Below are 141,664 nucleotides of genomic sequence, written 5' to 3'. Positions count from 1 at the left end.
GAATGTAAACCACTAAAAACATGGCTAGTACGTGGCAAGTATGCACACGACAATCTCTATCATTTTTATTCCTAAGCTTTAGCTTTCTTACAGGTAAAAATGTAACTCACAATCTCTGCCTCACAGTGTTGGGAGAATAAAAGAAACTGGTTTGTAATTCTCAAGCCCTGTGTGAATATTAGTGTTCCTGGCTCTGCCATTTACTAGCTGGGTGACTTCGGACAAGTTGCTGAACCTCTCTGTGCCTATTTTCTCATAGAAAAATGGGATAATGCTGACTGTACCTACTTCATAGGGTTGTTGTAAGGACTGTTGGCAACAATGTATGTAAACCTCTTAGCACAATGTCTGGCACAGAAACACCTACTAATGGTGGTTGTTTTTATTATAAAATCGATTTTGGGGTTCTTAACTCGGGGTGCAAAATGTGGCATGCTAGGCAGCTTCTACATTAGCTCCCAGTGATCCTCGGAAAGGTATTCACCCCCTTTTCTAATTCCGTCCTCTTGCGTATGACTTGATTCAAATGAATAGACTGTGGCAGAAGTGCCGGAACATCACTCCTGGGATTAGGTTACAAAGAGGCAGTGACTTCGGACTAGGGGGAATTTGCCTTGTCTGTAACTCCCGTTCCCAGACTCCCTCTGCTGGGAGGGACAGTGAAGCGCGCGGAGAGGGTCAGGAACCAGGCTCCACCCTGAACTCCATCCTGTACCGGTGGAGCCAGCTTGGACATTTGGCAGGAAATGGTGAAAAATAACATTTTCCCGTGTGTCCAGGGTGTCCTAGGCACTCTGGGTTGTTGGGGAGGTGTCCAAAAACAGCTAAGAAAATTCCAGTTTTATCAGGTGCTTTGTCTCCTTTCCCTGACTGTGGCTAGCCACACCAGGAGTCACATACATACCCGTGCTCCCTGAGTTAGCTCTGTCCTTTAAAAAAAAAACATATTATTTAAGGTATAAACACACACAAAGGGCAAGAGGGAGGCAGCTTGAGGAAGTGGCTAAATCACTCTCTGGGTCGTCAGGGGATCTGGGATTAAGGCCCAGCTGAGGCACTGACTCAGCCCCCCTCATTTATAGAAGTTTTCCACTTTTCTACAAAGTGGCAAGTACTTTCTAATTATGTGGCCTTAGGCACGCGACTGTTTACTCCGAGTCTTGTCCCAACTCTGCAAAAGGTCACGAATAGTATTTATTTGTGTAGGACACTGCAGGTTCCTATGCAATCCGCACCCTTGCCGGCAGAGCCTGTCTCTCGTGACAGAGGTGGATGAAGCCAGACACCCAGCCTCCTTCGCGTGAAGGCGTGTGACCTACTTCTGACCAATGAGATGCACCGGAAACCTGACCAGGAGGCTTCTATAGGAGGTGTCCCTGGCATCTTTTCACTCGATTATCAATAATTCCGTGATTTCACGCAGCTATTAGATGGGGGAGGTGGCCCAGGGAATCCAAGGCCTGCGTGCTGCTGTCTGGGTTGGAGCGGAGCTTCTCACCCCTTCCTGTGCGGAGCTCCTTAGAATGCAGCTCTTGCTTCAGTCGGTCGGCGGTGGGGCCCGAGATTCTGCAAGAGTCACAAGAAGGAGGCCACCCTGGTCACACATCTAAACCTACATCAGCCTCCACTTACAGGGAACACCTACCTGTCGAGGAGACCTAACGGAACACCAATCAGGACGCTCCAACTCGGGCATTAGCTAGCTTACCTTACCCCCTGGAAAATAGGACCTGCGAGGCAGTCACGCCCTGTTGCGTGTGGCCTCTCCTAAGTGTCCGCAAAACTCGCTCTTAGCCCAAGTCCCTCGGGAGCCGAGCCCTCTGCTGGGTGCGGCACTGCGCTGCCCCGACCCACGGATTGTTCCCCTGGCCTGTGCTGCTGGCTCCCGGCCCACACTTTGAATAACAGGGCATCACCTGCTTTCGAACACAAATAAGAGAAAAGCCAGTTGTATGTTGGGGGGTGGGTGGTCATTCAGCAGTTCCACAGTTTCTGCAAGGACTCAGGTTCTCTCCAGCTTTGCTCTCCTCTGTCCTGGGTGGTGGCTGTTTAGTCCGCAGGCTTGTGGCCTCAAGGTCAGGAAGCAGCTCCAGGGGCCACACCCAGACACTACTGAACTTTTACAAGAAAAGGAGAGCATCCCCTCCCATGCACCTCTCTATCAGTGAGAAGATCCTCCCAGGAGCCCCCTTCCCCAAGTTCCCCTTTCAGGGGCACTGATAAGCACAATCCAGAAATGCCATTTTAACAGAATTTACCAAAATGCTGCGTCAGGGGCTCCATGTGGTCTTTTCCTCACATCTCATTGGCCAAAGTGCATCACGTGATCAAGTCTAAAGCAGTCCTTGGAAAGGGGAGAATTACCTGATTGGCTTAGACCTGCAGTTCTCAGAGTCAGGTCCTGGGAACCTTGTTAGAAATGCAAATTGGGGGGCTCCACCCCAGACCTACTGAATTAGAAAGCCTAGGGGTTTCAGCTTTGTTTTCACAAGGCCACCTGGGGATACTGATACCGCTGGAGTTGGCCTTGGATGCACATCAGAGTCATCTGGGCAACTCTTAAAATTAGCACTGGATAGAAATCAGAATACGGGTTACCTGGAGGTGGGAGGGAAGTGTAGACCTTGAAGCACTGTGACTAACTTGTCCGGGCTTGCCCAGAGCTTCCTCGGTTTCCGTGCCGAAAGTTCCATGAACTCACTCCTGGACAAATCCGGATGGTTCACCACCCTACCTTGAAGGGGCAGTAGGGAACTTTCTGGAGTGCTAGAAATGGTCTCTGCCCTATCTGGGTGCTGGTTACATGGATGTACACCTGTGTAAAAAATACTAAGCTATCCATCTAAAGGTACTGCCCTTTGCTAAATGTGTATTATACTGTAAAATATTAAAAAAAATGCTGCTGTCTGCATCATATTCCAGATTAACTGAATCAAAATCTCAGCAGAAGATCCCAGGTGTTGGCATGAGGAAAAACTCTTTCCAGGGGATTCCAATGTCCAGCCAAGTTTGAAAACTGATGTGTTCAAATAACCAGAGATCTCGTTAAAACGAAGGTTTTGTTCGGTGAGCTGAGCGAGGCCTGAGATTCTGGATTTCCAATAAGCTCCCGGGGGATGCTGGTGCTGGACCGTGCCCTGAGTAGTGAGGGTTAAGCCCAATCCAGATTCGCCATGCTGCATGACTGGTGATAGCCACGTTATGGAAGCAACCTAGGTATTCATCAATAGATGAATGTGTCACAGGTGTGCACAGGTGTGCACAGGTAACCAGGTTCTTAGTGATCGAGAACAAAGAATTGAACCGAACACACAAAGTTTATAGCATAAAGAAAGAGGGGAGGTTTATTAAGTGATAGTACATACCACAGGACACGGGGAGTGAGCCAGCTCTGAGCAGAGGAAAAAAAAAGGGCACGTGGGCTGGGGGATTCTATTCTTATAGGGGCAGAAGCCCCCCTGCTAGTCTTTGGCGGGCTTTTCCTGCGCAGGTACAAGGAGTTGGATTTCAAAGCTACTGCGCATGCGTGGTTTCCCATGACTTTCTTGATTGGCTACTGGAGAAGGGAGTCCCACAATGTTATTTCATTATAATGATATTATAATGAATCAGGGAGTAGCGCGCAGGCGCATTCTATGATTCAGAGTTATCCCAGAAAACAGGAACAACCCGTCTTAGGGGGTCTTTGTCATGTATAGGTGTTTTCTACCTCAGCCCTGCGGGGGCCTCTGGGAGCTTCCTTCCTGACTACCTCCTGCCTCAACTTCCCCCCTGAGAGACATGGTTCTCAAAAAATCTTTTTGGGGTTGTTGAAGGATGAAGATCCGTCTTCCATAGCTGCTTCAGGCTTAGATTGGACAGTAGACCCTGCCTATTGAGAACCACGGAACTCTCGCCCTATTCTATCTAGGGGTTGAAGAGGAATTCCTGAGGCCACCGCAGATGCTGTATGTTGGTCAGCTTCAACATCGTTCTCAGGGATTGGTTGGAAACCTTGGAGCGTCATCAGTTTGACGTGGAACTGCTTAAGTCTAGAAGAAACAAATTTAACAAGTAAATTAAATAAGCAAGGTCCTAAAAGTAGTAAAACCAGCAGTGTTATTAAGGGCCCTAAGAAGGGTAATAACCATGTTAAGCCAGGGAACCAGGAGGTCAGGGCTTCCTTAATCCCTTGGCCCTGTTGATTATACTTATGTAGCCATTCTGCCTGTTCATAAATTTTCTTTATGTTAGTTTCGATCATTCAGAGTTATTTACATAGGTGCAGCAGGTTTTATTGATAACAGCACATACCCCTCCTTGTTCTGCTAGAAGATAGTCAAGGGCAAGGCGGTTATCCATGACTACATTTGCCAATGAGTCTACTGATCTTGAGAGTCCAGCTAGAGTACCAGCAGTATCTTTGGAGATTTCTTCTATAATCTTAGTGAGTTCCCTTAGAGTGGCCTCATGATAGGCGAAGCCTCCCCAGGGGGCTGCAGCGGCTATAGTGGCAGCAGCTCCAGCCACTACTAGACCAAAAGCTCGTTTTTTTCTGCTGAGAGATGGACTCCCAGGACCCATAGTTATATTTATAATGGTAAGGTCTTGGGGTGCCAAGGTCCCTAAGGTACAGTCACCCCCATGTTTAGAGTTGCTGAGATGAGTATAAGCAATAGCTTCTTGAAGTTCTGAATGATCCGTTAGCCAGTTATTGGGAGTCCCACATAGCCAGACGAGCCCCGGGGGTGCTGCAATAACTGTGGCATTAGTGGAGTTATATTTGTTAAGGAGGGCATATGGCAAGGGGGAAAGGCAGTCCTTAAAAGGGCCTAAGTTATTTCCTTGATCTTTCCCCCCTGCAGGAGGTGGTAGAAATTTTGCTAATACTCCTTGAAGAGATTGGTTTAATTTCCAAGTAACACATTTAGAAGTATCGTTTGTATCTGCATTGTGAGTTTTGTCAAAGCAACAATGGGTACTATTAGGAATACAGTTAGAATCATAATTCGGGTAGCATACTATATGTGACCAATTTAAAGGTTTGAAAATTTCTTCCTCAGAAAGATTCTCTAGAAAGCTGGAACTTGAAAGAGAAGCCAGGGCTTTAAATGGGTCAATGGCCCTTGTATGAGTATTATTATAACATGGGGTACATCCCATCGTACTGTTGCACTTAAGAGAGGTGCTGGAGTAATTAAATGGCTTTAATTCTAGTGGGGTCATACGGAAACACAAAGGAGGATTTCTCTCCCATGTGACTCTTAAAGAAAAAAGGGGAACGCGTGTAATTGGCAGAGGAATTCAAAGCACTGATTAAGGATTCATTAGCTATTGGGTAGGCTTTTATATGAGTATTATATCTGGAAGGAGTTTCTGGGTTAGGATGACATATCCAACATTGGGCCAGGTTTTCTCCTGCTGCTAAGGTTCGAGAAGCATTCACTAGAAAATTTTCATCCCATTCCGTTATACAGGGTGCAGGCGAGTAGAGAATGGTTAATAGAAACAACAAAGACATTTTCATTTTAACTGGATTTTAACCGGTAATGCAGTCTTTGCTCTTCCAGGAATCCCTGACTCCCAAACTAGTGGGTTTACTGCATCCAGAACTGAACTTGGGATTTCTTCCTGATTTCGAACACTACTGATTATCATCACCTTACTTAACTCAAATGGCACTTCAGGGAACAACAAGATGGTTCCCATCTGAGCTAAAAGGTCCCGGCCTAACAGAGGAATAGGGCACTGAGGAACAATTAAAAAGGAGTGTTTGAATATTCGACTCTCAAATTGGCAAGTGATAGGGAATGTATAAAAAATATGCCTTAGGATTTCCTTCGACTCCCCATTACCTTAACTGATTTGGAGGAAAGAGGTCCAGAGTAAGAGTTAAGGACAGAGTAAGTGGCCCCTGTATCAACAAGAAAGTCGATTTTCTTACCTGCCACATCTAGAGTTACCCGGGGCTCCTCGGTAGAGATGGGAATATGAGTATTCCCTGGGGCCGACCTGTTCCCCGGGCACCTTCAGTCCTCAAGAGTAGCCATGGCCTTGGGAGATGACCCCTTTCCACTATGGGAACGGGGGCAGTCTACCTTCCAGTGCCAGGGATCAGAACTGAAGTTCTTGCATAGAGGACAGGGCCTCGGAGGTGGCTGAGTGCAGTTCTTTGACCAGTGTCCAGGGCGTTTGCACTTATAACAGGTCTGATCCTTTTGCCCCTGATTCCTTTGAGGCCTCTCCCGAGCTCCCCTGATGGGGCTGGTTTCCGCCAATGGCACTACTAAAGGCTAGTGCAAGGAGCTCTGCTTGCCTCTCCCTTTCCTTCTTTCCCTGTTTTCTTTCCTCCAAATCCCTATTGTTAAAGACTGAAAAGGCTGTATCCATGAGCTGATCTAAGGGGGTCTGCGGGCCCATTTGTAATTTCTGAAGCTTCCTGCGAATATCAGGGGCAGATTGAATTATAAAATGCTGCCCTATCAAGATTCGACCCTCCGGGGGATGAAGGGTCCAAGTTTGTATATTTTTGGAAGGCTTCTACTAGTCTGTTTCTGAAGAGAGCTGGGTTTTCTTCCTTGCCCTGAAAGATTTCCCTAACCTTTTCATAATTCACAGGTTTCTTGATGCAGTTTCTCATTCCTGCCAGTAAGCAATCTATCATTGCATCCCTACTCCGGGTTCCCTGCCTGAGTATTGTATTCCCAGTTAGGTTCCTGGTCCAGGGACAGCTTGGGCAGCTGGCTGGTTAGTGCCAGGGTTCTGGGTATGCAGCTGATCTGCATACTTACGAGCCTCCTCCCAGATCCGCTGTTTCTCGTCTGGGGAACAGCAGGTGGTCAGAATTATGTACAAATCCCTCCACGACATACTAAATGCTAGAGTAAGAGTCTGGAAATTACTAGTGAAACGTGAAGGGTCCTCTGAAAAACTCCCTAGCCTGTCTTTACATTGTTGTAAATCAGTTATAGAGAATGGCACTTGTACCCTTATAGCACCTTCAGGGCCTGCTACCTCCCTCAAGGGTAGGAGTGCAGAGGTGGTAGGGAGATAAGAAGCGCCACTTCTAGTATGTCCTGCAGGGCTGGGTTTTTCCTCAGCTGGTGGCTTTAGGTTATCCATAGCATAAGGTGGTGGAGAGGTCGCTCCCTCTAAGGTAGGGGCAGAGACTTCAGAACTCTGGGGGTTCCCTTAATCTCCCTTGAGAGACAGGTGGGGGAGCTAAGGAGGGTATCTTCTAATTGATCAACACTTGGGCCTGTAGGTTTTGTCAGGGTGGGGCTGGAGCAAAAGCGAGGGATCTCGGTACAGAGCCATAAACGCCTGCACGTAAGGGAACTTCAGACCATTTGCCTTCCCTCCGGCAGAATAGATCTAGCTGTAGGATAGTATTATAATTTGTGCTCCCATTCTCAGGCCATATCTCTCCACCCCCTAATTTATACTGGGGGCCAAACAGTGTTACAAAAGAAAACTAATCTCTTCTTTTTTTTAAATTTTTTGGGGTCAAATTTATCCCAGTTGCTAAGAATGCAACCCAATGGTGATTTGGAAGGGATGGAAGATGTAGTTCCCATCTCGACTGCGGTGATCCTAAGAGAGAAGAAAAAGAAACAAAGATACTCCTTTGCAGACTAGAGCGTCCCTCTCTTTGCTGCCCTTAGGAGATTCCTAGTGGGCCATGGGCGTCCCCTGGGATCCCACCGAACTGCCAGACGTCTCTGGCGAAAGAGATTCTAGTGAGAAAGATACTCCCTTGCAATCAAGAGGCGTCCCCCCTTTTCTTGCCTCAGGAGCTTCCTAGTGGGCCACAGGGCGTCCCCTGGGATCCCACCGAACTACCAGACGTCTCTGGCGAAAGAAATCCTAGTGAGTGTCGGCCGACAGAAATCGAAAAAGACTTGAGAGAATCACCACAGTCTACTTTTGTCTCTAACTATTGGGAAGGAACCAGTCCTGCATTCTTGAGCAATTGCCTATAATCCTGAAAATCCCAGACTCTACCCTTGTGGCCCTAGTACATTTCCATTTCTGTATTCTTCATCTACGGGGACCCTCATTTTCCTGTAAGCTTTAATATCTGGGGAAAAGGAAGTGTCTTACTAGAAAAAATAATTTCTGGCCCTGTAAACCATTAAGAGGAGCACCAAGATGACCTTATTATAAAATGACTCCTTTCCAGATCACAAAGAAGACCCTTAAATATTCTATGTAATTTTTCCAGAGCTTTAAGAAATTGTACCTGCGTCTGAAATCTCCCAGAAGGGACCTCAAGCCATGTCTAAAACACCACCCTTCATACTGGAGGCGTATCTCATGGAGGGACAATGAACTGAGAGGGGGAAATTAAAATACCCTTATAGAAACAAGTAAACCACCTTAGAATTCCAAATTCAATTAATTAGGTAAAAGTGGCTCTATGCAGCCATTCTAGTAACCAGCGACCAGCGGGCACCTGTTGTGCAGTTCTGAGCGATGTTGCTGCTTACAATGATAGTATACACGTGGCAAAGATGGGAGTGGCTCATTCCTGCAACTGTACTTAGTGCTAGCCTAACAATGACCCCAAGGTAGATATCTTAGTACAAAGACAGCAGGAACCCTTCATACATAAAAAGGCAAGTGGGGTGTGAGTGAAGGTATAAAGATCAGAAGTCAGTTGGGGAGGAAAAGCATAAAAAGACTGTCCGTGGGCCTGATGAAAAGAATGCAAAAGGAAGTCACAGTGCAGGTGAGGTGGTGACTGATATCCCGCTTGGAAGGTCCGACTATGCCTACTGGGGGGAGTGGCCGCGGGGTGGGGGCAGTGTTTTGTGCTTTCCACAGTGTGCCTGACCGTTGTGCGGACATTTTCTTGTACCTGGCGGGGACTAAGGCTAACCCCGTTCCGCATCCAAGTTATCCTATCACAGGAGTCTTCAAGCGGCGGGCGCCCTTGTGGCTTTTAACTGCCCGACCTGTGCCCGCAAATTAGCGGCCCGACCTTCCATCACGGAACATCAGAGTCACCGAAACAGAATAGGTGATAACGGAAAAAGGGCATCCCGGGTGTCAGAGCAGCAAAGGGGGGCTTACCACTCCGGTGTCTTCTCCTGAGCTGGCTCGCCAAAAACTGTCACAGGTGTGCACAGGTGTGCACAGGTAACCAGGTTCTTAGTGATCGAGAACAAAGAATTGAACCGAACACACAAAGTTTATAGCATAAAGAAAGAGGGGAGGTTTATTAAGTGATAGTACATACCACAGGACACGGGAGTGAGCCAGCTCTGAGCAGAGGAAAAAAAAAGGGGCACGTGGGCTGGGGGGATTCTATTCTTATAGGGGCAGAAGCCCCCCTGCTAGTCTTTGGCGGGCTTTTCCTGCGCAGGTACAAGGAGTTGGATTTCAAAGCTACTGCGCATGCGTGGTTTCCCATGACTTTCTTGATTGGCTACTGGAGAAGGGAGTCCCACAATGTTATTTCATTATAATGATATTATAATGAATCAGGGAGTAGCGCTGCAGGCGCATTCTATGATTCAGAGTTATCCCAGAAAACAGGAACAACCCGTCTTAGGGGGTCTTTGTCATGTATAGGTGTTTTCTACCTCAGCCCTGCGGGGCCTCTGGAGCTTCCTTCCTGACTACCTCCTGCCTCAAATGGATAAAGAAGATGTCATATACAAATGCAGTGGGATATTATTCAGCAATAAAAAAAGAGCGAAATCTTGCCGTGTGTGACAACCTGGATGAACCTAAAGGGTATCGTGCTGAGTGAAGTAAGTCAGAGAAAGATAAATACCATACGATCTCACTTGCACGTGGAATAGAAAAACAAAAGGAATAAACATAACAAAAATAGATCCATAGGTATAAAGGACCAGCCAATGGCTGCCAAAGGAGAGGGGTAGGGAATAGGAAGAGTAAATAAATAAATAGATATTAAAAATTAATAAACATTTTTAGGCCCTGGCTGGTGTAGCTCAGTGGATTGAGCTCGGGCTGAGAACCAAAGTGTCGCAGGTTCAATTCCCAGTCAGGGCACATACCTGGGTTGCAGGCCATGACCCCCAGCAACTGCACATTGATGTCTCTCTCTCTCTCTTTCTCCCTTCCCTCTCTAAAAAATAAATATATAAAATCTTTTAAAAAATTAATAAACATTTTAAAAAAGAAGCTGCATGTTGTAAGTTAACTCTTCACACCAAAAGTTTAAGTGAAATCTTCAAACCCCACTAGGAATGGGTTTCAGCTACTTACATTTCCTCACAGAGACTCTCATGTAACAGGTGAGAGGGCACCACCTTCCAGGGAATTAGGCATCGGAAAACATTTACATTCTGGGTCTGGGAGAGGGTGGGGTGGTGCTCCCCTGAAATATCTTGGCGCTGTTATCGGGGAAGGAAGGAAGCTGCGGGGGGGGGGGGGGCAGTGGTGGACGAGCATCGAGGTAGCCAACTGCTGCGTCACTCAAGGAGTCAATGTTTGGGGCGAGGCTGGGAAAACCAGGGGCACGGCTCTTCCCAGCGTGCCAACATGCCCAGGGGTCCATGTTTGCCCGAGTCCGGGCCAAGTCAACCCGAGGACCCCGGTCTGGGCTCAGCTTGCTTGTCCCAAAGTCGCCCAGGAAACTGCCCCTCTGGAGAAGCCAGGGGCGGCTTCCAGAGCACCCGTGTCCCTCAGCCCTGCAGACGCCCTGGAGACCGCTGCGGGGCTGCCAGTGGGTTTAATTACCCAGAAGGGAAGTTGGCAAGGGGAGCTCAGTCTTGGGCAGAGATTAATGACTCCATTATCTTCCCTGGCAATCGTCCCACGTGGGCCCCGGTCCGGAATGCAGATATAAGGTGTAAATCAAGTCCCTTTCTGAAGGAGCACAGTTTGCATTGTCTCCAGATGGGAATTTGCCCCCAGAAACCCTTGGCTCAAATCCAGGAGGTATCTTTGTTTGGCAGAGCGACCTGGTCTGTTTGGGGGCATGCGACAGACCTCCTGAGGGCTGGGCAGAGGCTGGGGGCCAAAAAAAATGTACTGATCTTTCTCTTAAACTTGGAAGTCATGCATGCTTGGGAACAATTTAAGCTAGAAAGCTGCGTGGAAGGGAACAGGTGATAGTTCTTGCCCCACTTTCTACTCCCTGAAGGTAACTGCTGTCGACAGTTTGGGGTATATTCTTCCAATGTATCTTTTTGTTGTTGTTGTTCTTTGTTGTTTTTCTTTTGATTCACTTTTTTCTTTTTAAAAAATTTTTTAAAAGATTTTATTTATTTATTTTTAGAGAGGGAAGAGAGGGAGAAAGAGAGAGAGAGAGAAACATCAATGTGCGGTTGCTGGGGGCCATGGCCTGCAACCCAGGCATGTGCCCTGACTGGGAATCGAACCTGCGACACTTTGGTTCGCAGCCCGCGCTCAATCCACTGAGCTACGTCATCCAGGGCTTGATTCACTTTTTCCCAACTTTATTGGGGTATAATTGAAGTACACCATATGGAGCATATTTAGTGTATCATTAGATTAATTTTGACATATGTACACACCCATGAAACTTCACCACAATTAAGATAGTGAGTACACTGACACCCCAAAATCTCTCATCCATCCCTGAGCCCTTTGGGAATCTCCCCTCCCTCCTCTTGTGCACCACTGACTTCCTTCTGTCACTATAAATTAGTTCCCATTTTCTATAATGTGTATAAATGGAATTATACGGTATGTAGTCCTTTTTTGGGTGGGGGAGTGCTGGCTACTTTGACTCAGCATGACGTTGAGATCCACCCATGTCTCAGGTATCAATAACTTGTCTCTTTTTATTGCCAAATAGTATCCTTTTGTATGAATGTACCACAATTTGTTTATCCATTCATCTCTTGATGGGCATTTTACGTTGTCTCTAGTTTCTGGTGATTGCGAATGAAGCTGTTCTGAACATTTGCGCGTCTAAGTCTCTGGGGAACAGATGTTTTGGTTTCTCTTGGGGAAATGCCCAAGCGCGGAGTGGCTGGGTCATGTCATACGGTGGGTACATGTTTGACCTTTCCAGAGACTACCAAACCCTATTCTAAAGTGGTTTTACCACATTTTGCATCCACTCCCCCCTGCAACAGAATGAGAATTCCTGTTGCTCCACATTCTTGCCAACACTTGTGGTCAGTCTTTCTAATTTTAGACATTCTAAAGGATGTATAGTGGTATCATTGTGATTCTAAATTCTTTCTTTCTTTCTTTCTTTCTTTCTTTCTTTCTTTCTTTCTTTCTTTCTTTCTTTCTTTCTTTTTAGAGAGGGTAAGGGAGTGAGAAAGAGGGAGAGAGAAACATCAATGTGTGGTTGCCTCTCATGTGGCCCCCACTGGGAACCTGGCCTGCAACCCAGGCATGTGCCCTGAGCGGAAATTGAACCCGAGACCCTTTAGTTCACAGCCCGCACTCAATCCACTGGGCTACACCAGCCAGGGTTAACTTGTATTTTTCTAGCAACTAATCATATTGCGTATCTTTTTATGTGTAATTATTAGCTATTCACGATTGTTCTTTTGTGAAGTGCTTGGGAGCAGGGGGTGGAAGGTGGTTCTAGAGCTGCTAATGCTGAGGTCTCTGTGAGACCTCCAGGCAGAGCTGTTGAGTAGACAGTTGGAGACTGGAGCCTAGACTTCAGAGGAGAGGTCCAGGCTGGAGATGGAAATTGGGGAGTTGTCAGCGTATAGGTATTTGGAATGTCCGAGATCACTCAAGGGGAGAAGATGCCCAGGGCTCAGTTCTGAGGCACTTGACTAAGTTGAAGCTGGAAGATAAGGAAGACTCGGAGAGACTAGGGAGTAGCTAGTAAGGCAGAAGAGAAGAAAGTGTTGAAAGGCTTGCAGCATGGTCAGGGCTGGCCTCCAAAGATGGCCCATCAAGAACCACACCCTTGAGTAGCCCCTCCCACCTTCCTTCTGGGCTGGCCCTGCGTGAGACTAACGGACTGTAGCAACGGAGGTGGCATTCCTGGCTTCTGAGCTAGGGTCCTAAGAAGCCCTGCAAGCTTTCACCTTGACCGACCTTTGGAACACTGCCGTGGGATAAGCCAGCTGCCACTGAAGAAGTTTCTTTACTCTGAGACGGGCATGATGTGAGGAAGTCCAAGCTAGCTATGTGGAAAGACTATATGGAGGGAAACAGATGGCCAGCTAGTCCCCGGTTGTTCCAGCCGTCTCAGTTGGGGCAGTGGACAGGTGAGTGAAAAAGCCACTCTGAAGCCCTGGCTGGTATAGCTCAGTGGATTGAGTGCGGGCTGGGAACCAAAGTGTCCGAGGTTCGATTCCCAGCCAGGGTACATGCCTGGGTTGCAGGACATAATCCCCAGCAACCGCACATTGATGTTTCTCTCTCTCTCTGTCTATCTCCCTCCCTTCCCTCTCTAAAAATAAATAAATAAAATCTTTTAAAAAATCATGTTTAAAAAAAAAAAAGCCACTCTGGACTTCCAGCCCAATGAAGCCTTGAGATGACTTCAGCCTCAGCTGCTTTTTGCCTGCAACTGCATGACAGCCCCCCTGAGCAACAGGTTCCTGATGAGCCCAGTCAACCCAAGGGACTATGAGGGATAATAATAAATGGCTGTTTAAACCTCTAAGTTCTGGGCTGGTGTATTATGCAGCAATAGGTAACAGACAAACCTGAATGGTGAACGGAGGCTGACTAGCGCCCCCTTCCTACACCCAGAGCACAGCACCCTGCAGCCCAGACCCATGCAGAGAGGGGTGCCTAAACTCAGCTGGACAGCTCTGCATTCTGATGCCCTCCCTCCCTGCAGAGAGGAGAATAAGCTTCTCTTTGTGCCCACAGCTGTGGCATCTGCCAAGAGCCCCACAGCCCCCAGGGCCCTCACAAAAGGACAGCAAGGGAGATTTTTTCTGGGAACTGGGTCACCAGCTACTTGGAGGCTTCAGACCTGGAATAACAGAGAGAAACCAGATAAAGGAGGCTGGAAACTGCGGGAGGCTGCCGGGCCTTGTCACGGGGACTTTTCAGGGACATGTCATGGTCAGGAGCGGCTGTCTGTACCCACGCGATCCTTACGTCAATACAGCCCTTCTCTCTCTCTGTCTTTCTTCTTTTCTCTTTCTTGGTAATTAAAACATCGGTACATCAAATATATACAGGGACAGGGTCTGGCACGAATAATACCCCCCTTTTATTACAAAATCATAAGCATGTAATTCTGTAACATGACAATTATCACCCTCGAGCACACCATATGACGTTTTAGGTGAGATGTTCAAATTAAAACTATAAATGATCACAGCCATATTATTGTTACCCTACCCACCACATTCAAGCGGGTGTTACTTCTGCTGGACCCTGGCTAGCCCTCCTGTCTTTCTACCCTTCCTTCTCCTTTTACTTATGAAAAAATGTTCCTGGCTTTGCGTTTATAGTAGTGATGTCTTTTATTTTTCTTCTTTTAAAAAATAGACTTCATTTTCTTAGAGCAGTTTTAGATTCGCTGTAAAATTGAGGAGAAAGTACAGCGTTCCCATAGACCCCATCCCCCATCCCCCCACAGGGGCGGAACATTTGTTGTAATCAATGAGCCAGCATGGACACACGCTCACTCGAAGTCCACAGTTTTCGCTAAGGTTCACTCTAGCGCTGTGCGTTCTGTGGGTTCGGACAATGTTTAATGACGTACGTGCATCATCGTCATACCACGTGGACTGGCTTCACTGCCCTAAAAATCTTCTGTGCTCCAGCGACTCATCCCTTCTTCCCCCTTAGTCTCTGGAAACCACTGATTTTTTTACTGTCTCCACGATCCTGCTTTTTCCGGAACGTCTTATAGTTGGGATCGTGCAGTGCGTAGCCTTTTCAGGGTGGACTCTTTCACTTCGTAATATTCCCTTAAGATTCTTCCACGTGTTTTCGTGGCTCGAGAGCTCATTGCTCTTTGGTGCTGAGTGGCAGTCCGTTGTCTGGAGGCACTGAGGTTTACGCGTGCACTTAGGTGCCTCTCCGTTGCCTTCAAGCTTTGGCAACCACGGATGAAGAAGCCGCGACAAACACCGTGTGCGGGTTTTTGTGTGGACGTACGTGTTCCGCTCAGGTGGGTGGACACCAAGAGGCACGGTTGCTGGATGGAACTGCAGGAGGTACTGAGTTTTGTAGGAAAACCGCCAACCTGTCCCCCAAAGCCGCTGCACCGTTTTGCGCTCCCACCAGCAACGAGGGAGAAGGGGCGTGTCGTTACCTGCGTTTCCCCGATGACGTCTGGCGTGGAGCGTCTCTTCTTTTGCTTATGCACCACGTGCGGATCTTCTTCGGTGAGGTGTCTGGTTGGGCCTTTGGCCCATTTTTATGCGGGAGTGTTTGTTTTCTTGTCTCAGAGTTCTTTGTACGGTTTGCATAGCAGCCCATTATCCCATGCGTCTTTTGCAAATACTTTCTCCCAGACAATGGCTTGTCTCCTCATTCTCTTGCGTGGGACAGGTTTGTAAGAAAGAAATCGTTTTCAGATTTTAGAAGTGAGTCCGTTTGGCGGGAAATATTTAGGAAATGACAGTCGGGGTGGTGGGAACGCAGAGAAAAGGAGAAGAAGGCACGAGGGACTCGGGCTTGGCTCACACTTGAGCCTGGTCCACAGTTTGGCTTCCGGCTCCTTATCCAGCACTTAGTATGACTATTACCACGATTTTCATAACACGGGCACCTATCGTTGGTATTATTCTTGCTATTATAATGACGGGTGTAGTGGCCTGGGAGCGGCTCAGCTGTTCGGAGCACAGTCTCTGCATCTGCGGGCTGCCTGTTCGATTCTGGTCAATTCTCGATTGTGGGTTTGATCCGCGGTTGGGCGCCTGCAGGAGGCGGCCGAGCTCTCTACACCCACGTTTCTCTCCCTCTCTCTCTCCCTCTCTCTCCCCGTCCCCGCACCTTCCCCTCTCTCTGAAATTAATAAAAACATATCCCCCGGTGAGGGTTTTAAATATATATATATATATTTATGGTCTAGTGACTATTGCTAGTATTGTTATAACAATACATTATTGTTTTATCTTATTATATATTGCTTTGATGCACTTCTGTGTCGCCTCCATGTCCCTGGAATCTAGGGAAACCCTGCAAAGTTGGTGCGATTATCACCACCATTATCTTGATGTTTTACCCCTACTAGCTGTGCAAAGTTTAGACGCGAGGCATGGAAGTGGATACCAGCTCCGTGACAGGTAGGGGAGGGGTCGGGCGGGAGCCTCCGCCCCAATACGGGGCGGGCCGCTCGGGTCGGTTCCTTGCGGGCTGCGGGTTCCCAGCCTAAGCCCCGCGATGGCCCCGCACGGAGCGCCGTGGGTCCTGCCGCTGGTGCTCTGCCTGGCCGCAGTGGCCGCGGTATCCTGGGCGCGGGGGCCGCCGGGCACACTCTGGCCTGGGCGGGGCTGCTCCGCGCTGGGCCGCTGCTGCCCCGGCCGTGACCCGACCTGCGTTGCCCCGGGGCCTCCACGCTGTTTCTGCGACCAGGCGTGCAGCTCCGTGCGAGACTGCTGCGCCGACTACGCGCGGGCCTGCCCAGGTGCGCTCCCGGGAGCACGACGTGCGGGTGGAGCGCTTGGAGATTTGGGGAGCGGGGGTGTGGGAATGCCGAGGAGGACCGAAGGATGCGGTTCATGGAGGGGGTTCTAGGCCCGGAGGGGCGCCTCCAGAAAGATGCGCGCGGCATGGATCAGGGCGCGGGAGTCTCCTGGGGCGAAACGGAGAGGGATGCCTGAAGAGTTGAAGGGTGCTCGGGAGGGGGCGCAAGCACTGCCCACGGGACTTGGAGGGTGGTGCAACCGTGCCGTGAGGGCGGGGCTCATGGAAGAGGCGCGCCAGCCAGGCACCCGGGTGAGACGGACACCTGGCGCCTGGGTGGGGGTGGGGGTTGGGGAGCGGGGAGCTTAGGGGACATGCAGGGTTGCGAGGGAGGAGGGGGCGCTTGGGTTGGGGCAGAGTGCCAGATTTAGCAAGTCAAAATACAGGATTCCCAGTTAAACTTGAATTTCAGATAACCAATACTTTTTTAGTACGAGTATGTCCTATGTATTGCGCGAGCCACACTCCTGTTAAAAGTTATTGATTATTTTTCTGAAATTCAAACCCAGCTGGACGTCCTGTGTTTTATCTGGCAACCCCAGCTGGGGGAAGGGCGTGAGGCGTGGAGGAGTGCTAGGGAGGACTGCGCGCACGCACCGCACTGAGGGCGGCGAGTTCGCAAGGCGAAGAGAGAGAAGGCGTGGAGGAGGCCGAGGGAACCGGTGAAGCCTGGAGAGGACTTAGAGTGGAGGGACTCAGGGAGGGGACGAAAACCCGGACTGGTTGTTACCAGGGGCAGAGAAACAGGGGGTGGGGTAGGGCGAGGAGCAGGTAAAACTTGGGCAGGCCTGTGGAGGCGGAGGGGCGGGATCCGTACGACGCAGGTCACGCCTCCCTGTGGTCCCCGTGCTGGCGGTGGCCGCAGGACCAGGGTCTAAGCATTTCCTCCAGAGACCGCGCCAGAGTGGTACCCACCGGACTCTGAAATCAGGGGCTGATTTGTTTCCTCGGCAGTGGCGAGGATTGCCTTCTTTAAACCCCAGTAGTAAGTTTTGCACGCCCACTGACGGCAAAAATCTACATTCTGTCCCATTGTAAAGTGGGTTGAGACCCAACTTTTCTTTGTCGGGGGGTGGGGGGCGGAGGACAGCAGTTGGGCCCTTATATCCTGAGACATCATCAGTGGTCCTTCAGGAATTTACATTTAAACTCAAAATCGAAGAGACCCAACATTTATCGATCACTTACCAACTGCGTGCCCGAGGGCGGGGCTGGGTGTGCCATCAAACCTGATGGCTTTCTCACAGCGCTCTGGGGACCCTGCATGTAATAAGGTCCCGTTCACAGGCGAGAAAAGTGGGGCTTGGAGAGGAGGGGGCTTTGGCCAGCCGAGGTGATCCCGCCGGCTTTGAACCTCGCTGGATCCTGTCTTCCAGCGCCCTGCTGCTTCCCACACGGGAGTGGCTAATGGTGGAAATTCAGGCAGCAGAGAGAGGGAAAAGTAATTTTGGGTGTGGTATCTCCCCAGCCGTAGCACAGGAGACTCCCCCCGAGCAAACTTGCAGAAGGACTGTCTCGGGGACACTTTTGTACTTGTCTGCTTTCTGTACCGAGGGTTCACTCGGCCACGGTGTCTCTCAGAGTGTGGGGCTGCACCCACAGGGCTCCCCTGCCTTAGCCCAGGGGTTGTGGGTGGGGGTGGTGGTTCAGGAAGGGGACCGGGCAGAGGGATCAGTGACACTTTCACACGATGTTATCAGCTCCCCAGCATTGTCTGTTGTAGAAAGACCTGGTCCCTTTTTGTTCTGCTCCTTTGGGAAGGTGTCAGAAAGGCAGCAGATCTAGGATCTGCCCCCTTGACTGGGCTGGGTGGAGCCAAGGCCTTACAAACTAGACCAGGGACAAGTTCACTTTTCTACCCCCCAGAGGAGCAGGGCAGGAGGGGACATGGTGACCAGTTGGGAGGCAAGAGATGGAGGGAAGTACGTTTTTTTCATGAGTGACTTAGGGGAGAATGTTGGCTGACTTCAGTAATTGTGGTGGGAAGAGATACCGAGGATGACTTCGAAACAAAAACAAAAACAAAACCCTAACATTTACTGAGTACTTACCAAGAGCCAGGGAGGTGCTGTTTTAAGTGCTTGATATAAAACTTGAAGCCTCATAACAGTTCCATGGAATAATGTTTTCATGTCACTTTCCAGATGAGGAACTGAGGCACAGAGAGGTAGTGACCTGCTCAGAGTTGCACAGCTATTACACAGCACGTCTGGGATTTGAACCCCAGCAGCCTAGCACCAGACCACAGTAGTATATGGGTGCTCATGAGGGGGAGGGACTTAAGCATTTGGGAGAGGAGCACGTGGGCCTACAGGTGGAAGAGGAGCGCTCGGCTCGGCCCACATTCGGTTCTATCACACTGCTGGCCGTCTGCTGTCTGCCAAGCTCAGCTAAGAAGCCCTGGGGACTAGAAAGATGGGGCTCTGATCTCCCTCAGGCTTATAGCTTATTTGGGGGAGACAGGGTGTCTGTGAAAGAATTTCAGGCAGTCCGAGCAAGATAGCAAGATAAGGCTTGGATATTTATCAGTGAGGAAGGGGTGGAGGCCAGCCAGGAGAGGGTGGAGCTGGAGTGACTGGGAAGGCTTAGAGGATGGACATCATTGCTTCAAATTATTTACTGTTTTCATGTATTTTATATTCTTTAATTCTTGCTTCAACCCTGTAAGGATCAATCTCCGCACTTATGCACTTATATATTCATTGCACTAGTCAGTACTCTGAGGGTTGTGACACAATTCATATTGACCTAAACTAGCAAGGGAATTGATTGGTTTGGGAAACTAAAAACCATCCGTGGATTGGCTTCAGGCATGGCTGGATCCAGGGGCTCTAAGGATATCATCAGGGCTCCATCTCCTTCCACCTTTCAGCTCTGCTGGTGTTAGCTTCATTCTCAGGCATGCTGCCACCAAATGGTGCCAAAGGTACTCCCCAGTAGCTCTGAACTGGTGTCCCTAGTGGAAGGAGAACATCCTTTCCCCATTTGTTCGGGCCGATATCCTAGGGTTGGTTCTTATAGGCCCAGTGTGGGTCACATGCTCATTTATGACCCAATCAATCACTTAGCCCAGGAGAAGGAATATGTCAATTGATCATGTTTGGGTCACAAGCACCATCCCAGGAATAGGGTGGAGCCACTCTCTCCAAATTAAGTGGACATGTGACTGGTTCCTCAAAAGAAGATTGAGACAGTGTTACCAGGAAACTCGGGTTAGGAGGCTGGGCAGGTAGAAATGACAGCGGCCCGCCTCTGAGCTGTGGGAGACCGTGCCTTTCGGGAAACTTGAAGTAAAAGGGTGCTGAGACATTGAACAGGAGGAGGAGGTTGTGAGGGACTGAGGGTGTGTTTCAGGAACAGCTTAGATTTTTAGCCACTAGGCTTGGGGGTCTTTATAATAATCCACTATCAAAAAAAGATCTTTTGTGAACCACTTCAATAGGATACGAGAAGCACTCTAGGATTTCAGGTGACAGGTCAGAACTGCACTCTGGAAGGATTCTTTTGGTAGGCAGCGAGGAGGATGGAGGGTCAGGGGACTGGGCCATGAGGTTCAGAGAAGAAGGTGGGGTTTGGACTGTCCAGAAAGGCATTTCCTGATGCGCTTGGGCCTGTCAGAATGCGGCAGGGGGGATCCAGGGGAACTGTGGGAAATTCCGTCTGGCTCCAGCAAGCTCAGCTGGCACGATGTTATCTGGGTCCCTAGGGCTGAACCAACAACCTTTAAACCTCCCATCTCCTCTCGCTGCTCTTTTTTTTCAGCTGCACTGATAAGCTAGAATTTCTCCTTTACACCGGAAAAAGGTGGGGTGGCCTTTGTTTTGAGAAACACTGCCATCTGGTGGTATCTTTTAGCAATGCCACCTTGTCATATTTTCTTTGTTGTTGGTAAGGCAAGATTTGTTCAGTATTCTCTTACTCGTGTACCAGGTACTGTGCTTGGTGCTGGGATCCGGCAGGGGACAAGGACCTGCCTCCGTGGTGCTGACACGAGTGGAGGAGGCCAACAAGATAGGAGTAATCACACGGATGTACTGAGGTTACAGCCCCAGACAGTTGCCTGGGAATGCCACATACGCATGCTGCTTGGTGACCTCACAGGTGCCAGCAACATGGAAAGAATACCTGCAGGGTGGCATCTGCCTAATTTTCTGCAAAAGCTTTCACCTGACTGACGGGCTGGGCAGGGCAGGGAATCATTGTTGGACTTTGGTGCGGCCCTTTGGCCCTTTAATGATTTAATAATCATTAAAGCCCTGTACCCTGTCACTGCCTTCTGACATCACCTCCTGCCACTTTCTCTCTTTCTTGTCCCACTGCAGTCACACTGGCCTCCTCACTGTCCCTCCAGCACCCAGCCTTGACCCTGCTGCAGGGCCTTTACACTGCCGTTTCCTCTGCCTGGAACCTGCCCCTCCCGCCCCCCCACGCAGGCACCTACACAGCACCCTCCCTCCCTCCTCTCCAGATGTTCTTTGTCTTGGAGGCCTCCCTTGACCCTTTCATCTGAAATGGGGTCCCACCACCCCACCCTGCTGTTCTCATCCTGCCTTGTCTGTTCTCAGAGCATGGAGTGGAGCGCTGGTTGGAATGACATCATAGGTTGTGTGGTCTATTGTCTGTTTCCCTTGCAGAATGTCAGTTCCTCCAGGGCAGAGACTTTTTTTTTTTTTGCTCCTCTCTGTTCCTGGCACTTAGTCCAGTGCTTGGCACACAGTAGGCCCTAAGTAGTTGTTAAATAAATGCAGAAAGACTGCTGCTGTACAGAGCTTTTACAGTCTTCTCGGTGCTTTGCGTTTGTCATGGCATCACTCCTGGGAGCCTGCAGTCTGCATCCAGGTTTGTCTGACTCCACCACCTTGGCTGACTCAGACAGTCCATCCCCTTACACTCTCCGCTTGCCTCCTCTGGGGGATGATCTGACAATAGAACATGTAATGTAGGAGTCGGGGTCCAGGCAAGTGACAGATGGTGCCCCCAGAGAGTTAAATGGAAGGGAATTTGATACGGCTCTGTTTACAAGGGGGCAGAGGACGAAGGGGTGTCATTGGAGCTTGGTGAGAGCGGGATGTGTGGCCGAGGGTCACCCCTCACCAGGAGGGGGGCTGAGTCAAGGGGTGGGGGCCACAAATACCTGGGTCACACTCTCCTCCCTGCCGGTGCCCCCCATGTGCTGAGGTCAACTGGCCTCAGGGGGTCAGGGAGCCTCTGTGAATCACAGACTTCCCGGCGAGCGCAGGGCAAAGAGGATCTGGGAGCACACAGTCTCCTGAGCTCCTGGTGACGATTACATGAAGCCCGGGATGTGACTTGCCTGGCTCGGCACGAGGGACATCACTGATGTCACTATTAGGTGAATGACGGAAGCAATCGTGATGGATAGGCTGTCATGTTTTCATGTTTGATTTCTTCCCGTCCTCCTTCCTTCCTCCCTCTGAGCATTTCAACTCCGCTAAGGGTGGAGGTCTGTGCCTGGGTCGTGACTTCCCAAGGTGCCGCAAGCAACACTGTGTTTGCAACACTGTGTTTGCAACACAATGACCTCACTCCCTCAATTCGAGGATGTATTTTTCTCACATTTTCATGCTGCCCTTGAGCTAGCAGGCGTCTCACAGCTGGGGAATGCTTTTCACAAGGACCGACCTGTCTTTCTCGTTCACCGCTGTGTCTCCTGGCTCACAGTAGTCACTCAGTAAATATTTGTGGAATGAGTGAGTCAGTTTTGACACTAGGAGCCACCTTGTGTACATGTGTACATGTGTGTACCTATGTGTGTGTGTGTGTGTGTGAACTGGGATACAAACCCCAACCAGCTGGCCCCAGTGCAGCTTCTTGCTCTGCATGGCACTACCCATCCACCGCCTCCAAACAGTCTTGTTGGACATCAGCCGTGAGCATGTACTTTGGGCGATTGGAAATGTTTGCTGGGTGTGAATGACAGCAAAGTGTCTCAAGTTTTGATTGGGGGGCGACAAATGCATGTTAGCAAATAGGCAAATTCATAAATACAGGATCGGTACATAACGAGGATCAGCTATGTATGCTGTGTATAATACCTGTGGGAATTTTTAAACGCTGCGAAGCACAGCTTTGCAGGTTTTAAAACTGTACAGACACAGGTCACACCGGAAACAGCTTCTGCGGGAGGCCTGTTTCCACTCCATGCAGGTGGCGCTGCGGCTGCGGGTCACGTCGCCGCCGCGGAGGAATAGCTGTAAGTGCTGAGCACTCGCCACGTGGCACAAGCATGTTCTTTGCAGGCCGGATCTGATCACAGCCTCGAGGGCACCCTATCGGGTGAATCCTTTCTTCTTCCTATTTGACAAGGGAAGCAAGTGAGGCACAGAGAGGTGAAGTCAGTTGTCCTCGGTGCTGCGAAATGTTTACCAAAGGCATGAGTGACGGAACGGCCTGAACGGTCACCGGAAGGAGGTCGCACGTGGAGTGCAAAGTTGGGTGCATGTACCCGCGGTGGTCATGCGGAAACTTCCGGGGAGGGCGTGGACTCCGGGTTCCGGGGTCCTGGCGCCCTGCGTGGTGTTTTTGAGGGCCTGGCTTGGGGGGCAGGTGGAGAAGATCCGCCCACTGACTATCCGAGTTGCCCCGGAGACACTGCCTTCTCTTGCAGCGGTCTCCTGCGTTGTGGCGGAGTGGAGTGGCTGGAGTCGCTGTGCCAAACCCTGTCAGCTCTCCTACCGTGTCCGCAGGAGGCACGTCCTGCGGGAGCCAAGGAATGGGGGTGCTCCCTGCCCCCACCTGGAAGAGCGGGCTGGCTGCGTGGAGTACCGGAGCCCCCAGGGACTGGAGTGCCAGCAGTCCTTGTGTGAGTTGGGGCGGCCACCAGGAGTGACTGTCAGGTCCTGTGGGGGTTCCAAGTTTGGGGTGAGACTTGGCCTCCCTTTAGCCCTGATTCCCTGCCCTCACGTTGTGAATGAGGTAAGAATCTCTGGCTTCCTCTGGGCATCTTGTCTTCTCCTCCATCTCCCAGTGTGAATCAGTCAGGACTTTGCATGCACGTGATGGAAACCCAGTTTAAACTGACCTGAGCAAAAATGTGTGTTTCATGTAACTAAAATTCCAGTGTCTGCATTCAGGCATGGCTGGATCCAGGGGCTCAAGTCATGTGGCCAGGACTCTCTCTCCATCTCTCATCTCTGTTTTCCTCTGAGTTGGCCTCATTCTCGGGCCAACTGGGAATGCTTTTGGATAGCTCCAGGGTTCCCTCCAACCGACCTAGCTGCTAGAAGAAAAAGTCTCTTTCTCATAATTTCAGCAAATGTCCTGGGATGATATTTTCTTAGCTTGACCTGGGTCATATATCCCCTATTGAACCCATCAATAACTCCAGATGGAACATGCTGATTGGCCAAGCCTGGGCACGTGCTCCCTTTGAAGCCGGGAGGGAGGTCAGTCCCATCTGCGTGAGAGTAGGAGACAGGTGGTCTCCAAAGGAAAATTGGGTTGAATGATGCAAGGCAGGCAAAACAACAGGTGTGGGCTGCTTTGCACACCTGGACAAAAGGTTTTCAGGCCCGTGCAGAAAAATAGGTGGTGCCAGTCTTGCAGCTGAAGAGACTGACCAAGAGGGTGCAGTGGTTTCCCTGAAGGGGCAGAAGAGCAGGCAGCAGGGCTGGGGGGTGCCCTTCCGGTCTCTCCCGGTGCTGCAGGCCGGCGGGGAGAGGCGGTCCTTCTCCAACTACCCCGTACACCTTCCCGTGGTGTCGCCCTCCTGCTTTCCATTCTGCAGTAGCTGCCCAGTGTCCTCAGGGTGAAACCCAACTGCCTCCTCCTGGTCTATAAGCTCCGTGCGTTCTGGCTTTTGCCTCTTGTGACCTCGTCTCCCTCTGCCCATGTTTCCTTTATTTTTTAAAAGAAGATTTTATTTATTGATTTTTAGGGAGAAGGGAAGGGAGGGAGAAAGAAAGGGAGAGAAACATCAATGTGTGAGAGATATATTGATTGGTTGCCTCTCACACACCCCCTACTGGGGCCCTGGCCCACAACCCAGGCATGTGCCCTGATGGGGAATCAAACTGGCGACCTTTTGGTTGTCAGACTGGCACTCAGTCCACTGAGCCACACCAGCCAGGGCTGCCCATGTTTTAAAGGATCATTCTGATCTTCATAGGGACAGGGGGTCAGAAGGTAGCAGGGAGATCGGGGAAGAGGTGACTGCAGTGGTGAGAGAGGTTGGTGGCTGGACCAGGGAGGTGGCAATGGGGTGCCGAGAGTGGCAGTGCCATTCCTTTGGCCTGAAATCCTTCCCCCTGTCCCCTGCCACCTGCATCAGACCTTGCCTGGCCCATCACTTCCAGCCCCGATGCCAGTTTCCCCGGAAGGCTCTCCTGACTGCCCCTACTGTGTGCTAAGTACCTGGCTGCATTCCTTGACTCTCTGAGGCCAGCGATACTATTCTCATTTTTTAGAAGGGGAAACCAATGCTCAGGGAGATGCAAAGCCTGCCCAAACCACGCGGCTCACTACAAACCATCTCATTTAATTCCAACTCTGTGAGACGGGGACTGGTATTATCCCCATTTTGCTTATGAGGAGACTAGGGCCCAGAGACACGCAGTGACTTGACCGAGGTCACTCAGCTATGAGAGGCAGCACTGGGACTAGAATCTGGGCTTCTCTGGGGCTGTCCTCACTGCTTTAGGCTGCACCAAAAGAAGCGCCATGGATGTTAAAAGAGAGGAGGGGAGGGAAACTGCAAAGACTGAGCCCAGTCCCTAGGGCAGCAGCAGGGGAAGGGTCCTTGATGCCCCAGTGTGGTCCTCTTCTAGGCCACGAGCTTTAGGGCAACAGGGAATCTTTGACTTAGCTCCATTGCCGAGTTTTGGACTTTTTTTCCCTAAGGAATCACCATCCTCTCTTTCCGTGTGTGTGTGTGTGTGTGTGTGTGTGTGTGTGTGTTAATCTGCTCTAGGAAGGGACTTGGAAGTTGGTCCTACACAATCACAATAAGTTTATTAATCCATTTATCTGCCCATCCCCCTGTACCTCCTTTCTTCCATCCTTACATCTTCCCACCCACGAGTTTATCCATCCATTTCTCTTACTAATTCACCTATCCACCCACCTGTTCTCTCTCCATCTAGCCTTCCCATTCGTCATCTCTCCGTCTCTCCTTTTTCCTGTCCTCCCCCATCTTCCCATTTATTTACCCATCATCCATCCATTCTTCCTTTCTTCCAATTTTTTAGCCATCCATCCATTCATCCATCCATCCAGTTATTAACTCTTTTATCTACTGTTTTGCTCACTCATCTATTTATAAAAGTCATTCATTTGAAAAGCTTTTGAAACCCACCGTGCTAGGCCCTGAGATCAATACGATCCTGCCTCCAGCATCACACAAAGGGTGCTAGTGGGGACCACTGATCTGTTCTGGGACCCCATGGTCTCCGTACGGCCGCCATGTAAATGACTGGGAGGCCAGGAGGACCTCACCCAGCTTCCTGTGGTGTCATAGCCCTTGGGCGGTGGGGGGCGGGGCAGGGGGTGGTGCTGAGCTACCTAACTCTCTGTTGTCCTTGGCCCACAGTCCCTGCTCTGATAACCACGGGCAGCTATGGGAAGGAGCGGAGAAAGCGAGGTGTCCCCAAGGAGCAGGAGGTAGGCGGGTAAGTTGAAGCAAATGAACCCAAGGTGAAACTAAAACTGGTGAACATTGTCCTTGAATTAAACTTCCATCATGTCTTTCTCTTACCTTGACATTTTTTGTCCTGATACATTTGTAAGCTCATTAACATAATTTTGAAGTCCTTAATAACTGGTCTCCATTCAAACTCATCCAACCATCCATTCATTCACTCACTCAACGTTTATGGAGTGCCCACTGTGTGAAAGGCACTGCGATAAGCCTTGGGGCGACAGCAAGGAGCAAAAAAGGACAGAAACAGTGGTCCTCACGGAGTGGACAGTCAGTCTAGTGGGATGAGAAGGACAGTCAGCAAACAGTAGGCCGATGGTGCTCAGGGCTATGGGGAGAAATAAAGCAGGGGAGGGGGAGGGGGTGCCAGCGATGTCCTCCCTGAGGTGATACTTGAACTAAGATCTGGAGGAGGCTTTCTGGGGTAGGAGCATGTCTGACAAAAGGGCCAGGAAGTGCAAAGGCCCTGGGGCAGGGCAGGCCCGGTGTGTTCAAGGATCAGCAAGACCAGTGTGGCTGGCGTGCAGGGAGAGTGAGCGCGTAGGGAAGAAGGTCAGAAACATGTGGGAGGGGGGTGGTCAGATTGCACAGGGCCTGTAGGCTGTGGTGAGAAGCCGGACGCTTTCTCACAAGAAATGGGAGTCGTGGGAGGGTTTGGAGCAGAGGAGTAATGTGACCTCACTGGAGTTTTCACAGTATGCCTTTGAGTGGCATTCGGAGACAGACAAGGGGAGAATCAGGAGATCGAAGGGGAGGCTGCTGCAGTGGTCCAGGCGAGAGATGAGGGTGGTCTGGACCGGGGTGGTCACCCTGCACCCGGCGAAGGGTGGATTGAGAGGACTGGAGGCAGACCGGTGTGTGGGGGAGGGCGGTGTGAGGTCAGGCCCCCAGGTGTTCGGTAAATGCCCGCGGAAAGAACAAGGTCTGAGCAACAGCAGTGGCCATGGGCATGGGGACGGAGCTCTATTAGGGTTCCTGTCATTGCGGGTGACAGAAACTTAGCTCCAACTGGCTCAGGTGAAACGGACTATTACTGGTTTATACGAGGATAACTAGAAAGGAAGTTTTGAAATAGTGTCACTTCAAGCATGGCTGGAATCGAGTCAAATTTGTCAGGACTCACTCATATTTATATTCATTCTTTCTCTTTCTACCCCCCCCACCCCAACATATATTGGCTTCATTCTCAAGCAGCCATTCTCCCTGCAGCAGCCAACATGGGAACCAGCAGCATCACATCCTCCCAGCTTGGCAATGCCTGGGGAAGGAGCCCTTCCTCCCAGTGTCAGTGTGTTATTTCTGAGGAATTTGATTGGTCCTGCTTGGATCCCAGCCCCATCCTTGAACCAATCACTGTGTCCAAGAGGACAGGAACTCTGATTGGTCTGCTTTAATCATGTGCCCAGCCTAGTGGCAGGGTGGGCATCCTGGACCAGCCACCCTGATTTATGGCCCCTCCAAGACCAAATAGGGTGAGGGCAAGAGTTCCCGATAAATAAACTACAAAAAGGGAAGAGAAAGTATGTTGAGAAGCTGAAAGTTCCATTTATCTCAGGTTTCTGGTAAGAGGCAGATTCCTGAGGAGTTCTGGGGGCAGCTCAGATAAAGGGGCTGGGGACAGGTTTGGGGCTGACTTAGGAGAAAACTGTCTAGATCCTTGGGCCTCCCAGAGGCTGCAGCCACCAGGGGGCGCACGCCCCATGCAGACACCCCCCCAGTCCTTGTTAAGCTGCATCTCCTCCAGCAGGTGGAACCATTTACCGCCATTTGCAGAAAAGTTGGTTAGAGGTAAAATTTTGGCAAATCGGCCCTTACTTCAAGTACCCCATAATGGGAACTTTCCCATTTAAGTCATTCTCATGGGGAATCTCTTCTATCAAAATAAGATCTCGTGTAAAATGCAGTGGAGTGCTTAGGAATGTCAGTTTAGGCTTTGGGGGTTTATAGCACTTATTAGCTGTGTGACCACAGGCAAATTAACTCTCTGATGCTCCGTTTGCTAATCTGTGAACCGGGCAGACACCTACCTCGCAGGATTTCCCTGTTCCATTGGACTGAATGCTTGGGTTGCCCCAGAGTTTCCTGTATCAGGCAGAAGAAGTTGCATCAGCCTGGGCCCCCATAGGGCTAGGTGTACTGTAGGTGCGCCGTACATGCTCACAGGTGCTTGGGGGGTGTCTCCCTGTGTGGCTGCAGGTACTGCGTCCAGTTCCGGCTGGGGCCCATTCCAGGGAGCTGCCGGCAGGCCAGGGCACCCCATGCCCAGTGGATGAAGTATCTGACCCAGGGCCACACGGCGTGTGTGAGGTGTGAGTGGCCTGCCCAGGATGCCAGGAGCCCACGTTGCCACGGGGACGGCGGCGGGGCCGGAGGGTGAGCAGTGGGATGGGGGCGTGGGGAGTGTGACTTGCAGAGACGGGGTCGTCTCTGCTGCTCGGGAGATGACGGTGCCGCAGGAGTGAGATGCTGCTCCCTTGGTCAGGGCAGGGCCCGGGAAGGTCCTGGTCTCGGTGTCCAAGGAGAAGCAGCCCTTGCCACTTCTTCCAGCCGTGTGACCCAGGGCAAATCTCATCGCCCCAATTTCCTCATCTGAAAATGCAGCTAAGAAGAGGAACTCCCCATGGGGCAACGGTGAAGGGCAAGCCAGACTGTGCAGGCCGAGCACTTAGCATAGCTCGAGAGAAGGGAGTTGGTCTTGTTGTTGAATCCTCCAAATTCCCCGAAAAACCACGTTGGGTTATCTCATCTCAGAGTTGCGGAAAGCAAGGCTCAGAGGGGCAGGGTGCTTCACTCAAGGTCACGCAGCAGGATTTGACCTAGATATGGCTTATAACAGCCCCCTAGACCGCCTCCCCCAAGGGCAGGTGTGTCAGAAAGCACTTAGCATGTAATTAAAGCACTTAGCACACAGCAGCTAACGTGTATTGAGTGCTCACTATGTGCTGAGCCTTATTCTAAGCTCTTTATATGCATCCATCCATGCACTCATTCACTCGATAAATATTGGTTGAACACTTACCGTGGAGCATGGGCCAGGCAGTGTTTCGGGCACGGGGAGATGCAGCGCACAAAGCAGATGTGGTCCCTTCTCTGAGGGAGACAACATTCTGCCGTCAGGAGAGGGACATGAGGCGAGTGCCTTTGTAATTTGTCAGATGAGACATAAATTATGTTGGAGAAAGAAAGCAGAACGAGGGGGACGTTCTGGCGGTTGTCCTTTTTTAAGGAAGGTGACTCTGAGGAGGTAGTATTGACGAGATCTGAAGGCAATGAGGGAGGAGCCATGTGTGGATATCTGGGGGAAGGTGTTCCAGGCAGAGCAAACAGCAAGTGCAAAGGTCCTGGGGTGGGAGAAGGACGCCATTGTGGCCAGAGTGGCGTGAACGGTGGGGAGCGTGGGAGGAGGTAAGGACTCATGAACACCGAGTATGCCACTGAAACATTCCAAGAACCTGATATGGATACTCTTAGGATCTTCCCTTTGAGATGAGGAGACTAAGAGGCAAAGAAGTGTCCAAGATCATACACCTGGCAAGTGGCAGAGGTGGGGTTTGAACCTGTGCTCTTCAGATTCCTGAGCTAAACTCTAAACACCAGTCTAGACTGTTTCCACTGACGGCGCTTCCCCAGAGCAGAGATCGTTGCCCTGTGGGAGTGAGAGCGCTCTCTGGGCTCTCTCTGTCGGGCAGTTCTCCTCCCAGTTTAGGGAATGCTCATTTCTTCCCCTTTAATTCTGAGCACGCTGCTCACTGCACACCTCGAGCAGGGAGTGCCAGTGACAGAAGGCTGCCGCCGACAGCTGTACGTGGGCAGGGGGCATTGGGACTGCACAGAGCCAGGTTCGAACCCCACCTCTGACCCTTACTAGCTATGTGACTCTGGGCCAGCCCTCCACCTGACCTTGACCATCCCCACCACTTGAGTTGTGGGAAGGATCCCATGCCCTTTGTACAGCTCCTGGCCCCTCATAGATGCTTAGTAGTGGAAGCTGATATTGTCATGTCTAACAAAAAATGGATATAATAATACGTACTTTGTGAAAATGAGACATAATGGATCTGAAGAATTTGGCACATAGTAGGTGCCCAATCAATAAATGGCAAACAATATTATCACACTCTAAAGAGGCTCTCTCTGCCTGCCCCTGTTCAATCTCTCTCCCACTTAGACCTGAGATTCTACCATTAGAGATTCATTCTTAGGGCTAGATGCTCTCTTAGAGCCTTGGTTTAGCCACCTCTCTTTGCATAAGCTTTTCTGGCCCTAAAACTCCTGATTAACCCCAAATTTCTCCTTTTGGATGCAAATATTTCAACATAAGGGACATGGCACTGTGGCGAGGCCGAGATGAGGGCGGCAGGAACCCCTGACTCCACCAGGGAGGGGCAAGAACAGAAAGCAAAGCCATGGCTGTGCCGGGGGGGCCGGCCCTCCCTGCTCCCACCATGCCCAGGAGCACGACAGGTGATGGGAGGTCTGACTGGGGCATGAGCTCACCAGGCAGGGCTGGCAGAGGCGGAGGATCAGAGTGCGGACAGAGACGAGCCGTCAGCTGGATTCTTTCCGAGGGCAGCTGAGGGCGGGTGTGCACAGGGCACAGGCCCAGGAGGGATTAGCATGTCATTTGGGGACTTTAAAGGGTTTATTTAGCCTTAGAAGGGTCTCTGAGTCTGGGATAAGCAGGAGGCGCACCTGCCATAGTCACGCACCTACGGTGTGCTGGGTGCCAGGTAGGGGCTGTACTTCCGTCAGGCTTCCCAAGCCCCTTGGAGGCAAGGGACCTCAGCTTCATTCTACATGATGAGGATGGCAACAGTGACTGTGACTTTAAATGCTGTCATTTGTGAAGCCCCTGTTGTGTGCCAGGCCCTACAGGCTCGGAAGCTTAGAATGGTGCCCAGCACTGAACAAGTGCTCATTAGTATGCGTTGTTATTGTCACGATGTTGCCTTTTTCAGAGGTTTAAATTATACCTACAGAGAATTGGCTAAGACTTATATGAACAGGTTAACACATGTTTGGAAAGCAGGCACACCTGGGTCGTGACCTCCCAGTCCCCCGGCCCCTCCTAACCACGCAGCCTCTCCTCTCCCCACAAAGCCGACCACGGCCATTCCTACCCATCCCTTGTACAGTTCTCTTAGTAGCTTCACTTGGTGCAGCTCCCTAAACACCATAGTTTAATTTTGCTCTTTTCCCCCAAACTTTACATACACGGAATGAAGCAGGGTGTGTGCCTATTGGAATTGGTGGCTTTTGCTCGCTCTGAGGTTGGTGAGGTTTGTACCCACCCCCCACCCCTCACCCCCCGCAGCTGACTGTGGTTAGTTGTTACGTTGTGATTGTTTTTATTTTCTCTGCACACAGCCTCCTACAGAACCTCCCGGCGCTCCAGAGGGGCGGAGACATCTCCGTTTTCCACTGAAGGGACCGCAGAGGCTCCTAGGAGCTGGGTCCTGACCTGCCTTGACTCCAGAACCTTCGTTCTCAGGGACTCCCCTGCGTTGCCTCCCCACAGGAGGAAAAGGGGCGCAGGGAGGTTAAGCAACTTTGCTGGCTGGCTACCTCACCAGACCCTAGGAGCTGAGCCTGGATTGGCCCGTGGGGCCCCAGGGGTTGGCGCTGTGACCGACTCAGGGCCGTGCTCCACCAGGCGCTGTAGACACAGGGCCCAGTGCCCACCCACTCTCAGGGCCCGTGAAAATGTAAAACGTTGAAATTTTAAAATCAGAGCCCTGGCTGGCGTAGCTCAGTGGATTGGGCGTGGGCTGCGAACAAAAGTGTCTCAGGTTCGATTACCAGTCAGGGCACAGGCCTGGGTTGCAGGCCAGAACCCCCAGCAACCGCACATTGATGTTTCTCTCTCTTTCTTTCTCCCTCCCTTCCCTCTCTAAAAATAAATAAATCTTTAAAAAAATTTTTTTTAAATCAGAAGGAAAAAGCTATAATAGTCATGATAATCATAAACCCAGCTTGGGTTATATCCGTCTTTATACAATGCTGTCCTCAACTGTGACTTAAATATTTTTTGCCTGAAGGAAGCCACATAGACACACGTCCCTGGATTCTGGAGATTCCTAATGCCACCGAGCCAACCCCTCTCTTGCAGGAACCAGCTGTTGCTGTGGCAAGCGGCCGGCCACCCCCGGTGCCGAGGGACCTGGGAGAGGCTCGGGCGGCTCCCGCACTGCTCCTGCCCGGAGGTCCACAGCTTCGTGTTCATCTAGTGCCGCAGCCCCTAGCTGTCCGGACCCCTTCATTCTTTCTTTCTTTTTCTAAGTATATTTCATTGATTATGCCATTACAGTTGTCCCGTTTTTTTCTCTCTTTTACCCCCCTCTGCCCTGAACCCCACCTCCCATGAGCATTCCCCCACCTTAGTTCATGTCCATGGGTCGTACATATAAGTTCTTTGGCTTCTCCATTTCCTATACTATTCTTAACCTCCCCCTGTCTATTTTGTGCCTACTATTTATGCTTCTTCTTCCCTGTACCTTTTCCGCTGTTCTTCCCCCTCCACCTTCTCTGCTGATAACCCTCATGTGATCTCCATTTCTGTGATTCTGTTCCTGTCCTAGCTGCTTGCTTAGTTGGTTTTTGTTTTTGTTTTAGGTCCAGTTGTTGACAGTTGTGGGTTTGTTGTCATTTTACTGTCCATATTTTTGATCATCTTTTTCTTAGATGAATACCTTTAACATTTCATATAATAAGAGCTTGGTGATGATGAACTTCTTCAACTTGACCTTATCTGGGAAGCACTTTATCTGCCCTTCCACTCTAAATGAAAGCTTTGCTGGATAGAGCAATCTTGGATGGAGGTCCTTGCCTTTCATGACTTGGAATACTTCTTTCCAGCCCCCTTCTTGCCTGCAAGGTTTCTTTTGAGGAATCTGCTGATAGTCTTATGGAAATTCCTTTGTAGGTAACTGTCTCCTTTTCTCTTGCTGCTTTTGATTCTCTCCTTATCTTTCATCTTGGGTAATGTACTTATGATGTGCCTTGGTTTGTGCTTCCTTGGACCCAACTTCTTTGAGACTCTCTGAGCTTCCTGGACTTCCTGGAAGTCTATTTCCTCTGCCAGATTGGGGAAGTTCTCCTTCATTAATTTTTCAAAGAAGTTTTCAATTTCTTGCTCTTCCTCTTCTCCTTCTGGCACCCCTATGATTCAGATGTTGGAACATTTAAATTCGTCCTGGAGGTGCCTAAGCCTCTCCTTATTTTTTGTGAATTCTTGTTTCTTCATTCTGTTCTGGTTGAATGTTTATTTCTTCCTTCTGCTCCAAACCATTGATTTGAATCCCAGTTTCCTTCCTGTCACTGTTGGTTCCCTGCACATTTTCCTTTATTTCACTTTGCATAGACTTCACTTCTTCCTCTATTTTGCGACCATACTCAACCAATTCTGTGAGCATCCTTATTACTAGTGTTTTGAACTCTGCACCTGATAGGTTGGCTATCTCTTCATTGCTTAGTCATATTTTTTTCTGGAGCTTTGATATGTTCTTTTATTTGGGCCATACTTTTTTGTCTTGGTGTACCTATTATGTTGTAAGGGGCGGAGCCTTAGGTATTCCCCAGGATAGGGCAACCCATGTCACTGTGTTGTGGCGCCATATGTGGGGGAGGGGTCTGAGAGGAAGCAATGCCGCTTGCTCTGCTCTTGGCTAACTGTCAGTCACTTCCCCTGCTTCCCACAAGCAAACTGGGCCCTTCTAGTTCTGATTCCAGGATGGGTGGGCTTGTATATATTCTAGGACCCTGTGGGTCTCTCCCATGAACTCTCCTGTGAGGCTGGGAGTTTCTCCCACCACCACAACCCCTGCAGGATTTTTCAGTCAGGGGTTTGGAGGCGTTATTTCATGGCACTGGAACCCTGGGTTGCACGGTCTGTGTCACTCCCCAGTTGTTTCTTCTGGTTTATCCACATGCAAATGTGGGGTCGCCTGGTCTGCCAGCCGCCTCCTCGCCCACCCTTAGACCGCTTCTTTCCAAAGCCTCCCTAGCTGGTGGGGAAACCCCTACCTGACTAGGGCTTGGGATCCTGGAGGACCAAGGAGTGAGCAGAAGTCTGCAGTTCCGATACCGAAGGAACAAGCCTCGTCCGTAAGTTGGCACCGAAAACAGCTGTATGTGTGTCCACACGGTGCGGCTGAGCCATAGCCTCACTGACGTGTCCCCGTGGCTCAGAGCTTCCTGAACGTCCTCTGCTACACGAACTCTCGTGGCTTCGCCCCATCCTCCCTACCCGAGCACTTCCTTATTATGGACTCTCCCCTCCTCCCCCGCCTTTTGTACTGAAATAAACTTACTTCAAAAGACAGCTTAAACGTAAATGCACGTGTTTAAAGAGGAAACGTTTTCTCAAACTAGAAACGAAAACAAATAATAGTAGCCAACATTTATTATGTACCTACAGTGTGCCAAGCACGGCTCCAGCTCTTTACTCATATTGACTCATTGGATGCAATTATATAGTTACATGCAATTATAGCCCCATTTTACATGTGAGGCAATGGAGGCACAGAGAGGTTGAGCCACTTGCCTGAGACCACACAGCTAGCAAATGGTGCAGCAGGGATTTGAAACCCATGAGCTACGTCTGCTAAGATTCCCTGTCCTGGCAGTACGTCAGCACCGTGAGGGCAGGGTTTTGGCCTGTCTGATTCCCTGCTCTGTGCCCTGTGCCTAGAGTAGTTCCTGGTACGCAATAATGCTCAGTAGATGTTTGTTTAATGGGAGAATGAGTGATCAGTTGCCGTAATTAGAAGACAATCAGGAAAGTGAATACAATGGGAACCAAACAAGTGTGGCTGGGTATGGTTGCCTGTCCGAGGAGCTGAGTGTGAAGACTACTCTCTTCGTATTGGAACAAGAAATGTGCACGTGTGTGAGAAGTAGTAAGGACACGCTGATAGCTAATGGAAGCCTGGGTCCCTGAGAAATCAGAAGAGTCACAAGATTTGAAAGATGGCTCGTTTTCCCCCCTTGGGAGCCAGCCGTTATTAATGTATTTTTAACAGTTTTATTGAGATCCCATTTACATATCACACCATTCACTCACGTAAAGGGGACCATTCAGTCCTTTTGGGTATAGTCAGAAGACTTTATAAACATCACGAAGGTCAAGTTTTAGAACTTTTATCCCCCCACTAAAATAAACCTCACACCCATTAACAGTTACTCCCCACTGGTCACACCTCTCCAGCCCTAGGCAACCACTAATCCACTTTCTGTTACTATGGATTTGTCTATTCTGGACATTTCATATAAATGGAATCCTGCAAATGGTCTTCTATGTCTCGTTTTTTTCACTGAGCATAATGCGTCCAAGGTCCATCCATCTGGTAGTCGGTTATTTGATGTCCCATCTGGGTTGCTGTGAAGCCACCTCAGATCGAGTCCCCCACTGGGGGAAGCACCCCTGTGATGGATACAGAGCTTTCGGGGAGCCGTGACTCACGCCCGTGCCTTGCTAGGCATGTGCCGGCTCCGTTTCCCCTGCCTTTGGACCCAGGAGCCCGGAGAGTGGAGTTGGGGGAAAGGCTGTGTCTTTCACCTGTCCCTGGGGCTGAGCAGGAACTGCCCCAAATGTTGCCGCTGCTCAATCCTCCTTCCTAACTCAGGACTGGGGGCACTGCTGGGAATCGCTGTCCCTTGCCCCTCTCAGAGGATGAGTCACTGGGTCAGCTTTTCAGCAGCACCTGTGCATACTGGTCTGGGCGAGGTGCTGGGGCGGGAAGCGGGGACAGGTGTGCGTCGGCCAGGAGGCCAGTGAGAGGGCTGCCCCGCTCACGTCCAGGCCAGGCTCCCTGGAAGCCAGCTCCCCCTGCGTCTGCACCTACACTTGCTCTGGCCATAGGAGGCTGTTTTATGTGTCTGTGTGGGGTCTTCCCAAGCAGACTGTAAGTGTTTGAATTGCCCAGGCTCTGCAGTGTATACTTTCTGGAGTCCCTCATAGCTACCATTTTTCACCCCTAGGTAGTAATGCCTGGTTTAATACCCTCAATGATCCTGTAAGGTAGGGGATCTTTCCCCCATTAACAGGCAAGGAAACTGAGGCTCAGGAAAGTCCAGTGATTTGCATGAGCTGTCATGATTAGGAAATGCCGGAGCTGGGATTCGAACTGGATTCCAAAGATTGGGCTCTTGACTGAACAGGCAGACAAAGGCTGTGGCGGGAACAGTTACGGGTGTGCAGAAGGCACAGCCGTTTCTAGGGAACCATGAAACGTGACATCTGCCTGGGGTGCTCCCACCGGAGTGTGCTGCTGGAGCTTGTGCAGAGTCCGTGAATCTACGGCAGTGCGGGGAGCCACCTCCATCCAGCAAAAGCTTTAAGATCAGCAACATTGTGAGGATGGAGGTGGGGAGCATGCCGTGGGGTGCCCCTAGAACCTGACCCCACATCCTCGGACCCCAAGCCAGGACTCTCTAAGGGATGAGGGACAGAAACTTAACCAACTTTAGCAAAAACGGAAAAAATTTGACTCATGTAGGTAAAATATCCAGGATAGCACTACCTTCAGGCACAGCTGAACACAAGGGTTTAAAGGGGTTTAAAGGTTGAAGTTCGCCCTGGCTGGCGTAGCTCAGTGGATTCAGCGCGGGCTGCGAACCAAAGCATCGCAGGTTCGATTCCCAGTCAGGGCACATGCCTGGGTTGCAGGCCATGGCCCCTAGCAACCACACACTGATGTTTCTCTCTCTCTCTCTTTCTCCCTCCCTTCCCTCTCTAAAAAGAAATAAATAAAATCTTAAAAAAATATAAAGGTTGAAGCTGCCGGGTCACTTTCTTGGGGCCCTGCCCTCCTCTGCATTGGCTCCACTTTTAGGCAGGCATCTCGTGGTGGCAGAGATGGCCACCGGGAGCTCTAGGCTTCCTTCCTGCCAGTTCAGCATGGCCAGGAGGAAGACAGCTTCTCATTTGGTGGAGGACCTGAGCCTCCACTAAAGTCCTGGGGTTGCTGCTAATCGATGTGGTGCATCTCGCATGCTCATCCCTGAACCAATCCGGCACCGGGCAATGGACTGTTCTGATTGCCTGGGGAGGGGCTAGGTGCTTATCCCTGGAGGCAGGGGAGGGGTCAGTTCTACTTGAACCCCATGAACTGAGAGTGGGGAGAAGCTAGTTCCCCAAGGAAAACTCTGGGTGCTGGTATCAGAAACAGCAGCCAAGGGGGCTGGGAAGGTCCCAGACAGCAAATATCCTCCTCACGGGAGGTGGGGGAGCTACCTTCAAGCTATTTGGTTTTGCCACCAACTTGCTGCTTGATTGTGAGCAAGTCCCTTCCCCTCTCTGCGCCCCAGTTACCCCATCTGTACAGCGATGATCTCCATGAACTCGTCTAGCTCTGAACGTCTGAGGCCAGCCAACTCCATTTAGCCGATGGCCTGGCATTCTAGCTGTGAACAGATCCGAGCTATGACTTAGGAATGCACGGCCTTCACAAACCCCGAGCCTGAACTTGGGACCGGACATTCAGCCTCCTGTTCCTGCCTATCCTGCCACGGTACAGCCTGTTATGATGGGAAGAGGGGCCTCTGAGGAGGTTTCTTTGCACATCCCCAGTGCCTTCCATCTATAATTGGCTCCAAATGGAATGATCTCATCCTCGAATGCTGAGAAAGGCGGGAGGGGGGGAGAGCTCCCTGGCAACATCTGACAGTATGTGACTAACCCATTTTCCTGCAGGAGGGAGAGATGGTCAGTTCTCTCGGAGACTGTGTAAAAGTTTGAAAAACAGTCTCGGTAATCGATGGGAGAGGCTCCAGCATTTTGGGCTTTTTGAGAGGCTCCCGACATCTCTCCACTCCATCCAAACCAGGTAGCTTCTGGCTGCTGCTCACAAGTCAACTTGACCACCCGCCCCTCGTGTCAAACCCTGGCTGGGAGGAGGTGGGCACGGCCAGTGAATTCACCGAGCGACTTATCTTGATGGAGTCTCGTGGCCGGCTGAGGCTCGTTTCCATGCCCATACCTTAATTTTGAAAGATGAGCTCCTAATCAACTTTTGGAAAGCTTGTCACAGCACCATCTGTTTGGCGTTTGTCACTAGTGCATTACATAAGAGGAGAGACATTTTTAAAGAATGCGGCTGCATTTAGTAATTGGATCTCCGGAGAGGAGCCAAACCGGGGCGGATGGCACCATGATTCAGAAATGCCACAGGCCCTTGTCGGGGGGGGGTGCGGCGGCCTCCCCAGATTCCACACGGTCGTGGCAGAGACCGGAGAGCAGCCCAGCTCGGGAGACAGGCCTGGGTCGCTTCTTTTCCTCTTGCTTTTCTCTCCCTCTCTTATCTCACCCCTTCCTGTTTGTGCTCCCTCACTCTGCCACCTCAGGCAATCCCGTCAAGTGTTAGCAGGACCCAGATGACTTCGCTTCCCTAAGCCCCAGTTCCCTCATCTGGAAAATGGGAATAACAGCAGAGGGCCGCCGTGAGATTTAAATGCATTCGCACATACAGTGCCGGCGCATCGGGAGCGCTTGATAATTGTTACCCATTTTAGTACAAAGCTATGTTTGACACGTTGTACGTACCGAATACATGTCTGTTTTCCTTCCTCTGTCCTTCCCTTTCATTTGATTCAACGAGTATGTAGGAATCCTTAGAGGCAGGGCTGGCTCCACGGGAGTGCACCCTGGGCAACTGCTTGCTTTAATGCTCTGCAGCCGCTGTCTTTCAATTCTTAATAATTTTTGAACCAGGGGCCCTGAGTTTTTATCTTGCACTGGTCCTGCCTAGACACCTAGCATCGCCTGACGTTTAAATTAAACAGCTGAGTCCACGCTTGGAAATCAGGAGAGTTCACAGGAAACTCTGGTGTGTTTTGGAAAGTTAGAACATCTCACCATAGTGGGTTTACACTCCCGGGTGCCACCAAGGATGGGCCAGAGCTGGGCTGTGGCGCTCTCCGCGTAAGGCGCGAGCCTCCTTCCAGCACTCCGAGAGGCTTTGGACTGAGACTTTTTGCTCATTTACCAGTGTCCGGCATGGCAGTTGGGGTCATGGTTTTGCCAGGTATGTTTTCAGCTTTGCCACCCAACAGCCATTTGACCTTGGGCAAGTAGCCCTTTGCCTTAGTTTTCCACCTGTGCAATGGCATTGATGATGATAATAGTAACCTCTCTTTTGCATGTGAAGATTAGATTGTGAAGCATCTAGGACATATTATTATTATTTTTTTTAGTCTTATCTGGTGCACAGGTTCAGACCCCAAGTCTAAGAACTGCCTCTCCAGGAGTGGGAAGCTGGACCTGCAGTAGGTGCCTATGAGGTCACTTCCTCCCACCTTAAGCTACATCTCTTGTCGATGTTCACTCTCTCCACCTGCAGAGTTAGAATTCATGAGTGGTTCAACCTGGGCTTTCTGCAGCCTTTCCCTAGCTCCAGCAGTGGGCATGTGACCCAGGTGGCCCAATCAGCATAGTCCATCCCTTGGGCTGCAGAGATTGGTTATGGGGTAAGCATATGATCCCAAGTGATCCAGTCAGAGTGAATCCTGGGAATTTTGCTGCTCTGCTGGAAAAAATAAGCTCTCTTTGAACCAAGATTTCTAGCTATAATAATGCACTATTATATTAAATAATAATATAACCCTGAAAACTCCTAGCAAGGGCCTGCTACATGGAGAGAGAGAAAAAAAACTGAGCCCTATTGACGTCTTCTGGATCCAGCCGTACCTGAAGCCATTACCCTAACACTATTAAGTTCTCCGCATTCCCTACTAGTCTTGTTGTGGTGATGTGGTTTCTTCCATTAGTCCCTGGTGATAAGGCTTCTCTCCAGCTGGTGTTCAGTTGGTTATTTAGGATGATTTTTCAATAATTTAGTTGTGATTTCCATTTTGGTCCTGGAAGGAGGTTAGTGTTACTTCCACGTACTCCTCTGCCATCTTGGATCCTTTCAAGACTATTAAGTTCTAAGAGTTTACATTTTTTCCCTTTTGTATAAGCTGGTTTGAGGGGGCATCTGAAATCCTGTGCTTGAGATCTTTATACATCATCTCCTGTAATTCAGAGATAAACCCTGTGGAGGAAGGGCTGTGATGACAGAGGAGTCGAGCCTCGGGAGGCAAATGGCTTATCCAAGGTCACACAGCAGGACGGTGGTTGGTGTTGGATTCGAACCCAGGTTTCTTTGACTCCAGAGTCTTTCTTCCATTCCACATTGCCTGAGCTCTGGACCAGAGGGTCTGTGAGGGTCACAGACCTCAGTCCCATTTTGGCCACTGTTTTGCTATGTGCCCTTGATCAAATAATTCCTGCAATATGAGCCTCAGTTTCCCCATCTGTAAAACTGGGGAAAAGAGTAGCGCCTACCCTCTCAGGTGGTTGTGTTGGTTACCTGTAAGTAAAGTGCTTCGAATAAGGCTGGGCAGTAGGGGTGGGCACGGGCTGTCATTATCACGGGCTTTACGCCCAGCCTGCAGCCGAGGTGCCTCCCTGCGGGTCACAGGCCCCAGCAGCCTGGGGTAGCGCCTTCATCCATCTCCTGCCAGCTGTGCAGACCTGGCTCACTTACCGGGGAAGAAAGCACTTAAGGAGCTGCTTCCCCAGTTTCTCTTTTAATTTTCATTACATAAATTTCCCATTTCCCAGAATAGAGATCTTGAGTGGCTGGACTCATTTGGAAATCGAGTCAGCAAAGGGCCTCATTTATATTAATGGGGGCTTGAGTCTGGCTTGCAAGGAGGCCGAGACAAGGATGGATGGCAGTGACTGCAGGCTGAGCTGCTGCAGGCTGAGTCTGGACCCTGCTTCAGTGAGCAGGGGCCTCTGGATTCAGGCTGGGACCGTTCTCATTACGTGAGATGCCCCGGGATGCAAGGATGATGTTGCTCCCCAGCTTAAACCCGCCAATGGAGAGAAAACTCCACGTCGTCCACTCAGCTTGGCGAGGTGCTGTGGGATGGGGCTCCTGCTGGTCTCCCCCACCTCCTACCCACCCCCGTCCTCCTCACTCCTCCTCCCCCACTAAGCTGGCCCCAGAGTTTCCTGCTCCAGGGCCTTTGCACTTGCTGTGCCTTCTGCCGGAATGTCTGCTCTCCCAGATCTTCCTGTGGTTAGCTTCCTCCTGCCAATCAGAACTTGTCTCACAATCACCACCTCTGGGAGGCCTTCCCTGACTGCAATCCAGAACAACACTCCCCAGGCCCCCTCTATCACCACCCACTTCATTTTCTCCATAGTGCTGAGCACTAGCCTATGTCTTTTTGTTTACTTAGTTGCCTATTTATTTATTGGCTATGCCCCTACCAGAATATGTACCCCATGAGAGCACAGACCAGGTCTCATTTACCTTTATCTCCCTAGGACCTGGCACAGAGAAGGTGTTGGACAGATGCCTGTGGAATGAATCCCGGGCTCCGTGCTGGGTGCCTGGCACACAGATAAGCCAAGGTTGTTGCTCTGCATGGAGCTCACAGTGTGGTACAGAGGGGACAAGCCACAGTAACGAACATTTAGTGACTGTGACCCTAGGACTTCACAAGAGACGGCACATTCAATCCTCACTCTAGTCTTTGGAGCTATTGTTACTAGTGCCAGTTCACAGAACTTGGAAAAGTGAAATGACTTGCCCAAGGTCACACAAATTGAAAGTAGAGGAGCCAGACTTTGAATCCAGGCTGCCTGGTTCCCAAGTCTGCTGGGTTAACCAGATCACCTGAGTCACAGGCAGGAAGAGCCTGGTGCCGGAAGGGCTGTGGCAGGGTGACACCCGGCAGAGTGACAGCCCAGAAGAAACACCCGATCTCACCTTTGATGCGGGAGGGGACTGGCAGAACCTCTGCAGTGCCTTTGCTGTGTGTAGAATTATTTATTTTTTAACTTCACATTATAGCTGAAGAATTTTTAATATCTTTGCATTATCCATAATTAAAATCTTAAGTCATGCATATTATTCCAACGAGAGGCAGTGCTATTCATCACTGCTGGGCAGTTGCATGCTTGCCATTTTGATGTTCTCCCCAATGCTGCCAAGACTCACCCCCTGCACTTGGTGGAGTAATGAAATGCTTCAGAGCTTGAGCTCCAGACCTGGGTTCAAATCCCAGCTCCTCCCCTTGGCTGCCAGGGTTCTGGCTTCCAGGGTCCCTTGCCTGGGACACGGGGCATCCCCAAAGTCACTAAGATGCTGAGATAATTGACAACTAGAAGGCCATGTCTCCCGCCACCCTCCATGCCTTGGTGCCAGGTGGGAGCCAGGACCCCCAGCCCCAAGAGAAACTGAGCTGACATTCTTCCCAACTCAGCTAGGGAGGTTTAAGAAAACAGAGAAATGTGGTATTTCGACAAGACACCAGTGACAGTGGTCGCCTCCGGAGAGGGAAACTGGGTGCCTGACGGATGGAGTGAGGGAGATTTTCCTTGCAGGTCCTTTCACGCCTTTCCAGTTGCTGCCACAGGAAATGATTACCTAGTAAATAACCAAACGTTTGAAGAACTTACGGGAAGGAAATGTATTCTTTCTGCCTGGCTGTGGACTGAGTTTCAGAGGCTGCATTCATTTTCCTTATTCGCCTCAACATCACGGGAACTAGTTACTCTTGCCGCTGCCTGACAGATAAGGAAACTGAGGCCCAGGCAGGGGCAACGACTTGCCCGAGGTCACGTGGTGAGTGAGTTAGCGCCAGAACTGAGAGTCCAGCCCAGGCCTCCTGACCTTCCGCTGCGGGAGTCTCCGCCCCACGGGGTGCCTCTTCCTGCATCGGGGGCAGCTGTGTCGAGGTGTGGGTCGAGGGGCAGTGGCACCGTTGGGGGGGTCACACATTGCACTTGTGGTGTGTGATTGTGTTCCAGTCCCAGGTCTGACACTTGCCTGTTGTGTGACCTTAGGTCACATTGTTAAACGTCTAGGAACTCAGCTCTGTGGTAGCCGGGTTCAAAGATAAACACTAATGATTCTCACCTCCTGGTGTTCGCTCCCTGTGTCGTCCTCCTTCGCAGTGAATGGGGCTGGCCCGGACGACTAGTAGGATGCTGTGGGAGTGACAGCGTGTGTGACTTCCAGGGCTGGATAATAAAAGGACGTTGTGACAGTAAAACACTATTCCGCCTTAAAAAGGATGGGAATGCTGACACGTGCCGCGACGTGGATGAACTTGGAGGACACTGTGCCGAATGAAGTGAGTTAGTCCCCAAAAGACTGTGTGACTCCGCTTACATGAGGTGCCTCGAGGAGTCAAGTGTATACAGACAGAGGGTAGGAGGGTAGCAGCCCGAGGATGTGGGGAGTGGGGAGTTAGCATTCCATGGATACAGAGTTTTAGTATTTTAAGTTGAAAAATTTCTGGAGATGGCCAGTGGTGATGGTTGCACAAAAATATGAATCTATTTAATACCATGGACTGTACACTTAAAAGAAGGCTAGTGATGGCCAAGTTTGTGTTATATGTATTTTTTCATAATAAAAAATTGGGGGATAAAGGCAGTGCAGCGCCCTGGCTGGGTTGCCCAGTCGGTGAGAACATTGGCCCGATACGCCAGGACTGAGGGTTTGATTCCTGGTCAGGGCACGTGCAAGAATCAGCCAATGAGGTCTGGCCACGTGGCTCAGTGGGTTGGAGTGTGGTCCTGTGTGCCAAAGGGTTGCCAGTGTGATTCCTGGTCAGGGCACATGTCTAGGTTGTGGGTTCGATCCCTGGCTGGGGCACGTACGGGAGGCAGCCGATCAATGTTTCCCTCTCACACTGATGCTCTCCCTCCTCTCTCTCTCTCTAAAAATCCATGGAAACATGTCCTGGGGTGAGGATTAAAGAAAAAAGAGCCAGCCAATGAATGCATAAACCAGTGGAACACCAAGTCGATGTCTCTCTCTCTCTCTTTCTCTAAAATGAATTAAAATTTAAAAAAATTTTAAAAAGACATCACAGCCTCTGTCTTTCTCCTGGATCACTCACTCTGGGGGACGCCCTTGGCCATCTTGGGAGGACACGTAAGAAACCCGTGGCCGGCTCTCGTGAGGAACTGAGGCCACGTCCCAACAGCTTCACGTCAGCCTCCGGCCGTGGGAGCGGATCCTCCAGCCCCAGCCGAGCCTCCGATGACCGTGGCCTCCCGGCTGGCACTTGGCTGTCTCTCCCCAGAGAACTGTGCAGCCAAGTCACCCCTGAATTCCGGGGCCACCGAAACTGTGTGAAGTAGCGAACGTTCATTGTTGTCTTAAGTCACTCAGTATTGGGCTGATTTGTTACGAGGCAACAGATGATGTGGCCCCCCCATCTGTACGGTGAGAATGGTGATCATTTCACAGAGTTGTTGGTGATGATGAATTCATGATGATCATTTCATAGGCCGTATTTCATAGGGTTGCTGCTAGGAACGAATTAGCATGTGAACTGTTACCAGCCCAATAAATAAATAAATGTTAATGAGTGTGATTTCATGTTCTCCCTGACTTCCGGCGTTGTGAGAAGGTCAGCCTGGACAATACATCTGCATTAAGGAGCAGACGTAGGCACCAGACCGCAGTGGAAATAATAATGAAGGTAACAAGGACAGCTACCATTATTGAGCGCTCACTGTAGGTCAAGCCGTGGGCTAAGCACTTTCTAGCTTTTCGCTGAAACCCTCCAGCAGCTCCTTGAAGTAGGTGATATTATTTTCCCACTTTACAGACTAGACGACCAATGACCAGAGAGGGGAGATGGCTTTCTCTAGGTCACAAAGCAAAAAAAATAGTGCCAGAATTTGAACTCAGATGCTGCAGACACCACCGGCGTTTCTCTTCTGAACTGCTGAACTGAGCTGCAGTTTAAAATCCCCCCAAAGCCCGTTTCCCCTTTAACAATTTCCTCTTTATTGCACAGGGTTCATTGCCTACACTTCTGACAACTGAGGCATTTGCTCCTTCATAGCCCATCTGCAGGGTGCCGAACTCCCTCCCCCTTGGGGGACCAGAGAGAAGATTCCCTTAGAAGTTTTGTTTTTCTGATTCCGGTATCCTTTCCCAGACTCTCTCCTTTGATATCCAGGATGGGGAATAAGAAGAACACACACGTACAAAAAAGCACAAAAACATCCGCCTGCTCTAAGATGGCTTTAATGCCCCATCCAAGGCAATTTAATCAGCCCCAAGCCTTTGCAGCCTGACACCTCCGGACATGCCGCCAGCTGGCTCTTCGCAAACAGCTCTCCTAATATTTGCTGTGGGGACATGTGGCCGTCAGGAGGGGCCTGTCCCCTTGACAGGCAATGAGCTCAGGACTTGGGCATTGCCACACCTGCTCCTCTCCCCGAGGAGGGCAGAAATAGTTGTGCAGCCAAGGACAGCATAGCCTTTTTTGAGCTTGGGTCTGTGTGTCTCCTGGTGTGTGGGCTGAAGGTGCAGCCAGGGGCCAACCAAGGCCGGCTGGGCCCAGAGGGAGGGGCAAGGATCTCCGCACCTGCAGTGTGGCAGCGGCTGTGCGAGGCCTGCTTCCCCCCAGGCCACGGCTTCCCAGATATTTTTGACCATGAGTCGCAGGAAGTATTTTTGCACCATGACCTGTAAAGCCCACGCACCCACATGCAAGTGAAATAAAAGTTTCATAATTCTGCACTCACCTTTACTGTGAAGGACGCATGCTGACCTATTTTATTCTGGTCTAGTCTAGTCCAGTCTATATTATTTATTCATTCCGAGAGGGCTGCCCATGACCCATGACCCATGAAAAATATTTCAAAGTCCCTTAATGCAGGGATCTGGGTCTGGGAACTTGGATGGGACAACACACTACATTGTTATTTTCACTGACCTCGAGCTGAAAGGTAGTCGTTCCTTCAGTTACGAATATAGGCAACAAATCATAGTAGTATTAGCAGCCCTCGTGACACTGTCACTAATAAAAATCATAGGTCATTTTGTATCTCATCATAGCCCTTGTGGACGTCTGGAAACAGCATTTATGCGCTTCACCAGCTCAGAATGATGGTTAAGATACCCACTGCTAGACCTTGTTACTATACTTACTGCTGGGTCTTGTTTTTTCATTTGCAAATAATATATCAATCATGATATCGTTTATTTTAAAATATTTTGATACTTGACTTTCCATCGAATGTGGTTCCTTTGTAAAGTTGTGTGTTTTATTTTATGCTTGTAACATTATTATTCTGAAAAGGGGGTCTGTGGGCTTCATCGGACTGCCCTGGGCATCCACGGCACACGCAAGTCTCAATAAATGTTTATGGGCAGAAGGAAGGCATGAAGGAGGGGGAAAAATGAAAAAGAGGAAAGAAGGAAGGTAATAGAAAAAAAAAACGAAGGAGGAAAAAAGTCTTGATTTATCTCCGAATTGCAATGCTTACCCAGAGCTGACATGTAGGTGCCGGTATGTGCTGAGTGAAGGGTTGTTGTAGCTTTTGAGTTCAGTCTTGAAGTCGGGTCATGCCGGTTCTTCAACTTGGCTCTTCTGCAATATTGTGCTGTCTATCTTTGGCTTCTCCATGTACCTTTGAGAGTCATTTTGTTGATGTCCACAGAATAACTTGCTGGGATTTTGCCTGGGGTTGCATGGAGTCCCTGGATCAAGTTGGGAACAACCGGCATCTTGACAATATCAAGTCTTATATCCATTAGCATGGAAAATCTCTCCCTTTATCTAGTTCTTTAATTTCACCCATAATCCTTTTCGAGTTTTCCACAGATAGACTTTATACATATTTGTTGGATTTATACCTATTTAACTTCAGGGGGGCACGGTACTAATGTAAGTGATATTGTGTCTTTTAGATGTGAAATTTCACTTGTTTATTGTTGGTATGTAGGAAAGAGGTTGACTTTTGTATATTAGTCTTGATGAGCTTTTTCCCTCTTGCTGCGTTCAAAATTCTGTCTTTAATTTTAGACTGCTCTGTTACAGCGTGTGTGGGAGAAGATCTCTTTGGGTTGAATCTGTTTGGGAACCTATAGACTTCATTAACTTAGATGTCTGTCTCTCGCCCTAGATTTGGTAGGTTCTCAGCCACATTTCTTTTTTTTTAATGTTTATTTTAAAAAAGATTTTGTTTATTTATTTTTAGACAGCGGGGATGGGAGGGAGAGAAAAGGGAGGAAATATCAATATGTGGTTGCTTCTTGCGCGCCCCCTACTGGGGGCCTGGCCTGCAATGTAGGCATGTGCCCTGACTGGGTATCGAACTGGTGACCCTTTGGTTCACAGGCCAGCACTCAATCCACTGAGCCACACCAGCCAGGGCCTTAGCCATATTTCTTTAAATAAGCTTTCTGCCCTTTCTCCTTGTTTCCTCCTGGGACTCCCATAATTCATAAATTATTTCATTTGATGCTATCCCATAATTCACGTAGGCTTCTATCACTCTTTTTCATCAGTTTTTTCTTTGCTCTCCTCCAAATGGATAATTTCAATGACCTGTCTTTGAGTTCAGAAATTCTTTTTCTGGACTTGTTTGAGTCTCCTGTTTATGCTCTCTGTTGAATTTTAATTTCATTCATTCTGTTTTTTTTTAGCTCCAGAATTCTGTTTAGTTCTCTTTTTTTATGTCTTCTTTCTCTTTGTCAAGCTTCTCATTCTGTTTGTGTATTATTTTCCTGATTTTATTGACTCGTCTTTCTGTGTCTTCGTATAGCTCACCGAGCTTCCTTAAAACAGTTATTTTGATTATTTTTCAGGATGCCGTAGACCCCTCCATAACTCTGGAGTCAGTGACATGAAAACTATTGTGTTGCTTTGGCGTGGGATCATATTTTTTTTATTTGTTTTTGTTGTTGTTCCCCGAGGTCTTGCATTGCTGTCCACATTTGAAGAAGCAGTTACCTCCGCCAGTCTTTATATCTATCTGCCTTTGGGAAAAAATACCTTTCCCCGTCAGTCCTGCTAGGGATTCAGAGGCTTTCTCAGACCTTTTCTGTGGAAACATCTGCTTCACATGTCTTGTTTCCCCTCGGTGGGGGAGTTTCTTAAGATGAAGGCTCCTTAGATCTTTGTCCTCTCTCAGTGGGCTGGGTGCTGACAGCTTCCCATTTGCTTTCCCCAGGGCAGTGCCGAAGGCTCCAGTCTGTGTGCCTCCTTCCAACCCCGCGCAGTCGGGCCGGCTTTCCATGTGCGCTCACGGCCGTCTGCACAGACCTGCACTCTGTTTTCTATTTATTGCCTTTGCTCTTTGTTCCTACAATATTTTTTCTTCCTCTCTTCTTCTGCCTTTTGCGGTTTTCATGCACCATTTTATGATTCCATTTTCTCTCCTTTCTTAGCATATTCATTATACTTTTTAAAACACCTTTTTTAGTGGTTGCCCTGGTGTTTGCAATATCCACTTACAATTAATATAAGTCCACCTTCAAATAACACTATACCACTTCATGAGTAGTGCGAGTACCTAGTAATAACAATAGAATCCTACTTTCTTCCTCCTGTCCTTTGTATCATGTCTGTCATTCAGTTCACTTATACACATCACACACAAACACATCCACACTATGTACATAAAGTATATAGAAAAACATACATAATCAAACACAGTGTATTGCTATGGACAAACTGTTATTTGTTAGATCAATTAAGAATAAGAAAAAGAAGAGTTTTTATTTTACCTTCACTTATTCCTTCTTTGATAGTCTTCCTTTTTTTTTTTTTTTCAAATGTAGATCCAAGTTTCTGACCTATATCATTGTCCTTCTCTCTAAAAAACTTTGGTTAACATTTTTTGCAAGACAGTTTTATTGGCTACAAATTCCTTCAATTTTTGTTTGCCTGAGAAAGTTGTTACTTCTCTTTCACTTTGGAAGGATAATTGTGCAGGGTACAGAATTCTGGGTTGGTGGATTTCCCTCTCAGCACTTGAAGTATTTCACGTCACTGTCTTCTTGCATGGTTTTTGAGGAGAAAGTGGATGTAATTCTCATCTTTGTTCTTCTATAGGTGACCTGTTTTTCTTCTGGTTTCTCTCAGGATCTTTTTCTTACCTTTACTTTTTTGGAAGTTTGATTTGTAATTTGCCAGGTGTCGTCTCTTTGGCATTTATCCTGCTTAGTGTTCCCTGAGCTTCCTGGATCTGCGGTTTGGTGCCCAGCATGAATTTGCTGAAATTCTTAGTTATTATTGTATCAAATATTTTTGTCGTTCCTTGCTCTCTTTCTTCTGTTTCTTGCGTTCCAATTATGCGTATGTGTTCCCTTTTGTAGTTGTCCCATAATCCTTGAAAATTGTGGCTTTTTTTTTTCAGTCTTTGTTCTTCACTCTTCGGTTTTTGGATTCATGCTCTGCTGGAGGGAAGAACTTACATTCTATTGGAGGGAGATAAGCAATAAACAAAATAAACACAATATGGTCTAAGTCAACAGGTGGTAAGTGTTATGGAGAACAGCAAAGCAGAGAAGGGGAAGGATTGCGAGACTCTGTGTGTGTGAGGGGAGGTTGTTATTATAAACAGCTATAAATAGGATTTTCAGCTAAAGAGGCTGCTGGGAAGGTGCTCTTGAAGGAGGGGATGGCGCGAGCCACGCGGCTAGCCTGGAAAGGATGTTCTGGGCAGAGGGGACAGCCCGAGCAAAGGCCCTGTGGTGGCAGCATGCTTGGTGCATTGGAAGATGGACTGGTGGCCAGTGTGTCTGAAGGGGGGTGAGGGAGGGAGAGTCATAGAGACAGGAGATCAGATGGGGTGGAGGAGTCTGGGAGGGTGGCTGGAAAGGGGTGGCATTGGGTGAGCTCTCGTGGGCATGTGTAAGGCCGAGCGAGGAGGACAGTGACCACGGACCAGGGCATCCTCAGGGGAGAGCTGGGGGGCAGGTGGTGAAAGCAAAGAGGCAGGCGGGGCCCAGGAACGTGTAGCTGTGCAGACCGTGCCAAGGACTTCGGGCTGTACTCAGAATGTCATGGTAAGCCTTTGAAAGGCTTCGATGGCGGAGTGACATAATCAGAGTGACAGTGTGACAAAACTCCTCTGGCCACCGTGTTGAGAAGAGCCCGAGAGGGTAGAAATGGGAAGCCGGATCTGCAGGCGGCTGCGATCATCAGCCAGTCGGGAGTGATGGCACGGCCTGACGCTGGGCCGGCAGAGGGGCGAGAGGTACAGACTCCAGATCTGTTCGGAAGGCAGAGCCCGCGGAAACCGCCGACAGGCCCTTCATTGCGGCTCAGTTCCTTAGAGCAAAAGTTAGGAAGCGACCTGAACGCTCAGCTGTAGGAGACGGATAATGACTGTGTATAACGAAACATGACGCAGGCTTACAGAAGAACGAGGAAGCCGTCTGTGTATCAGTACAGAATGGTCTGTAAGGTGTGCAGGGTGGAATGAGGAACGCCAAGTGCAGGGCAGTGTATCTGCTACGTTACTGCTTGTGTGGGGTGAAATGAAACAAAGCAAAAGGAACACACACACAGACACCATCCTTGGACTTGAGCATTCTGTTCTGCTTTCTTTCTTTCTTTCCGTCTTTGTTCTCTCTGCTTTTTAGTTCCCAAATTTATGTTCTGTTGGAGGGAGACAGGCAATCAACAACATAAACAGATAAAATAGATTGTTTCGGAGGTGGTAAGTGTCGTGGAGAACAATGAAGCAGAGAAGGGGTGGACTGTGCGAGTTGAGTGTGTGGCCCCTGCAGGTGTGGTGAGGCATCCTTACGAGACAGAGGTAGGAAGGCCAGGAGTACCCAGGTACCACTGACACGAGAGCCAAAGACCGAACTGGGGCTTTGGTCCGTCAGCACCGCATGGGGCGGGTTGCCACTTCTTGCACATTGGGGTGACAAGCCAATGATGTTTTCCTACTTTCTCTTTCAGGTGAAGAGAAACAGCCAGAGCTGCCCCTCCAAGTCCCCCAGTTCTGCCTCCCCTGCAGATTTTCACACCTCTGCTTTCTGCACCCTCCAGAAAATAAGACAAGTTCCACCAAGCTTATTTTCTCCATACCTTTTTATTGAACTCTGCAGACCTCATTAAGGGACCATTTGCTTAGAAATTCTTAAACATTTGGACGTATTTTACAAGACAGGACAGCAGCTGGAGGTCACAATTTCATCTCATCACATGCATAAAAAGACACTGGATTTTTTGTTCCATTTCCTCGTGTGTGTGTGTGTGTGTGTGTGTGTGTGTGTGTGTGTCTGTGTAATGCTCATTTTCACCTTTACAGGTAGGACTGGAGACGTCAACTGACCGGAGATGAACAGGACCCAAGAAGACAACCTTGAGAAAAGAGCAACTAAGGACATTGGTCATTTATGGCTAATGTGATTGGCTTGGCCCCCATCATGGGCGGGGCGATCAGAATGGCTTTGCTGGCAGAAAAACCTCAACCTCACACCACGGCTCCTTGGAGAGACAGAGGGTCTTAGCTGACAGGACTGGGCATGTGCTACCATGGGGGTATTTGAGAAGAGGAAGACTGTGGGCTCTCAAAGCTGGAGGGCAGGCTGGGCCTCTTCTCCAGCCGGACTCCCATGGCTCAGGGAAGGCGATCCAGTTTCTAGGTGTCATCTCCTGCATGCCTGCCCCCAGCAAGTCCCAGACCAGAGAAAACCCTTACTTGGAACCCTTGGCTTTGCTCATTGGAAAACCACCCTGTGGCCTCTGCATGGGCTACGTGTGAGCCAAACTAGAACAAGAGGCTGAAAATGCGGAGTGGGAGAGAGGGAAGGAGGCTGGGGCTGCCCCAAAGGTCCCCTTCAAGTGTCATTCTGAGAAGGCCATGGCCCTTAGGGCAGACAAGTGTCACATTTGGACATCATCTGGGCCCCTGGGGAAAGGACAGATGGCATGGGTGGGGCTATTCATCGGAGGGGCCTCTCCTGCCCCCCGTCTCCTTCCTCCCCAGTTAGCAATACCTCAAGCCAGGTAAGAACTAATAAAGTCCTCTGTTCACTCACACATGCACTCATCAATTGTTCACTCAGAAATCATTTACACATTCATTCAAAAACACAGGTTGGGTGACCCTGAGTTCCTTGCGCAGAAAATGGTGTTCCCAGACCTTGAACTTGGGTTAAAGCCAGGATAGGTCTGGAGAAAAAAGGGCCAGTTGCCAGCCCAGCGGTTGCTGACCTTCTTCCCTATCCGAGCTCAGAGGTCAAGGTCATCTAAGAGAGAGCCCAAAGCCCTCGTGAAGACCAGGGTCCACGAGCCAAGCCATGGAGAGATCCAGCTCCCACGGGCATCTCCTCCAGTGCTTCCCTCCTTGTTCTCCAAACCTGGATGAGCTCAGGGCGGCCGGTAGGATGGGGCGGCCCACGCATGACCCTGGAGAGCATCCGAACGGGCCAGAATTGGGAGCTGACGTCATTTTTCAGGATTGTCATACCATCGCAGCCACTAACCTGAGCTGTGCTTGCAGGAAAGCGCCTCCACGGGGGGAGCCTGGAAACCGGCAGCTGCCCAGTCTATCCTTTCAAACACAGCCTGCCTTTCCTCGTGACAGGGCGGCCGGGGACCGCCTCCTCCAACCCACCCTGTACACACGAAGAGGGACTTCAAACCCTCTTTGTCAAATGCTCTCCTTGAAGGATGCGGTACCCAGACCTGGTGCAGGGGCTACAGAGGCGGGAGAAGGCGTTTGGGTCCCCAGTGGTAGACGAAGCCTTGTTTTGCTGTGAAACTGGGTTCCGGCTGCCCCTCTCTTTTGGCCCTCCTGGATTTAACTTCCTTGGGTGGGGACTTTCAAAGGATTTGAGTGGGATTTCTTGTTTTATTTGCCAGGGGGTGGGGAAAGCCCTTTTAAAATGGTGCCATTCGCTATTGCCTGGGCAGTTTGCTCCTTAGGCAGCTGGTTAGTGGGTAAAAGATCATTGTCTTTTGTACAGAAATCCACAGGTCTGTGAGGGCACAGGGGCTGGGCAGAAGGGCTGAAGCACCTCGAGACAGCCAGCCAGAGACGGGGCTGCTTTGTGGTTGGCCTTGGGGGAGGGTAGCATTAGCGTCATCCCACCCCACGTGGTTCCTGCCAGGGCACTGAGAATGGGTGGGACGGGCAATCGACGGGGTCACTGACATTGTCCAAGATGTGGAACAGGAGGGAACAGGGTCTCCTGCACCACATTCCCAACCTAGAACCCCCTCGGAAAGCTGCAAATCCTACCATTTGAGCTCCTGCTAACAGCACTCCCTGCCTTTGCCTCAGTGGCTTCAGTCTATGCCCAGATGTTCCACACACACACACACACACACACACACACACACACACACACACCAGGAAACAAAGAGAGGGAGAGAGAGAATTTCCCCGGTGGTTCCGTCCCGTTGCTATGCAACGAGAGGGTCCCTCTGCCATCTCCACTTTGTATACCATCTAGCCTCTCTTTCAACACCTGCGGTATCAGGGAGACCATTACCCAGCACAGCATCGAGCTCCAGGGTGGCGCGGCCCCTCCTATTAAAAGTGCTTTCTCCCTTTGAGCTGAAGCCGACCGCCCTGGCCCTGCTCCTCTCAGGCAAGAGAAACTTTCAGAGACCCGCCTGCAGCCCCTCTGACAGGTGGGTGACTTCTTCCTCGGGCGAGCCGCCCCACTCCCTCCACCTCTGATCTTTTCAGGATCTTTGCGGGAAGGCCTGGAGGGTTCGAGGTGAAGTTGAGGGGCCGCTCCAGTAACAGAGGCTCTTCTCAATCCGTTTCTTCCCGTTGGAATGTGGGGCGTTCCCGAGAAATGCCAGGGGGAGACAGTCTCAGGGACAGAGACTGGGCACCCGAAGTAAGCAGCCTCTTCCTAGCTGCAGGCAGCCACAGGCGGGGCGTTGGTTTATCTGGGCTCCAAACCCAGCAACCTACTGGGAAATGCAATGTTTTTTTTTAATGTTCTTGTGCAGAAGTTTGAACAAATCTGGTCTGTTTTGTTTGGCTCTGGTTCGAATCAGATAACCAGGAATTTGGGGGCTGGGAAAACTTCGATTGGGGTTTCAGTCCAGAATAATAGACTGGTACTTGGATTAGTTTCCTCTTGGGGACGTTTCCGCGGGACGGGGCAGGGAGCGGTTCACGGCCATCTAGGAGTCAGGATGTGGCTCCGGTCTCTGATTCGGGGCAGAGGCGAGAGCCCTGAAGTGGGGAGAGAGGCGGGTGGGATACGAAAACTGAAGTGAATGCGAATTGGAGATTGTCTTAGCTTTCTTCATCTTCCTGCATGAGCTGATGGAGGGAAAAATCGCTTTTTTTGCTGGCGATCCTGCTTCATGAGGTGTTCTCTGCCCGCCCCCAGGGGGGAAACCGCCTGGTGGGATGAACGGTCAGGACAGACCAGAGACCCCCTGAGGCCGAGGAGGGCGGAGGCAGCCCCTGCCAGGGAGACGGAGCTCCGGCTCTAGGAAGCCAGCAGCTGCAGAAGGAGGGGGAGATGAGATGGCAGAATCTGGGGACGTGTCTTCTCGGGGTCTGGCTGCAAGCCTGCCTGGCCACTGGTTTTTGGGGAGGCTGCTGGCAAAGGATTTCAGTGAAGAACTGAGAGAAAGCTGATGTGATCTGAAGCCCAGCTTGTTCTCAAGAACCAGACCATGCTCTGTCCTTCCAATTCAGTTGCTGTCACGGGGAGCAGGGCGCTGGACATGGCAACGGGCCAGCCAGGAGGGGCCTGGGGGTGTCCTGGAGCTCAGAAACGAGGCCCAGTGGGCAGTTTGATTGCATGGGATTTTTGGGTCCGAAATTTGGAGGGGGGAGAAGAAAACTCAGTCCCCTCAGGTTCCCAGACGTGTGTGGGAATGAGCCAAACCAAGCCCACGTCCCATCCTGATTCTGAGGGTCGCCTGCTCTCGATCCTGCACGTGTGTCCGGACTCTTGGGAACGATGACGAGAAACACAAGAGACAGAACGGAGAAGGTGACCGTGTCGACAGTCTCTAGGCCTCCGGGCGGGAGATGTCTGCTGAGGACGTCACACCCTGGCGTCTTTCCAGCTCCCAGAAAGTCAGACTCAAGAGGGAGCAAAGAAAAGAAGCAGCCCACGGGACAGTGCACATGAATGAAAGAGACCAGAAGATCATCAGCGACGATAACGACCGACGACGAACCTCCTAAAGTGTTACTCTATATTACAAAAGAAAGTCGACTCAATGGCCCTATTATAAATTTGCTAAAAATACACTTTATATTTCTCTGAACAGAAAAATAGACTACTCTGAGATATGTGGACAACCTGGGATGTAGTCGTACATCGGATACTTCTAGAGCCAGAAAAATGGCAACGGAAACTGCAGAGGTAACTCTGATTTGGTGGGGGCGGGGCGGGGGGTAGTCCCGGGGCTGGCTTGGGTCCCTTGAGAGCAGCCGGATGCTGTCCTGTGAGCAGTGAGAGGCGGGGGAAGCTCAGCTCAGGGCTGGAGGCTGTGCTCCGTCCTGCCGGGGACTCGGTGGAGCCTCCTTCCTCCCTCCTATCAGCTTCGCAGCCGCAGAAGCAGTCCTTTCCAAAGAATCTCAGAGGCGGCTCACCACGCTCGCCTGTGATTCGAAGTTCCTTGATTGGCGGCTGAAGCCTCGGACCAGCTGGCAGAGATATCAGGACAGGAGAGAGCTAGCGACCTGGCTGTAGAGACCCTTGTCCGTGGTGGACTTTAAATTTGCCTTTGCCCATGGGTCGGACACTCCAGCCGTGACTTGGAGGAAACAGAAATATACAATAGTTTACAAAAGTCAACAATACATTACAGCTTTACAGAGGAGAATCTTGTTGTGTGTGTGTGTTTGTTTTCTCCTTAGAAAGGTGGATCTTATTAGGAGAAAGGGCAGAAACGAGGCTACGGTGACTAAGACACGGCGGAAGAGAGGGTGGGGTCAGTCCGACAAAGTCTGCACAGCCAGCAAGTCTCAGGGGCGAGCCGGGCGCGTTGAAAGGAAATGGCCTCCTCGGGGTTTTGCTGTTTCCACGCCTAATTCTTCCTTCTTGATCCCCAGTGCTTTTAGAGAAAGGGGTTTTCACGGGAACGAAGGTTCTCTCCTCTTTTTCCTCCCCCCATTCAGTGTGCTTAAGATAAAATTCCTAAAGAAGGCACCGAGAAATCTACTGCAGCGACATCCTGTTGCCGTTTTTCCTTCCCCAGAGAGAAAAAGGCGAACCAAAGGGCTCCTCCAGAGCTTGCTCGCCTTTCTCCGCCGGCCGCAGACTGTCCCCCCTCTGCGTGGTTGGGACACATAGCTACCTGGTCCCTAGCCCTTTCTGATAATGGTGGAAGCTGGGGGGACTCCAGTTCAGCTGGGTTCTGGACGAGTTTCACCGAGCTCGCCAGAGGGACCAGGCATCCATCCGCCTCCAGCCCCTAGTTTTGTTTCTTTGGGTTGACTTGCTTCCCCCTCCCCCACTTTTATTGGTTCAGAAATGGGTGGGACATGGACCACCAAGGTAAAGCAGTACCTGCTTCCAAACCATTACTGTCCTCTCCTCCATCAGTGTCTGTTGACCAAGGTCAGCTTCTCATGGAGACTCCTCGGCAGGTTTCCTAGTGCGTGGACACAGGTGCGGGTAGGATGTGCACGTATTGAAAACCTCGGTACGTTCCTTTTTGGCAGGTGGGGGCCTGGATAAACTCGCAGTACTCTATTTTCATCGGGCACAGGGTAAAAGCTATATTCCCACAAGACGTACACAAGTAAAAGGAAAAAAAAATCCAAACGGAACACAATAAATACTTTCTAAGCATAGTATATGCTGAGTTTCGATTATTCTGTTTCTATAAGAACTCTATAGGACTCTGGCTCTTCAGCCTGAAAGGTAGGTTCTTCATGATACTTCTGAATTCGTCCTTCAAAAGTGACTCAATAAAATGCTACTTTAAGGTCAGACAAAATGCATGAGGAAGGGAGGGCCAGGCCCTGTGTGACCACACAAGGCAGAAAGGGCCTTTGGTTACAAGGAGAGTTGCACCAATTGGTTATTAGTTTAAAACAAAAAAAGAGAGAGAATTTCCAATCTGTACACTTCTGGTCTGCTTCAACCAACAAACGAAATGCCTCAATTTGAAGAAGGGGTGGTAAGTTCCTTCTTAGTATATATGGCTATATTTAAACATGTTCACTTTCCTGATATGTAAAATAGACTATATTATTAATTTTTACAGATAGCATCAGCTCTAAAAATATCTGAATCAGAAATCACAACTATTTACTTTTATCAAAAAGCGTTTGTTTTCCCTGAATTTTCTCATTTGTGCTGATGGCAGACATACACGGCGATGAAAACAAAGAAGAGATGACCCAAGGAGGACTGGCCTGTGGCCATTCCTCGGTAGCCCTCCCCCCACCCCGCCCCCACCCCCCACCGAGCCCCCAGGGGGCGCTGCTGCTGCCTCTCTCTGGTGTGTCACTAGCACAGCACGACCTCATTCTCTCTCTGTCCCTTAAGTCCCTTTGCATTTGCTTTCAAGTACTCCGAAGGTACTTTGGAAGTGTCAAGATACTTCAGCACGCATTGTCTTTGCTAACAAAGCACAGAACAGGACTGTCCCCTCTCGGAGGGATCCGTCGTCCTGGGAGATGCCGAGAAGCAGAGGACACACATTTTTAAGGGCGATGGAATGACCCCACGTCACCACACCTGAGACAGGCGGCCAGCCTCTTGCCGCTGTACGGAGGGCGGGCAGAATGACTCTGTGACACTGGTCTACTGAACAGGTGGGTCACGCCATTGCACTAAGGGGTGAACCAATAACATTGTATGAAGGACAGCGGAACAACACCATGTCTTGTTCCATCAGGAAGACATACACCTGTCACCGTTGAGGACTGACAGATATACACTGCTGTCCTTGGGACGCCATCTCTTAAAACTGTGTTAGGAGAACAGCATCAGTCCATGGTACTAAAAACAGGCAGATCAATAACATAGTATCCTTACTGACAGACGGGCCAACGGCCTGGCATCATGCTAACCGGTGGCTCAACCCAATGTCACTGAACCGAGGAACAGCCAGCAACACCATGCGGTCAGACTGAACGCAAGCAGACCGATGCCAGTGCATCAAACTAGGGCAGGAACACCGACACCAGGAGGTACACTAGAACCGCTCACGATAACGCACAGATACTTATTGCTTTTGTCTGTACTGGCTGCATTGATGGCTGCGGAAAGGAGAGCTGAGCTTATTGATACAGACAGTGACACTGAAAACACACCGACGGCTGGTTGACAAGAAAGAGAACGGAGTACAACACCCAGTGCCCCACCGCCTACCGTCTTCTTTTGAGATGTGCCTGTCCTGTACACGTGACCTTATGAGAGGCCCTCCTCATAGGCCACGGACCCTTCCTTGCAAGGGGACTTAGGGGATGCTTCGGAGGGGCAGGGAAGGCGCCCGCAGGCTGTGACCTGGCAGACGACAATACCAGCACAATATCACCCACTGTGGCTGGACCCAGGCATGGATTGTGGCAACAACTCAAACACAGTCCCCGAAAGTAGCCCACGGGAAATAGTGCTTCTTTTAAAGTGCAAGATGGTGACACTGTCCCTGGTAGAACCTATTTTTGAAAAACATAAAGTGCTTTTTTATTTTAACTTTTTTTAAAAACTTGAATACCACAGGAAACAAAAAAAAAGGATTTCTATTATAGTAGATGCTTTCCCTGCCGCAGCAGGAAGTATTCAAAAGTCTGAACGGGGCATTTCAATTGGGGATTTTTTTCTCCTTTCGTTTTGGTAGGTAAAAAAAGTCAGATCTTATTCTGTTCTTCAGGAACATACAGTCTTTTTGAATAAGCTATTTCTTTTGCATATTTGACACTTGCATATCTTTTGAGTTTACACCAGTGATGTACAGAAAATGTATTCGCTCAATAACCCTAAAGCGATGCTCAGCATTCACACTGTTGGCTGAGTGCCCGCCTTCTGAACCCTTCCCAGATTGCCAGGGGGCAATTAGAATTGAGTACAAGTGGTACAACTCACCCCGATGATATCTCAAAATAAAATCTCAGGTACTACGAAATAGTGAAGTCCATGAAGCCGTTTGAGTAAGGGTTTTGCACTGGGATCCTGGCTTACAGTGCAGAGATTTCTCCATGACACAAGCCTTCCCCCGGAGCCTTCTGACAGTGGGGTCCATCCAGGAGGTGATGGACAGGAGTTCCCAGAGGGGGCCAGGCAACACCCAGAGCAAACGGGTCAACCCACTTTTTCAATACCAGCCACGCGTTCCAATACCCTTCTCCAGCCGAGGCCAGGAGGGATCGGAGAGCTTGCCTTCTGCAGCGGTGATGGAGAGCCGTGAGAGAAGGACGGGGAGCAGGCGGCCTTGGTTACGGCTACAATGTGGTAGTGGTGGCTGAGAGCTCTGCTCACGTGGCCTCCCAGAGAGGGCAGTGGAGGTGTCCCAAGGAGGCGCCAGGTCCTATGGCTTGGCCAGCGGCGTTCCGGTGGACCGACCATGGCTCTCAAGGTCTTAGGGAGCTTTCTCTAGAGTCTTTCTTCTTTCTGGGGGCTTTGCAGAGCCTTTCCGTTTCAGAGTTCGTGCAGAAAGGCTCTGTGGCAGGTGAGCTGAGCGGTGCGCCTCGCTGGACCCGGCCACAAATCTGTCCTCCGGGTGGGGTGGGTCAGATGGTCGGATCCCGCGTGCTTCCATGCGCCCCTCCCCCTGGCAACACCCGGACCTCGGGGGAGATGTGGTTCTCAAGCCTGCACTTCTCCTGACCAGCGGGGGCTTTTCCAGTCAATGTTTCCGTAGAGTAAATACAGTTCTGCCTCAAGAACTTCGGGGAGGTGGCTAAGGGGGAGCTTTCAAAGTGGTTCTTTTCTGATCTTGTCCCGACACCGAACTTGGGACTGGTGCTCCCGTGGAGGCTTTTGGGAGGGCTGGAGTCCACACTGTACAGTACCTGTCCCTCGTCATCTGTGTCTGCATCAATGTACTGGTGGACACCTGCTTCAAAGTTGAATGCTATTGCTGCGGGTTTCTCGGGGGACCGGGGGGGTGTCCTAGCACTCGCTGTGGTGTAGACGGAGGACTCTGGACTCAGCACAGATGTGTCCAAGAGTGTGGCACACTCCAGTCCAGCGACGGCAGCTGCAGCACCCCCCCGGTTCCTGAGAGGGTCGTGGTACATCCCCAGAACGGGGAGTAATGGACCGGGTTCACCCTCCAGGAAGTTGACTTTAAGTGCTCGGAGCTTCAAGGGGTTGTTGGTCTTCATGGAACTCTTGGGGCTCTCGATGAGGAAAGCAGAGTGATGACTGGCCTCGGGGGTGGGGTTGGCCTCAACAAACCTACCACCACTGGCACCCAGCGCTCCCCGCCAGCCCGTCTCTGGGGCCATGCCACCCCCCGTCTTGCTGGGGAGCGACGCCAGAGGGCTGTGGGAGAACCTGGTGGCTTCTGGGAAGTCTGTGGCACAGCTAATGAAGCTATCGATGCTCGACATGCTTCTCATGTCTATGACCCCTTCCGTGCGAGGGGGCAGAGGGGCCACGGGGCTGGGGATACTCTCCATCTCAAGTTCTTCCTTTGGTTTGCTCTGGGTTGCCAGCTCCTTGGTATTGAGGATGGGCTGGCTCTGGGCCTTGGCCATCTTATTGTACATGTCTTCCAACTGCTGGACGTTCAGATGCTGAGGACTGGAGGATGACCTGGCCTTTTCAGGGGACCCCTGCTCCTTGGTTTCAAAGGACTTACTTGAGCTGGTTTCGGAGAGTGTCCTCTTTGTCCATTTCCATTTGTTGGGAGACAAGTGGTTATCTTGTACTTTTTCCTTCTTACCCATATTCTCTCCATTTTTCTCCACCACGATGTCCATCATCTCGATGCTCCGGGCAAAAGCATCTTTCATGTTCATGGACACAATGCTGCCATTCCTCTTGGCTCTCTCCAGAGCCTCTCTCCGCTTGATTGCTTTCTCCTGCCTCTTCTGCTCCTTGTAGAACTCAGAGAAGTTGTTGACAATGATGGGGATGGGAAGAGCAATCACCAGGACCCCCGCAATGCAGCAGAGCCCCCCCACGATTTTCCCCAGGAGAGTCTTGGGGTAGATGTCTCCATACCCAACAGTGGTCATGGTAATAGTAGCCCACCAGAAAGAGGCTGGGATGCTTTTGAACTTGGTGTCCTCTTCATCCTTCTCCGCAAAGAAGACGAGGCTGGAGAAGATCATGATGCCCATGGCGAGGAAGAGGATGAGCAAGCCCAACTCGTTGTAGCTCCGCCGCAGGGTGAAGCCCAGGGACTGGAGGCCAGTGGAGTGGCGTGCGAGCTTCAGGATGCGGAGGATGCGCATGATGCGGAAGATCTGGACCACGCGGCGCACGTTCTGGAACTGCAGCACGCTCTTGTTGGACTCGGTGAGGAAGATGGTGACGTAGTACGGCAGGATGGCCAGCAAGTCGATGGCATTGAGCGGGCCCTTGAAGAACTTCCATTTCTTGGGCGAGGACAGGAACCGCAGCAGGTACTCCATGGTGAACCACGCAATGCACACGGCCTCCACGTGGGCCAGCTGGGGGTTGTCCGTGGTCTGGCCGAACTCGTCAAGGCTCTGGAGCTCGGGCAGCGTGTTGAGTGACAGGGCGATGGTGGAGAGGACGATGAACATGATGGAAATGATGGCGAGGATCTGTGAGGAGAAGAGAGCGAGACTTAGTCATCAACCAGACGTGGGGTGATCACCCGAATACCCCGAGTCTGCAGGAGGCTCGTCAGCATTCAGGAGCGCTTCCCAGCACACTATTCACTGAGCGGCTGGAGGGTGGAGCTAAAAAGCTGATTTGTTCAAACCCATTTATTGTACAGATGGGGAAACTGGCTCAGAGAATTGAAGTCATGAAAGCTCATCACGGAGCCCAGAGGTTGACAATTTTTTTCTATGAAGGGCCAGATAGTAAATATTCTAGACTTCGAAGTTGCAGCTGCAGCGCGAAAGCAGCCTTAGCTAATACACAAATGACTGTGTGTAGATGTGTTTCAGTAAAACCATTGACAAAAAGAGGCAGTGGACCGAATATGACTTGTGGGCCATAGTCTGCTGACTCGTGAGCTAGACCTGCGGTTCCTCACGACCTTGGGGTGGGAACTGCTGTCGCGACACGATACTGATGACTGTAGCGACAGTTACCCTCCCCTGAGTGTTCACGGTATGCTAGGCACTGTGTTCAGCACTTTCCACGTGACCCCTTATTTCATTCTTACAAAACCCCCAAGGTTCTATCTGTGGCGTGTTGCGTTCCGTCTCCAGTGAGTAGGGGGTGGGAATTAGGGTTCCGAAGCCAGGAAGTGGCAGAGCCGGGGCTTTCACCTCCGCCAGTCTGACCCCAGAGCATGAGCTCTTCGTGCTGTGCTAGAAACCAGGTGAAAGTCATAGACCCTTTTGCTATGCCCATGTGACCTGGCAGGCGAGTCCCAGGAAAGGCGTGGGCATCCCGGACCCACGTTATGAACTCCCAGTTGGGACCATGGACTTACGGAGGCAAAGGGTCGTGGCTTAACTACCTTTGAGGCCCCTGGGTCAAGAAGAGGGTTTGAAGCCCTGGCTGGCATAGCTCAGTGGATTGAGCTCGGGCTGTGAACCAAAGTGTCGCAGGTTCGATTCCCAGTCAGGGGACATGCCTGGGTTGCAGGCCATGACCCCCAGCAACCGCACATTGATGTTTCTCTCTCTCTCTCTCTCCCTCCCTTCCCTCTCTAAAAAAATAAATAAATAAAAATCTTAAAAAAAAAAGAAGAGGGTTTGTCCCACAAAAAGGGCTTACTGGATGTTTGCTGACGTGAATGGAGCCTGTGTTATTTGGCGGCTTATTCAGAAATGCAAGCAGATGTAATACATTGCTCTGAGGGTCTTTTTCAAAACTACAAATCCAATCACATCCTCACATCATTCCCCTGCTTTCAGGTCAAAATCGAAGTCCCTAAAAGTGTCTCTCAGCTGCCCCCCAACCCTGTCTGCCGTCCTGTCCTCAGACTTGTCCCTCCCCTGGGCAGTCCCTGCTGCGGGGCTGGTCTGTCACCAAGCCTGTACGGTTTGATCCTGGCTGCTACTGACTGGCCCAGAGGTCGGACAGGAAGTCCAGGCTCCAACCAGCTTGATGCGAAACCCAAGCCCCAAGCAAGTGTGCCCCATGTCGCAGGGGACAGAGAAGCCACGAAGAAATCACGGGAAGCTGACCCTTTGAGAGAAGCCGGAGAACAAGGGGAAGGGGCAGGGTGAAGACGCGGTGAGGACCCGAGAGGTTTGGGAGGGGATGCGGAGGGTAGCTGTTAAGAGCTTGGGCTCTGGTGTCAGGCCACTTTAGGTTCAAGTCCCAGCTCCGCTACTTCCTTCCTTTGAGCCAGTTAGTTAGCCTCTCAAAGCCTCAGGTTCCTCATCTACAAAGTGGGCTAATAACAGTATCTATGTCAGAGAGCTGCTTTGAAGATTAAATGTATCAACACACCCAGAGCACTTAGGACAGCTTCTAGCAGAACACAGCGAGGGTCTGACAAATGCCAGCTGTGGTCCTGGGGGAATATCTCAGCCCACACCACCCCATCGCCCAGACCACCCAGCCTCCCGGCGGCCTGGTGAGTCTTTGCTTCCTGCTCTTGTTCCGAAACTGCCCGCTGAATCCTGCATGCAAAGGGGCTTCTATCCCCCACAATGAATCCCCACTCAGGACTCCTGGCTATCAGGTCCCTCTGCATTTGACTCCTCCTACCCCTCTCTTTGGCCTCACCTCCCACAGGTGCCCAGGCTTCACAGTTTTCTAGCTACTCACGACTGCTGGTCAATTCTGCACGCCTGTGTTCTTCCTGTCTGTCCAGTGAACTGTAAACCACCTTAAAAAACCCAGCCTGTCCTTTCCACCCTGACCTCATCCCCAGGCGGGTCTGGCCACTCCATCCTTGGGGCTCCCCTAGTATTTTGCCATACCTCAGGATACACACCACATACATCGCATCACAGGGTAATGCATGTGTCCATCACTGCCCATTGCGGGGGGTGGGGTGGGCAAGGATCAGTTCTTAGGCTTATCTCTGCACGCGGCACCAGCCCGGGGCGTGACACCGGCAGGCACTCCCGCTGTTTGCTGCCTCTGCTCAAGTTCACCGAGCTACAAGTGCAAGGGTCAGGACCAGCATCCGGTTGTCAGGGTTACAACTATGTATTGATCATTCCCTATGTGTGAGGCACTGGGGGTTCCACAGGCAGCGAGAGGGCCCTGGGGTCTCTCTAGGCCAGCTCAGAACAGGACAGGGAGCACCACGCGACACAGAGCTTTCCCAACCTCAGCTGCTTTACCCACTTCTTGATGTTTTTGCTATAATGGTGTCTTAAAAAAAGAAAAAAGCTTGAGTTTTACATTCTTGGTCTCCACTCATTGAACAAGGAAAATCCTGCAGTCACTTTATAAACTATCTGATATGCACAAAATTAGTAGATCTAATTTATAGATGTTTATGAACCATAATCGAATGACATCTGTGAAGCCACACCCCCCCCACCCAAGCTAAGAAACAGAACTCGTCACAGTTACGTGAGGCTTCCTGTGTCCTCCTCCACCCCCGAGATAATCAGAATCTCTTCTCATCTCTCTGCTTTGGTGTAGAGTGTTTAACACAAATGTACGCGTGCCCGGACAAACTGTTTCATTTGGCCCAGCGCTGACATCATACTGCGCGTGTTCTTTTGCTACCTGCACTGCTCTTTCCTGAGTAGGAACCCGCCCCCCGCCCACAAAACCCAGAATGAACAGACAACATCCACTCACCTTCTTTGTTTTACTTGAGCCTCATCCTAAGCAATAAACCGCTGCTTTTGCCTGCTAGGGCTGTGCGTATTAAATATTCATTAAAATAAATATGTGATCGTTGGAATAAAACACTTTGGCAGCGCACGTTGGGAACCGCTGCGTCGAGGTTAGGAGTGTGGATCCCGGACCTGGAAGCCAGCGCGGCCGTTTACTGGCTGGGTGGCCTCGGGCATTGGAACTTTCCTTGCCTTAGTTTCCTTGTTTGCAAAATGAGGGCTCTACCAGCGGTTCTTTTGGCAAATTCTGCAGAAGTGTTTGGTTGCCACAACTTGGGGGAAGGACAACTTGGCGGGTGGAGGCCAGGGATGTTGTTAACATGTTTTATAATACACAGGGCAGCCCCATAGGGAAGAAGGGTCCAGCCCCAAATGTCAACAGTACCAAGGTTGAGACAACCCAGGATAAACCGATAGCGAGCCCCTCATAGGCTGGGGTTGGGGGGAGACTCTGCATACAAAGCTACTGGCTCAGGGCTAGCGAGGCCCAGAGTGGGTCTGAGCTCACGGGGCAGCCAGCCAGGGCCTTGGGCTGAGCCCCAAGATTGCTGCTGCATCTTCTGACTCCAGCCAGGAGGGAGCCTGCAAGAGAAGGAGTAGGTCCCTGGGGAGCCTGTTCCTTTAAGAGCTGGGAGATCCCATTTCCCCTGAGGCTGGTGGGGAAGCCTGCTCCAGTTTCTAACCCCTGACAACTCCAGGGGAGGCCTACATAATTGATGTCTGCGGACAGGCCCATGAATTATGCACCCAGCTATCGAACAGTCCTCGGGGCTGCTATTCCAAGGCAGGCACCCCCTTTGTACCTGAGGATGTGCCCTCCCCTTCCCCTCCTCTCAGCCTAGGAGAGAAGAAAAGGGGGTGCAGAGGCCCTGCTGGGTCCTGCGTACCTGCTGCTCAGGGCTGGGTTGGGAGGGTCACAGGGCACCAAGCCCCCTTTCCGGTGTGTGAGCCCACAGAAGTGCCAGATAGCATGTGCAGTCTGTAGCCCGAGGGGCTTCCCTGACCCCGCCCTCCTGGCCCCACCCTCAAGACTGTTCTGTCTTCAGGACCCGCTATAGTCAGGGCTGCACTTCCTGTCTGGGGAACTTCCTAATGTGAGTTCAACCCTGGGCGCCTGAGTTTCCTCATCCGTAAGGTAGGCATGTCTGTCATGGCAGGGATGCGATAAGAATTCAATGAGTTCCTCGGCTCTTACATCAGCTTTTGTTACTCCACAGACTTACACTTACTGATAAGCTGAGTCCCGACACCATTATTCCCAGGCTGTGTGGCCTTGGGCAAGTCACTTCCCCTCTCTGAGCCTCCATTTCCTTATCTCTAAAATGAAGATGCAACTAATCGAGCATTTATCACATAACAGTCACTTAATATATGTTATGTTATTAAACACAGTATTTGGGGCCCTGGCTGGCGTAGCTCAGTGGATTGAGCGCGGGCTGTGAACCAAAGCATCGCAGGTTTGATTCCCAGTCAAGGCACATGCCTGGGTTGCAGGCCACGACCCCCAGCAACCACACATTGATGTTTCTCTCTCTCTCTCTTTCTCCCTCCCTTCCCTCTCTAAAAAATAAATAAATAAAATCTTTAAAAAAATAGTATTTGGGTAATTTATTGTCACCCCTAACCTGAACCCCAGACAGGGTGCTTTTAGAGGTCCGGGACTACGTCTGAAGGTCCCAAGGCCTGGCTACAGCTGTGGACAACCCACAAACAGCCTCAAACCCAAATGAATGAGCAGTGTTGATCTGGCCTCTGAGATGGGTCTCAGCAGTGGGGGACCAGCCAGCACCCCGAGTCCTCTCGGCCCCAGCTCAGGCCCCCGACTGGGCCTTTGCATTTCTGGCTCTGCTTTCCCAGGATCTGAGCCCGGTCGGGTTTGGGCAGGACTCCAGGGACTCGGGGAGCAGAGGCGGGAGCCAGGACCAGGGACTTGGAAGTTATCCCCAAATTCCCTCCCTGCGAGGAGGCTCTGGATTCTGGAGCCCGTTGCCTGCACCAAATGGGTGAGTGGGCTTTGGTGCTCCGGGAGAAGAGAGCTGAGAGCAGCCGGGCGCTCCTCCCTCGTCCTGTCCTCGTCTGGGGGTTGCTCGCGGGGACGGCCACCTCCGGCTTCAGCAGTCAGCGCAGACTCGTCACGTCCTCTGCATACTCCCCTGCGCTGCCGGGAATGTGGACGAGGCACAGAGTGTCCACGCGGAAAAGAGCCCAGGCCCATCTCCGCGAGGTGGGAGGACTCACGCAGAGAAGGGCAGGGACTCGTTCACGGCCACGCAGCCCTCTGAGGTCAAGTCTGAACAGTGTGACAACCGGATGCTCAGGCAGGCTGAGGGCTGCAGCTCGTGTTTAAGGGGTGCAAACTGCTTTTCATCCACATGCCCGTTCGCGGCAGCGTTGCTCATAATGGCCAGAAAGTGGAACCAATTCAGATGTCTATCAGCCGAGGTATAAATTCATATCTACAAAAATATGCATTGTGCTAGGCCCATACCACGCGACGGAATATATTCATCCGCGAAAAAGAAAGAAGCACCGATACGCGCGACGACATGGATGCACCCTGCAGACAGCGTGCTAAGGGAAGGAAGCCAGACACGAAGGCCGCATACCATATGATTCCACTTTATGAAACGTCCAGATAAAGCAAATCTGTAGAGACAGGAAGTGGTTGCCAGGGCGGCCACAGGATCACCAGTTGACGGGCAGGCGGAATCTCATTTGGATGAGGACAACATCCTAAAACTGACGGAGGGTGACGTTTGCACAGTTTGGCAAATTTACCAAAAAAAAACCCCCAAATCATTGACTTGACAAAGAGATTTAGGTTTTACATGAACGCTACCTTCCTCCTCTCTCTCCAGACCATCTCCCGCATTTCCCACGGCACATACTTCACGTGGAATCCTGGCAGGACCACTAACGGTTCCCAAGCCTTACCACCATGGTGGCTCCCGCCTCCAGATCCTCGCCCATGCTGTTCCCTCTGCCTAGAGTGCCCTTCCGCCCCCACTTTTCCTGGGTGATTCATGCACCCCGTCCAGGCCTCAGCTCAGAGGCCATTTGTCCCGTGAGCTCTCTCTGACCCCCAGCTCCAGGCTGGGCATGTCCATCCTCCGGACGCCCACAGCCCCCGAGCTTCTCCCGTTCACAGCACTGATCTTGCTGAGCTGAAATGTTCTCCTCTATGTCCCGCAACAGAACGTCAGCAGTCTGGCGCTGCTGTGTCCCCAGCATGAAACAGTGCTTGGCACAGAGCAGGTGCTCCCTAAATAGTTGATGAATGCATAAACAAGCAAGTGAATCAAACGAAGGCTCAGAGAAGGAAGTGACTTTTCCAGGGCCACGTGACTTGCAAGTGGTAGATCCGGAACTCTGTCTCAAGTCTGTGGGGTTCTCAAACGGGTTTCAAGGACGGAGGAGGAGGTGGCTTCCGGGCCATCAAACCTTCCTCTCCTTTTATGGCACTTCCGCTTCCCCCAGCTTTAAGGGTGGAGATTACAGCCAGGGAGTTTTAAATAAAGGGTCACCGGCACTGATCCGATCAAGGGGATTGGGAGCAGACTAGTGGTTGTCCCGGCCCTCCCTTGAGGATGGGGGCCCTGGGGAGGGATTGATGAGAAATTGGAGTCAGGAGCCTGCAGGGGGCGCTCCTGGGCACAAAGAAATGGGAATCCAGGGATCTGTTCCCTTGGACAACAGGATGACGACAGAAGCTTTGGGGTGAGCCAGACACCAGTGGCTTTCATCACGAGAGGGCAACCAAGTCACGAAGCTGGAAAGGAGGTGTGGTGGCACTGCAGGGGGCGTCCCAGGCATTACAAACCAGAGGCCTGGGGCTGAAAACGCTATTTTCACGTATTTGCCCAAGTTTCAAAATGGGGAAATTTCACATAAAAAAAAAAATTCATCTTTTCCGATTCTCTGGGAAAATCAGGCGACGCGTCTACACTCAACCTGCACTACCGACAGCAACCATTGGCTGGCGCTGAAGAGCCAGTCACCCGCACGGCTCCCTAGTTTGCCGCAGGCCCCTTCTCTCTTTTCTGCTCTGTCCGGGCTCTGCAGGCCTGGCGTCTGCAAACACGGCCTGGTGCAGTTCCGAACACGGCGTCCATTTCCTGACCTGCTACAGCATATGAAGAGCTTTCCAGACAAGATCTGACTCTGTGTGCAGGAGCCTAGGGTTCACACTTGCCAAACCCCAGCTCCCCGCGGTGACCTGACTCTTCCGAGCAAGCTCTGGGTTGGACGGCCTCTTCCTAACAGTTCAACTGCATTCCCACGAGCCTTGCCAAAGCAGGAATTCTGGGAGCTCGTGGTATTGCAACCTCTTGCCCATCTGAGGACAATGTCTCTGGTGACAGCGGGGGACTTGACTGATAGGGAGCAATGGAGGGGGAGCCAATGTCCTTTCTGCTTGAGTGATTGCCAGTTCCCTACACTGGCTTAGGGCATTAGGAACTGAGGAAGGGACTGTCAGTCTTAACAGTGATGAATGGCACAGGTCCATCCCTGCTGCAGAGAGCAGTGGATTGAATCAAAAACAAGGAGCACAGGAAATGTTAGCCAAGGACACCGTCCACAGGTTCTGCTGAGCCAACCCCACAGGTTCTGCTGAGCCAACCCCTGTCCCCTTGTCCTCTGCGTCTGGCAGGATGGGGAGTGGGGAGGGTCCAAGGAAGGGCCCGGAGTCCCAGCACTTCTTACAAACTTACACTTAGTAGGAGCTTGCACCAACAATGGTTTCACTATTGCCAAGGCATTTGAACTCTTCCAAGCTGCTTCACATTGAAGCTGGACAGAGAGTAAGGGTTTTTAGCCTGCCAATGTTGACGTCGGGCAGAGCCGTGTGGCAGTCTTAGCTCTTGCCAGCTGGGTGAGTTCTGGTCCATTCCTTAGCCTCTCTGAGCCTTGGTTTCCCCTGGTGTGAAGTGGGCAGGGTTGGAAGAAGAAATCAGACAAAGGTAGATGCTTTTAGTGCAGAGTTTGGAAGTTCTTTAGCTTTTGGGCCACCTGTAGGCTCAGCCTGGCATGGATGATCGCATCGGCTCTCTGAGCCTCAGTTTTCTCATCTATAAGTGGGCTCCCCCCTACCACACGCACTAGTATCTGTGAGGCAGCCATGAAATCACGGGGGGAACGGGCGTACCCCACAGACTGCCAGTGGTGCCAACAAAAGGTGAGTGTGGCTGTGACACGTGTGAACGGAGGCCACCCAGCCAGCTGCAGGGCTCCACTGACCCGTGAACGGGTTGTTTGGCCCACACGGTGAGTTAGTTGCCAACATTTATTTATTTCCCCAATGAATCCAGGTTTCCAGCTTCTCGCAAAGACTCTGACGCTCTGGCTACTGTGGGCTTATGTTCCTCTGGGACAGGCCCCAGGGCTGGAGCTGAGCACCAGCTTTTCCAGACCTGTGGTTTTCAAACCTCACCTGTGTGTTGTTTATGAGGCCTGCCTGGCCCCTGCAGGGATCTGGGTCTGTGAGCCTAGGAATAAGTCATTAGGAGTGCGGCCAGCGAGGAGGGAAGGGACTAAAGCCTGCCAGGGACACCGTCACGGGGTCCTCGGGGAATGCTGGGCCCGCCGCTGGGCCCACGGGGTGCTCTGAACCAGGGAGGTGGGACGGAATCCCATCTGCTCCAGCCCCTTGCCCATCCGTGTGTGGCCTGCTCTTCCTGGTCCCCAGGAAAGCTGGGTAGTTGCTACCTCTGAGCCTCAGGCTGCATTTCCACCCCCACCCCCACCCCCACCCCTACACCTTTCAGGACTCTCTAAAGGCCCTTGCCATTCTCTACCACTCACTCTGCCAATTAAAGTGATGGAACAAAAAACACAATAGGGTGGGGAGGGGTGACTACTGTTACTTCAAGTGGCCTTGGAGGGCCTCTCTGAGGAGGTGACAGTGTGGGGGGGGATTTGAGGGACGAGAAAGAGCTTGGGCATAGGCATATCTGGGGACAGGCTGCTCCGGGAAGGGGCAAGTGCAAAGGCCCTGAGACAGAGACGAGATGGACGTGTTAGAGGAAGAGGAAGGAGACCGGTGGACCGGGAGCTGCAAGGAAGGCAAGAGGCACTAGAGAGGAGGTTGAAGAGAGAGGTGAGGAAGGCCTGGAGATCTGAGAAGAGGTTTTTATTCTGAGAACCACCCTCACCACAGAGGGCTTCTCAGCAGGCTGGGGCCTTGGCCTGATGCAGGCTCTAAGATCCCCCGGCCACATCTGGTAGCAGCCTGCAGGGGGACTGGAAGAGAAGCGGGAATCTGAGTGAGGAGGCCTGGCAGGTGTCCAGGTGAGAGATGGTGACTGCCGGGAAGAGAGAAGACGGATTCAAGAAGACGTATTTTGGAGGTGGAACTCACCAAACCGCTGATGGCTCAGACGCGTGAGGTCAGGGAAAGGAGAGCCTGGGAGGGAATCCCAGGTTTTGCCCTGAGCAACCGGGAGGATGGTGGGGGCATTTCCTGGGCTGGGGAGACCAGGAAGGGCATGCTGGGGAGGCCAGAAAAGCTAGGACTGGGAGGGGCCAGATCTTGAGCGCCGTCCGTGCTAGCTGGGGGGTCTGCAGGAGACCCTGCAGGCAATGGGCAGCTAGGCAAGGCGTTAGAGCACTGGCAGAATATTCATTCTGTCATCCAACAAACATTTATGAGGTCAGGGTTCACGTTCTGCTCTCTGCCAGGGAGCGAGGCTCCCCCAACCGGCCATGGGTTATGGGCACGACTCATATTCCTGGGACCAGGGTGTAAATTAGGGCGCTCTCACCTGCTGAAGCATGCATTCCTTCCCTCCGCCTCTCCCATTCCCTGCTTTAAGAGCTGACCTGTGTTTCAAAACTCTTTCTTTTTTTTTTTAAAGATTTTATTTATTTATTTTTAGAGAGGGAAGGGAGGGAGAAAGAGAGAGGGGGAGAAACATCAATGTGCAGTTGCTGGGGGCCATGGCCTGCAACCCAGGTATGTGGCCTGACTGGGAATCGAACCTGGGATACTTTGGTTTGCAGCCTGCGCTCAATCCACTGAGCTACACCAGCCAGGGCTTCAAAACTCTTTATTTGCTCATGGAGTGCCCGTCTTCCCCTCTAAAAGCTCCATGAAAGCAGGACCATCTTGGCCACTTCTGTGTCCCCAAGGCCTAGACCTGTGCCTGGCACACAGTAGATGCTCGATCACTATTTATTGAGGAACAGAATTTTTCTTTTTAAAAGCCTCCATCTCCGTCTTGAAGGACTGAGGGAGAAGATACAAAGCGTGAACTCAGGGCCAACTTCACAGTAGGCCTTCCATGAACAGTGATGGAAATGCACAGAAACCGCAGCCACCCTGCCCAGAGCCTTGCCCAGTCTTGGTGGGTCTTGAGGCTTCCCCAGGGCAGGATGGGCCTGAGGAGTGGGGGTGGGGGGGAGGAGAGGCAGCCTCTGATCCAGCTGCCCAGGCCCCTGTTTCCGGCCTGGACAGCGTAGGCGGGGTGTCTGCACTAATCCCCTGCTAAGCGGCCGGATGTGTAATCCCAGGCCTGAACGTCCTGTCCTGTCCTGTCGGCTTTATCCTGACCTTGGCTGGGATGACCCAAGTCACGGTGGATGCTCCAGTCCCCTAAGGCCACCCAGAGCTGAGACCCTCCACAGAGTCAGGGCCAGAGACGAAAGGGGGCTCTCCTCTGATGGCAGAGGGTGGCAGGTTCAGCCAGGCCGCCCCGACCCTCCACCCCGGCCAGTTTAGGAGTGCATCTCTGCATCCCTCCCCCACTCCTGCATCTCTGTCCTAGAGGCACCCTGATGGGGGCAGTGCTATATACTAACCCACCGTGTCGGGCAAGTAAAGGGATTCATTCCTTCATTTAGCAAATGTGGATCACAGCGGTGACCAAGACAGACCTTGTCTTTAGGGTGCTAACCTTTGGGTGGGGGGAGCAGATATTAAATGAGGAAACATAAATTTAAAAGATCGCTTCTGGTACTACAAAGGCAAGAGAATGGGTTAATGCGATAGAGTGGCTGGGGGTAGAAGGGCATCGTTAGCTCTGGTGGTCAGGGAGGGCTTCTCAGAGGAGGTGCCACCTGAGCTGAGAACTGAAGAAGAAGGATCCAGCTGTGTGCTGATCTGGGAGAGGAGCATCCAGGCAGAAGGACGAGATTGTTATTCTTCACAGATCATAGGAGTTGGCACTATTACTTCTATTAATTGAGGACTTACTTTGTGCCAGGCTCTGTTTTAAGCTAAAAGCTCTTTCATATTCAAAACGATCCATTTTGTACATGAGGAAACTGGGCCACAGAGAAGCTGAGTACTTTGTCCAAAGCCACGTGGCTAGCAAGTAGCAGATCTGGGGTGGGGTTTGAATCCAGGGCTGCTCTCTCCTCCGAGCTCTATGGGCCGTTCCTTATCCTCAGAGCACAGGGAAGAGAAAAATTAATTGTTGAGCATCTACCTTGGACCTCTGTCATCTTTGCCTGGCCCCGCCTCTGAAGGCCACCCGCTGGCCCCCTGCCAGCCATGCGTGTCTTTTTCCTCCAGTTCTGATAACACCACCCTGTCTACCTCCAGCTTTGGGAGTGGCCATGTGACTCAGGCTGGACCAATCAGCACACTCCATCCCTCCTAGCTAAAGTGATTGGCCTAGGGATGGGCATGTGACACAGACTGAGCCACGGGCAGCAAATCCTGGGACTCTGGCTGTATCGACTTGAGAGGAGGAGCTGTCCTTTGACAGGGACTGACCGGCTGGGAGACTGGGAGCCTGGAGGCTGAGAGAGCTTCCTTGAGAGTGAAGCCCACCCCCCGGGGAAGGCAGAGACAAAAGATGGAGAGAGACTGAGTTGCAATGACAAGTCCTAACGATGTGGTTCAAGGGCATGTGTATCTGGGCCAGAAGCCAGAGCCACTTCTGGACTTTGCAATTGCATGAGCCAATAAATCATCCCTCCCTTTCTTTTCTAGCTTAAGCCAATTTGAACTGGATTTCCATCGCTCGCAACTGAAATCAGAATGCTTTTCCTCCTGGAATGCCCTTCCTTCTCCTCTCTTCTGCTACCAGTGGCATTATTCTTACAACCGCCATGAATGTAGCCATCACTACCAGCAGCAACGCAATGACTACTTGTATTAATACTTCTAGCACTGCTACCAGTAATGACGCCATCCTCTCCACTATGAATGCAATGGCCGCTGGGGCCACTACTGCTCCTGTGATTGATGCTGGTACTATTATCACCTCTATTAACACCACACTATCCATTTGTAAACCTCTCCTCGGGTTACAAAGTTCACAATGCATGCTGGGTATTGTTAGTTCCATTGTAGGGGCAAGGAAACCGAGGTTTAAGAAGAGGATGGAATCCGCCTACAGCCATAGGCAAAGCTACGCAAATTTCATTCATTCATTCACTCATTCACTTACCTGCTCATCCATTTATCGAAGTCAGTGTCACTGACTGCCCTCTGTGTGAGGATAGGCTCCACCAGAGGCTGGGATGCAGTGGTGAACACAGACCTGGTTCCTGCCCTAGTGGAGCTGCCACTCTGGTGGGCTCCAGGACCTTCCAAAGAGCCTCCCTCCCAGGCCACACAGGAAGCCTGACTGAGGTCATCCTCCCCTCCTCAGGGGTCTGGGACTATAGTGGAGGGGCCCAGTTTGCAGGCAGAACTGAAGGACTGTTGTGGATTTTACCTCTTACCTGGGCAGCCTTGGGCTACAGGCTCAGCCTCCGAACCTTTCTCCCCACCAGACAGTGAACTCCCTGTGGGGGGCAGGGGGAGGGGAATCCTCACTTTACTGCTCTGTCTCTGCGCAGTGCCTGGCGTGGGGCTGGGCGGACAGTGGGAACTCAGCAGGTGCTGGTTAGTGCCTTGTTTCTCAGGGGCAGAACTAGGTCCCCTTCTTTCACCCACCTACTCAGCCATCCGTCTATCCACTTATCCAACATCCATCCAGTTTCATTCTTTTGCCTTCCATTCTGGTGTTCCTCCAACTACCCACTTCTCCATCTACCCATCATTCATCTTCCTTCCTCCCTCTTTTCCTTCCTTCTATTCATCCACCTACCCAACTTTCAACTTGCCCATTCTTTCACTTCCTTTCTCTCCTTATTTCTCTTCCTTCTTTCCTCCCTCTACTTTCTCCATTTTTTAATTCATCCATCTCCTATCCACTCATCCAGCATCAAACATCCTTTCGTCTTCTATCATCCATTTACCCCATTCATCCTTCCCTCTCTCCCTTCATTTCCTGTTTCGTTTCCATCTTTCTCTTCATCAATTATTTATTCAGCCTCCGGGCATGTCAGGTCCTGCGTCAGCTGCCATGGATAAAGTGACCACCACCTGATCCCTTCCTCAGAGACCGCACGTTAACCCAGAGCAGGGGCTGCTGCTCAGGGCCACGCCCCCTTGTCCTGACTGGACAGTCTGTCTCCTGAGCCCTCAAAGGTACCCCAGCTCTCATCCAGGCACTGTTTTCCTTGCCTGCGTTTGGAACCTTCCCTAGAGTTCCAGCCCAAGGACTGGGCAGCACGTATACAAACCACCACTTTTTCTGGCTGTTCGTACACCTCTTCTCAACGGTCTGCAGAGAACACAGTTCTGGGCCAGGCCAAATTGCTGCACGGCTCTGTACAAAAACAGTACAGTGCTGTTTGAGGACCTACTGTGTCCTGGTATAAGGGGGCGTGTAACAAAAAAGATGACCTCCAATTTCTGAGTCCTAAGGCACCTTCCTGGTCAGCCTTTTCTTTTCACCCATTCTGGGGGAGGTGGGGAAGGGGAAGGGGAGTGAGTAACCAAAGTCACCACGCCAGTCTGTGGCAGAACAAGGGCTGGATTTGGGGTCTCCTGACCTGGCTTTCTGTCCCTTACCTGACTGTCTCCCCACTCCTGCCAGTACTGCTTGGGCAGGGAAGGATGATTCCAGGCTCCAGGTTTTTGCTCCTGCTATGCTTCTTCCCAGCCCCCTTCCCTAGAAGGTTAACATTTTCCTGGCTCTTAGCAATTTGCAAAGGAGCTTGCAAGATGGAAGGAACAACAAAAACCTTGATTCTCTCAGCCGCTTTTTGAGGCACGCTGAGTTGCTATAGGACTTACCTTCCCTGACAACACAGTCCCAATCCCGTGCTTCCTTCTAAAACTCTTCCTTCGGGTTTCCTGAGCCTGCTCTGTTCCTCCCCCTTCCAGCCTCTGGAGGGGCCGGGCAGGAAGTGCAAACCATTGCAGCTGGCTGCATGTAAAATTGGGGTGCTGGGGCAGGTGCCTGGCCACCTCTCACCAGCTCCAAGAGGAAGAGAGGTGGCCCAAAGGTGGCCTAATTTTCCAGTTTCTCAAGACAAACAAAAAACCCGATTCTGTCTGCGTGAAATCTCCCAAATTGTTAATGTTGGCAATTAATTAAAATATGTAAATGCAGTTTGGTTCAATCAACACACATCAACAGGCTAGATCTGCTCCTTTCCTCCTGCACGCTTGCTCACTCTGCTGATAGCTGGTCGTCGCCTCCCCCCCAAATTGCCACAAGAGAGCAGAGTGTATTGCTTTGAATACAAGCAATTGCTCCAAGAAGAGTGTATTGCTTTGAATACAAATGACATCATAACAGTAGCAGCTAGTAGAAATCGGAGATCCAAACACTAGAATCACCCCTATGAGATATTGTTATTGCCATTTCACAAATGAAGACAACAGGCTCAGAGAGGTTAAGGAACACGCCCAAGGTCACACAGCTAAAGGACAACCTGGATTTAAATCCAGGTCTGTGTGACTCCAAGACTGCGATCTAGCTCCGTGGCGGCGGCACTGTCCCCAAGGAGGCATGCTGGAAATGTGAGGGTGGACAGGCATTGCTGACCGTCACAGTGCTGGGGTGGGGGTGCTCCTGGGGTTCAGTGGGTGGGAACCACGGATGGGAGAGACACTGTGTGATATACAAAGAGTCCTGCATCCTGAAGTCTTGTCCAGTCCCCAATGCCAATAATGTCCCCCGTTTTCTCCCTTCCCCCATAGTGGAAGCCATTATTGAGTTCCAGCTGTATGCCAGGGACTTTGGATCCAGAAGCCCGATGAGGTAGGTGCTGTTGGTACCCCCATTTTACAGATGAGACAGTTGCAGCTTGCGGGGTGGGGGCTTGACAAAAGTTACGTGCTGTGGCAGCAGGGCACCAGACTAGGGTGAAAAAATTTTAGGGTGCAAAATTTAAGGGAATCCTAAAAAACCTCAGTAATCAAGTAAGTCATATTTTCATGCAATATTTTAAAAAAAGATTTTATTTCTTTATTTTTAGAGAGGAGAAGGAAGGGAGAAACAGAGAGAGAGAAACATCAATGTGTGGTTGCCTCCCACGCGCCCCCTACTGGGGACCTGGCCCACAGCCCAGGCATGTACCCTAGACTGGGAATCAAACCTGCGACTCTTTGGTTTGCAGGCCGGCATTCAATCCACTGAGCCACACCAGCCAGGGCTTTTCATGCAATATGTTAGAAAATCATGCAAAAAACGTATGGTGAGCAAGACAGCTACATCTTCCTTAAAGACAGGATCTGCCATGCAGAGCTACACTGGCGTCTGAGGGAAAAGGAAGAATGAGTACTCCTGGTCCCGGCTCTTTGTGCCCTAGATTGAGCGTCTTTCCCGCCTCCCCCCAGTCCTGGCCCCCTATGGCAGAGTCAGGGTCCGAACCCGAGGCCATACCGATGGTGCCTTCCTCTCTACCTCTAGCCTCAGTAAGATGGGGAGTGGTGGCTAGGCCTTGATTGTGACTGGTTAAATTATAGGCCCCAGGAAACCACAGTTTGTAAAGCAAGAGACAGGCCTTTAATTAGAGCCAGGCGGGTGGGCGGCTGGCTAATACTAAGTTCCCTAAGAGGTGCTGTACTGATGAATTTGCCGGCTTGCTCATCTACTCTGGAGGCCTCTTTGGAAACCTGCTCACAGAAAATTGGGTAAACAGCTATTTGTTCCCTGAGAGAAGGAAAAGGACTTTGCAGCAGGGTGACTGTCACAAGGGTGGGCTGTGGGGGCTGCGGATGGGGCACAAACCCCAGCCTTGCCGCCGACCTGCTGTGTGGCCTCGGGCAAGCCACAGCCCTCTCTGAGCTTGTTTCCTCATCGGCAACATGGGCATGAGAAGACCTACCTCTCAGGTGTGGAGGGAGATGAGAAAGAACACACAGTAGGCTCCCGCCCCTATGGGTTGGGTTCCAAATACAATCACGTGAGATGGATATTCGTCATTTACTCTTGTAAATCACTACCTTTACATTGGGAGGACCTAGCACCTGGAAGTTCAACAGGGCGGAAGTCATGTGGCTTATCGCAGACTGTGGTCTCCGTCTTTGAGGCTGGGAGGCACGTGTCTAATGCAGGGGCCGGTAGGGGACGATCAGAGGGTGCAGGAGTAAATAAAGAAGTTTTCGCCCTGGCTGGCATAGCTCAGTGGATTGAGCGTGGGCTGCGAACCAAAGTGTCACAGGTTTGATTCCCAGTCAGGGTACGTGCCTGGGTTGCAGGCCATGACCCCCAGCAACTGCACATTGATGTCTCTCTCTCTTTCTCTTTCTCCCTCCCTTCCCTCTCTAAAAATAAATAAATAAAAGCTTTATATATATATATAAAAGAAGTTTTCTCTGCCTTTCTTCCTTCTCAAGTGAGAAAAATTTGGTTCTCATGAATTTGACGCTTGGATAGAGAAACCCTGTTCTAACAAAAAGCCCGCCGCCGGGGAAGGGGCTCGTGGTGGTCGTGGTTCCGAGAAAGAGTCGGCAGGGGTTCTGGATCTCAGAGCTGCCTGCCCCCAGCCTGGCCCCACATGGGGGCTGGCTAACGTCCACCGTGTGTCCGCTAGAGTCCACGGGGTGAGTCTGGAGTGGTGGAGACTTCAGAGTGGGTTCAGCCAGGGGCTGCTGACTTCCTTGGGAGTCTTTCGCAAGACTGGTTCAGACTGGCCAGGAGATAATTTGTGCTGCTGTTGGCTCCTTCGCTTCCAAGGATAATTACCAAGGACGTGCGCAAGTGGAAGAGCCGCTCGGGCCTGTGCCAGAGTCTGATAAGGGCCATGTAAATAAACAAGCCATTAGGCTGAGGATGGAAAGATCAACAGATACCCAACGGCCTCTACTCGGAGCCAAGCTGGGAGCTGGAGGCTGGGCGCTGTGATTCTCGGCGGGTGGCACTGCCCACAGGGACACGTGCTGGAAACCTGGGGGGGGGGTGTCGCAGGGATGGGAGAGGATGCCACAGACCGTGAGTGGGCAGAGGCCTGCGTGCCAGGCAGCATGCCAGGTGACCCTGTGATGCCCCAGACAGTGCTGCTTCTAATCTCTGAACGTAGGCTTGGGCTCTGTTTTATATATAAACACACCAAATATCTTCTGCCAAGGTCTCATGGACCCCGAGTTTCCAGAAGAGGGTGCAGGGGAAGAACAGATCTTTACCAAGAGTTACTCACCACGTTGGGAGAAAATCATGCAGATGATGATGGCAATGCGGTCTGCGGCCTCTGAGCTGCCAGCACACCTGGAGCTCTCTGTTTCTGTCACTGTCACACTCACGGTGCTTCTATGTATAGGGTAAGCACCTGACACCTTCGTGGTGCTTTCTGGTATCATTATCATACCCAGGCATTTGCGTACTGAAATGCCTACAAGTTTAACACAAATTATTTCCTTGTAATTCTCCTTTCTGTTAAAGTTAGGACACTCTGTTGATCGGGGGCTGGGGTGGAAGTTCTGTATATTGGTAAGGTGTATCACCTACACATTTTATTCTAGGGAAGTGGAGTGGTAACATCGGTTCACGCAGTACTGGATATCTAGAAAGGGGACTTAGGGTTGGGGGGTGAGAATGATCACCCCGAATGGTGTGTGTCTTTATGTCCCGCCTACAGAGAGCTGCCTTCCTCCACCCTCTCCTACCTCCCTGACTGGGCCACATCTCTCTGCTTAAATTTTCATTTGCATTTTTCTTTTTTCTTTCTTTTTTTTTATCCTCACCCAAGGACATTTTTTCATTGCTTTTTAAAGAGGGAGGAAGGGAGAGAAACACTGATTTGCGAGTTGCCTCCCAAAAGGGCCAGGGCTGGAGACCAAACCTGCATCCTAGGTGGGTGCCCTCCCTGCCCAGGAATCGAACACACAACCTCTCGTTTACGGAACGGTGCTCTAACCCACTGAGCCCCACTGGCCAGCATATGTGTGCACTTTTTCTTTGTAAAACGTATTAGAACCAAAGTGCAGGGCCTGCACTTGCATGACCCTGAGAGTGAATGCCTTCTGACACTTTGTGCCCTGGGCGTCTCACTCGCCCCGCTCTCCTCCTGGCCCTGCCAACACAGTGGTGGGCATGTCCGTGACTCGCTGTGACGCCCGTCTCTGCCCCTGTGCTGGGTGCTCCAGTGCAGGACCCGGTCTGCGCTCTACCTAGAGCGTCCTGCATGGTGCCCAAGGCATTGTGGTCCCTGGTTGAATGAATGCAGGGCTGCACATTTCATATAACTGAAAATAAAAATTAATACATTTTAACTCTATGGCACGGCTAAAAATTATCAGTCCTGGGCCAGGGGCCAGGCCTGCAAAGGTTAACAGCAGAGAGACAGACAAGCAAATTACTGCACAGCCGAGTGAGGTGGTCAGGGGGTGCGCGGCCGGTCCAATGACTGGAGAAACCAGGTCCAGAGCGGGGAAGGGGTGAGGGGAGACTTTCCACAGGAGGAACCACTGGAGCGTTGGGGAGACCAGTTTGCCGGGCAGCCAGCAGCCAAGCGGTCTAACCTCTTATAGAGATAGATGGGGAAACAGTTTGGTTCTAGGATCAACTCTGCCATGCCTTCTAGTGTGAACTCGGCCAAGTCTTTCCCCTTCTTAGAGCCTCAGTTTCTCCATCTATCCAATGAGTGACCTGTAGGGTCAGCCTGGCCTTCGAGGACAGAGGTCTCACATTGGCGGCCCTCAGGCGGAACGCCACCTGCTGATGGTTCTTACCCGCCCGACGCCAGGATGTATTCGAGCTGATCACCTACGCCTGAGGCCTGCACGGGGGCTGCAGACTTTGCAGTTGGATGCCGATATTTCAGAGTACGCCTAGAAGCACTGGTTCTCCACCAGGGGCGATTGTACCCCCAGGGGATACTTGGCAAAGTCTGGAGAAAGTTTAGGCAGTCGTACTGGCATGGAAAGGGGTTGGGGGTGGGGCCTGCCGCTAGCGTCTGGTGGACAGGGGTCAGGACCGCTGCTGAACTCCCACAGTGCTCAGGAAGACCCCGTGACAGGCAGTTCTCCAAGCCCAAGTGCAGCAGTGCCAATGCAGCAGTGCAGTAGATGCCTGCCCGAAGCATCGAGGCCCCTTCCTGGGCCACACCGGCTCCTGGGAAGGTCCCACAGATCCTGTCATCTCTGTACTTGGTGACTAATCACCATCACCACAGCTATTGTTGTCCCCTTGATTGCTTTGTCCCCACGCTTTCTCCCCTGCGAGGCCCAGGCTCCCTGCTGGTCTCAAGTTCCCCGGGAGCAGGGCCTGTCTCTCCACTCACACTGGGATGTTTCTGGTTCAAACGTCAAAGCACCCGGACATAACTCCCGCCTGCTAAGGCCCCTCTTTTCCACAAGGGCAAACAGAAGCACAGAGAGTGTCACTGGCCTCACGGAAGTCACACAGCAATGGGAGCGCTGGGGAACCCAGGCACCCTGACCTTCAACTCGTTCTTTGGAGCTTTGTTGCTGGCAGCTGGCCTCCTTTGGGGTTCAGAGGTGCTCTGTCCTCTGTGCTCACCACTCTCTCTGCCTTGCAGGTCACACCCGAGACCAGAACTTACAGTGGGAACAGAAGCGGAAGCTTCTTGGAATTCCCTCCCTGGGGGACGTTAGCTGAGGCTGTGAGTTAGATCTCAGAAGGGCTTCCCGACAGTGGCGTGTTTGGGTGCAGCGGGGGAGTGGCGTGAAGGGTGGGGACTCAGGTGGCAGCGCCACACGGAGCTGAGCAACAGGCTCTGGAGGCCGACCTAGGCGCTAGTGTTTGGGTTCGCCCCGGACCTAGAAAACTTCCTTCTCCTCTCTGAGTCTGTTTCCCTCTCTGGGCCTTGGAGAGACACAGATGCTGGCGTTGTCCCGGGGCCCCGTGTGTATGGAGTAGGGGGAGAGGGGGACAGGCAGTGGATTCAGAAGACTCTGGGTTCAAATCTCAGCTCTGCCGCTCACCCAGCTGGGCGTTCCTTAGTGAGAGAGAAAGAAGAAACCATGTCGATGTTGTTTAAGTCATCGCTATTTGGGTCTCTGTCACTGCAGCCGAATCTGTGTCCTAAGTGATTCTGAGGATGACGGGGGGGCACACTGTGTGCGGTGGTTAACAATGGCCTTTGTGAGAGGAGAGGTTTCAGCCAAGACCTGACTGTGAGAAGGCGCTGACCACGGGAAGAGCCCCAGGCGGAGACCAGAAAGCACAAAGGCTGCAGGCGGTAGGACCCCTCGGGGCTACCGTAGGCGCCAGCGCACATCCCACCAACAGGCTGTGTGATGCTTGTCCATAGCGTTCTCCCTCCTGTGCCGAGTGGCTTGATTTCTCTGAGCCTCAGTGTTCGCATCTGAGAAATGGGAAAAGGACTGTATTTTCTCCGTAGGTAGGGCTTTCGTGAGGATTGATTGAGTTAGTACGCATGAGGTTTTTAGGATGCTGCCTGGTGCATACTGGCGGGTGCTCAGCAGATGGTGGATCTGTTCCCCGTCTTCTCTGAGAGAGCCGCTCTCTTCATTCACGCTTCCCAAGGTCAGAGGGGGGCCTCACCCACGGCCCGATGTGCAAGAATGGCTCGGGCAGGTGGAAATTCTCTCTCTCTCACACTTCCCTTATCTCTCTTTCAATTCCATCCATCCATCCAGCTGCCTGTCCATCCTTTCATCCACATACCCATCTGCTCATCTACCATCGCTCTAACCGTCCATCCATCATCCACCCACTGGCCACACCTTATTCAGCTATCGGCCCATCCACATAGCCACGCAGTCATCCGCCCATCCACCTATCTATCCACTCACCACCCACCCACCCACCCACGTATCTACTTGCCTGTCCATCCGCCCATCTGTCACCCATTCATCCATCCAGTTGTTCATCCATTATTCAGCTTTCTGCCCCTCCACGTATCCACCCGCTCACCCACCTGTCCGTTCACCCAGCCCTCTATCCAGCCATCCAGCATTTACGGAGAGACTGCGCCCGATTCTGGGGCTGCACAACCTACACAGACCCACTCTATGCCTGCGAAGAGCCCGAAGTGCCTTAGGCAGAGTTAAGTACCTAAGTTGCCTTATGACACATGACAGAGTGTAGCCTTAGAACCCCGACTCCGCCACTTCTCTCCCATGACCTTGAGAGAGTGGGTTCACCTCCCTCACCCTTGACTTTCTATCCGTCAAACAATGATGACCTCTACCTTCAAAGATGAGACGAGATAAGAAAGGTAGATTGCTTTTTACAGGGCCTGGCACGTAGTAGGCATTCAAAATATCGTTCCTGTTATTCTAGTGGAAACCAGGGAAGGTTCCTTGGAGGCGTTCAGGCTCAACTTACAAGGAGGGGACAAATCTGGCCACGTGAGACTGGAGGAAGGCAGGAGACTTCTAGGCAGAGGGCACAGGGAGAGCGAGGGCACGGAGGCAGGGAAGTTCAGGTTCACGGAGGGGCCGGCGGGAGAGGGATGCTCTGGCTCCCTCCCTCAGTGCCCTTGGGCAGCAGGAGCCAGAGAACTGAAAAGGACAGGAGGGTGGGACGGGCTCCGAGGGGGGCGAGGACCCGAGGCCCGGGCGACCCAGATAGCCACAGGCAGATGGAAGTGGGTCATGGGAATTAATCTCTGCCACCCGGCGGGCTGCCCTCCACCCATGATCTGGGCGGTGAGGCCCGGCCGGGTGGGAGGTTTGTTTTCACACTTGGCCGTTCCATGGGCTTCTCAGGCTTAACAAGGTGAAGTGGAGCTCTTGATCCTGTACCACCACCAGCTTCTTGCTAGGTTTTTCCTGTTTTGGAAAACGGTGCCTCGATCCTCCCGGATCGTCGAGCCACAAACCTGAGAGCCCACCTCGGCTGCTGTCTGTCCATCAGCAGACCCTGTGGGCTCTGCCCTCAAATGGGTCCACGGTCTGACCAGTCCTCCCACCGCCGCCGCCAGCCACACCCTTGTCCGGGCGTCAGGCACACCCCGGAGGACTACTGCAGTGGCCTCCTCCCTCGTCTCCTTCCTTCTCACCCTGCGGGGCTCAGCTCCGGTGTCGCCCCCACCAGGAGGCCTTGCAGCCCGCCTTGTCACCGCAGGACGCTCCGGCAGGGCTCTCAGAGCACCGGGTCGTTTCTGTCTTGACCAGCTCACTGTCTCGTACACTGGAGTGTAGGCTCCCCGAGGGGACGGGGACTGTGTCTGTCTTGATCCCTGATGTATCTCCAAATCCCTGGTACACTGTGGGAGCTTAATAAATGTTTGTTGGATGGATGGATGGATGGATGGATGGATGGATGCACAAGGTCTTCCTCAGCAGGGGAGTTGAGACGACTTCTCAGAATCAGAGTCACAGACTCATGGGGGAATTTTTGAAACATGTGAGTGGTGAGACTCCTAAAATCATCATCGCCACCATGCCCAGCGCACAGATGTGGCCTCTGAGGCCCAGGGAGGGGAGGGAGCCAGCCCTCAGGCACACAGCCCTGCCCTCGGCGGCAGAACCAAGCTGGGACCCAGGCCCCTCAGTGGGGGGCTCGTTCTCGGTCACGGCCTCACAGAACCCTGACAGTCCCTGCGGTCTGCAGACACTGACGCACCGGCTGCCCCCCTCCCAGCCCCGTGCCAGCCCCCCATCTTCCCCTGCCTCACATGGGGATCTTTTCTAGACGTGTCGGCTTCTGGAAAACCCATTAGGAAGCAGAAAAACCACAGCCTCCTCCCCTTTGGGGTTTCCCTCGTAACTGCTGGGGGTGGGGTGCAGTGGGGGTGAGCAAGGCAAGATCAGGAGTTCGTGCTGCCTCTGAGGTCACAGCCAAGGGTGGCCCAGCCCCAGAGCCCCCGCCCAGCCTGTGCCCCGAGTCCCGTCCCCCGCAGATTCCCGACGGGAAGGTCGGTGGCACAAACACAGGTCAGATCAAGCTGATGTTTGCAGCTCAGTTTGGTGGAGCGGCCTTGGTACAACCTCTTTGTTCCCTGAGCCTCCGTTTCCCCATGTGTAAGAGGGGGTGACACCACGGACATGACAGGGAAATGAGAAATCTTTCTTGCTCCCATTACAAAATGCCAGCCACCACTGTTTAAGCCCCTACTGTATAAACTCTTCTAAGTGCCTTTATGTTGTGGCTCTGCAGCCTTTCAGAAGGGCGGCTGCAGGAAGAGGTGCATTTACACAAACAGCCCAGAGAGCGGACTCCCCTCAAACAAACACCCACGACACCCACAGCCTTATCTCAGTAACCACTCCGGCCCGTCCCCTTTTCATCTTCTCAGTTGGTGCCTCTGACCCATTCAACTGATTTTATGACCCTCGGGGGAAAGGCACTGAGGTATAGCTCATTTATACCTCGCAACGCCCTGCGGGAGGAACTATGAACCCCCCCACCCCCCAACCTCTACGTACGTAGATCAGGAAAGGGCTTCAGCGAGTCACGCTTGCCCGGGTGAGTGATGGATCGGAGAGGCTGGGCCAGACCTCCAACCCTTAACGGCGGTGCTCGATGCCCCTTTAAGGGCTCAGTGGGGACGTGGGGCCCCTTCCTGGGACGGGGCCATGGAAACCTTTCCACCGTCCCCTGGCAACTTCGCCTCCCTGGCCCCAGGCAACTCATCTTCTGGTTTCCCTAAGCAAGACGTCAGGTTAGTAAAACAGACTCCACAGTTTAATTAAAACAAGGATCTGCGCCAGAGGGTCAGGGCCGGCCGGGGCCAGCCAGCCTGGGGACGGTGAAGTGCGGCTGTGTTGTGGGGGGTGGGGGGGGGCCGTGGGGAGAGGAGCTGAGTGAGTGTGAGAGAGAATATGATGGGAGAGGAGAGAAAGGAAGGGAGAGAGAGGAGGACAGATGGGAGAGGGAGGGGAGAATGGAGAGAGAGAGGGAGGGAGGAGGAGCAGGAGGAAGCGAAACGGGGAGGGGGAGAGAGGACACAGAGAAAGTCTGCCTGACCTGAGAAAAGTGAGGCCTGTTCTACTCTCGCCTCCTCCAATCTCTCCCACCGGAGAACCCCGAGTATCTTTCCGCAAGATCTGACCTTGTCACCCTCCGCTCTGGAGCCTTCTGTGGCTCCCTAGTGCCTTCAGACTGAATCCAGACTCCTTGCTGTGGCTCTCAAGGCCCCTTGATGTAGCTCTTGCCCTCCCCTCACTCTCCCTCCTCCCTCTTCCCCAACTCCTTACCTCCCCCAGCCCGAGTTGTCTCCCCATCCCTGCCCTCCACACTAGGCTGCCCCCTGGGGCCATCCTCTGGTCCTTCAAGGTCTCTTTAGATATCACTAGGGGCCACCAGGCTGAACCTGACAGGCAATGCCTCCTTTCTGAGTGCATGGCTCGGAGAAGGAGAGGACAACAAAGAAGAAAATGAATGAAAGGAGACAGGATTTAAGCGGGGATCAGCGTCAGGTGGAAGGGCCGACAGCCGACCTTTCTGAGCACCTACTTGTGCCAGGCCCTGTTTGGAAGACTCTGCGTGAATCTACCTGTTGGGTCTTGCTCCAGCCCTTAAGGCGGGAGCAGTGAAACGGGCCACCTGCAGCTCTCAGGGCAGAGCGGGGCTCCCCTGGGGTGGTCTGGCTTCTGAAACCACCATACCAGGCTTCACAGCGGCTCCAGACAAGGGGTGGGGGTGGCTAGGTGCATCGGGGCAAGGAGGGAGAGGCAGCTTGACATTTGGTGGCCTGAGAAGGTACTCTGAGCTGAGACAGACAGGGGGCTGGCCACACACAGATGAAGGAAAGGTGGGGTGGCTGATACTCTGAGCCCAGCCCCACCTCCGCTGCTCCCTGCCCATGAGTTTCCCTCGTTCCTAAAATGTGCTTGGCCCAGGCCAGTGTGGGTACTGGGAAGGATAAGAGCCAAGGCCACCACGGAAGGCCTGTGACAGGGTACCGGGCTGTTTCCTCTGTGTGGTTGACCTTGGGAAGGTCTAGGGGACCCAAGAGGGGAGGGGGTCACCAGCCTTTCCAGCAGCCAGAGGTCAGGAGGGGGCCATGCCTGTCTTTCGGAACATAATTCCTGTTCAGCTGTCACAGATGTGGCTTCATTCATTCACGCCCTCCCGCCTCATTACGGCCCCCTCGCCCCTCTGAAGGCCTCCTTTAACCTCATCTCTTCCTTCTCTCCTCCTACACGTTCCACTCGGGTCCCAACGACCTTCTTGCCATTCTCCGAGCGCACGGAGCTAAGCACGCCTCAGGGCCTTTGCACGGCAGCCCACTCTGCCTGGAGTGCTCTCCTCATTCTGTGATGCTGTCACCCACCAAGCCTCAGCTTCCAGGAAGTCGTTGGGGGGTGGGGAAACGGGGGGTCATTATGTCCAGACCCCCCCAACCCCTAAGGGTCTTAAGTTGGGTCTTCGTGATATAAGTGTAAGGTTGGTTATTCACGGCACCATTGTTTCCTGTATCAAAAAATGTGAAAACACCTTCCGGGCCCATTAACGGGAGAATTTAGATGGACCGTGGGCCCTCCATACAACGGACCATTAGGCAGGTGTCGAAAAGAACGAGGGAGCCCCATAAGCGAAAACAGAGACCAACCCCCAAGGGGTGCTGTCAGTAAACAAAGTGTGATGAGAACCATTATGCGTGAACCAGCTCCCGCTCCAGTAAAACAGAGATCAGAAGAGCAGACACAGACAAGGGTCTGGGTCTCCTTCATGTGGACGGAGTACTTCTGGAAGAAACCGGCAACGGTGGCTGCCTCTGGGGAGGAGGGCGGGGGGACAGGGGCGGGAGAAGGACTTTTCGCCGAGTGCCTTTGTGCACATTTTGACGTTCGTACAAAGCAAACAGATGACCTATTCCAAAAGCTGACATTGCAACATTTTTAGAACTTTGGCCTTATCTCTAAACGGGTTGCGCGCACAAACGGGGCCACTGGGGGAGCAGGGAGAGAAGACTGCGTTCGTTCCACCCTCGCGCCCCGTCACAGACTCGCTCCCAGAGAACGCCGCGTATTTAACATGTAAATACACAGGCGAGCAGAACAGGCCCCGTGGTTATCTTGTGAGCCTCCCCCTTCCCCTGCATTGCAGTTTCACGCCGGTGGGTCCAAAGCCTGAATTTGTGAAATATTTTCAGTGTACCATAACGTCAGGAATTCTTCCATTCTTTTTAAGACAGATTAATATTCTGGGAGTCTCAAAAAATAGAAGTCTCTCAGGCTTCTCTCGGCCCAAGGGGACCCTGTCTCAGCTCTCCTTGGGGAGAGGCCGGGGAGGCTCAGAATAGGGAAACAGCCACTCCTTGGGGACCGTGCCAAGTTCACCAGGGTGCAGGGCAGGGTCAGTCCTGCCCCTGAGAACGTGTCCCCGGGTGACTGTGGGCAAGAGGGAATTCCCGGCCTACAGGGCTGGTCTTGCCCGTAGGGAGGGAGGGGTCTGTCTGTCTGTTGTTTTGTCGCTGCCTCTTTTGGAAACAGCCCCGCCCAGTTCTGCCGGGCTCCACGGAGTCAGAGTGAGAGACGCTGGTGTTGCCACGGCTGCAGCCGGACTTAATCCAAGGTCAAAATCTCCCAATGGCCCGCATGATGGTGGAAACGACCGAATGGCCCTGCTAATCGCGTGTCTGAATTTAGCCCCTTCGTGGGCGTCACCCTCTGCGGTCTTCACAGCCCGTGACCAGCCGGGCTCTCACTCGATGCTCACGGCCACCCAGGAGGCAGCAGGGGGGGGTTCATGACCCCCATTCCGCTGGCAGGGAAGCAGAGGGTTGGAGTGGGGAGGGACACCACCTGCGAGGGGTGGGGTGGGGGTGGTGGGGGGGAACAGGGTGGGCCTAGTCCAGGGCCTGGGTCCCTCGGGCGTGGGTGGGAGAGGCTCCTTCTCACCCGAGGGGCAGGGTTCGGGGCAGAAGCCAGATGACTCTAGTCGGGGCCGTCTTGCTGAGCCTGGCGACGGGGGAGGCGTGCTGAGCCACTTGCGACAATCCCAGAATACCTCAGGGCCCAGCAAGACTTGCCAGACCCGGGTTCGAGCGGCGCCTGTAGCATTCCCACCTCTCACCAACCCCAGACAGACACCCCAGTCCAGGCCACCGACCTTTTCTGCCTGGACAACCACCATCACCTCCTCACTGTCTTCTTGCTCCTGTCCCGGTGCTTATAATAAAACACAGTCCATTTCCCACATTCATCCAGCGGGGTCCTGTTAGGGCCCGAGCCAGACCCTCTCCTTCTTCTTTGCTCAGCCCCCACCCCATCTCCCAGTGCACTCAGAACAAAAGGCAAAGGCCTAACCATGGCCCATAAGGCCCTGCGTGGCCTGGCCCTCCTCACCTCTCTGACCCCTCTCTCCCCTCTCCTCCCCTCACTCACTCCACTGCAGCCACGGTGCCCTCCTTGCTGCTTCTGGAACTCTCCAGGCCGTCCCCAGCCTCAGGGCTCTCGCACTTGCTGTTCCCTCTGCCCCACAGATACGCCCCTTCTTTACACCATCACTCAGGTCTCTGCTGCGGCGTCGCCTCCCTGCAACCACTCTCCCCGACCCCTCCGTTTCGAACGGCACCTGCCTCCCATCCACACCTGTCCCCTCACTCCTGACATACTGCATCTTGGATAGCTGGCAATCGTTTTAATGGTGTCTTTACAAGGACAAGGACACATTGTCTTACTGTTCATTGTTCTTTTCTCCCTTCTAGAATGCAAACCTCATGAGCTGGTGGGGAGGAGCCTTGATCGTTTTCCCTGATTGCTGAATCCTCAGCACGTCGCCAGGGGCCAGTGTATGGTAGATACTAACTAATAAAGATTTGTTAGAGGAGCAAACACAGGACTCCAGGTCTTCGGACAGACGCCTCATGACTCGGACTGACTGGGCCAGAGGGCTCGGGAATCGCTATGGATCCTTCTCTGCAGGAGATGCAAACCCGACTTCCTCCTGGGGTCGGGCACTTCATCTGCCGGCCGCATGTCCCAGTGGCCACACATCCCAGTCACGGCAGCGACAGTACCTAGTCTGGCTGTTTTGAGACTGGAGGCAAAGCACACTCCGTTTCCTCAGAGCAGTCAGACCAACACATGGTAACTTCTTAGAGCTCAAGGTAAAATTTAGAGAGCGAAATCTTGCTCCAAATGCCTGGTGCAGGGGTGTCCAACCCTCGACCTGCTGCCCGGGATGGCTATGAGTGCGGCCCAACACAAAAGTCATAAGTTTACTTAAAACATTATGAGATTTTTTTTTGTTTCCGTTACGTCTGTGCATTTAATGTGTGGCCCAAGACAGCTCTTCCTCCTCCAGAGACCCCCGGACAAGGAAGCAGAGAAAAACCAGGATGATTTCTTTGTAAAAAACAAATGAGATCTTATGCAAAGCTGGCTCTCCTTGGATTGGCTTCCATGTCAAAAAAACCATTCGTATACAGAAAATAATCATTGACAAAGGCAGTTACCGTTAACTGAGCTACTATTATGGGCCAGGCACGGTGTGGAGTATACTAGGTACATTGTCTACTTAATCCTTGCGCTATCCTTGAATAGTTAGCCCTGCCTGCCAGCAAAGGACAGTAGGGCTCAGAGAAATAAAATGCCTCACCTGATACCCCAGAGTTATTAAGAGGAGGTATTAAGAAGTCAGTACTCAAACCCTGGTTTTCTCACCCCAAATCCAAGAAATGATCCTCAGAGAACACTGGGCCCGGCGACCGGCCGCTAAGACGGCCCTGTGGGTAAGCACAGTCTCGGAGGCCGAGGCCTGAAGACAAATAAGGGTTCCGGACAACAGAGGCGGCCAGTCACGCAGCGCCCCGAGTTCAGGCTGGGGTCACGACTCCCTGCCGGTGGGTTCTTGGAGGACATCCAGAGCATGGCCGTGTTCTCCTCAGAGACGCGGTGAGAGGCGAGGGAGGGTGTGTTTGGGAAGTCTTCTCTGGATTCCGTTCGGGCAGGTGCTCAGCTGAGGGCGGAGAGCAGCCACCTGCTCACGGCTCCGCTGACTCATTTGTCAGCCCCCCTCCCCCGGTTCTGAGATGACGTCGTAACCCCAGGCTGCGCAGCGAGACCTGCATTTCCAAGCGCACAGCCCCTCAGGGGTGGGAGCAAGGACACAAGGGGCCCGGGACAAACAGGGTGGGGACCTGCTTCACACGTGGCCCGTGAGGCAAGGCGAAAGGTGGCCCAAATGGACTCTGGCCAATGTGAAGCAGCAGGAAGACCTAGTTCGGGGATGAGCCCTTTAATAGCCCCAAGAAGCATTTTCCTCCAAAGCCTCCCGACCTGCTGACGGGCCCTGTGAGTCTCAAGACACCACTCTCACATTCATCACCACTCCTCCACCAAGAGGTGAGGTTTGTGTCCCTTCCTCTTGAATTCGGGCTCTGCGATTGCTTGTTCAGTGGGCCAGAGCCGAAGCGATGTGGTGCCAGTTTCAAGACCCGAACCTCGAGAAGCCAGCATCACTCGCTTCCTTTCCCTGGGTACGATCCCGCTTGGAACCCGGCCGCCATGCTGTGAGGAAGCAAAAGCTACGGGGAGCCGCTGTCCGGCCACGTGGGCGGGGCAGCTGAGCTGCCCCAGTGGACGCCGTGTGCGCACGTGTGGCAGACTCACGAACAAATAAGATTTTATCTCAAACCGCTACGTTTTAGGGGTGGCTTGTTACACAGTCATAGGTAGCCAGAGCACCTTCCCAACTTGGAAGGCGTTTCCTGGGTCTTGCAGGAAACCCAAGTCCGGAGGCAGGACGTTAATAATAAAAGGGAGTCCTGGTTGTTTGCAGGAATAAATCAGGCCAGGAAACTTCACCTGTAACTAACTTCTCCCTACCTCTCTCCAGTGTCCTCAATAAGAAGAGCTAAGAATAGTCTCGGCCTCTTCAGACAGAATCCTCTATTTCAGACAGAATCCTCTGTGAACCAAACACAGCCCCAGAGCCCTCTGTGGTCAGGGGTGAAGGCGGCAAAGGTGGAGAACAGACGCTTTTCCTTAATTCAGGATTCTAGGTGTTTTTCATGGAACATGAAGTTGACTGACAGCTCCAGTCCAATGTGGAATATCGGAGGCAATAAGGCCACTGCGTAGGCGAGCACCAGAAACTGCTCCTTCTATCCTTCTCCGTTATCGATTGCATGGGGCTGCCATGGAGATGACACCGGGAAGAGGGCAGGGAAGTTCAGCCTGTAAATTCTTCATTAACACCTCTTTTCCTAGGGCTTGGGCCGGCTCCATGGGAGTAGGTGTGCCTGTTTTGCATGGAAGTGGGTTTGTCATATGATTTTAAAAGTCACTAAAACTCCATCTGTCAAATTGTCTCCCCCCACTCTCTCTCTTTTTTTTAAGTTAGCTAGAAGTCCCAAAAGGGCTAGGACGAGGATCAGGAATGCCAGCAGAGGGGGTCTGAGCAACAAGACTCCACGCCCGCTCTGTGACTGACAGCTTTCATCAGCACTGTCTTGGAAAACACTCTCAGGAACCCAGCGGAAGTGGCTGTCGACAAGCTGTGGTCTATCCACACAGTGGGACGCTGCTCACCAATGAGAAGGAACGGACTCCTGACAATTGCTACCCATTGGATGAACCTCCAAGCCATCACGCTAAGTGAAAGGAGCCCGATACAAAAGGCCACGTATTGTGTGATTCCATTTCCGGCCAATGTCCAGAAGGGGCAGATCCCTCGACTGGAAGTAGATGGGTGGTCGCCCAGGCCGGGGGGCGGGAATGGGAAGCTGGCATGAGGTTTCTCTCGGAAAAATGCCGTGGAACCGGATCATAGGGATGGCTGCACCACTCTGAAAATCTGCTAAAAATTGTTAATGTGTGCACTTTAAATGAATGCATTTTAAGGTATGTAAATTATTGCCCAGTAGAGCTGTTGTTTTAAAAACACAACCCAGGCAGTGTTGCAGGTTCGATTCCCAGTCAAGCCACATACCTGGGTTGCAGGCTGTGGCCCCCAGCAACCGCACATTGATGTTTCTCTCTCTCTCTCTTTCTCCCTCCCTTCCCTCTCTAAAAATAAATAAATAAAATCTTTAAAAACAAACAAACAAACAAACAAAACAAAACACAACCCAGGCAAGGCAGAGGGAGGAGATGGGGTGGGGGCCGGGGGTTGTTAAGGAGATAAAGTGTCCTGGTTGATAAGGAGTTAAGAGTCCTGGTCAGAAGGGTGAGAAGCTTTGACTTTACACCAAGTTGGGGAAAGGATGGAGCAGAAGGCCTGACTTCCTACTAGTCAAAAAGAGATTATACTGTGAGAGCGATAAGAGCTGCAAAGAATAATAACGGCTAACGCTTAGTCAGTGTTTATTCATGCCCTGCACTGTGCAAAGCATTTTACAGGTATGAACTCATCTGCTCCTCTGGACAGCCTCATGAAGGATGATGGGAGGCAATTCTCCATAGGTCTCTTAATGTCTGCGTGCTTCGGAACAAGAGTCACTAGGAGCTTTGATCTGAGCTACCTTCTCAAGGACGTCTGTACAGCAAACAGCCTTGGGAAATAGAGGCAGTACCCCCTCTGGGTTGTTTCCCAACCAGTATAGTAAAGATAAGGTCTCTCTCAGGGGCGAAGGCTGGGCAGGTGTGCCAGCAGCCCTCTTATAAGAGTGGGGGGTTTCTTAAACTTGGGAACCTTCAAGTGTGACAAACCCAGGTGGCGCCACACCCACCTGGGCCATTCTGCAAGTGCTCCCGTGGAACTTGGAGGCCAAGAGAACTGGTGTGAACATGAAGCTCACGTGGCCTGCTGTGCTGTGAGTAACGAAGTCCTTTGTCTCTGACCCCCATGCCTCGTGTCTTCTGCCAGCATCTGTGAAACAGCGGCAGGCTGGCTTGTTAGCTTGCAAGCAGAGTAAAATCTCTGACCCTCCACAGTTTTTGACAGTTGGCATGCACATGACCCCCGTTTTTCAGAAGAGGATTCAGAGGCCCAGAGAATGGAAGCTTCTTGTTCAAGGTCACACAGCCAGCAAGTGACAGAGCTGGGATGGAAACCCAGGCAGGTTGGGCAAAGCGGGTGACTGGAGCAGGGGATTGGCACAGGTGATGGCTGGGCGTGACGGGAGCTGAAGGCCCCAAAGATACACAGGTCGTGCCTCTCACCCTCCCCATCGCACACACCCCCAGAGGCTGCCTGTCCCTACATCCGGCTGCTGGGGCTGAGCAGCCAATTTTGGATGGCCGAGATATATTTAACGGTGAGTCACGCTCTCCCCCAGCAATCAGCGGTGGCAGGCTCCGGAGGATGCAGGGAATATCTCTGGGAATCCATGCCTGAGGGTCACCATGGCAACCCTACCCGACTCACTTGCCAGCAGCTGGGATGCCAGCACCTGAATCGAAGCAGAAAATACTCTCATAGGCCAAGTGCAGCCAAGGACAGGAGCAGGCTTGCCACATGCCATCACCAGTGGGTTTGACAGGGATTACTGTGGGGGGGCGTGAGGACTCGGTGATAAGGGAACCTTGTGGGTGCGCTGGTGAACTCAGAGTTCCCCGTGGAGGCCCGGTGCCCCTGGCTGGCTGGGATGAGGATGCCGGAGTCTCTGCCTCGGTTCCTCTCGGTCTCGTTCACAGGTACCCACTCTCCCAAAGAACCCTCTCCTCCTGAGGCTTCTAACCAAGCACCATCACAAGAGGGAAAGACGCAAGGCCACATGGGATTGTTAACCACAGACCTGTCTTTCTGGGTAATTCTCAGGACTTCAGAGCCTGGGCCCCGACAGCCACACTTACACACCTTCCCCCAATAGGAATATCGCAGTGAAAGCAGTTTGAAACCCATTCATTCATTCATTCATTCATTCATTTGTCAGTTTGTCCTCTCAACTGCTCCTTGTGGTTTAAATTCAGGGTCCATAGGTCCTGCATAGATCTGGACCTTGTTATCTCTCTATCCTCATCTCCGTCTGCTGTCCCTCTCTCTCAAACTCCATTCTAGCCCACTAACTAGCCTTGCTGCTGTTGTTCGAACACACCAGGAGCTTTGCTGCCCCAGGGCAAGTTCTTCCCCCAGACAGCCAGCCAGCCACAGCTGGACTCCCGCCGGACTCCCTTCAGGTCTCTGCACAAAGCTCATCGCCTCCGAGAGATATCATCGAGACCACCCTGGGAGAAGGCACCTAATCCAGCCTCAGCGATGAGGCCAGATACAGAGACAAATATAGGAAAAGTCAGATTGTGACTCGGTTCCTCCTAATCGGAACAAGAAGAGGGAAACTGAAAATGTGTGGCCGGCACATTGGACCTGGCCCACAGACAGGCAGGTTTTGTTGGGTCTAAAGAGTGTTTTGAGAAGAGTGAATGAGTTGCTGACAGTTCTAAAATTCAGGAGGCTTCATTTGAAAGTCCCAGTTTTCAACCTCTCTTGAGACACCGGAAGGTCAAGGTGCACATCCCTGCACAGGCCACAGCCGCCGGCGGGGCTGGGCAGCGCAGCGGCCAGCCCTTCAGACAAGCCGTGAGCGTTCGGCCCGCCAGGGTCCTCTTCGCTCAGTTGCGTGCCCACACCCAGCCTTGGGAGTCTTTGAGCTGGTGGTGCGGGTCTCTGATCTGAGGTCTCCCAAGGGTCTCTGGTTTGGGATGAAGGGGATGGAGCACAGTCACGTTTTTGCTTTCATCAGTTAGAATTGAGTTTCTGGACTACTGCAGGCACTCCAGGCGAAGGCACTGGGTGAGCAAAGGCTCAGAGGCATGGACGTGCAGGGCAGTTTCTAGGACTGCCGATAAGCAGCCTGGAGTGGGGAGAGACCAGCAGTCATCTGGGGACAGGACTGAGAGGGCCTTGAATGCCTTGCTCAGTCACTTCTACTTCTCCTGAGGGCCATGGGGAGCCACAGGTGATCCTGGAGCAAGAAAAGGGACGCAATCAGCGAGACCAGTGATGTGGGGAACGGGGAGTGAGAATCGCACGGGGTATCAAGCCTGGCTCAGGGGCCAGACGCCCTCCTGGAGTGCATCCAGGGGTGGGAGGGGTGGTGTCTTCCGCCAGCACCCTCAGCTCCCAACTCCCTCCGCTGGCTGTCTTATAATAACAGCGTTTTCAATACAGATGTTCTGGGTCCCCTGCTGCGGATCACTCAGCCACCCTTCCAGAGAGAAAACAAAAAGCGGTGTTTTTCCATGTCTATTTTAGTCTGCTGCCTACATCTTTGTTCTCCTTGAGGAACACACACTCCCAGGGGGCCCTTTTCCCGGCTGTGGCCTGGCAGCCAGGTCTGGACCCCCAGGCTGGGCTCCAGGGTGGGAGAGAAGCAGCAGGGGGAGTCATGCCAGTTAGGCCAGAGGCTTCATGCTGGTGTCATTCCGTCCCAGAGCCAACGAGGTGAGGGGAAGGCAGGTCATCGCAGTCCATGTGCTTGTCCTAGGTGGACCAGCTTTGACCATCCTGAGCGGCTACGGAGAGCCCACCTTTGTTGTCCCCCGGAGACGCTGCCTGAAATCTGGAAGTCTTTACTGTATGGTACATTTGTGCCCATTTTACAGATGGCCTGGGAGGAGAAATAGGGGTTCTTCTGCTCCTGGATGGATCCAGTCCACCCACTTTACAGGTGGTAAAACTGAGGCCTGAAAAGGCAGCCCGGTTTGCTCTAAATTACAGAGCAGTTGCCCACAACCTGTGACTGAAATAGGAGAATGTGAAATCTCAGAGGGCATGCATTTTGTCTGCCTCAGTCACAGCCCTGTCCCCGTCACATAAAGCAGGAGCAGGCAAATAAGAGGACTTTGATAAATATACTTTGGATGAATACATAACATCTCTATAGCTGTTTTTTACAAAGAGTTCTCACACACGGTCCCAGATTTTGACGTTCAGGATTGCCTTGCAAGTCAGGAATAGAGTGTGTCCTCATTTTCCAGGTGCGGAGATGGAGGTTCAGAGAGGTTTAGTCATCCACCTGAGATCACACAGCCCGGAAGTGGCAGAGACAGGATTTGAATCCCCAAGAACTGGGGGCTGAGCCTCCCTTACGACTTTCAGGCGGAGAAAGAGACTTGGAAATGCCCAGCTGTGAGGTAAAAGCCTTGATCACAGGGACCTCTCCGGCCTGAATGACACTTACTGCACAGTCTGGGGGAGGAGCGAGGATGGAGACCAAGGGAGCAGCTCCTTGAAACGCCAAACTGAGTCGCCTTACGGCCCACCAATGCCACTCCTAGGCGCATGCCCACGAGAGCTGAAAGCCGCATCCACACATGGACTTGCACGTGAGTGTTCACGGCAGCAGTCTTCCTGACAGCCCAAAAGTAGGGACAACCCAAACGTCCACCAGCTGATGACGGATCAACGACACGCGGTCTACCCAGACAACGGAATCTTGTCCGCCCACAGAAAGGAACGAACTAGGGGTCCGTGCTGCAAGGCCGATGCATCTGGAAGACACTTGGCTGAGTGAGAGAAGCCAGACACAAAAGGCCACGTACTACACGTGATTCCATGTCTACGAAATTTCCAGAAAAAGCAAATCTGCAGAGACAGGAAGTGGATTAGTGGTTTCCAAGGGCTGAGGGCGAGTGGCCATGGAGACTGACTGCGAATAAGTATGAGGTTTCTTCTTGGGGTGATAAAAATGTCCTAGAGCTAGATCGTGGCGATGGCTGCACCGCTCTGTGAATAGACTGAGCACTATTGAATTATACATTTTAAATGGGTGATTTTTATGCCATGTAAATTATATCCCAGCCAAACCATTTTTTAGAAAACACTAAAAGAAGCATTTCCATGACAACAGAATTTCAGAAGGGGGAATGCACAAATGAGAAAATGTCCCCGGCACGAGCAGTCCCACACGGTCTTCATGATGTCTCGGGAAGGACTTCAAGATAGGATCTCAACCTCGAGCCCCGAGGACTTACCTGAGGGCTTGTTCCTAGAGAGTTAAGGATCTGTAGGACACTGCTTCCTGGCAGTCCTCCCAGATAGCCCAATCAGAGATGAGAAAAAGAACCCAGTGTGATGGTGGGTCTCACTTGAGATCCGGGTGCTCTGTTTGAGACTATCACCGCCCTCCCGTTATCCAAGCGAAGAAGAGGAGGCTCAGAGAGGGGAAATGACTGCCCAATGTCACACAGCCAGTGCCTGGCACTCTCAGTTACATTAAAACATGTACGACATGTCCAGACTGGGACCTGGTCCACTTGCCAGTCAAATTCCTTGGTCTCCGTGGGCCTTGATTTCCCCATCTGTACTATGAAATCCAGCTCATCCCCCTTCACTGTGCTGGGGGGAGGGGCTTCAGCCAGACCATTCCCACCTGCCTGGGGTACAATGCTTCTCCACACTTCACCTGAACAAAGCCAGATGTCTTTTCTCCGGGCCCCACCTGCCCGGGGATTCTAGGCCAGGTCTCTACTATTTTCCTCAATGCCATCTTTCTAAAACGTGGCGTGCGGCTCACGCACTGTGCGTTCCACAGCCACTTCTCAGATAACCCTGATGGTGGGATTCAAGAAAGAAGACGAAGTTGCTGCTCTGGGAAGCATCTGCATGGTGCAGTTTTATAGGCTTTCTTTCCTCCGTGTTAAGTGAGATGCTTTTTAGGGGCCCTCACTTTACTTCTGAGACTGTAGGTTCGGCCTTGGAGTTTGCAGGCCTGAGGAAAAAATTTCCCACTGAAGTATACAGGCAAAGCTGCTAACACGTACCCTTTCACACCTCCACCCACCCATCCTTCCACTCACCCATTCATCTGTTCATCCATCCATCCATCTCCCCATTGACTTCGTTAATCCTACAAATATTTATTGAGGGCCTACTACGTCCCAGGAAACGTGTTAATCACTAAGTACAGCGGAAGAAATGACAAAATAAGCTATGTGTCCTCATGGAGCGTGCAGTCTGGTGGAGACAACAGGCCTTAGTAGACACACAAAATGTCAACCTAAGTTGGGATGGAGGCCACCCAAGCTGAGTTCAGAATAATAAAGCGAACCTAATTTCTGCTGAGGAACAGGGGAAGGCTCTCTGGGGAGGCCGATATGAGAGATAAAGTCTGAAGTATGATCTATCCATGAGGAATGCTCTTGGTTCAGGAAGTAGAAGACGCTGAGTAGAAGCAGCTCGAACAAATGGGATTTATCACCTCACACGACAAAAAGTCCTGAGATGAGGTTGCTCCGTCCTGGCGGGACTCAACAGTATCATTGAGAATCCAAGTTCTCTATCACCTGCTCTACCATCCACAAAGGGTTGCTGCCATTTCCAGGCTGGCTCACCTCATGAACCCAAGATGACTGCCATTGCTCTTGCCATCACACGAAGACATGACCACATCCAAGAGTATGAAAAAAAATCCTTTCATCCCCCTGTCATTTTTAAATAGAGGAAAACTGTCCCAGAAATGCCCTGGCAGATTTGATGAATGGTATCACGTGTCCACACCTAAACCACGGCTAGTGAAAGAAATGGGTCAACCATGATGGTCTCAAAGCAGCAGTTCTTACCCAGGGGTACGTTTTCCCTCCAGGGAACCATTAGAGACATTTTCGGTTGTAATAATTATGTGTGCGTGCATGCGCGTGTGATGGTGCTATTGGCATGTAGTAGGTCGAGGCCAAGTACGCTGCTACACATCCTACTGTGTACAGGACGGCCACCCTGGCACAGATGCATCCAGATGTCATCAGTGCCAAGGTCGAGCCACTCTGCCTTAGACCAATCAGAACCAGATCCTGAGTCACAGGGGCAGCCGGCAGAAGAGCATGGGGAATTCGTTAGGGAAGGTTTCCTGAAAGCTGTAATAGCTTGGCTGAGTGCAGCCAGGTGGACCCTGGCCAAGCCAATCCAGGTAATGAGTCAAGTCTAGCCTCCAGCCGTGAGAATGAGCAGACGTGCAGATGGCCGCTGCCGCCTTCCCTGCCTCTTCCAGTGGGACGGGAGCCCACGTGAGCAGGGACCTCGCCTGTCTCAGTGCTTTACCCTCGTTCTCAGAGCAGTGCCTGTCAACATGGGAAGGTGGGAATGCCCGTGAACACGGGAGTGCTCAACATGCCGTGGTCAAAGAATAAATGGATGAAGTGGGGGAGACCTGCTCTCGACAGTGACCCCAGCTCTGTAAATTCCTGGGTGTCACAGGCAGTGCATGCTGTGGGCAGTGTTCTGGGAGATGTACAGGGGTGAGGGGCAGTCGGTCAGCACCAGCAAGATCCTGGAAAACAGATAGGCTCCACCATCATACCGACGGGGAGACCGAGGCACAGGGAAGGCAAGACGGCAGCCCAAGGCCACCCCCTAACGTGGGGGCAGATGCGGGCCAGAGTCATTGTGACCCTGTCCTGACCTCGCATCCACACCAACAGGTAGATTCGAGTGATGGTTCAGAGACACGTGACCCACCGATCCCAGTTTCCAGTTCCTAAATCCAAGTCTGTTGTGGGAACTCGGGCACACCCCACCTCCCATCTCCTTCCAGAGCACCCCGGAAGGGTGCTGAGCGGGGCCACTATTATTTCGTCAGCAACATGCCCTGCTCAGCTTGCAGAATGGCCACCCATTGGCCAACCAAAATAGCCCGTTCTTTCAAAATTTATTATTTGCCTTCTTGCTAACCATCAAAATTACGGGGACCGTGTACGTATGATCCAAATCTCCCACTTCTCTTAGACAACCAACCAGGAGGTTTGGCCGCACTCCACCCATTTTTTTTTCTGCGTGGCAGCCATTCCCTGGAGCCAGGCAGCGGCTACCCCTTTAGTTAGGACCCAAGCGCTCCATTGCACCCCTGCCCTCCTGGCACCTGACTCGTGTACAGCCTGCCTGGCGCCGAGTGGCCTTCCGAGACCGCCACCTAGCCCCAGCTGGTGGGGCACGTGTGAGTGGGTGGGGGCACGTGGAGACCCCCCACCCCCACCCCCGGGGGAGGACGGTCTCCCTGGGTGGCCATGGGAACACACTGCCGTGTGTAACAACAACACATCTTCCACCTGAAACCGAGGGATGACGAAGTACATCTCTCTCCTCGGCTCAGGCACCTCCTGCTCCTGGGGGCCCTCCTGCCACCGGAGAGCCGGAAGGGGGAGGGGTGTGAGCTGCCTTTTCCAACCGGGGGCCCCACATGCAGATGCCTGCAAACACCCCACGTGCTCAGCCAGCCCCCGAGACGGGGCGTCGGGAGGGGCTGGTTCAGATTCCATCTTATGTAAAGAGACCAGAAGATGTTTGATTAGAGATAGAGGAAGGCGTGGGCGTCTGAGACGGGGCTCTGTTTCTGGGCAAACGTTCCCGTTCCCCACTGCCTCCCTCCCCTTCACTTCCTCTGGGGCCGGAGCACAGACTGGCTTTGAAGCTCAGTGCAGCCATCTACCCCTCGGCCGCGACCCCAGCTCTTCGCCAATGCCCTGGGGCCCCTCAGGCATCTGGCCTGTCTCTAGGCTGCTTGCAGGATCAGAAGGAAACAAGGGAAGGAAGTGGGAGAATCAGCCAGAAATAAGAAGTGCCCCACGCACACACCACTTCCCTTTGACACGAAGAGGCTGAAGCCCGGAACGGCGGCGGAAATCGAAAATCTCATTGAGAAAAGAGGCACGTGGAGGCGTGAGTGCCAATTAGCACCCAGGCCCCCTCCTGGGAATGTCAGCCATAAATATTAATGGCCATAATCATCTGGTATTAGTCATAATGCCTTGGAAATTAAGGTCATTTTCCTGGGAGTAAATAACTGCCTTAATGGCAGCAAAAGGTGACTGTCGCTCGCTGGCTGGCTGGCTGCCTGCCAGGTGTGGCCCGCCATGGTGATGACATAAATCAGGAGAGACAGGTCCACTCTGTGAAGTGGGGCAGCGGCATCTAGGGCGGGAGGGGTGAGGGGGCAGGGCCGTGGCCGACCCTCTCAGTGTCCGCAGTCCCCACGCGGGGGGGCCTGGGGCGCCGCCGCTCCCACAAGGCACAGCGGCTGAGGGCAGAGGGCCCGCGGCTTTCCATCGCAGCCTGGTGTCTTCGCTGCGCGATGCAGCCCCTTCTCTTCTTCCTCTCCCTCCTTTCCCATCCCCTCTTCGTCTTCCTTCTCCGCCTCTCCCGTCAGGCAGACTTGTTGCGGGGCACGGGAGACACGGGAGACACAGACCTATAGCTCACAAGGCTTCTAGTGTCCCCTCCCCCGTGTTTTTATTTTAAATCCTCACCAGAGGATATGTTCACTGATTTTAGAGAGAGATGAAGGGGAATAGAGAGAGAGAGAGAGAGAGAGGGGAGACAGAGAGGGAAGAAGGGGAGCAAAGGGGGGAGGGAGAGAGAGACAGAGATCAGCTGCCTCCCGCATGCACCCCAAATGGGGATCGAACCCTCGACCTTTTGGTGTACAGGACGGTGTTCCAACCAACTGAGCCACCTGGTCAGAGCCCCTCCCAAGTGTTTGAATGCCTTTTACAATTAGAAGGATAAAGAATGAACTTTAAGATTGCAGATTTAAAATGTTTTCACATGTACCTGTGACGTGAACACATTTGTCTTTCACGCAGCCAGAATTTAGGGTTTCGTGTTTCTTACGGAGAGAAGGGAAGGAGCCGGGAGCCCACGGAATTCAAGGGACGGTCCCGCTTTTTGCTGCCCCCTCTTCTCCCCCTCGGCCTCCTTCTCCCCTTTCTCTGGGTCCTTCCCCTCCTCCCACTGACCATGGGATCTTAAGTAATTAGCATTGCCTTCTGGAGTCTCAGTTTCAACCTGTGCAAAACGGGCCAACAGTAATAACAGTAACAGTGGAGTGAACCGACAGGAACTGGCGTTAAGCAGCATTAATCCCCCGCATTCCTGGAAGGCTCTGGTATGGGGGTCAGAGGCGTGATCGACCTGAAAGTCTCCGGGGACAGAGCCCCTGGTGATGCGTGTTCCCCTCCCCTTCCCATGCTCAGTGCACCATCAGGTCCCCTCTCTCCCCACGTCTTGGGCATTCCCGTTCCTCTAAAGGGTGAGTGCTTTCCCTGACCCTCTGGGAAAACTCACAAGGCACTTGATTACACTTGATAGAACAAATAATGCCTCTACATTCCAGTGAAAGAAAGCATCCATTATGGCTGGATCAGGCAAGGGGTGGGGGGTTAGCCAGGACTGGATGCGTAACGTGCCGTGCGCAGGACCCAGAGCCCTTGTTGAGACGTTATCGTGAATTTCAAGACACTGACAGCAGAGGATCACACACAGTGTGGGGCCCTTCCGAGCAGGGGGCTGGAGCTACCGCATGGGTGGGGCGCCCGTGACAACACCCGCCGTCAGCACGGAGCTGCAGGCCTGTGGGTGGGCGAGGCCGTGGGAGTGGGGGGGTGGGGATGGCAATGACTCCGATTCCCCATCCTTCACTCCACTGTTGCCTAGCACAGTACCCGGCACATAGTAGGTGCACAGCAAGTTCACTCGCTCACAGTTCACTCGCTCACGCCTCTCAGTGCTGGGCCCACAGTGTCAGACGAGACCTCTCCCCACTGGCGGCGGGGGTGGGGAAGGCTGCACCTCTGGGCCAGACTTGCCGTCTGGCGGGTGGGCTGAGGACCCTGGAGTCTGTGCCCTGGATCCTCTCCCTCCTCCAGTTCCCCCGAGACAGAATGGTCCCTGCTTCCAAGTTATTCCAGTTATAATCACCCCCACCCCTGCCAACTGCAAATGTCATAGGCCGGGAGTAAAAATAAAAGCAAAATAAGAATAATCAAAACTGATAAAAGCCAACATTTATCAAGCACTTACTAGTTGTTCAAAGTACCCGCTATACCGTAGCCTACTCTCATTCTCACGACAGCCTCCCGGGTGGGGCCTCTGACTGCCTCCACGTGGCACACGAGGACACTGACGCACAGAGAGGTAAAGTTGTTTGTCTGAGGTCACACAGTCAGGAAGTGGCAGAGACTGGCCTCAACACGGGCTGATGCTGGACCAGAGCAGGGAAGGGGAAGGGGTCGTCTTGTCGCCTGTCCCCAGCCCCGAGGCAGGACACCCACAGAGCCCTGGGAGAGGTCTTCTCCTGGGAGTGGGGCAGAGAGCCCGGGTTCCGGGGGAGGAGGGTGTGGCCCCCGAGACAGCACGGGGTTGTGAGTCCTGAAACCTGTTACCCTCGGGGCTCCACCACTGTGTCAGCCTGGACGGTCACTCACTCTGATCTGTACTCCCCCCAACTTTGCTGACAGAGTCCCCCCTCCGTCCATGCCACATGAGCCCACGGGCCTCCCGACTGTTCCTGGAATCCACGCCAGTCTCGCCCCAGGCCCTCTGCACTTGCTGCTTCCACATCTGGGGAGGCCTCGGGCAGCTGCTCACACGGCTCCTTATTTTTCTGGTTTGAACGCGAGGACTGAGAAGCGTGTGTACGAGGGGAACGTGGTCTGTCCTCTCCGTGACACAGAAGCCTTCACGGACTCCCTCCCCGGGCAATACACGTAAATTGTTTCAAATAGCACCTGGCACTCGGTCAACACCAGCCAAGTGTCTGGTCCGCTTATTATCACCTAAGTTTACAGTCCCTCCCCTTGTCACTCAACCCCTTGTCCCTCCTTCTCCTCGCGGCACGTGTCCCGTCCTGAAATTCTCCTACGTGTCTGTCTGCTTGTCTCTCCCGCCAGAGGGTGAGCTCCATCGGGCCGGGACTTTGTCTGGGCCACTACCGGCCCCCAGAGCTAGCACAGGGCTCAGCTGGTATCCCCGCACCATGAGGTCACCTCTCCGAGCTGCACTTTCTTCCCCGTAGCAGCCCCTGCAAAGGCCAAGGAGCAGACGGCAGGAGCGGGGCCCTGCCAGGGTTCTGTGAGGCCCAGGAGGGAACTGCCGTGACGTCACGGTTCCCAGAGCTTAGACCCAAAAGTCGGCCACTGTGGCTGGAAAGCAGCCTCAGCTCGGCCCAGCATGTCAGGACTTGGAGCCCGCCTGGGCTGCTCACGCTAGCTGGCCACTGGCTGCCTGAGTCAGCCCAGGCAGGGGGCTGGCCTATCTGGCCAGACTCAGAGGGCTGCCCAGCCTCGGACAGCATCCGGGAGCTCACCTGGGCTCCAGCATTCAGCCCTGCCTTGGCCTGGAGGGTAGCTGAGGGGACTCAGCCACGGAGACCACTGTATAGACCCTCACCTTACAGCCTATCGTTTGGGAGGAGCCCACCTCACTCCCCCTGCCCACCGCCCGAGGTCACGACAGGTAACTGGTGGAACTGGGATTCGAACCAGGGGTCTGTCTGATGTCAAAGCGGTGCTTGTAAACACTCCCAGGACATTGCTTCCCTGGCAGGCTGGATTCCAGAGATTCTCAGCAAGGAGGGAGAGCGAACACGGCCTGGGCCGGCTCCCAGCTCAGATCTGCCACCGCCTTGCTGGGTGAGCGAGTCCTGCCCCCTCTCTGGGCCTCAGTTTCCCCAGTAACATGGATGGCATGGAGCTGTTGGTCTCTGAGACCCTCTAAGACTCCACTTCTGAACAATCCCTGAGTCTGAGGATCTCCAGGGAGCTGCCTTTGCAGCCCCCAAAATGGTAACTGTCTTCGGACTAATCAGAGGTCCACAGCATCCAGAAGGTTCCGTTTCTATCTGATGGCTACGGCTGCACTGCCGGGCGGTGGGGAGGCTGGGCTGTGGGATCAGGGAGCGGCCTGGCAGTCCTGGGGTCTCGGCGGAACACACTTCTTCCTCCCGCCCTCTCCAACACCTGGGTTCTCAGGGCACCGATTCCAAGGACAGGCCCATGCACTGAGGGCTTCCATAGGGCAGGGACCTGCCGGAGTGCTTACACATGTGACATACGCAAATCTGGAAGAGAGAGACTGCTCCTACCCCCTGTGCAGATAAGCAAGCAGAGGCACAGAGGGGCTAAACAGACTGTCCAAGGTCGCTTGGCCAGTACGGGGCAGGCCGAGTGTGGCCCAGGAAGTCTGGTGTGCAAGACTGTGCTCTTAACACGAGACTCCCTCCCCATGACGCAGTTGCCTTTTTGGACTGGATAATTCTCTGCTGTGGGGGACTGTCCTGTGTCCCGTAGGGTGTTTAGCAGCATCCCTAGCTTCCACCTGCTAGATGCCAGTAGCACCCATGGCCCTGGGTGTGACAACCACAAATGTCCCAAGCATTGCCAAGGGTCCCTGGGGGGTCAAAATCGCCCCTGGCTGAGAAGCACCGCCTTACCCACGGCTCTGGAGGAATGGATCCTGCATCCATCTGGGAACTCCTACACTCCCACGTCCAGTGTAGGCTCCCAGGGAGCACTGCCATAGGCCAGGGACACCTTGGCAGAGGACCACGCCCTGTGCAGGTGACGGGAGTGTGGCAGGGCAGTCTTTTCTGAGGCTGGGGATGGCAAGGCACAGTGAGGGGCACTGGTGGGGAGCAGAGAAAACACTTGGCTGGTGGAGTGGGGTTGCAGATCTGCTGTGTGACCCTGGGCAAGTGCCTTGACCTCTCTGAGGTGTAATCTTCTCGGCCCGAATCAGAGATAACTGTTTGCAGAGTTGAGGTGTGAAGCTTAAGTAAGGCATTGTCATTACGAGTGAGAAAAAACAAAAACCAGAAACTACTTCTACACAGGGCCTACTTAAATAAATGATGGTACGCCCAGGGCATGGGAGATCGTGTAGCCATTAAAACAAGTGAGGTACATGTCTTTTTGCTGATGTGGAAAGATGTCTAAGATTTATTAATTTATTAATAGTTAAAAAGCAAGGTACAGAACAGTATGTATGACATAATCCCATCGGAATTAGAAAAAAACCTTGAACTTTCAACTTAGCCTTATTGAAAACCTACTCCTTGCCAGATGCCATTCTAAGTGGGGGAAGCGCAGCCGTGGGAAACGGCAGGCGGAACTCGCCGTTTCCTGGGTCTGGTGGGGTGTGAGTGTGAGCATACAGGCACGGGAGGGTTTTGCAAGGACGTCTGAGACAATGGTTTGTTTTTTTCCCCCCCTAGCCTGGAGATGGGGTGAGTTTCGATCGTCCATTGTATACCTTTCTGTGTTGCTTACATTAGCCTTTACTGTGTGCCTGGGTTCATTTTTTTTTTTTTGGTGGTCCCTGTTTTCCCCCCACGATCTCCCCTGCCCCACCCACCCCCACCCCATATTCAATCCTCCCTCCATTCTCTTTGTCCATGGGTCCTTTATACACGTTTCTTGACTTGACCCTTCCCCTTCCTTCCCCCGTTATCCCCCTTCCTGCACCCCTCCCTGCACCCCTCTGGTCACTGTCTGTTTGTCCTTCATTTCCATGTCTCTGGTTCTATTTTGCTTGCTTGTTTGTTTTGTTGATTAGCTTCCACTTATAGGTGAGATCAGATGGTATTTGTCTTTCGCAGCCTGGCTTAGTTCACTTAACATAATAAGTCATCGGTTTTTAAAAGACAGAATCAAAAAAAAATTAGAAGGCAGAGAAAGCCAGTGCCTGGCCCCCTCTAAATCATTGCTTTTATTATGATCATGTGTTCAGTAGGCATTTCTTGAGCACCTACTATGTGCAGGATCTGTGCTAGAGACACGGTGGTGAGGAAGACAGATAAAAAACTTGCCCTCGGGGAGTGGACATTCTAGCTGGGGGGGCAGAGCGAGTGGAGGGGTGACCGCAGGCATCATTAGTGTCGCAGTGATGACACCCAGGGGCTAACGGGCGGGGGGGGAGGCCGACACACCTGGGGCAACGGGCTGGGGGCCTGGAGCCCGGGCTCCAGCTCCCCTCCCCCGACATGACTTCCACCCTGGGCTGTCCATAGGCTGTGGCCCTTGTGTCACTCTGGAGCTAAAAAACAACGACCAGCGAAAGTGGACTGAGGACTTTCAACCAACCAGGCACTCTAGAAACCCTTTCCACGCTTTGGCCTGTAGAACCCTCATGACAGCCCTGTGGAGTGAGTACTGTTTTCATCCCCATGCCACAGATAAGAAGGCGAAGGCACAGTGAGAACGGGTCACTTCCCCAAGGTCACACTGCCTGTGAGTGGCAGAACCAGAATGGAAGCCCAGGTAGTCTGCTCCAACCCCTTCCAACCCCTTGTAACCACTTCCTCTATGAGTTTCTTGTTTCCCTCCTCCCCCCTGCTCGTTGGGGGCAGTCCCCTGCCTCCACACTGCGCCCCAGACATGACGATGGCCCTCTGGTCCCGCTTCCAGTAGACTGTCAAGGACTGAAGAGCAGCGCTCCGCACCTTGCCTGTCCCATGCACTCACTCACAGGCACCCTGGCTCTGCCCCCAGAGCCCACGCAGAAGAGCAATAAGGATGCACACGAACCACCAGCAGCACGCGGGTCCCTCTGCCTGCTGTCCTGCGGGGGTAAGGACCTGAGATGGTTCTCAGAGCCCAAGGACCCAGAATGAATCTAATTCCAGCCCCCGAATGAGCCCTGACCTATGTCACAAACTGAGTCCTAATCTTGGTCACACTGAGTCCTGACTCTGGCCACAGATTCCTTCACGACCTTGTTCCTAGTCTAAGCCCTGACCTTGGTCACCATTTGAACTCTGGCCCTGGTCCCAGACGTGGTCCTAACCGGAGCCATGACCAGGGTGAGACAGTGACCTTGGTCTCAGATTCAGTCCCGATCCTTGTCAAGAATAAGCCCCGCCCTCACCAAACACTGAGCCCTGCCCCTGATCACTTACTAAGTCCTGCCCCTGCTTACTGCTTGCGCCCTGATCCTGGCCATGGAGTCAACCATGACCTTGGTGAACTGTGCCCTGGCCACACACTGAGCTTTACGTTGGCCTCAGATGCACGACCATCTCTAAATGCCATTGTTGGCTGTCCAGGTATCTGAGGAACTCTCAGAATGTCCTCTGTCCACCTCCCCCAGAGAGGCAGGGGCCAGCCATTCTCTCCACCTGTGCAGGGACTGTCCAGGGTGCCATGTCCCTGAGCCAACCTGGGGCACCTGAGGAGCCCTAGGAGAGGCCAGGAAGGCATGACTTAGACAGAACTGGATTCTTGGGAGGCCCCGTCCAAAGAGAAGGCTCTCCGACGCCTCCTGTTCCTCCTCTCCAGCTCCAGCTCCCATGTTCATACACGTTCGTCCTGAAACAAATTCCCCAGCAGCATTCTGTCTTGAAGGAAGGGAGGTCAGACAGCAGCCCACCCAGGAGCTGGGCAGAACTCTATTAGTGAGAAGAAGCGCCACCAGCAAGAAAGGACGGAGCCCTCGCCCTCCCCGCAGAGCGTTACTCACTCTCCCTGGCTGGGCTCGGGGTTGGCGCTCCTGTCGGGAGGAGGTGGCGCTGACAAAGGGCGCCTGTCCTCCCACGGCTGGGTGCCCCTCTGCCGGCCGCCGGCTCCCTGGTTCTGGGCCCAGCCTCTGAACAAGAAGGGCGGACGGCTTTGAAAAGGGTCCCCCAAGGTGCTCCCAAGGTTGGCAGGGCCCGGGCAGACCTGGTCACGTTTGGAGAATGCCATGTGTCCTCCTTGAGGCACAATGTTTCCTCCTTAAGCCCCCTGGGGGTTCCCTGCCGATGGGGGTGGGGGTGGGGAACACACAGGCACCGTGCCTTCCTCACCCCTACGAAGGGCAGACGTTAGGGATCCAGGAGACTGAGCAGAGGCTGTTCTCCACCCAGTCCCCCTCCCTCCGCTGGCACGGAAGGAAGGATGTCGTTAGCTCCTCTGGGCCCCGGCAAGGGACGCAAGAAGGGGAGGAGGGGAGTGAGCTCACTGAGGCCAGGTGGGGGTGCTCCAGATGTGCGTCATTCGAGCCCTGCAGCCCTCAGGGACAGCCTGCGAGTTACGCTGAGTTACGTCCGACCTCGCTGGGGAGTCAAGTGTCAAATCACCGGTGAGCCGGTCGGCGGGACGTGGAAGTGGCAAGAACAGACGGTCCGTGGGTCAGCCGTGCCGTCAGTTGGACGCAGAGAGAGGCAGGCGGTCTGTCAGTCACTCATCCATGTGATCAGGTGCGTGGTCAGACGGCCAGGCAGGCAGATGGATGGCTGGTCAGGCCGTCAGACAAGGAGATGGACAGGCAGGCCCCCCATCATCAGCTGTTGGTCAGGTACAACAGGCACCCAGAGGACAGACAGACAGACAACAAGCTGTCTGCCAGCCGTCTTGTCAGTCGGACATGGAGACAGCTAGCCCGGCAGTCAGTCAGACCAGGAGAAGGGGAGATAGACTCTAGTCATTCATCCAATCACAGACAGCCAAACAGACTGTCAGCCAGACAGACAGACATGGAGACAGGCGGATCATCCATCTGCCACTCAGTATAGGGTCAGGCACCCGGGGTGGACGGACAAATGGCCTCCCAGCTAGACACTCTGAAAGGCATTTCCTTTAAACAAGGAGATGGACAGAGAGCAATTGTTCTGCATCTAATTACAAGTCCTCACTTAACGTCGGCCGTAGGCACTTGGAAACTTAAGCTTTAAGCGAAATGCAACCAATTTTCCCACAGACTGATTGATAGAAATGACAGTAAGTTTCTATGGCATGTTTCTGGTCACAAAATCATCACCAAACTTCTAAATAAAGACCCCAAATACTCCTAATGTTAAACACTGAAATAAAGGTGAACTATACACACACACTTAAGAAAGATGAACAAGCACAAGTGAGAGAATTCTTTTCCATCCCACTTCTCCCAGTTCAGGGTCGAGGACGGCTGGAGCCGATCCCGGCAGCTCAGGGTGCAAGGCAGGGCCCCCCCTGGACAGGATGCCCTTCCACCCCAGGGTGCACACACGCACACACTCACGCAGACCGGGACGGTGCAGACACCTTGGTGCACCCCCCGTGCACCCACCTCTGTGGGGCGTGGGAGGGAACGGGAGTCCCTGGAGAAAACCCACACGGACGTGGGGGGACCCGGCTGGGAACCGATTTGTTTTCTCGTCAATGTTATAACAAAAGGGTGTTATTCAAGGACCTGCTGGACCTAGTTATGACAGCCAGTCAGACAGCCAGACACACAGGCAGAAAGGCTGTCAGCCGTCCATTGTGTCAGGGCTCCGGCCACGTAGCCAGACAGGGAGCCAGTCCGCTGCCAGCGTTCCGTCCAACACAGAGACAGACAGACAGTTGATGGCCCCTTCGGTCAGCCCAGTCAGCCAGACACCTGGGCGGACAGACAGACACGGACAGCTGTTCATCCGGTCAGTCACCCGCTGGCTGGTGAGGCACAGGATCAGGAAGGTAGATAGCCAGTCACTCGGACCCCCCAACGCCTGCCCGTCCGTGGTGCGGAGGACAAGTCACATGCTGGGCCAGACGCTGTCAGCCAGACCCAACCAGCCCCCGGCCAGTGACTCAGCTGGTCATGGCGATGATACCCAGGCTGGGCATTTCTAACGGGACGCTGGGAGGGATGCTGGGAAACGGGAGAGGTGGGCTGAACACCCCTCCCAGGACCCTGACGCAGCAATGCTGGGCCATCACTGGAAGTTTCCCGGAGGAGGAGGAGGAGGCAGAAGGACCAGGCTCTACAGGCGAGAACAAAGCATTCTGGGTGGGCTAGCCGCCCACCCCCCAGCCAGGATTTCAGGCAGTTTTCCTGTTTGTGTCCCCTCTCGCCCTGACCCTGGTCCTCTTTTAGACACGAGGTGGGGGCCCGCACAGGTTGCCCCTCCTCTTCACCCTCAGGGAGCCCTGCCCCAACCCAGCAGCCTCGGAGCGCTTGCAGCAGCCTGAGAACATCCCAGAGGCTTACTATTTTTACAGACCACGGGGCTGGACAAGGGGCTGGGGTGTGTGTGTGTGTGTGTGTGTGTGTGTGTGTGTGTGCAGTCTTATGTTGGGCCTCCCTCCTTCCTCCAGGCTCTGCCAAGTCCTCCCTCCCTCCCTCCGAGCCTGGAGCTGGGGGTTGGGAGGCCCTCCTAGGCCACTTCCCATTTTGGGAATTGGGCTGAGAACTATGCAAGGAGACAGAAATAATTCCTTTTTCGAGCCTAGCCAGGACCATCGCAGCCCAAACATTGGCACCGAACCAGTGCTGGCGAGGGGCGGGGGCGGGGTGGCTGGGGGCAGGGCTGAGCCCTGGGGCCTGGGCAGGCAAAGACCTGGGCGTCTGCAGAGAAACTTGCTCGCTCTGGGCCCTGGGTGAGCTGTGTACCAGGAACCTGTAAGACTGAGCAGGTCTTCCTGAGCTTCCACTGGGGAGCTGCCAGGCCAGAAAATGTTCGGGCCATGGGGCACGGGGAGCAAGATGAAGAGAAAGAGAAAGAGCAAGAAAGACATCACAAGGGCCCCTTAAGGCAAAGACAGCTTGAACAAGAGACCATTTCTGGAAGCCAAGAAGAGGTCTCTGCTGGCTCCCCGAGGACATGCCCCCCCTCCTAAGGGCAGACAGGCTGTCTGCAAAACAGAGGCAGACCCACTGATCGCTCAGCACACAGTAGGTACATACTAAATGCAAGGGTCCTTCAGGTTGGAATCCAAACAGAGGCAGCTTCGCACCCCTCCTGGAGCAGGACGCTGGGCAGCCCCCCCCCAGCGCGCTCAGCCTCACAGTTCGCATCTGTAAAGTAAGAACAAGGACAGAGCCCGCTTCCCACGGCGGCTGCAAGGACTGAAGGACAAGACGGTGCAGGAAATCTCACACGTAACACACGTGCGATGCACTGTAGTCCTTCCTCCCTTCCTCTCCTTCTCAAGGCACCACTATTATTTCAGTGGGGTCTTACAGCGACCCCGCCAAAGGCCCACATCGTCTAAGTGACACCCACCTAGAACCAGCCTCTGTTTTCGGAGCCTCGGTTTCCCCCTCGTGTCAAATGATAGTGAAGACCAGAGGAGCTGTCCCCGAGAGTTCCTTCATCATTGCCATCACCAGAGACCAACTCTAGTGCCAATCTTAACCTTCAGACTGCGACCTCCCCAGCCCCCTCCCCTGGTCTGCTGGGGATCCCTGAGGTCTGAATAACGCTGACTCCACCCCTGCCGCCATCAGCACATTTCGTCCCCAGGATACGCACACTGCATCCTCCAGACACAGGGATGGCTCAGCGTGGGGACAGGTGACACAAACCAGCCCCTGGGATTGACTTCTGAGACTTCTGCTGGAAGGGTGGGAATTCCGTTTTCTTCTGGGTGGTGTGGTAGCACACGTGAGACCCCGCAGTGCCTGTGCGGCTCAGCTCCCACGCGGGAAGCCAGCCCAAGGCCACACTGACTCCCGGAGAAGGGCGTGGCAGAGTGGGGCACAGGCGTGACAAAGACATCACGACCCGCCCCCACTGTGACCCCTAGACCACACCTCCCTGGGACTCTCCGGCTGCACCATCCAACAAATGCCCTTTACCGCCTGGGCCGGCTTGGTGCCGCTTTCTGTTCCGCGCACTCAGATGCACCTCACAGACCCGCCTCCTTCATCACGGACTTCCTGCCAGTTCCAGTCCTCACCGTCACCTCTGTGAGAGGATGCTACTCTTCTTCCCTTCTCAGGGGTGAGGAAGGAGAGGAGGCTCAGAGCAGTCAAGTGACTTGCCCCACACCACAGAGCCAGAAAGGGCCGGTGCTCAGATTAGCACCTGGAAACGGCTCATGCTCCTCTCATCTGCCACGTGACACCCCCCTACCTACCTCAGAGCAAGTGAAAGGGAGAAAAGCAGGAACTGCCCCCCAACTCCATTAATAATTGTCCCAAAGGAGACACGTGTCATCAGGTCAAAGCCTGGAAGATGCTTAGAGATCATTCAGCTTAACCTCCCTCAACTGCCCATTCTATAGATGGGGAGACCGAGGCCAAGAGCAGGGAAGGGACATAGGGAGCAGGAGGCAAATGGGGAGCCTGGGCCTGCAAGGGTGGGGGGTCATCTGCTGTTTCAAGCATGCCTAGGGGCTTCCTTTACCCTCCCACCCGTTGGGGAACCAGGTGGCTTGGATGAAGCTGGCTCCAGGCCTGGCCAATCAGAACTGTGCATTCCCCTGGCAACGGTGATTGGCTCAGCGTGGGCCAATCAAGCCAATCGGAGTGAGTCCTGGGGCTGGGCAGGGACTGCGGTGCAAGGGGTGCTCCCCAGTCCTGGCCGAGATCTCTCGGAGAACACGGAGAACAGGCTCCCGGCTCAGCCTGCGGCAGGCCACGGTGGTGGCCGGTGAGAGTTTAACGCTCTAGTTCATTTTCATGGTATTCGTTTTTAGACTTGTCTTCCATTTTGGGTGATCAGTTCAAACTGGTTTGTGGGGACCATCCCAATTTTAAAACTGAAATGTTTCATGTCCGGGAAAGTGCCTCCGTCCCAGGCAAAAGGGGACAGAAACGGTTGGCCACCCCACTTCAACTCATGGGTATCAGATACTGGTGTTCTATTCATGGCAGGTTCCTTTTAAAATAAACTCACTTAAATTTAAACAGTGATCTGTATCAGGAAGACTGCTAAGAAAATGGCGGTGCCTTTCGTGAAAGGAAATGGCGAGAAATCGGAAAGCTGCATGTGGGTGCCCGAGGGTGTTGGGAGAAACAATGCCTGCAAATGTGGAAACCCAGGCTCAGTCTCTGGGTTGGTGGCCTACGGGCTGTTCGACCCTAGGGAAGTTGCTCACCCTCTCTGAGCCTCCACATCCTCCCCAGCTCACATGGCGGCAGAGAGGACAGACGCAGGGGTGGCAGGGGCGGGCAGGCTCTGTTCAGGCCCTTAAATCGTCGGCTGCTCCCAGGACAAAACCCGCAGCCAGCAGCAGCTCCCAAATCCTCAGGGAGGCCCGTCATCCCCCTGCTGTGCTTGGCTGCTGGGGCCATGTCTGCAAATTAGTCACCACTCAGCCTGGACGCCCTCTCGAGATGCTTACTGCCTGGTGCCAACGAGTCCCCACTCCTCCTTGGCACAGACCGCTGGCTGTCGATCCCCTGCCATTATTGTCTGATAACAGGGCTTGATTTGCCTACACAGACTGCGGCCCTCGCATGCAATTAGCATCTAACTGCGGCACCGGGCGTGGAGTGCTGCTCGCCGGTGCCCGGGCAGGTCGCACAGGCGCCCGCAGACGTCTATGCTCGTGGACACCTCCGCAGACACACGTGCACCTTCATGCAAACACACTTAGGTCCCTGAGTGTGGAAATGAGTCCGTATGTGTGCGTGTGTGCTCTGCAAGCCACTCATAGCCTGCACAGAAAGAGCCGAGATGGGCACACACAGGACCATGTACACACGTGTACAAACAGGCATGTGACATGGGTCGCTGCCAGGATTAGATGACAGGTGCCTGGAGGTACCTAGGACAGTCCCCCACCTAGGGCAGGTGGTCAGTTAGCCCTCCATGAACAAGACCACACATGGATTTCCCCCTCAATATTATCTTCCTCAATGAGGTATAATTTACACATAATAAAAGGCCCTGGTTTTAAGTGTTCAGTGCGGTGTCTTTGATAATGGATACACCTGTGTAACCATCACCCTAATTAAGATACAAAACATTTCCCTCCCCCCAGAAAGCTCCCTCGGGTCCCCTTCCGGTCCATGTCTCCGAAGGCAGCCACTGTTCTGCTTTTCCTCAGCACCGTCCAGTTTTGCCTGCCCTTGGAGCTCACACAAATGGAATCACACGGTATCTTCTTCCCAGCGACTACTCTGCATGTCAGATGCGTGCATGCAAGCACGCACAGCCACACGCTTGGATTTATGTGCCTGGGAGCTCATGGGTGCACCCACGTACACACTCAGAAAGGGCTATTTCCAAGCTGTAAAGCCCAGGCCTCGGCCTGCAGCTCAGCGTAGGCTCCCTGGTCCAGGTGGTGACAGGAGGTGAGGGAGCGCCTGGCACCGGGTCCAGACCATGGGGAGGCTCCTCCTTCGTCTCCTTCAGCTCCTCCCCTGGACTGAGCACTCCCTACATGCCAGGCACTGTCCTAGCCTACTCCATCCTTCCAGCAACCTTGGACTCTAGGTACAGTTATGGCCCTTCTCTTACGGGTAAGGAACCTAAGGCGTAGAGAGGTCAGCATCTTGTCTAAGGTCCCAGAGCAGAGGAAGCGGCAGAGCTGGACTTGAACTCAGTCCGGCTCCAGAGCCTTCACTCAGCACCGTGACGGTCTCTGTGCTCACGGAGAGACCATGAGGCTTATCACCTGTGCCCGCGCCCTGGCACACAGCAGGCGATTAATAAATGTTAGATGCGGCCACCACCAAAGACATTTGCATCCACTGTTTCTGTGATGCCTCAGAACAACCCCTCTGTGCAGACGAGGAGACTGGGGCTCCACAAAGAATCCAGGTCTTCTAACTTAAAACCCCACACTCTTCCTGTTCTCCCGCTAGGGCTATTCCGCTCCAAGAGAGAGGGACTCTGTTTTGCTCACTGCTCTGTCCCCAGCACCTAGAAGAGTGCCTGGTACCTACTCAGCACTCAGTACGTGTTTTTCCAGTGAACAGCACGGGCGGGCAGTTGGCAGGAATTGCCCAGCCCACAGGCCTCCTTTACAGCTGGGGGACCTGAGCCCTAGCGAGGGGGTGTGACTCGCCCAAGGTCACACCGCTCAGCACCATTGAATCTATCATTTTCTCCCTGCCTGGCTCACCCTCTCTACTTCCTTCCCCGAGCAAGCCAGAAGATCTTGGAGCCCGCGAGGCACTCTCAAAGCCCATGTTAATGGGGAGCTGGCGCGGCGCCTCTCCCAACTTCATTACGCTGTCCAAGGTCGGCGAGGGAGGCTGCCAAGCGAAACCTCAGAAAGCGCCAGGGGAAGGCAAACAAGGCCCAGCTTGCCAGAGCTTTCACGCTGGGGCTGGGGAGCATTCCTGGCACGGAGGGCAGGGAGGGAGGGCCGGGCCAGCCTTTAAAAGCCCTTTGCAAGCAAATGCTTGGACTGCAGCTCACTCTGGCCGTGTCCCCACCAAGTCAGCAGAAGAAGCAAAAAACTCTTCAGCCCGGTGGGACAACGGGGCGTGTCCATCCTGAAGACGGAGGGAAATGAGAGGGAAGGGGGGGGTTGCTGGGGTGGGGGCAGGCTGACCTAGGTGGGGCCCACTCTTCCCTGTCAGTCCCTAGCACTTGTACGTGGATGTAAGTTTCAAACACCACGACCACTTCCTCACGTGCCTGTTAGGTGGGGGTCCCTAGAAGCAGAGCCCGAGACGAGGATTCTTATGCACAAGATTCACCAAGGAAGTACCTTTAGGAGGCAGCCAGCAGGGGAAGCAAGTCTCGGCAGGAAGCCACCTTCAGCCTGATCCATCAGGGAGCCCAGGAGCGTGGACTGCGCAGGAGTCGATCTCGCTCGCGGTAAAGTAAGAAGGCAGAGACTTTGCACCCGTGCCCCCCCCCCACCCCTCAGTGAGTCGTTGGCTATGGGCTGCCCGAGGGGGAGGGAGCTGTAAGCCCCCAGCCGGTGACTCCCATTGGCCAAGGGCAGTTGTGAGGAGGGGGCAGCTGTAAGCTACCAGCAGGTGGGGTGCGCCAGCCCAAAAAGAGGTGTGGGTGAGGCACCTATAGCGCCCACTGCATCGACCGCTCCCTGTTGCATTCATTCATCACCACCGAAACCTCCCCAACTTAGGGACAAGCCTTAGAGGGAAGACGAGGGAAAGACTGAATTGAACAGAGGTTACGTTTTCTACCACCCTCCGCTGAAGGCCATTGAATCTGTTGTTCAAAAAACAAACATATAAAACTGAAGAAGAAGGAGAAGGAGGAGGAGGAAGAAGAAAAAGGAAGGCACTGTCCCACATCTGGGCTAACAGAGTACAAGTTCAATGTCCTCCGTTTGCGGGGCTCTAGCGCCTGCGAGCCACCGAGGGCAGCGTGTCCGAGCTGGAGCTCTGGGGCTCTCTGCGCTGCTGTGCCTGCTGGGGGGACTCACGGAGGAGGAACGACAAGACGGGCCAGCTCGGCTGGAGGGCCGGGCCGGGCAGATGAAGTTACAAGGTGAAGAAAGACAAAGCGGCCTGGGCGGGCCTCAGGGGAGGCCCCAGGACAGGCCCTGGGAGGGCGGAGAGATCTGATCTGCGGGGAGGTGGCGTGGCAGAGCAGGAGATTGGGGCAGAGGGTCCTTGAGAAGGTGAGGGCCTGGCCTGCAGGTGACTCACCCAGGTGCCTTTTGGGCGCCTTCAACCCCAGCTTGGAAAGGCACCAGACCTTTCGGTTCAGCATTTTGAGGTGGGTGAGTCAAGGACTCAGTTCCCAGCGTGGGGAAACTGAGGCTTAGAGAGGTTCAAGGACTTCCTTCATTAACAAATGTTCCTTCAAGCACCTGCTGGGTGCCCAGCACTAACTCGGGCGCTGGGATCCCTGGGCAGACAAAAGAGAAACCCCTGCTCACGTGCATCACATGGGCGCCAGGAGTGCGGTCAGGAGAAGATGGTCATTGCCATGGAAAAGTAATAATGCGGGGCAGGGAGACAGTGCAGGCGGGGGAAGCTGCCATTTAGAAATGGATGAAGAAGAACACCAGCCCTGGAGTTGAGCGGATTCTGTGTTCGAATCCCAGCTCTGCCACGCACTCACGGCAGAGCCTTGGACAGAGGACTCAGCCTTTCTGAGCCTCGGTTTCCTCACCCGTGAGAAGGAGGCTGCTGTGAGGAGGGTGCGGTCCATAGGGGCCGGGTCTCCGGAGAAGAGGCTTCAGTGGCGGACACTAAGGCATAGGCCACGTGCTTTAGAATTGTACTCGGAGGGCCACCTGTGTCAGAACCAACTGAGATCCCCGTCAGAACGCAGGCCCTGGGCTGCCTCTAGAGACTTGGATTCCATGGTCTGGGGGGCAGACCCGCCGGGGGCTGAGCACCCCTGAGCCGGAGCTTACCTGTGGGGTTCAGGAGCCCGCGGCTGCTCCCTGACGAAGACCCACAGGTCCCCAGAAGGGAAATGCCCTCAGAGATCACAGAGCCCAGCAGTGCGCTCCCATTGTGCAGACAAGGAACCTGGACAGCCGGGAAGCACTGAGCGGCCCACCGGAGGCCACACAGCTGGCAAGCAGCAGAGCTGGGTCTGGGACAGGTGACAGATAGATGGGGGAGGAACAGCCAGTTCAAGTGACAAGCCATCAGACCCAGAGAGTAGGGGTAGTAGGGGCAGGGTGAGAGTTGAATTTCACCCCGGGAATCGAATCCTTCTGAATGGAAGATGGACGCATGTTTCCTTCCCATTGGAGAGTGTTAAATGATTCTCCACGGACTCCTGATCAGCTCCTTTTTTAAAAAAAACAAAAACAAAAACGGGACCCTACTCTTTGAGACACCCTAACCAGCCCAGGGCAGCCCCGCCTCCCAGGGAGAAATCTGAATTTTCCCCCCTCACTGCACAGTGGTGTCACCTCGGGAGCTCTGAAAACCATCAGTCCCTGAGTCCCACCCCCAGAGATTCTGACTTAATGGGTCTGGCGGGGGCGGGGGCGGGGGGTGGCCTGGTATTAGGACTCGTGAAGATTCTCAGATGATTCTCACGGGGGAGCCAAGACTGGTTTAGCTGCACAAGGACAAGACACCCAATCAGATGGATTCAGAGTGAGAAGGTGCCAGTCTTTCCCATTCTCCTTCCAGCCTCCAGACTCCCTGGCGGGGAAAGTCCCAGTTTGAGGCGAATGGGATTTTAACACTTCTCCAAAACACATACGTCTCCCCTTTTAACCCCGGGAGAGTAGGTGTTGGGCTCCGACAACCGGCTAGAAATTCACGACATGATTCATGGCAAATGGTACCAATTCTTCGTGATGTCTAATTTCCTCTGGAAACAACTTGATTGAAATAAAATAAATGAGTTGATTTTTTTAAAAAAGAATATGAAGCAAATTCCTATTTTAGGAATTTTCCCCTGGGCTCAGTGGTGGTCCTCACATTTATGTTTTCCTTTGACAACAGAGATTGGCTCAGAGATGAGCACATGGTACAAGTGTGTCCAATCAGAGCCAGTCCTGGGACTTTTGCTGGAACAGCCAGGAATGAGGGCCTTTTTTTTTCTGCTGTCTTTGGTGCTCGGAGGATGGAGTTTGGAGCCAATGTTATTTCAGCGAGAGGACATGGCCTGTCCGAGCCACAGGCACTAGTGGTGGGGCTGGGATTTGAACCATGTCCACCTGCCCCCGAAGGTAGTACCACTTCTAAGTAAACCACGTATCTGGTGAATTCGCCGGGACCCATCATTTTAAAACCTCCCTTAGAACTTCCGTTTCCTGGGTTCAGAGCCTTCCTATTATGGTGTTTGCTTAAGGAAAATCCAATAGCATCCTACAAAATATAACCCAGGTATGTACCTTTAAGAATCTGATAGAAGACACTGTATTCACCATTCAACACTTTGCGAGCAGCAGAGAAGACACTTGACTGTTTGCAAAAAAAAAAGTGGAGCCCTTGTTCCTCTCAGCCTGGGATGATAAGAACCTTCTGGATCGAGTTCCAGCTAGACATTTCAGACTTTCTAATCCACTCCCCACTGAAAAGAAGTGTGATGTTAGCTTTCTGCCAACTGTGACTAGCCTCTGAATTCACTCAGCCTCCCATTCATTCAACATGATTCTGCGGAGTGCCAGCGCGGAGGTAGGCACAGAGCACAGCAGGTGAGTCCCACCGCCTGGGAGCTCACAGGCCACTGGGGCTGGGGGAGGGCACGCAGTAATCACACAATCGCTGAAGGGACGTGAAATTGTAATGCAAACACGATAGGCACGCAGAACTTTGAAAACCACACCTGGGGGATTTCACCTGTTCACATACGAAAGAAAGCTCCCCAGAGGAGGAAACCTTCGATGTGGGAGCTTCAGGATGAGCAGGTAAGAACCGGGTGAAGAAGAGAGGAAAAGCATTCCAGGCAGAGGGAACAGCACGTGCAAAGGCCTGAGGCAGAAGGAATTTGGTAAGTCTGAGATGAGCGTGGCTGCAAAGGCAGAAGCTGTGATAGGAGATGGATGAAGTCAGAGAGTTTGGGGGTGGGCGGAGCTGGCCTTGCAGGCCCCTGGGAGGAGGTTCGCTCCCTCCCCCCAACCCATTCACCAGTGAATTTGGGAAATTTGGGAAATATAACAAAACATTCACACAATGGGACTGTTTAACACCTTGAGGAGTTTGAGTTACTTAAGGAGAAAAGGGAGAAGAGCAGAAAGAGGAAGGCAAGAGCCTAAGAATAAAAGGAGGAAGCAAGTGAGGGGAGCACTGTGGAGAGGATGGCAGAGAGATGCGCTGGTCTGGGGCCTGGGCTTGGGAAGTGACAGCCTGGCTTCGAACACGGCCCTGCCACCTCTTAGCTCTGTCCTTGCATGTGTAACTCAGCCAACCTCTCTGGGGCTCAGCCTCCTCATCTGTAAAATGGGGATAATAACAGTGCCTTCCTCACAGGGCACTGTGAGGGCTACCACATGAGTTAATAACCCCTGTAGGGTGGCAGAGGAGCGTTAGTTAGCTGTGTGGGTGTCATCAGAGGAATAGGCTGTGTTGCGTCCTCCAAACTCGCAGCATCCTCAGCAGGGGCAGGTCAAGGGTGAGCAGTGACTGAGGGGACAGAGGGCCCACAGCACGGGGCTGGTATGGGGTAGGCTTCAGAGGGTAGCCAAGACATCCCCCTGGGAGACCCAAACTCCTCCTCCCTCAAGTGAGAAAGTCTCATATCTGGGAGGTGGCCAGGTTCTGCATTTTTCTGAGTGACAAGAAAGGGGCTCTGACCCCCACCTCCCTCGTAAGAAATCTCCCGGTCAGGGCAGACGGTGCCTACAGTGATGAACTTGGGGATCCGAAGGCACTGACCGAGGGCCCACGGTGAGGGGAAGGGCATCAAGTTTGGGAAGTTCAAGGGAAGAGTATGTAAGCAGAGTCCTAAAAGAAGAGCAAAGGTGGCCAAGAGGGCCAGGGTAGGGGCTGCAGGATCTAGTCAACACAGCACGTGCGAAGCGCCTCAGGCAAGACCCAGAATGATGTCCTGGGGACCTGGGAAAGGAAGCAGGGGGCCACAGGAGGTGTGTGCGATGGGAAGGTGGGTGCTCACAGACCCTCAGTGGCCAGGTAGGGCTCTTGGAAGTTATCCTGACGGCAATTAGAAGCCAGGACGGGATAACGGCCCTCCCCACTGCATCCTTCCCTCACCCCCATCCCAAAACTCTGCACAGGTGGAGTGGACGAGACGGGAGGTGGGCTCTGCATGGAGTGAGTGCACCATATCTGAATGGCAACGTTCATTCATTCATTCATTCCTTTCATTCATTCATTTATTCAACAGGTTTTTGTTTGGTACCCACTATATGCTGGACACCACCGTGTTAGCATGGGAAGGCAGCAGTACAACCTGGCCAAGTCCGTCTCGGATGGAACGTATGATGTCGTGGGATGAGGCAGACAAGAGCCAAATAAACAAATCACATACCAGGCACTGTAAAGGTCCATGACGGAAAACAAAGGAAGGCAAAGGATGGAGCGTGAAGGCTGGGGGGAGGGTGGAATATAGCCATTTACTAGGGGCTGGGACCCAGCACCTCGTCTCTGCCGCCTCCCTTTCCACGGAGCGCACTATTGTAAGTAGAGTTTAAAGACGGTCCTTTAGCACCCTGGCTGGTGTGGCTCAGTGGATTGAGCTCCAGCCTGCGAACCGAAAGGTCAGTGGTTCGATTCCTATTCAGGGCACATGCCTGGGTTGTGGGCCAGGTCCCCAGTACGGGGCGTGTGAGAGGCAACTGATAGATGTCTCTCTCGCACACAGATGTTCCTCTCCCTTTCTCCCTTCCTTCCTTTCTCGATCTCTTAAAAAAAAAAGATGATTTTTAGCATCTCTCCACCCGGTGATCAATGAGCCTCCCCAGCTGGCACCGACGATGCATTTGGTGTGACCACAGTGACCAGCAAAGTGCTCCACTTCCTCATGTGTCGCTGCCAGCCACACAGCTCCTGGGCCGCGGAGCTGCAAGCCACGGGAACCGTTCTGACCCTCGCCTGACACCGTCTGCCCTTCTCTGGGGACAGGGTGGGGAAACTGTCCAGGCCCCCCCCACCTGGGCCTGCTCCAGGTCGGCCAGCGAGGAAAGGGGGATTGAAATGAAGCTGACAACAGGTTGAAGGGTTTTGGGCAGGGGCGAGGCGGGGGGCCATTCCTCAGTTGCCTTCCCAAGAATCGTGTCCCCTCCACCAGCACCTCCCGAGTGGGTGGGCGTCAGAAACAGTGTGAAAAAGAGGCATAAGTAATAGGACCCCACTGGCTACAGAGAGGTCTGGGCACCTTCTGTGGTTCGTGTCTTCAGAAACCGTGCCAGGAGTTGTGGACGGTGAGGAGTTAATGACACATAAGGGACAAGACACACAAAATGACGAATTGGGAACAAGAGTTCCGACTCCAAACATCGGTGTTCCAAATGTGCCTGCCAGAATCCCGGTCATGAACATCACCAAAGTGTCCTGACCTTGAACCTCAGAATTCCGGCTACGAACACGCGTTCCAACCCGGAACACCAGCGTTCCGACCTTGCCCGCTACGGTTTCAATCACGAGTAGTGAGGCCCTAGACACATGCTCCTTGGGTCCAATTACGGAACTGAGGATTCTGACAATGGATGGCAGGCTTCTGACCTTGAACCCCAGAGCTGTGACCTTGAGTGGTGGCGCTTCAACAATGAATATCAGAACGGTGGTCCCGAGTGGCGAAGTTCCAGCCTTGAACTCCAGAATTCCGGTCCCCGGCACGCTCATCTCTACCAAGAATTTCTGGATGCCCAAGCTCTCCAGCTTGAATCTGTGGCACTGAGAACACTCCACAGAGACACGAAGTTTAATTCTATACAATAAATTCTACCACAGGCCCACAGCCCTTACTTAGAAATAAGTCAAATGTTCAGATGATGAATCAAAATAATAAAAGTAACACCAGCTTACATTTGCTGCATGTCAGGCACTTTGCTGAGCATTTCACATGCTTCTGTGTTATTTGTTCCTCCGGACAAGCTCGGGGAATTTATTGTCCCCATTGTGCGGATGAGGAACCTGAGGCTCAGAGCCAGTCGGGTTTGCAGACTCAATATCCGGTGCTTTTGTCTAACCGCTACAGAAGCTTTCTCTTCCTGCTCTGGCTGAGGCTGGGGAGGGGCATGTTGGATCCCATTAGCTAATGAGTTAAGGATTTACCACGAACTTCCCTGACGTGTGCTGGCATCCACCAGGTGTAAGCCGCCTTGGGTTTTGAAGCCAAGTCCCAGCTGAGTGGGACAGTCATTCACTCAACAAACACTTGTCACCCTGTGCTGTGCTTCATGCCAGGAGTAAGGAGAGGGTGGGGGGGAGACCTGCTGCTTCTGCCACCCACGCTCTGCTCTCTTCTTGTCCCCCTTCCTCATGGGAGGGCCTCAGAGGCAAGAAATGGCCCTTCCCCCGTTGCTTTCCATCCAAGGGCTCTCTGCTCCCAGGGGCAAAAACTGGAGCCCCAAGGGCTAACTGTGGTCCCCAGACAGGTTTTGTCTGGCCCACTCAAATGCTTTAATTTTTTAAAATTTATTTATTTTTGGAGAGGGGGGCGGTAGGGAGAAAGAAAGGGAGAGAAACTTCGATGTGCCAGAGATACAGCGCCCCCGAATGGGGACCTGGCCCGCAACCCAGGCGTGTGCTCTGGTCAGGAATCAAACCAGCAACCTTTCCGTTCATAGGCTGTTGTTGCTCAGTCCACTGAACCACACCTGCCCGGGACAAATTCTTTAATTTTTAAAAATCATTTGCCAACATTCAAGTTGGGATACCGCACATGAAAATTGAAATGTCTGGCTGGGCCCAGAAAGGAACCCAGCCTGGAGCCGAACACCAGCTGACTCTTTAGATGGGAGCGCGTGGCCCGGTTTACCACAGTCCCCACCACTCCCAGCTGCCTCCTCGTCACTAAGGCTGAGTGTGACCTGGCTTCCGCATTGAACTTGCCCTACCCCCATTCTTCCATCCAACTGCTTCACTCGTTAACACCACCCGCCTGGCCCCTGGAGCCATCTGAGTTTGAGGTCCCTGCTCTGGCCTCCGTGTCCCTGGGCAGAGAGCTTGAGGAGGCACCTTTTCCTTGACAGCTTCTCCAGGACCGAGGGGCCTTCTACTCCTCCCCAGGCCCTCCGAGTCATTCTTCCCAGAGAGCAGGGCCTGCTTCCTGGGGTGCAGCCTACCTAGCGACACGGGGCCCTGTGCTCAGAAGGTCCCCGCTAGGCTGAACACTTCACCGTCTCCGTGGATTTTTGAACGAGGGCGCTGCACTTTCATTTTGCACCGCACCCCTCCGAGTCTGTAGCTGGCCCTGCCAGTGGGTCCCTCGGTACTAGGGGCACACAACACACCACGCACATACAACACACAACACATATGGCACGCATCACACACTACACACAGCACACACACAGCAGACGCACATACACCACGGGTTTCTCAATCTGTCTGGAAGACCACCTCTTGGACTGGCCTATTCTCCCAGTCATGAGGCCAATCATGGTCTAAAATTTGTATGCAGGGGTAGGGGTTTGGGGGTAGCAACCTGGCGGGAGGGAGAGGGCACCGGGGGACTTGCCTGTGGCTGCATTTGATGGAGCTTCACGGGGGTGTGACGGAGACTGGGCGTGGGGGGTGGGGGAGTGTATGAGCCCCTCCCCCTCCAGTCACTCCTCAGCACAGACACTGCGTGTGGGGTTTGAGCGAGCATCGCGTCAGCAGAGGCCAGGTTAAGGCGGGGTTTGGGGCAGACGCTCTTTCCTCTCTCCCGTTTGAGAAAAGGAAGGAAGAAGGAAAACCAACGAGCATCTGTGCTGGGCCACACAGTGCTGGGCTTGCACACCTACGCATGCATGTACGCACGTGCACACGCACACGCGCGCGCGCACACACACACACACACACACACACACATAGTGGCCCAGGTGAGTGAGTGCCCCATCTTTCTGACCTGGCACAGTCACCACGCCCAGAGAGGAAACCGAGGAAACGGAGCCCCAGGGAGCTGAAGGGTCTGTCTCACAGACCCTCCTGGGAGGCAGGGTGGGGGTTGTAAACGCATGTCTCTGGGGTTTTTTCCACTTTTCCTTCCGGGAAGTCGGCACATGGCCCACGAGAGGAGCAAAAGCCCTGACAAAGGGGAAGGGAAGGGCGGCTGCCCCGCGTGGGCCTCATCTCAGAAGAAACCGGTGGTATTTTATCTCGGAAAGAGCGTAAACAGCACCCAGTCCAAACCGATCATTCAGCGTCCTGGAGGGCCTTTCTGAAGAGGTGACACATGAGCTAAGACATGAAGGATGAGAAGGGGCAGCTGGCATCGCAAGACATGGAGCCAGAGTCCCAGAGAGGTTAAGGGATGTCCTTAAGCTCACACAGCTGTCTTGTGCTTTCCCTTCCTCCCTCCCGCCCTGCAGCCCCCCTCTGACAAAGCCCCTCCCCGGCACCAGGCCCGAGGTGGCTCTAGAACACAGGTCTGTAAACTTTTCCTGTCAATGTTGCTGTTTCCAAAAGCAGCCTTAGGTAGTACGTAAATGAATGTGGCAGATGTACCAATTAAACGTCATCTAGAAACCAGGAAGCCCACCCACCCTGCTTCAGAGCGCAGACATTAGTAAGATACAGTCCTAGACTTGGAGAACATTCTGCTTTAGTTGGGGAGATAAGGCCAGAAGGAATGTGCTAACCAGAGCAGGGGAGGTAGAAACAAAACTTGTAGAAAACAGGAGATCATTTCTGCAGCTCTGGAAGGAGAAAAACCAAGCGCAGATTCTCAGAAAGGGCCAAGCACACCTAAAGGCCCTCTCTGACCACGGTGTGTTATTAGCCATCGAAACACCTTGCTTCTTCCCTTCACAGCATGCATATTGCACTGTGCGGTTACTCTTTCATTGAATTTTTTACTTGTTTAAAGTCTAACTCCCTCCACTAGGCTATAAACTCCATAATGGCTGTGGAGTCTTTTTTGCTAGCTTACATTTAGTCTTCCCTCTCTGGGAAACAGTACTTGAATTTTTCTTTGGGGGACCCTCTCATTCCCATTCTCGGTTTCATCCTAGCTCCAGCTATTGGCATGTGACCCATATCCAGCTAAGTGATTGGCTCAGGGATGGGCCAATAAAAATTGGCCCTGGGATTTTGTTGGAACTATTGGGAAAGAGGCTTGCTTCCCCCTCCCCCCCCCAGGATGGAAGCCTGGAGTTGCTGGAAACTATCTTTTCAGCCTTGTTGGTGCAGCCTGCTGAGAAGCCACCACAGAGAAGAAGGGTTAGAGATACTGGGAACCAAGTCTTGATGACCGATTTAAGTCCCTGGATTCAGCCCTCCCTAAAGACTTATTTAATCAAGGATACACACACACACACAATTTTTTTTTTTGCTTAAGTCCATGTCAGCTGCATTTTTGTCACTGCAGCGCCCCAAAATCCTAACTAATAGACACACAAGTGCTTGTCAAGCACCCAGCACGGTTCCTGGCACATAGCTATAAATGTCTGTCATACAAAGAACAGGTGGCACTGAGGCAGGACCTCAAAACACGCACATACACCCACACAGAGTTCTAAGGATCAGAGAAGCCTAGAAAGGAAGCTAACTTTGAAACCAAGAGGATTGTCCCAGGAAGAGGAGGGAGCGACAGAGTCAAATTGCAGTCAGTATTTCAAGGAACAATAAAGGATCTGCAAACTCATCCAAGGCATAGGAGATAAAAGAAAATCGATCCATTCAGAGAGACAGTGGGAACTCCAGACCTGAGGAGCAGACGGAAGGCTGGCTAACACTATCATCTTATCTCTGCCTTTCGCTCTGCTTCTCTCATGCCCCGACAGGGCGATCTCGGGCCGCCTCTTTGGTCTGCAAGGACTCTGAGAGGCAGTGCTGGCCAAGGTCAAGGGCCCCAAGGACCACACAGGCCTTGGAAAGACTCTGGGAAGGGCCCTAGGCAGCAATTAGTGAAAGGTAGTAGTTTATTTTTAGCATCTGTTTGATTCCAAGTCCATTACCTGGCGGATGGGAGCGATGGTGTGGAATTGGCAAATGTGACATTATTCTCTCAAAGGCACTGTCCACCTGCCAGGCGTGGTGGGCAGTTATGGTGGAGACCGGCCTTGCTGCAGACTGCAATGGAGCAGCCAGGGGTGAGGGAACACCCCACACGTCTAATTTTGTCCTTGTCCTTGCTGTGAATGGAAGAGGGGAGCTGTCACCACCTTCTGGCCTAGGCAGTGTGGACACGGGAGTGGGCAGGTGGAGACAAGGGAGGGAGGAGGAGATGGAAGGCTATTCTGGGGAGACCCTTGCCTTGTACGGGAGACCCCTCTGACCGGGCGTCATAAGATCATGCAAATTTATCCGCTTACTCACTCAACTCATGCTTACTACTAGTGAAATGCAACAACTAAAACAACACTACTTAACTTGTACTGCACCCTTGCTGAGTGCCAGGCACTACTCTGAGGGTTTAATATAGGGTTGGTCCCAAATTATGGATCAGGAAGTTGATCAGAGAAGTTAAGTCATGTGCCTTAGGGCGCCCAGCTCAAAAGTACTGGTTTCCGGGCCCACTGTCCTGAGCATTCCTGTCTCTCTGTGGGTCAGTCCTAACATCCCCAGAATAACGCATGAGCTGGCCTTCACAGTGTTCTGTGCCAGGCAGGTCTGAACATCAGGTTTCCAGGGCACAGAGGAGGCAGCAGTGAGAGCTGCCGGAAAGGGGTGTGGGTGGCGGAGGGAGCGAGGGAGAAGCTGGGCCTGGAAAGGTGGGAAGGGAAAGGCTGCAGGCAGGCGGGAGGAAGAAGACGGTGCACAGCAGAGGAATCAGCTTGGGCAAAGGTGTGGAGCGGGACTGGGGAGGGAGGACCATTCGAGGAAGGCCAAAAGGCGGGTGTGGCGGGAGGAGACCACACCACGGGGGGAGGCTGGGAGGAGAGGAAGGTGGAGGTGTTGGCTGAGGCCTTGAAGGCCGGGGTAAGGGGTCTGCGCTTCATCCTGGGGGCTGTGAGCATGCATCGTTTTGCAAGAATAATAGTTTTTTTTGGAAAGGAGCTTATTTTTCCAGCGGGATTGTCAGGTGGATTAAATGAGACAATAACAACCAAAAAAAAAAAAGCAGTTCTGGAGGGCTTTCCAGGCATCAGACCCTAGCTGGAGTGCTCTGCACGCACGGACTCATTTAATCCTGGCGGCCATGCAATGAGGCAGGCGCTGCTACGGCGCCTGTTGTATGAGTCAAGGAACCGGGGCACAGGCAGATGCAGTAGTTTGCTCCAAATCACATGGTTAGTGAGTAGAGGCCAAACTTTGAACTGGGGCGATCCCGCTCTCCCATCAGGGCTCCTCTCCCTAAGGCCCTCGGGTCTAGAAGTGCACCAAGTGCTGGGTGTGGAGCTGGCGCCTAATGCATGCTTGTTCTCTTCCCGTTAATTAAGCTCTGGCCGCGCTGCTCCTTTAGCCACCGCTTTTTCTTCCTAAGCATTTCCACGTCCTCTAGCCTATCAGAGGCTTTCAAAACCCCCGAGAGACCAGTTGCCAAAGTCTCTCATCCCGGACAAGCATCCTGGAGAAACGGAACGATCCCTGAGCCTCGGTGAGGGTAACAGGAGGGTCCGAGAGGTCTGGAAATGGGCTCTGGGTCTTTCATCAGGTTGTTGTGCGACGCATCCTCCGGGTTCCCTTTTGTCAAATGGGGACACAGGGTTGATGAAGCGTGGCTTCAGCACTTTATGAGCACTGCCGTGCTTCATCCTCTGGGCAACCCTGCCAGGTGGGTTTGTGTATCACCACCTTCACTTAGGGCTATGGGAGGGGAAAGGATTTGCACAAAGTCCAGAGCTAGGAAATGGCAGGGCTGGGATTCAAACCCGGGTCTCTCTGACCCCACAGCCAGGATTCTGAATCTCTGGCATAAGGTCTCCCATAAATAAACACAAGCATCCAGGATGCCCGACCCGGGGCCAGTAAGAGCCTCAGCCAGATGACTCACAACACCTAGAAACCCCATGAGTTCTGAGCTGGTTTCCCTCATTTTTTCTCGATGAGGGTGCATGGATGCCCCCTGGGTTCAGGCCAGGGAAGCAGAAGCTCCATCACACTAGTGGCATGGAGTCCTAATAGCGCAGGAAGTGATCCGCCACCATCAATAGCGCTGCCACGGGAGAGGCTGCCAGCCAGGGAGGTAGCTAGACTAGAAGAATTCAGCGATGACACTAATAATCGCCATTGTCATTTACTGAACGCTTACCATGGGCTGGGCACTGGCCCACGCTCTTTATGCAGATTGTCCCCTAATGGCCCTGCGTGGTGGGCTCCCTTTCCTCGATGAGGAAACTGAGACCCAGAGAAGGAAAGGAGTCCGCCCAAGGTCATATTCCCGGTAGGATGGAACAGACCACATCTGTTGGACTCCAGAGCTGATTCTTAATCAAGTCTGTGGTGGGCAGACTACTGACCACTGTCCCTGAGTCAAGAATACTCCCTCTTCTGATTATAAAAATTCACGCTAATAAAGTGCTTTCCATTTGCAAATTACATTTACATCTGAAATCTCACTGAATCATCAAAATAGCCCAAAGAAGTGGGTCACCATTGAGCACAGGAGCTCACTGAGCTTGAAGGATTCCAGGATTAAGAAGCACTGGCTTGGGAACAGACCACCCTAGGTTCAAACTCTGGCTCGGCCGGCTTCATTCCTTCGACAAATATTTACCGAGCACTTGGCTGTGTACACTCCGACAAGTGACTTCGCCACTTAGCACCTCCATTTATTTCCTGTTTGTAAGAGTCTTAACACCATTCATCAAATCCATTCTCTCCTTCATCTGAGAATGCCAGACACGTGATTTCCCAGGCTTCCCCGTAGAATGAGCATGTGACCTGATCCTGGCCAATGGGATTTAAGGGGGCTCTGGGAAAGGGTTTATCTCAGGGGAAAACATGGCACATAGGATGAGATGCCCCATGTCGCTAGTTGGATATCGTGTGTCAACACTAGAAGGCTGGAACTGGGCAGCCATTTTGTGATATGAGGCATCCAGCCTGAGGCCAAGCCACCTGTAGAAGCTGGAGGAGCCAAAAGATTAAAAAAAAAATCTAGAATCCTGATGGCACAATGGAGCCATTATCCCGAAACCTGCTACCCTGGAACTTCCTGTTATGTGAGATGATACATCTTCCTCCTTATAGAAGCCACTTCGAGTTTTTTATTCTGTTACTTGCAGCCCAAATGGGCAGACTGTCTGGATTGTTGCAGGGATTTCAATGAGATGGTGGGCGTAAAGTTCCACTAATCAGTGCCTGGCACAGTAGACAGCAGCTACTCTGGATACTAAGGAGTTATCTCAGGGCTCAGACCCAGAGATGGCCCTGGGGAGCACAGACGCTCCTAGCCTGGCGAATTAGTCCCCACTCTCTCCTACTGAGAAAGCCTGTAGTTTTCTGAGAAAGCGGAAACCCAGTGGTGGCCCAGCACCGAAACCCTTTCACTCTGTTGGGGCTGACCCCAGTTCCAAACGAGAATCAATCACACTGCCTTTTGCCTAATGGATTTTGATTTTTCGCTCCCCTGACGGCGAAGGCGAGTGCCTGCGCTTCGGTTTGCCTCTGCGTTGCCAGAACAGCCCATCAATTATTAACAGCGACAGCTCAGCCTCCCGGTGCCGCTATCACAAGGAAAGGGTTTGCCGCAGCTCAGCCCACCCAGCCATGCAGAAAGAACTCTGCTCCTCATATTTACAACAACAGGCCGCCCTCCTACCGTGCGATTTGGCAAACACTCACAATGACCCTGCAAGGGGGGCCCTTTTACCTCCATTTCACAGGTGGGGGCTGGGGCTCGGAGCCTGGAAGAACTTGCCTAAGGCCAGAAACTGGGGAGGGTGCTGGAGCCGGGCCTGCACCCCAGGTCTGTTCTCGCTCTTAGATGTGTGAGATTTCTGAATCTCACAACCACTCAGGAATGGTCCTCCATTTTACTCTCTCCTTCTGTGGCCTCTGCGAAGTTTCCACAGGCCTCGCTGCCTGACTGGCAAGGCATCCAAATTGGGGCTGGGGGGTGGGGGGGGGTGAGGTGAGCACAGAGACCTGGGGTGCAGGCAGGCAGTGAGGAAGGCGTGACAGATTCCCCAACCCTGAGACACAGTGACTGGCTGATCGCTTGGTCCATTCATTCATTCTACATGTAGCTGTTTGAGTTTCTCCATGCCAGGCTCCGTGTGCTGGGTGCTGGGCACGGAGCAGTAAATGCAGCTCACAGCGCTCACACTCACGTGTGGGAGAGACAGAGAAACGAAAGGAAGCAGACGTCATTTCAGATGGGGCTCCGAGCCTGTGCAGCGCCGACACTGCGTGATGGGACGGAGACTGAGGGGAAGGGGGCTGTTTTCGACAGGGCCCAGGAGCGGTCTCTCTGAGGATGGGCTATCTGGGCAGGGGCCTGCTTACATGAGGAACGAGAAGCGGCTGGCCGTGAGACAGTGTGAGAAGGAGCATTCAAAGTAGCAGGAACAGCAAGCGCAAAGGTCCTGGGGCAGCAGGATACAGCCTGACCTGTCTAGGTGGGGGCGGAGCGAGTGAGCTAGAGGAGGGTAGAAGCACAGCTCAGAGAGGTCACAGGCCAGGATTCACTGGGGTCGGGGATGCCCTGGTGATGGTTGGGATTTTATTCTGAGTGAGATGGGAAACCTCTGGAGGATGTTGAGCAGGTGAATGATGGGATCCAATTTACATTTTGAAAGGCTCACTCTGGCTGCTGTGTGGGCAGTGGATTGCAAGGGGCAGAAGTAGAAACAGAGAGATCGGGAAGGAGACTACATCACTTATTCACGATGGAAAGAACAGGGTCTTTGAAATCACACTCGAGTTTGAATTTCTGGCTACTCCTGTGTTGCCTGCTGTGTGACCTTAGGCAAGTTACTTAACCTCTCTGAGTCTCCCTATTTGGGAAAGGGGAGATAATAATAGAGAATCAGTATAGGGACTAATTGCGTTGTGATACTTCTTACACAGTGGGTGTTTTTGATCAGTGAGAGTCAGGATTTCTACACTGAGAGCCAATGAGCTGGCCTGCCTTCCCATCTCAGCTCTCGCTGCAGAACATCCTAGACTGTCCATCTGCCAGGAATGTGTGCTGGCTGAGCCTGGGATCACAGAGAGGTCACAAAACTGTCCCTGCAAGTGGATTAACCCAGAGGAGAGAGGAGGCTGTTTATTCCCAAACAGCGTCTTTTGCAAGCCGGAGCTTCCAGATGCCAATCGACACACAGCCTTTGCCTGCGACCCTCCCCTGCTCTGCCCCGCCCCTCACTCTCGTGTCTTAGGGGCCGGGGCGGGGAGGAGGGAGAGTCAAGTCCGGGCCCAGACAGGATGTGGAGGGCAGGGACCTGTGTCAGGCCTGGAAATAGCAAAATAAGTCTGTTGATCCTAAGCCGGTTAAGGGTGAGTGACTTTGTCTTAAGAGGGAGGCATTTTGGACACAAAACCTGGGGCAGGATTATGGCCAGAGACAGCCCGCAGCCTCAGAAGAGAGAAATCAGGCCCCGGGATCTGTCCTCTTCAAGACCCAACAGGGGAGAGGGAAAACCTGCGGGCTTTCCTCCACGCTCCTGCCAGTTAGCCCCTCCTGCATCCTGCACCCCCCCTCCCAAAATGTCTCCTTGGGTGGTCAGTTCTGGGGAAAGGACCCCACAGGGTCCCCTTCAGACCTGGCCCTGCAACTGAGCCTTCGCGAGGAGCTAACCGAGCCCGGGGGTCCCACACAGTGAGAGGCCAGGCTGGCTGAAGGCGGCCCTGGCTAGGACATCATGGCTGCCACGCAGGCTCCCTTCTCCTTGTTTCCTCTTCTTCCACGAACACATCGACCCTACCCCCCACCCCCACCCTGCTTTTTTGGCTCCGCTCTCAGAGGGCGAGTTATGTTCAACACGTCTTTTCCAACTTGGTCCTCCTGGATTGTGACATCAACACCTCCCTTTTCTGGCCTCCCCCTGGGCCCCAGATGAACTCCTCGATGGGGCTGCACGCACCGTGCTGTCCTTTATTCTGACATCTAGCATACCGGCCACAGGAAGGCAGGCCCCTGTCTCTTCAAGGCAGCCCCAAACCCCTGTAGGACACAGAGAAGTTGCTCCCATTCTGGCCTAGCCTCTCTGAGTCCCTTACACCCTCAGCCTTTACCCGGCACCACACAGACCCCCCGGCCCCCGGGGGGGTAATAAACTCATCCCTGCCTCCTGATTTATTGTCCACATTGCCTCATTCTTCCCTCCTGTCTTGAAGTTTACATCTCCTTCCAATGGCGAAAGCATCTTTACAACCTGCATCAAACCCTTCTTGGAATAAACTCACCACATAAATAAAGAGCAAATCAAGGGGTGACCCTTCTTCAGCCACAAGCATCCACAACCAGCCGCATGCGTCACGCACACGCACGCCCGCCCACCCCTCAGAGTCCCTTTGCCTCGTTTTCCTTACTTATGTGAAAATGGCCTGGCCCTGGCCGGTGGGTGGCTCAGTTGGTTGGAGCTTGTCCCACACACCGAAAGGTTGCAGGTTCGATTCCTGGTCAGGACATATACCTAGGATGTGGGTTCGATCACCCGTCAGGGCCCACATGGGAGGCAACAGATCAAAGTCGTCCCCCACTCCGGCCCCACCCTTTCTCGCTCTCTAAAATCAATAAACATATCCTTGGGTGAGGATTTAAAAATAAAAAACTGAAAACAGTATCTCAACGTCCTCCAAGCAAGTCTGTAAGCTGCTTTCATTCCCTCCTTGAGGCGAAGCGGGGTTATACATTTAGGGGTAAATGAAAATCGCAGGGTGACACCCTGCCAGCCTGGGCCTGGGCCTGGGCCTTCACAAGGGAGCGTTATGTCCAGGAGACCAAACACGGCTCCGTACCCCGCCCCAGCAAGGCTGAACTGCTTCTCTGTCCTCTCTCCCGCATTTGCAACATCCATCTCCTGTTGTGTGGGTTTTTGTACGTCTCCGTGAATCCCTTTCTCCAACAAAGTCAGGGTATAAAGTGTTGCATAATAGAAGGATGGGGCGACCGATACCACATAGGATCCTTGGAAGGGGTCGGTCCTTGTCTCCAAGGTCTCTGGCTATAGCCCCTCCCCGTTCCTGGTCTTCCTATTTGAAGACCAGAGTCCCCCCAGCAGAGATCCTTAACCTGGGTACGCAGGCGGAGTCCTGCAGCCCAGCAGCCCCCAGATCCCGGGCTCACCTTGGCAGCCACAGAGGAATTGGGCTTCTCCAGGAGGTCCCAGAGCTTTTTCCTCTTCTCCGCGCAGCACGTGTTGTCGAACTCCTCGCCCTCCCGCTCGCGCAGGGTCTCGGCCTCGCGCTTGAGCTCCTCGTTCATCTGCTCCTTTTTCTGGTGGTAGCGGGCCTGGCAGCAGGACTCCAGGTAGATTTCGTCGATGCCCCAGTAGTCCAGCTCTTGGCTGAAGCTGAGCGCGCACATCTCCTCCATCATGTGCAGCCGCCCGGTGCGGTAGAAGTTGAGGATGGAGGTGAAGGCTCCCGGGTGGCGGTCGAAGAAGTACTCGTTGTCGTCGAGGCTGTAGTCGTCGCACACTTCGAGCAGCGAGTCGTGCGTGTTGCAGTCACGGAGCTTGCCCAGCCGCGTGCGGGGCAGGCGGTCCAGGGTGCGCCAGAGTACCTCGTGCGCCAGGCCCCCAACGTTGAGGCGGACGCGCCTAGAGCACGCCTTGCTGCGCACGATCTCCATGGGCTCCGGCGGCAGCGAGCTGGTGGAGCGGGAGCCATGCTTCGTCATGCCCGCCGGCATCTCTGGTCCGGCCGCCCCCTCCCCCCCTGCCCCCCCAGGCCGCAGTCACTGGACGGCAAGGCCGGCCGCCGTGGGGGAGGGGGGCAGGGAGCGCTGTGGGCTGTTGGGGGTGCAGGGGGCCACGCGGGCGCGCGTTATGGCCGTCTTCTCACCTCCATCCCGACGGCTGCGAGGCAGAAAGTGCACGCAGGTAAACAAACAGGAAGGCACGGCCCCTCCCCACCTCTCCAGCGGGGCCCCACCTGGGCCCCAGCTGGCCTTGACCTTCCCGGTGCTTAAGCAGCTCAGGGGGGCAGAAAGCCTGGGCGCTGTCCCTCCCGCCGGTGCTGAAGTCCGCCCCACCCCATGGATGGAGTGACTGGCCACCCTTTGGAGCGGGGAGGGGGCCCCCAAGAGGCGCCCCAGGGACCCGGGAGGCCCCACCCGGGTTTCTGAGGCCCAGGCCTGACCCAGCCGCCCGGGGCGCTGTCCGCCCCTTCGAGTGCTGAAACTCGCTTTTCTCTGGCTATCCCTGTCGAGTCTCGAACCTGGCCCCAAAATGGGGAGAGAGGGGAGCTGCGTGAAAAACTTTTTTTTAAAAAAGACTTTGCATCTTTTCCTCCCCACGTTCCGGGATAATTAGAATCTGAAGGCTGGGGATGGCAGATGGCAGCAGGTTTGATTTTTCTAAACCTTAAAAGATTTGGGGGAATTCTGCAGGATTTCAGGTGCCCACCTGTCGGAGGTCACAACAGACTGTGTGGTCACGACAGCCCCGCACTGTCGTGGAGCGACCCCTCTCCCCAGGCCACGGGAGTATCTCTTGAGGTCGCTCCCGCGACAAGATGAACCCTGAAGACGCAAAGCGCTGGTTCCCACACCGCCCTCCCAGTGCCCCTAACCCACCGCAGGAGGAGCGCGGAGTCCTGGGGACCCACCTGCTCCGTCTTCCCCTCGATCCTTCCCCGCCCCCTTCTCCTCCTCCTCCTCTTCCTCCTCCTCCTCCTCGCTCCTCTCCTGCGATGGCTTTTTATAACTCCGGGTTCTGCGCCTTTCCCGGGGCTTAGAAGGGAAGGGGTGGGGGAGGTAGGAGGCGGGGAAACGAGCTGGATTTTCTGGCCTTTTCAAAACGTGCCCTCCTCCTGCTTGCACTGGTGATTTCGGGGGCTCCTCTGAGCCCCCTGGCAGTGGAGCTCGCGCCCTCTCCCCTCGCCCAGGAACGATATCATGCGTCTCCCCAAGCCCCCAGCCCCTGTCCGCACGCCCCCCGCCCCCACCCACCCCAGCCTGGAGCCGCGGAGCCTGGGTAGACCAACAGGCCGAGCCGCGCCGTAGGCGAGTCCCCCACTCACGTCCCCCTGCGCCCTCGCCGCGGGCCGCACTCCCCAACACTCACCCTCAGGGCGGCCGCCTCCCGGGGCCAGGGACCGCGCATCGCCCCGGCCGCCGGAGCACCCCGGCCCGCGGGCAGCGGCGGACCCGGGGCCCGGCCGGGCCCGGCCTACGCCGGCCGGCCGGGCAAACGCCACGCCGGGGCTGCAGGCGCTGCGAAGCCGGACGCGCTCTACGAGGCTGGGGGCGCAGGCGGACGTTGCGGGCGCGGGTGGCAGGACCGCGTTCGGGAGGCGACTCCTGCTCCACCTCCTCCTCCTCCGGCTCCGGCGGTGGTGGCGGAGGCAGCGGCTGCTTGGGCGAGATCAACAAGTCGGGGCTGAGCTTCGGCTCCGCGTTCACTGCGATTCTGTCCCGCACTTCAGAGCGCCCGGAGTCCAGCACCGAGGCGGGACGGCGCCACCTGCGGGTAGCAAGCGTGCGCGTCGCTTAACTCCTGCCTGCCCGGCCTGGCAGGCTGCCGAGCTTGGGGGCGGGCTGCTGGTTTGGGCGAGGAGGAGCCTGGCAGTCCCTAACCTTTCCACCTGGGCTACCTCCACTGCCTTCCTGGCAATCCCGCCTTCCTTAGTGGCATCAACAGCGTGAGGTGAGTGCCTACTGTGTGCAAGACACTAGGATAAACGTCTGAGATTCCGCTGTGAACCAAACCCAAACGCTGGGCACCTGGGCACCTCATGGAGCTGGCTGGAGACAGAGAGAAAACAAAGGCAAAGGATGTCCCAGGGCCATGCGCGCTCCGGGGGTAATAGAGCAAAGGACAGGGATAGAGGTGGGGGCTGGGGTCAGGTTGCAATTTTAAATAGCCCTTGCTTTCATGAGTTTCCATTCTAGGTTCTAAAATGTAATTCTAAAATAGATTCTCGTGGGGGGGTGTGGACAACGAATGCATCAACCAATGCACAATGCGGCAGTTGGCCGTAACTGCGAAGAAGAAAAATAAAGCACGGTGAGGGGGAGAGAGAGTGAGGGGTGAGCTGGTTTATCTAGCCTGGTCATTCATTCATTCACTCATTCACGTTATGATGGACAGCTAGCTGCTGAGAGCTTCCTGTGCACCAGGTCCTGTGGCAGGCCCCGTAAAAGAGATGACTTGCCCTGGAGATTCCTGTCCCATGGGGAGGGGGAGGCGGAACTGATCCACAATCCCCCCGAAGTGAATAGAGGACCCAAGGGCTTACCCGCAGAGGCCAGCCAGCTTTTCCTAAGGATGTCACAGTTACCCCTCCGCCACCACTCACTCCTTTATTCTTTCACACGCACATTTACCGCATGACACGTGAACAGGCCGAGGGACACGGCAGTGAGCCCCGGGCCCTGGAGGAGAAAAGCTGTGAATAAGCCAATAGAGGCCTCAAGGGAAGATTCTCTCCCTCTCTGACCCTTTCCTTCATCTGTAAATATAAAGGGATTTTGTCCCTCATAGAGTCGAACATATTATTACATGGCTTTAATCTGTTCACTTCTCGTGACCCTTGTCCAAGGTGCCGTCATCTTGCGGGCAGAGGCCAGAGATGTGGCTAAAAACCCTCCAGCACGTAGCACAGGCCAGCACCATAAAGAATTCTGCAGCCCTGCATGGCAACAGCGCCAAGGCTGAGAAACCCGGGATTAATTTAACAGAATGCTACGGCATGTCCCGGTCTGGAAAGGCTATTCTTTCCGCCAGCAATTAGTGATGAGCACCTACTATGTGCCAAGCACTACTGTAGACACTGGAGATACACTGAGGATAAAAAAGGCAGTCCTTATGCATAGTGTGGCAAGGAATGCAGTTAATAAACAATAAAATAAATGAACTGATCATTTAGATTATGATAAATGCCATGAAGAAAGGAAACAAGAGGAAGTGAAAGAGCATGCCTGAGAGAGGGTCAGCAACTTTAGATAGGGTGGTCAGGCAGGGAAGGCTTCCCGGAGGAGGTGATACATCCAAGCTGAGAACCTGAGGGCGGGAAGCAGACAACTGTGGCAAGTTCTGAGGAAGGGCATACAGGCAAGGGAAACAGAAAGAGGAGCAGCCCTAAGAGGGAAACGAGCTTGGAAAGGGGGGTTACAGAGGTGGGCAGGACCAAGCCGTGCATGCAAGCTTCCCTGGGATTTTTATACTAAAGGTTAAGGAATGAGTTCGAGCTTAGAAATCACGATGAAAAGCCATGACAGAGGTTTAAGCAGAAAAGCCCCATGTGCTGAGATACGCCTTGAAGTGGTTCTTCCTGCTGCTGTGTGCATTGTGGAGTGTCAGCAGGAAGACCCACCAGGAGGTTTCTGCGACTGCCCAGGCCAGTGGTAATGGGGTCTGGACTGGGACAAAGGTGGTGGGGTTGGCTGGGCAACGTCACGGCCATGAGGCTCTGCCAGCAGAGACTCCTTCGCCAAGGCCAGCACTGGATACTCCATTCCATGCAGATTCTTCCCCCTGGGTGGCCTGATTCCTGAACTTCTGGCTGCAGATTCCAATGAAGAACATCTGGATCCTCCCAGATCTCGGAAGTGCAGACGAATGGGAGCAGCTCTGTCACTTTCCGGCCAGCAACCCTGTTGCCGCAACGTGTCCGTTCATTTGCTCAACGAGGATTCAGTGCCACCCTGCTCAGGAAGACGGTGCAGCCAGCCTAGTGGCTACGAGTGCAAGCTCTGGAGTCAGAATGACTGGTGTCGCTACTTATGTGCAGAACGGCCTTGGGCAAGAAGTCTAATCTTTCTGGGCCTCAACTTTCTGTAAAATGGGGATGGAAATAAAGAGAGTAGTACCTGCTTGACAGGGTTCTTATGAGAAACTTATAGAAATCACTCAAGTGTTAATAGCTCTCATTATCTGGTAAGCTGCAGGCTACACAAGGGCCGGAGCTGCTGTCTTGCTTATCTCAGGTAACAGAATCCTTAACTAATAGGGGCCTAAAGAATAAGGATATTTAGTTATCTCACATTAGAATTCAGAGAAGGCTGGTATGAGAGTTGATTCAGCAGCTCCACTGTGTTATTAAGGGCCCGGATTTCTTCCATCCTTTTGCTCTGTCTTCTACACTATATTGGCTCTTTATCCTGGGCTTGTTGCCTCAGAGTCACAAAGTGGCTGCTACCACTCCTTGCATCAGTCTCCGTAAAATTATTTTCCAAGGCAAAAGGGATAATATGGCAAAGGTGGCCAACGAGAGTTCTTCTGTCATGCTTCTCTCTTTTTCTGACCATCTCCCCACCCACTGCCAAGTTCCTTACCATGGGTCACATGGCCACTCCTAGACCAATCATTGACAAGAAGAATAGGACTGACCCCCCCAGGGCTAAATTCACCACTGCCCTTACAGAACTGAAGTTTGTTGGACAAGGAAGAAGTGAAGATAGAAGTTGGGTCGACAACCAACAGTGTCTGCCACACTGTTCTTCTACGGCCCAGCACAATGCCAGGGACAGAGTAACTGCTCAATAAATATTTGCTAAATGAATAAATAATCCTCTTATCTTGAGGGCATATATCAGAAACTTATGAATAAGACACACCTCTGACCTCAGAACTGTCCAATCCTATTTGTGGGGGTGGCAACAGGTATACAGAAATAAAATTGGCAAAAAGCTCTCTTATTGTTCCCTCCCTGACTCTAAGTCTTTAATAAGGAGACTGACTCCCTGAGATGATTCACAGCTTCAAGTCAGCTAAACTGATATTTGTGTACAGCCTTAAAAAGGAAGGAAGGAAGGAAGGAAGGAAGGGAGGAAGGGAGGAAGGGAGGGAGGGAGGAAGGAAGGGAGGGAGGAAGGTTGGGAGGGAGGGAGGGAGGGGGACATGGCGAGTGTGTAAGCAGTGTTCCGGTCCTCTGGGCAATCCTGTATGACCACTAGCAGAGGTCAGGAGCTGGTGATTTTCAGACTTGTGTTGTTTGACCATCAAGTTTTTGTTTTGTTTTTTAAAATTTGAGTCAAGATTTAAATATTAGAGGCATTGACATAAAAATCTGGATTTCCGGCTCCTCTTGAAAAATTAGAGGAACTCGTTAACCCTGGGCCCGCATTCCAGTGCAATGCAGAAATTTCGGCTGGTGCAGAGCAGGGACTGACTGCCCTTGAGTCACAGCTGCCCCCTTCAGGCAGGATGCAGTCTCCAGTGCGCGGCGGTCTCTGCCTCTCCCCACTGCTTCTCATTCAGGACACTTTCTCATTTTGTTACTTGCTGGTCTTGGTATGACTTTAAGTCTGTGCTCCTTGCGCACAAAGACCAAAAAAGTCCAAACAAGTTGTCTTGCCTCCCTCTTGTTCCTCAAACTCTGCACAGTGCCCAACTTGGAATTTTTCTTTTCTAAATGAAAAGACTATATATGTCATTTGGAAGCAAGAGGTATTCATTTCCTAGAATTTTCTGTCATCATAATTGGAGAGACTACCTAGAAATACAGACAATCCGGGGGAAAGTAGAGCCCAGAGACTGAGATACTGACTCCTGATCACGTCCTCAGAGCTCCTGGATCCAGTCATACCTGAAGGAGTGCCCTCTGGATTTTCCAGCCACGTGAGCTTGCAAAAACCCCTTTTCACTTAAGCCATTTTGGGATGTGATTTTCTCATGTATGTCCCAAAGAGCCCAACAGATCCAATGTTCTCTCTACTAATCAGAAGCGTATCATCTCTTTATAATGTACTTCTAACAAACAGGGAAAAAAAAAAAGAACTTCCAGGAAACAGGGAAAAGAGAGTAATAAAGCTCAGAAGGTTCGATAAAGAAGAGTTCAAGTGTAACCACCTAATTTTACAGATGAGAAAACTAAAAGGCTCATCGAGGGGAACAGCAGCCCAGTTTTCTAAGCAACGAGTGGGCAGCCGAGTGCCAGGACCAGGTCACAAAGTGTCTCCTG

At 52.8% G+C, this 141,664-nt stretch overlaps 2 protein-coding genes across 2 annotated transcripts; one reads left to right on the top strand and one right to left on the bottom strand.

Moving 5' to 3' along the window:
* Positions 1-16,251: 16,251 nt before the first annotated feature.
* LOC123815177 (somatomedin-B and thrombospondin type-1 domain-containing protein-like) lies at positions 16,252-32,569 on the top strand. Its single transcript, XM_045833391.1, has 5 exons — positions 16,252-16,495; positions 23,183-23,377; positions 26,102-26,180; positions 28,406-28,582; positions 32,319-32,569. Exons 1-5 carry the CDS (start codon positions 16,252-16,254, stop codon positions 32,434-32,436), a joined length of 813 nt encoding a protein of 270 aa, XP_045689347.1. The 3' UTR covers positions 32,437-32,569.
* A 24,816-nt stretch (positions 32,570-57,385) lies between these two features.
* On the bottom strand, positions 57,386-137,177 carry KCNB1 (potassium voltage-gated channel subfamily B member 1). The gene is made up of 3 exons (XM_045832806.1): positions 136,825-137,177; positions 134,883-135,615; positions 57,386-61,664 (listed from the first exon to the last, which is right to left on the bottom strand). Exons 2-3 carry the CDS (start codon positions 135,447-135,449, stop codon positions 59,655-59,657), a joined length of 2,577 nt encoding a protein of 858 aa, XP_045688762.1. The 5' UTR covers positions 135,450-135,615; positions 136,825-137,177; the 3' UTR covers positions 57,386-59,654.
* Positions 137,178-141,664: the final 4,487 nt, after the last annotated feature.

This window comes from Phyllostomus hastatus, unplaced genomic scaffold (genome assembly GCF_019186645.2).
Source record: "Phyllostomus hastatus isolate PE091 unplaced genomic scaffold, TTU_PhHast_1.1 phas_contig_17, whole genome shotgun sequence".
NCBI lineage: Eukaryota > Metazoa > Chordata > Mammalia > Chiroptera > Phyllostomidae > Phyllostomus > Phyllostomus hastatus.
This window is presented reverse-complemented; position numbering and strand designations above follow the sequence as displayed.

What these genes read in the sequence shown, in the direction of transcription:
- KCNB1 (XM_045832806.1), bottom strand. Translation starts at nt 135,449, where the DNA reads ATGCCGGCGGGCATGACGAAGCATGGCTCCCGCTCCACCAGCTCGCTG. An exon ending in ATTCCTCTGTGGCTGCCAAG is followed by an intron (nt 61,665 to 134,882) that starts GTGAGCCCGGGA and finishes TTCTCCTCACAG; the next exon opens with ATCCTCGCCATCATTTCCAT.
- LOC123815177 (XM_045833391.1), top strand. Translation starts at nt 16,252, where the DNA reads ATGGCCCCGCACGGAGCGCCGTGGGTCCTGCCGCTGGTGCTCTGCCTG. An exon ending in CTACGCGCGGGCCTGCCCAG is followed by an intron (nt 16,496 to 23,182) that starts GTGCGCTCCCGG and finishes CTTCTCTTGCAG; the next exon opens with CGGTCTCCTGCGTTGTGGCG. An exon ending in GACGGCGGCGGGGCCGGAGG is followed by an intron (nt 28,583 to 32,318) that starts GTGAGCAGTGGG and finishes CCTCTCTTGCAG; the next exon opens with GAACCAGCTGTTGCTGTGGC.